This window comes from Lingula anatina, chromosome 9, assembly GCF_051362555.1.
Source record: "Lingula anatina isolate TDL-2025a chromosome 9, LinAna3.0, whole genome shotgun sequence".
Lineage (NCBI taxonomy): Eukaryota > Metazoa > Brachiopoda > Lingulata > Lingulida > Lingulidae > Lingula > Lingula anatina.
This window is the reverse complement of record NC_141775.1, coordinates 20,103,304-20,210,124: the sequence shown is the minus strand read 5'-3', so window position 1 is coordinate 20,210,124 and position 106,821 is coordinate 20,103,304. Positions and strand designations below refer to the sequence as shown.

Below are 106,821 nucleotides of genomic sequence, written 5' to 3'. Positions count from 1 at the left end.
CATCATATGTACAGGTGTTAGTAAGACGTGTATATGATGCAGTAAATTGTGTAACTTTTGTATGAAAGCGGTAGAATCTATTACACAGCTTATTTTTGAATGTAAATTACTCCTATCTTATGAGGGGTACTGTTAACCATTATTTTTATCAAATTCAGAATGGAATTTCTCATTAGTAACAGAGCTAGAGTAATGGGAATTATCGGCATCTACTTTATTAAAATAATATTGATTGTGAAATACTGCGTTAACTCATGTCCCAAAAGGTGTTCAAATCTATTTTTTGCGCAGCCAGAACATATTCGGAGAAAAGTTAATCAATATAATCACAATGATGGATTGGATTCTGAGAGGATTTTGGATTCGGGACGGTAAAAAATAAACATTATATTTGATGGTATAAACGACCATGCGACTTCTATTATGAATTTGAACAAGGTTTATAGTTCTTCAAAATCAAACGCTTGGAGACTGTGTATAACATCGTTCTTTCATTTTGAACTGTCTATACATATCCCCTTAATTACCGGCTGTCCTGTCTGAACCAGAAAACATAAACAAGAACGCACAAGACAAGTGTCTGTTTGTGTACACAACACGTACCTGTACATGATGATTACCTAACACTTCCATACCACCGTTTGTTTCTAGCCACATGTATAGGCTACTTCAGTCTTATTCATTTAACCTTTTAAATGTTAAGTGTAAGTGAATGTCTCGTGTCCTCTTAATATCCGCAGTATTCATAATAAAAATATAAATATCTAAATAATATGTATGATAAGTGTTTTAGTTGAATGTGCTCTATAAGATCCCCCCCCTGTACAAGCCAGCAGTGTTGTCGACTTTAGACTCCTGTCAGCCAGTGTACCTCACACGTACCTGTTATCTTACGTACTGACCTGACCTGATCAATAATGCTCTGTTCACAGTTTAATAACGATAGGTCTCAATGCTACTGGTAGAACGGGGAGTTGGCCGTTAAAAGGTCACTCAGGGATGCAGAATATCGCGTACTGGTATGCTCTTTGTTTGAGAACTGGACGTGAGAAATAATTCAACATGGGTTCCAAGACAAAAACACTGTTTGCTGTCCTCCTCACTGTGACTGCCGTCTACATCGCCACCCTCTACGTGGATGATTTCAATCCTGGTGAGCATGAACGGTCTTTGCAGGTCCTTATCTAAGTCTGATGTACATGTTCATATAGTCTACTGTACTCTACACGGTTGAAATGGGCCTGATATTTGTAATCTGTGTGTGCGTAAACGATTAATGACTTTAGTTAGACCAACTTAGTTTGGTGATGCTGAAAAAACGCAAGTCGATCATATTTTGTGCACCACTCTCTCTCTCTCTCTCTCTCTCTCTCTGCACTAAATAACGTAAACACAACCAGAAAACACATATTTATAACCGCAAAAAGGAGTGCTTACGCATGAATTTCGTACCAATTCTTTCCTTGCCTTCAAAATAATAAACACAATCTACTTCGTCTGCCCAAGATAAAGCCACATGAAACTTTGCCATTACACATGAATTAAAAAAAAAATCCCAATGCTTTATTAAATTTCCAGATTTATAACAGAAATCAAAATGATAATAGGCTGATATAAGCCATGGTGAGAGGCAAGAGAGTGCTCATTACCGGGGCGTCCTCTGGAATTGGAGAACAGGTGGCGTACCATTTCGCCAAGAAGGGAGCAAATCTTGTTTTGACGGCGCGCAGAGAAAACCCTCCTAAAAAAGGTCAGTTACCGGTAATAAATTAAGACACGTGAGGGAAGGTCAACCTTCAAATAACAGCTTTGAACTTCGTATCTTAGAAAATATGCTTTATTAACGATTTTGCATTGCATTTTGTATTGTTCCAATACTGAAATCTTTGAATCTAATGCTTTTATCGCTTTGCCTCCATTCCTTTCGAACAAACATTGTAAAGTGTTTTACTCTAATTCAATAGCAGAAACAAACACTTCTGGTACTTACTGAGAGTATTGCCTGGTCCTTCTGTTAATGTGTGGCACTATGCTGTGAGAGTACGTCAACTTGGAGGAGCTTTGTACTTCTTCACTGGTGAAGATCTACCGGGATCTGGGGCGTCACATGGGCTGGTGTTAGTTTATATGTGAGCGCCCCTGCGCAGTCCCCAAATGCGCAGCAGACATCCCAGGATGCTCTTGGCAGTGACAAAAACACTACACTCCCCCCAGTTTTATTGAAAAAGGACAGAGTATATACAAAGAAATCTCCCAGAGGTCTACTAAAGTTGAAATAGAGAAAAGAAAAATGAAAATGAAATCTATCCCCCCTACCCCCTGTAGTGACATGCCAAATAGAAAAATACAAGGTCCTGCAGAGTTAATCCCTTAAAGGATATTTACATATATACAAATCCCATGCCAGTATAAAAAGAATGAGTCCAGCTCAGACTAGATAACAGACAGAGGAGATATGTACAGACAATGTACAGACTATATACAGAGTGCCCAGTAACTCTGCATTTCCAGATTGATAGAATTTAGAGTAGACCCCTGGTTCTCCACAAGGCCATATTCAAGAGTTAACCATACTAGCGATGTAAGATCTTCTAGAACAGTATACTTTACTAGTGATGTAAGATCTCCTAGCAAGTATCACTACAAGTGTTGTAAGAACTCCAGGTAGTAAACTCTACAACAGAATCATCCCTGTGGAGGTTATGTCCCATGGTGATACAATATCTACCATGAACACCGAAAGTAATTTCTCTAAAAGAACCAGAATGATGTAAAATCTCTTCTTTACGGTTTCCTTAATAGAGACGAAATAAAGTGGTGATGATGTAAAATCTCTCACCAAACATCAAGATACAGAGCCCAAAAAATTGACTCTTTGAATACCACTCCTCATTAAACTGAGCAAAAAGAAAAAACCAGAAATACTGAGATAGTCGAAACATGACATTTTCTCAGATTTTTAGTACAAACAAAAAGAATCAAACCAATGAACCACTGAATTTTCTCCAAAAATACAGATATATTGCCATATTGAACTACTTCAGTTCATTTCAAAATTGCAAAATTTCACCATTAAAAATAACTGAAAGAAAGATCTATAAGGATTTCCCAGTCCAAAGTACATAAAGGAAAAATACCTGAATATAGAAATCTCCAGTCCATCAGCTTAAACAAACTATTAACCCGTTTATTTATGGGTCACTGTAAAAATATAAAAAATGAGGTCAATTATCAGTGCTGGATAACCATAATAACATGAGACACCTGTTTTGGTGTGAAACCAACTATAATTACTACAGTACACCATCCTGGTGTCTGTAAAATTTAAAAAACTACAAAATTTATGTAGTTTATGTATTGACATTTGTATTATGCTATAATATTTGAAATTTAACATCATTTTGATGTATAGACCAGACACTGAATCTTTATGATAATAATTACACCTTCCCGGTGTGAAAAAGGCCAAAAATTTTAAATAAACAAGAACACTTTCCCAGTGCAGACAAACAAAATTAATGCACACACACCAACCTGGTGGACAGACTGAATTAATAAATAGAATGACTTAGTTACACCAATTTGGTGTTTAGTAAATTTGCTGATAGCTGGATAAAGGAAAAAGTACTAAACAAAAAGACGTTAACTTATAGAGGAGTAACTGTAGGTATTCACTGTACCCTTAATGTTGGAGTATATAGATGAAACCACGAAATCAGCTAGCATAGATTCCAGGCAACGAGTAACTAGCAATTCACCTCCAGCCCTGTTCAAGCAACCCCACAAAAGGAAGTCACCTAATGCTATGTTGTATTGATGTAAAATCTAATACTTCATAGGACAGAATCTATGAAGAGCTCTGATTGGCATGCCCGTACAGAGAGAGCCCATTTTTATGAGTCACCCTCAAGACATGCTCGACAGAAACTCCCCGAGCGGCAGCTACTAGTTCAGCCGTCTCATAAAGAGAATAAGGCGTTGATATCGACTCACCGGGGCGACTGAAATATGGTGCATCAGACTCAAGCAGAAGGCGAGAGTCATCAACAGCCTTCAGTGCCTCCTTTTGTGCTGGGGAAAATGTTGAAACCAGCCTAGTGAAACCGAAAAAGGTGTTTGGCTGCTGTTTTAGCCATGTCTCCATCAACATTTTAGTGCCGGAAAAACAATGTAAATGGATGGGGTGGTTCTGCGGTATATGATGAAGACGTAGATGATGTAACATCGATTTCAACACATACACACAATCACCATTCACCATCCCTCGGCAATGTAAGACCAAAACGTGCCTTCTCTCCAGGAGCGGAAGAATGTCGTAAAGCAATTCCACTTGATCCTGCCATCTTTCGGAAGGTTCGGTAAAGTCTAAACCGATCTCCCCCAGGGCAACGACAGTTGGCAACCTGACTAATTCCCGGAGCAACTTCAGACCATGCATTCGCTGTTTCAGAGGCAATTTGGCCTTTTTAGGGTGCATCCCGATAGCAATGTATGTGCCCCTGGAGATCTTAGATAACACACCCTTAGAGGGATATGTCTCAGGGTCACAATACACGGCTACCGTACCACCGAACTCCACCTCCTTACCCCTTGCCACAGTTACAACAGGCTTCAGAGACTCCAAAGTACCAGTTAATGGCAATTTGGCAGCTTTCAGAGTCCTGTCCAAATGATAATGACTATCAAAGGCCAGAACACGTCCACCTACCTCCTTAACCATCTTCCTAGATACCCCCGGCACGGTAAACTTTTCAATCCAGAGCTTTCTCTGCGAATCCTTGAGGGAACTCGAGATCAGCATAAGAATCTTCCAGTGTACCAGACAACCGACAGAATTAATGGGATTTAAGGTAAATTTTTCAGGACAAGTTGCCCCTACGAATTTACAGAACGCCTTCATAGATTCCAACTGCGGCTGGGTGAACTCCGTGTCACGGAGAGAGAATAAATCTCCCTCTAGCGAAGCCACATACTCACAAAGCGTTATTAACGAATGTGGTTGTCCAAACCGCCAGATGTTCACCATTTCCAGCGCCTTAACCCTCAAATCCAAAACTCCAGGCTCGGAACCAAGCGACTCATCAAAAATCAACGGGAGATGGACCTGCATATCATGCGCCTTCTTGTTGGTGAATATTTCTCCACACCCGGGGATCAAACATCTCACCCCCTGATACCCGATTTTAGATTTTTTAGGTCCAGAAACGGGAACAGAAGGCAAGGATGTTTGCCCAGTTCTCTTGCGAGACTCCCCGGTTGTGAAGTTAGACACAATTGATAAGTGGCCAACCCCGACTGACCCATCAGAGATCTCAGGGCCCTTACCCAAAGCGTCAGCCTGCTGCCGTCTTTTACCTTTATTACTGCGCTTCCCCTTCCTTGCCTTGGGTTTGATAACTCTCGGCTCTGGATCGGCAACAGCAAACGGGTTGGGCGTAGATGTAGATGGAATATCACCTAACCCAGTCGGAGGTTTCATACTAGCAACCTGAGAAGTAGATGGAATACACTCATAACTATCAGACACGACAGGGGTCACTATCTCCACAGAACTAGTTCCTGGACAAGGGGTGATATCAGAGACAAGGGGTTTCTGACATTCACATGATTCCTCATACACCGGATCCGTGAGATCAATGATCACAGGTTCACCGGCTTCTGGGGTCTCAGCTACTGTCTCCACCTCCATTGGCTCCGATTTGACAATAACAGGTGCAGATGTTGTTACACTCTCACTATTGCCATCACTACCCTTGACCTCGTAGGAATGAATCTGAACTGTGGGATCAACCCCCACCCTAATATCCCTCGACGGACCAGCAAGTACACTAGCGGAGCTAGAGCCCTTGCCGGGACCCGCTTTGGGTTTGGACACAGGTCCAGGTGGTGGTCTAATCACAGCCGATTTAAGCCACGATACGGAAGCTAGATTCTGGGCCTTCATTTCCCAAGCCACATCCTTTAGCCAGTGCAGAGCATACCCATGGTCCTTCCCTTTCAGCTTGGCCTTTTGGACTTTAGCTGCCTTCGCCACCCAGTCTCTTATTTGTTGTTGCTGATCAGGTAATGGGTAGAGTGCAACCAACTCGGTTACCATCTCCCTCCCCTCAATGAAAGGGACCTGCTTCATGGGGAGTAAGAACTCCAACTCATCCACTATGTTCCTGCCAGCTGCCATATCTGAAAGGATATAAAAAATGGATTTTAGTTTTGACCAGAAGCTATACATGATGAACATTTATATTTAGTGATATCAAGAGCATCAGAAGGTGTAATATTGACGCACGATCCATGATACCACTCATCACAATAGTCACACTGGATCATAAACCTACCTCCATATGGTTGTTTACACACACAATAATTATGTGTGTCATTTATATCCTCCTGAGTACTTACTGAAGGAGAGGCCAAATATGCTGAAATCCATGCAGGAAGTTTCCTATCTCTGCACGGCATTAATCTGTCATGATTGACAACAAAAACAGCATTCTTCAGCTTAACCCTGTACAGATAGGCTGACAGTTTGTCCTGAATAACCCCAGGGCCTTTCCATGGTGAACTTAGTTTACGAGATTTACCCTTACTTACCGCTGTGTCCATGATGTACACAAGATCTTTTTCAACGTAAGGCCTTAATAAGATTTTGAGGTCGTAATCCCGTTTCATTCTTTTGGTTGTTGTTTTTAACCTATCCCTAGCAATTTGGTGAGCCTGCTGGGTTTTAAGAATGAATTTAGAAACATATTCACCATAATCTTGGGCCGTAGATGTTATAATGGGAAACATTAATTGAGCAGGGGTGTTAACCTCCCTACCCAGCATAAGCATGTTAGGAGTAAAACCAGTATCCCTATTTACCGATGACCTTAACGCTCCAGCGATTTGTTGGATATACCTATCCCATTCATGTTGTTGTTTACCAACGAAGCACCTGACAGCCTCCATGATGGTTCGGTTATATCGTTCAACTTGGCCGTTAGCTGAGGGTCTATACGGTGTAGTACGGGCTTTGTGAATGTGCAATGCGCGACACAATGCAGTAAAAAGCGTACTCTCGAAGTTTCTACCTTGGTCAGAAAAGATCTGCAAAGGATATCCAAATCTGGAAAAGAAACTATCAATAGCAGCTTTAGCTGTTACTTCTGCTTTCTGAGAAGGCAAAGGCACACACTCGACCCATTTGGTAAACTGGTCCACCATCACTAAACAATGCTCGTTTCCTTGGGTTGTTCTAGGTAACGGTCCCATAAAGTCTATGTGAACGCGTTCCATTGGTGAGCTGGATTGATACTCAGTCATAGGAACTCTTCCATAACAGCCCTTCCGTTTATTACGGTTACAGACATCACAACTTAATACAAAGCTAGTGACATCTTTACTTAGATGATACCAAAAGAATTTTTCTTTTATTTTTAACTTGGTTCTAGCTACCCCCTGATGACCTGAAGATGGGATATCATGATGCAATTCCAAAATTTTCCCCTTTAAACTTTCTGGAATGACCAGCTTTAATTCCTGGTCTTTTGGGTCTTTAAAGAAAATTACACCTTGAACCAAGCGAAATAATTCTTTGTTCATCCAGTAATTTTTTGTAATAGGACTAGATCGGAAAAGAAGTCCCTCATCTGGGATTTCCCCAGATAGCAACCATTCCCTGAGAAAATTTAGCTCTACATCATTTTCTTGCTCAGTTTTAAGATACTGAATAGAAAAACCCCAACAGCAAGGAATTCTAGAATCTACTTTTGGGTAACTTAATGGTGTTCCACAAGTATTGATCCCAATTTCATTTCCGTTCCTCACTATCTCTATCCGAGATAGTTGGGGATCAGTAGAGTTTTCTCCGACGGAAAAGGCTACTAGAGTATCAAGAATACTGAAGCAGAGTTGGAAATTTTCCATTTTATTGAGGGATGTATCTAGGGTATCCAGACCTGTTTGAGTGTGAGATAAATGTGCGACAGAATTGAGCTGCTTTACGCGGGTAGTATTGTTATCTTTAGTCCTGGTTAGCCCCACTGCTTCATCTACGTCTGTAAAGAAACTTCCCCAGGATGTGTGGGCTCTAGTACAATAATGGCATCCCCCGCAAGGCAAGTCCTCTGGTTTAATTCCTGCCACATATGCAGAGCATGGTGTTAAGTTGTCTGGCCTCCGTGACAGTGCATCTGCATTTTGATGTTTCACTCCTGGCCGATGTTGCACAATCATATGGTACTGTGAAAGCTCTTCTATCCAACGAGCAAGCTGACCCTGTGGCTCCTTAAACCGAAGTAACCAAGTTAAGCTTGAGTGGTCTGTTCGTACCGTAAAATCTCGGCCTAAAAGGTAATACTTAAACTGACGCGTGAATCTCACGATACTCAAAAGTTCTTTACGAGTAGTACAGTAATTCCGCTGTTCAGGAGTTAGAACGTAGCTACCATAGGCAATTACTTTTTCTTCCCCGTTCTGAACTTGGAGTAATTCTGCACCAATAGCATTTTCAGAAGCGTCCGTGTCCAAGATGAAAGGATCACTGTTATTAGGGAGTGCTAAAACCGGTGGTGTGGTTAATGCTCTCTTTAATGCTTCGAATGCTCTCGTTTGGTCTGGACCCCAGATGAATGGGCGTTTGCCCGTGAGTTTATAAAGAGGCTGTGAGAGTTCTGCAAAGTTTTTAATAAAACCCCTGTGGTAATTAACCAACCCTAGAAATTTTTCCAACTCTTTAGTATTGGAGGGTTTTGGCCAAGATATAACTGTGTTTATGTCCCTAGGATTCATTTTGATGGAGTTTTGTGAAACAATTCTCCCTAGGAACTCAATTTCAGTTTGAAAGAATAAACACTTTTTTGGCTTGAGTTTTATTTTGTACAAGCGGAATCTCCCCAATGCCTCTTTAAGGTTTATGATGTGACTATCAAAGGATTCACCCATTACCAGTATGTCGTCCAAGAAAGCCAAAACTGTTTTCCAGGTTAACCCTCTCATCAACAGATTGACTACACGTGAATACGTCGCGGGCGCGTTAGTAAGACCGAAGCCCATGCGCACATGCTCGAACAGACCATACTTCGTAATGAAAGCTGTCTTTTTACGATCTTCCTTTTTAACCTTAATCTGCCAGTACGCTGAATTGGCATCCAACTTGGAGAACCAGGTCTTACCAGAAAGTGTATCCAGACAATCTTCCATTAGAGGTAACGGGTATGTATCCTTGACAGTTACGTTGTTCAGTGCGCGATAATCTATGCACCAACGCACCGAACCATCGCGTTTTCTGATTAACACCGGTGCTGCAGCCCAGTCTGATGTCGATTCCTGGATTACACCAGCCTTTAACATCTTATTTAGATGCGCTTCCTCTTCCTCAACAAAACACGCAGGAGTCCTCCGCATACGTAGTTTTATGGGTTGAGCTTGGCCAGTGTCAATGCCATGCTCAATGGCATCAAAGTTACCCAGATCATATTCATTTTTTGCAAAAACGTCTTGAAATTCTATGAGAATTTGAGCAAGATGACATTGCTGACTTGCAGTTAAATTTTGTTTAGATGTTTCAAAAACTGATTTTACATGATCAGGTATCTTTGACAAGATTGAGTCTGCATTTTCCCAGGACTTTGCATCATGTAGACTTTGCTGCTCGGTTACAGAATTTACGCGAAATTCACTCGAATTAACAGTCGAATCTCCCAAATAAACACCACACAGACAGCAGTGATTCAGGTTCTTTAACTGTGTATCGAGTGAGTCACAATTCGGGTTTTCACTTTCAAGAACTGACCTGCCGCGGATGGAAAAAGTACGCGAAGTACGAGGGCCCTTTAACACAGGCAGTCTCTCAAGTGTGTCATTGTTGTGAAAAATACTTGTTTTGGGGACAGTCCCCCCCTGTTTAAGTGTAGCACATTGAATGCAAACACCATTAGAAAGGGACCTATTAACAAGTATGTCTTGTTCGGGATATGTCCCACCATGATTGAGAACCAATCTACTACTATCAGCATCAGCTAAAGTGTCTACTGCAGATGTATCATTTTGGTCTCTAAGTGAGGGACATATAGGACTTCCAAGATCGAGTTCTGTCTTTTCTCTATTAGTACCGACTAAAGCGTATACTTGAGAAGGGATGGACAGGGCTCTACTTGGATTTTGGGCATTGAATTCACTTGCTTTTACTTCAGTATTACCACCTACAGCAACGACTAAAGCGTATACTGAGGTAGTTGGGTCTGAAGGTTCAAGTGAATTATTGATCGGGTGTTTAGTTTCTTCAGCAGTGGTGTTTCCAGTTTCACCGGCTAAAGCGTATGAAGCACTGGAACCAGTCTGCGGATAGAAATCTAAACCTTCATTGCTTTCTAAAATTTGACCAATCTCACATGCGCTGGCGATGTTTTTGCCTTTAGGGAGTTTTTTAAATTGGCTAGTGGGGTTTACTATACATACTACTGGCCTTGCTGTTTTAGATTGCAATGTACGTGGAATGAGTAACTCTCCCCCCTCATTGACTGATTCTACAATGTATTCTTCTAAGGGCTCACTAATACTACAAGAAACCCGCATTACTGAATTTGGAGGAACCACTACTTTTTGAGATAAGGTTACTCTAGCAATTGTTGGTTTTTGGCCTTTGGATATTTCAGTAGTAACAGGAACCCGCTCACCATTTATAACAAGCGCATTATCCCGGAGGTCTAAGATAGCACCCATGTGTTGGAGGATGTCATGACCAAGGAGCATTTCATCATGAATTGGGGCGACATAAACCTGCTCAGCAAATTGGTATGACCCAATTTGCATGGAGATTGGCTCAATTAAAAAGCCATTCAACATAGAGTTATTCCCAGCTAATCTCATTTTACAATTTTCGAGTTTAGCCGGCTTGTTTTTCAGACTGTTGTAAACTTTCGAAGAGAGCACTGTAGCTTCCGCCCCAGTGTCTAATCTAGCATTTACCACTGTCTGACCCACTCTAAGTCGAATGAATGAAGACCCGATGGAAATCTGCTGAACACGCGGAATGGGCTGTGCACTTTGGTTTGTGTAAACCCGCCTTCTCCTTACATTAGAGGGATCTCTAGAGTTTCCAGAACGGATAGATGGATCTAGACGTCTGGTCTCGTTATAAGCAGAACTACTACCACCACTCCCCCTGCCATTATGGAAAGGCATACTGCCTAGGGTGTTACAAGGCTGGGACTCCATAATGGGGGTTGAATATTGTTGGATATTGGATTGACTGGAGTGAGTAGAGGCAGTAGAACCACTAGCAAGATTCACTCTTTCATGCATGACGGAGTTAGGCATGGTTTGAGTCACTGATTGACCGTGGAGGGAAGGGGTACCAGGGATACGGTCAATTACCCTGGCCCCTAGGCTTTTAAATTGTAATCTACACTGTTGGATTGGGCCAATTTTGCTTTTTGCTTTTTTAACCAAAATTTATACTTTGGACAATCCCTCTTAAAATGGTTGGGTTTTTGGCAAAAATAACAAGTCTGTACAGGTCTTTTTGACTGAGAGGCCGATTCAATTGATTTGTGTTTTAAAATGACTTGTTCTATTATTTTTTCAAGGTCTTCTAAAGATTTAATTTCGAGGGAATTGACTGAGGGTTGTTCAGGGGGTTTTAAAATTTGGGTTTGTGTTTCTAAAATGCTTTCCAACAGTTGTTCAATTTTTGATGGGGGTTCACCATCATCAACAGACTGCTCGGGTTCCACCTGATTAATAACCAAATCGTCACGAGATTTTCTCCCACGCTTTTTGGTATCAGAGGAATCCTGACAGACATGCTGATAGTAGCGAACTTTATTGATGGCGTCTTCCATGGAAATGGGATGTGAAAGACGGGCATGTTTACCTGCTTCCGGATCTAGGCAGCCTTGACAGAATTTAGTAATAGCCTCTTTAACAGTGAAAGAATCTGGGAGATCCGGATAGGCATCAGTGACCAAACTCATTACGCGACAAGCCCAATCATTGAGTGTTTCAGTAGGTAGTTGGACTGATTGATGGAATTCAGCCCGAGCCGTCTCTGGTAGGAACTCCGTACCAAAAACAGACTCTAATTTACTCATGATTTGCTGATAGGAATATTTATCCCAATCACGAGTAAATTTTGTAAAAAAGCTTAAGGCCCTACCCTCAAGGCTCCAGGAAAGGTAATCCTTACACTGGTTGTCAGACCATTCATTTACATCCCTATAACTTTCAAAGCGATGTCTGAACGCTTCCCAATTATTTTTTCCATCAAAATGTAAGTTTTTGGGTAGATCTTTTGGATCACCCCTATCTTTTTTAATTTTAAAAGATTTTGTTGGCCGTATAAAAATGGGAGCGTCATCATCTTCTTCTCCGGTTATGTAGTAAACAGGTCTCTGACGACCTTGAGGTTCAGGTCTTAAATAAAATGGGTGTTTATTGCCTGATAAAGATGGTGCGATTTTCTGTGCTTGACCGTGCGAAATAAAGGGTGGATGTGAAAAGTCCACTTCATCTGGAAGGGTGTGTGTTGTTTTTTTACCCTTGGACAAGTGTGAAAAAGAGTGCTTTTTATGAAAACTTTCACCTTGTGCTGTAGAATCAAGTGATTCCTCAGATGAGGTAGTAGACAATTCAGACTGCGGAGTAGAAAGACGAGAATGGTGATGAGAGGAAATATTCCCAATACCAGAAGGTATGGGAATAAAAGATGAGGAAACCTTTTTACCTGAGAAATGTGCACCATGCACCGAAGTACCCTGAAAAGAAGTGTGACCCCTATTCTGAGTGGTATCATGCATGCGTGCTCCAAGAGAATGTGCATCAAGAAAATCTACAGGCAAAGATGATCTCTTATGTGAGACAGATTTGACGCCACGACTTTCTCGTGACCTATTAGATTTCTCAGAATGTGGTAATGTATGCAATCTCCTGTATGTTTTTGGAGATATGGAAGCTGCTTTCTGCACTTCCTTACTTTTTTGTTTGATTTCTGCTTGTTTTAGTTTTAAATCAGAAATCTTTTGCTGTAATTCCAAAATTTCATCACCATCATTGAGTGTTCTAATAGGTTCTCCCTCTGTTGGAAAAAAGAGAGAGCGCCTAAACGAATCACGTCCAAGATCCAAAGATTTAGCATGCTTCGAAATATCTGCGGAAGTAGAAGTATGCCTTTTTGATTTAGGTTTTGCCCCACCCTGACTTTTTATATGAGAAGACTCAAACTGAAGGTAGGGCATAATTTTAGATGATATAGTTTGACCAAAAAGTTGTTGTAAGATATTTTGATTAAGGCGTATACCTCTTTCTCTCACAGATAAAATTTTCTCAGCACGCTTTTGACCAATTCCTGGCACATCAACTAAATCCTCCAATGTAGCAGAATTGACATCTACCAACTGGGAAGAAGTTGCCATTGTGTTGATGTAAAATCTAACACAATTAATCAGAAAAAATAGCAAGTTATTAACTGGCACTCAACACCGGAAAGATTTAGAAAAAACCCCACCAATGGAAATTCAAAAAGAGAAAGATAAATTTTCACTAAATCTATAAATCTAGAATCAAATTTTTATGAAACTAATAATTTACAGATAAGTGATTAAGTTTATCCCAGTACACAGAATATATCAATCGTTTAAATAACTAATATCAATATTCCAGGAATAAACAAAATTTAAATTAACCCTGTGCCAGTAAAACAACCAACTATTAAATCCAATTGTACCAGAAAAGGACAAAAATTGAAATGTGATAACAAATAGTTAAAAATGCAATAAATAAGATGGTTAGTACAATATTGCTATTGCACGTGCCTTGAACAGATGTACGAGAACAACGTCTCCCTTACGACAGGCAATTTCTCAATAAGTGCTGTTTTACTGAATGTCAAAGTAAACAAACCAAAAAGGAATACTCCCCGTTCCCTACGCGGTAACTTTACGGCCGAAAGTTAAGAACTTACTGTGAAGTTTCAAAAACTTGACCCCCGCCCGCCGAATTTTTCAATATGGCGTCGAACAAAGGAGAAATTACCTAATGGCTTGCAACAGCTTTATGCTAAGAGGTCGTGTGTACCTCGTCGCCAATAAAGTGTTTTACTCTAATTCAATAGCAGAAACAAACACTTCTGGTACTTACTGAGAGTATTGCCTGGTCCTTCTGTTAATGTGTGGCACTATGCTGTGAGAGTACGTCAACTTGGAGGAGCTTTGTACTTCTTCACTGGTGAAGATCTACCGGGATCTGGGGCGTCACATGGGCTGGTGTTAGTTTATATGTGAGCGCCCCTGCGCAGTCCCCAAATGCGCAGCAGACATCCCAGGATGCTCTTGGCAGTGACAAAAACACTACAATTGTTTAAAAAAATTAACGATTTTATTTTCCTTTACAAAAGCTGCTCTGTAATTTACTTATTGGTATTGCAATTTGAACAATTGAGTGTCTGTTGCATTTTTTCCATAATAACGGCTTCAGTTCATCGCAGAGTGTAACAAGTTATCTCCGGCACCTGAGCCAAACCATGTGTACACAGTAGCTGATCTGAGAGACATGGAGGAGACAGCTAGGGTAATCCAGGTACACAGTACGCACACACACACACACACACACATTGACCTGGGAGACATGGAAGAGACAGCTAGGGTTATCAAGGTACACAGTACACACACACACACATTGACCTGGGAGACATGGAAGAGACAGCTAGGGTTATCAAGGTACACAGTACACATGTAATAGGGTGAAACATTACGAAAGCATTCCCGCCTGTCAAATATTGTTGTATGGTGAAACCAATTGTGTTAGAGGTGACTATACAGTGGGTCCCTCTAGTGTAAAAAAGTGAGTAGTTCTAAAAGGTTGGAGAGTGTGGACTCCATGCGGAGTTCTTACATGTTTATTGGCACACGTGTTTTCATGTTAGAGAGGGAACTCCATGCGGAGTTGTGATACACACACGTGGAAGTAATGTAAAACTGTGAAATAATAATAAAAAAAATTGAACCAGCAAGTTTTATTACTTTATCTACAACACCGCCCTTTTGGCGGTCACGTGAGCTTTGTTAGTCACGTGAGCGGGAAATATAAATTACCCGCTCAACAGTATTGTTGAGTTATTTTTACTCACACTGTCACGTTGGCATGTATGTATGTACAGGAATAAAGAAGCTGATTCTTCTGAGATTCAGTCGATGTTTGTTGTGATACTCGGTTACAAATGGCGCCGTCGACAGGATTCAGCTTTTCCTGTTTTCAACGATATTGACGATCCTCTGAACTTTACGGAGATCTTGGGTAGATAGCAAACAAACGGTGACTGTACTTCTCAGTTGAACAATAGCACATTCCATCCACCGTATGGGAGGGAACGGATTTTCAACCAGTCACACCCTTCTACAAGGTGAGATCTCAAAGTAATCGTCAATTTGTCATCGTAACGACTGATAGCTACCTGTACGTAAAGATACACGAAGTGCTTATTAGGCTTCGTTAGAGAGACATTTGTGTCGATCGTCTTGAGTGAGCCTTGCTCGTTGCGATTGGACTCCGGATTGGACTTTGTCCCGGGGATAGCACTGTGATTGCCATCGGGACAGGTGAGGACGTATTCGGCTTTGATGTGTCTGCTGTGTTTGTTGCCAGGACCGTAGTGTTGGAGAGAGCTGGGCTCAGAATCTCGAAAGGATCGCTATGTTGCGCACGCAACTTTTTTCATAAAGGATAGATATAAGGAGAAATTTGAGCTGATCATCAGGATAAACCCTTGTGGACTCAAGGAAGAATGTATGCAGGATTGTCTTATGACATGAAATATTGCTGTCAGTTATGACTTATCTCTACATCGTGAAGCTGTCAGAAATTATTTCAGCATTCTTGTACTTCATATTGGTTCATTAGAAAGTACATGTAACAAGACTGTTGTTTGAGAGAGTTTAATATTCACCATGAATGCAACCATTCATATAAGCAACATTGTTAGGATTTTATTATTATTCAGTCATTCACAGAAGCGAGGCATTTTTCACACTTATGTATTTATGATGTTCAATGTAAAATAACAGTAATTCAGTTCATGAATGGATCCTCATTTCTGCAACCATTTGCTTAAACATATAAGAAAAGTGCACATTTTGTATGAATAAAAGTGAACATGAAATGCCGAGTTCTGAGTGTTGCTTCAATTAAATAACTCCTGTCATGCACTGGATTTCACTCTCTTGATGTTCAGATCCTGTCTCCTCAGCTGGTCACAAAGATCTAGGAATATTTTTGCTGCTTCTACCTTGTGTGTCATCTAGCTGCCTTTCGTACCTGTCATCAAAAGCTTCCGTTTTTTTTTTATATATAATGATTTACTTGCACCCAATCAGTGTGGCTTGGTGGGAAATGCCTGATCAATTTCCTAAATGTAAATTAATAGAAAGATAACAATAGTGATTTTTATTTATATTGTAACTTACAACATTATAGTTGAAAGGAGCAGAATTTAACATTTTTACAGAGGAAAGTGCAAATTCATTTCATGAGGTTATATGTCAATTACACCTGAGGAAGAATTTACTTGCAAAATAAAATTACTCTTATCACTACACCAAATCGAAAATTAAGCCACTAACTTCCAAATACACTTCATACAGGTAATTGATTTAATTGGCCCAGCTCAGCTGTGTACAGTACAAAATAGCCTTGACACTAATTGGCTATAATGCTAACCAGGTATTAAAGATAAATAAGTACACTGCACTATTTGTCGTTAAGCGTTTATTGGTCCAACTTGACAATGATCGCTATCTGAAACAGAAGGTAAATTACATAAGTCTACATAAATAATTATCCTATATCTCCCCCCAAGTCTTTAGGTTCACTGATAACCAAAGTCAGTAGAAAGACTGAAATGTTTCAATGATCCATGAGAGGTCACTAGTGTATGAAAACAAGTAAACTACAAAGTAACAGTTAAACTGAATATGCAAACGACAACAGGAACGGCAAACATTGATGTGCAGTCTTTTTGCCAAGCTGGGGGTCGAGTGGCACGAGTGGAGCGTCTAGGTTGATCCATGGTAAGAGGCTGGGACATTCCAGGTTGACTATCCACTATCCTGGGGCGTGGAGGGGTACAAACACGTGTGCTAACACTGACTGGCCTAGGTGGGGATGCATTCCCCAAAGGTAAAAGACGGCGCTTTGGGGTGATGGTCCCTTTGGATGGCGTATCTGTGGCGGGTGAGGGTGTGTTGAACAGTTGAGGTATGGGTGGTGCAGTCAATGATGGCGGGGTTTCACACTGCGTTTGTGTGTCATGAGAGTGTGGGGTAGCCTTGGCCTTAGGTGTTGCAGGTAGGCCAGGGATTTCTTCCTTGCGTTCCTCCTGATCAGTGGCAACCTTGGCAGGGAGTGTTGGAGGAGAGCCAGGGATTTCCTTCCTCGTCTCCTGATCAGCTGCAAGTTTGGCAAGTGGTGGGGTAACATGCGGAAGCTGAAGATCACGGTCTATGGTCTAGATAGGTGTGGGTTGCAGGACTGGGGTGTAACGCTGGAGGAATTTCCTGTTCCGTAATGTGACTCGTCCCGAGCCATCTACTCTCACAACATATTGATCGAACTGCCGTACTTCAACCACGGTCCCAGTCTTGTCCCATTTCAGGGGGTGAGGGCCTGTCTGATTCTGGATTCGGACACGATCCCCTACTGCAAGGGGTGCAAGTCTCTTGGTGTGCTCCGTAAGGCGTTCTGCCATCTTCATATGGCGATTTCTGAGCGCTTCCTCCCTAGCCTTAAGGGTCTCTTGCCAAGTGGTGTGTGGTTTATATCTCCCTGGTGGAATGGGGATGAAATCACGGATGGGGTGCCCAAAGACGCACATTGCCGGTGAGAGTTTGGTGTCTCTGTCCGGGGTGTTCCTGTACTGAAGCATAGCACGCTGAAAGCTGTCCGTGTCCAGGTCACCATTAGGGCTGGTATTGTCTGTGATGAGGCGTTTTACTGTTTTAACCCCAACTTCAGCACGGCAGTTACTATGGGGAAAGGCTACTGATGACATACGATGATGTACACCCCAATCAGAAAGAAACTTCTTGGTGGCAGTTGATGTGAACTCCGGTCCCCCATCTGAGGATAGCTCATCGGCTATGCCAAAGGTGACAAAGGTCCGTCGAAGAGAAGCTATCAGGCCAGCCGCTCCTTGGGATGCTCTCTCCACAATCGGCCAGTTGGAATACCGATCAACAATGACAAGATAGTTATTACCCATGTAGTGGAAGTAGTCAGCACAGACACACTGGAATGGGTAGTCAGGATATATCAATGGTGTCAGAGGTGCACTCGGTTGGGAGGGGGTCATGCGGTTGCAGTGGTTGCAACCTGTTCTGGTGGATATTATATCGGGTGTAATGCCAGGCCAGAAGATTGAGGACTCGGCTCTGGTTATCATAGAGGAGATCCCCTGATGGGCACTGTGCAATGTAGAGAGGACGTCTTGCCTTAATGCAGGTGGGATGACTACACGGTCTCTATACAACACAACTCCATCGATTGTGCTGAGGTCCTCCTTGAACTGATGATACTCGCGAAGCTTGATGGGGAACTCTTGGCGGCTCTCTGGCAGACCTGAGGTTATTAAGTCTGCTAGCATAGCCATATCTGCATCACTTGTGGTTGCTGTGCGTACTCTGTCCCAGGTCACTGATTTCAAGGTGATGGATGCCAGAGAGGATGTAAGTGCAGAGATCATGTTTTCCTCCATGGGGATGTGATTGGGGGCAGGGGATCGGATTTGAGACAGAGGGTGATGTTGGCTGACAGTAGCAACGTCGTCAGGGAGTGGGAGCTTATCTGGATCTCCTGTGGGATGACGAGATACGCAATCTGCAGCAAGGTGTTTGACCCCACGTATATGTACCATCTGGAAACGGTATCTGAGGGTCTTCTCCTTCAAGTTTCTTAGGCGGGGGTTGTTGATATCATCAAGGGACCTGCCGCTAAAGACCTTCAGTAATGGCTTGTGGTCAACTGCAATGATGAGGTCATGACATCCAAGGACAAAGTACCTTGTCTTGTTCAGAGCATCAGCAACAGCTAGGGCTTCACCCTCGATGGGGGCATATCGCGATTCAGCAGAGTGGGTGAAATGGCTGCCTACAAGAGTAATCTTCCATCCAGATGGGCAGCAGAATGGTCGGATAGGCTGGCAAGAGCAATGCTTCTGTAGGAGCCAGAACCCAATTCCATTTTTGGACCAGTCAGTTGCAAGGCATGTGGGCCTGGACTTGTCAAATATTCGGACCCCCTCTTCAATTTCCTTGGAGATGACAGCCTTGGATTCTTCGAAGAGACTGTTGAGATCCTCGTCCCATCTGAAGGGGGTTCCAGGTTGAAGAAGACATCTAAAGGGAAGCATTTTGTCTGCCATGCTGAAGGCATATGATACCTGGTTGACCAAACCAAACCATGATCGCACATCAGTAATGTTTCGAGGGGTGGGAAAGTCCAAGATGGCCTGAAGGTACTTGGAACTGGGCTTGACACTATCCAGGGTAATGTCAAATCCTGCAAATTCCACCTCATCTTGTGCAAAGACAAACTTCTCTGGGTTCAGAGTGATGCCATGTCTACCACAGATGTCTAACCACTCTACGGCTTTGAAGAAACTCCCCTCTATTGAGCTGGACCAAAGTAGGACATCATCGACACATTTGGTTTTGTTGGTGATGTGCGAGACAATTTCGTCATATCTCCTGGTGTACCCATCACCTGAAGCAATGTACCCTTGGGGAGCAACCTTGTATCGGTATCTGCCCCAGGGTGTGATAAACGTTGTAAGATGGCGATCCTCCTCACGAATGGGTACACTGTGATATCCATTCCAAGCATCTAGAACTGTCTTTTTTTTTGCCTTGGGGCACAGCCCTGGCTTGGTGAAAAGGAGAAGGGGTGTGGTGGGTCTCTCGTGTAGCATGTGCATTCAGAGCCTGTAGATCAACTGTGCGGCGTAGCCTGCCATTGTTCTTTGCACATACAACCATGCGGTGGCACCAGGTGACTGGCTCGCCAATTGGGACTGGTTCGATGACCCCTAGTCTGACATCTTGGTCAAGTCCTGCTTTCACTTCTTCCTGCCAGTGAAGTGGGACTGGTATTGGAGTGTGATAGGCTACTGGTGCAGCAGAAGGGTCTACCATCAATTTCATTGGCGGGCTGTCCATGAGGGGCAAGGGCTGATGATCACATGTATTAAACGTACTGGACCTGTAATAGTCCAGAAGGTATTCCTTCAGTCGCCCACAATTCTGTTCTGTCGCAGGGAAAGGCAGCTTCGTTGGAGGCGGGGGAGGTGGTTGACGTTTGGGGCAAGTGCATGTGTGTTGGGCATCAGCGCCACGTGCTGTAAGGGTAATGTCAGGGAACACGGAAGCACACTGCGACATGTGATATGCACCCACAGTCGGGAAGGTCTTTGGTATGATGCCAAGTGCAATACATGCCTCCCTGCTGATAAAGAGCTTGTCAGAGCTGTCGGTGACATATGTCATCTGTCTTGTTTCCACCAGTTTGCCAGATGGGCCCTTCCCAGCATAGCGAAGTATAGTTGCTCCAAGAATGTTGATGCCATTGTTGACAGCAGTGTGCATCTTCATAGTGACTGGGATCAGGTCCTGTCGCTTCAGGCCTAGACGTTGGATTACCTTAATGCCAGCAAGGCAGCTCTGACAACCAGTGTCAGCCATTGATGGATGTTCTATTGGTGTTCTATTGGCTGAGGATAGAAGGCTGAAGCCTAGCTCTCTGTAATCATCTGCACAGACCGTGATTCTGAGGTTGACGAACGGTTGTGGTTTGGAAGCTCTTCGCACCCACGTGTCATTCAATTGATCATAGATATGATGATCTAAAGCAATGGCCCTGCCTTTCGTATGTTGTGTTGTGATGGTGACAGAGCAGAGCGATTCAAAGACGGCGCCTTCACAGTCATCTGCCTCATGACAGGAAGCAGTCTTCTGGCTCGGCTTGGGTTTGTCTTTGCTACGGCACACTATTTCAAGGTGGTGGTATCGTGTGCAGGTCTGGCATTTGTGCCCAAAGGCGGGGCAATCTCTCTTACGAATGCGTAGAGGAGCAGCCTTGCCATGACCAGTTTTCCCGCAGTAGCCACAGGGGTCCTGGGGTGGTTTTTCGGCAGGGGTGGGGGTCTCTTTTTTCTTGCGACGGTAAGTGCTACCGATGGCCTCAGCTGCTTGGGATTCTTGTAGGCGTGATGCGGAGCGCTTCCCAATGTCATGTCCTGGTTCTTATCCCCTAAAAGGTCTATTTGGATCTCAGAGTCTGCTAATCCACAGGTTAGAACATCACGGGTCATCTCCTCCATGTAGCTTACAGCAGTGTTGCAACTGGGGCATAAGACAGAAAATTTGCATACTCCTGCCTGGCCTTTTAGACGGGCTCCATAGTTGCGGACAGGTTCATCTCTGTCTTGGCGCATGTTCTGTAGTGTCACTCTAGCCACCATTGTGTTCTCTGTGCATACAGCTAATGCTTTGATTGCGGCCATCACCTCATCAACGGATTTGTTCGCAAGGCTTCCACCTGCTGTCCTAGTTAGGTCTTTTCGCAAGGGGTCATCACAACATTCCAGCAATTGGATAACCCTGTCTTTGCCAGCTATCTTTGTTGCATCGGCATATTCTGTCCATCTGGACTGAAAGTATGACCACTCTTCACTGGTACCGCAGGCTGATATCGTGGGCCGCTTGACTTTCTCCACTTTGGCTGCAGTAACAGGAGCGTTGGTATGAACAGAGCTGTGTGTGGTGAGTAGGGCTGCTACGATAGTTGCATCAAGGTCATCTGTGGTGTAGTCACAGCTTTCTATTGGGCACTGGACCGCCGGCATGTTGTCAGGTATGGGATAGCGATCATAAATAAGTACACTGCACTATTTGTCGTTAAGCGTTTATTGGTCCAACTTGACAATGATCGCTATCTGAAACAGAAGGTAAATTACATAAGTCTACATAAATAATTATCCTATAAAAGAGGTAGGTGACAGCCGATAAAATCTAGAGAGCACCGTAACTGATAACAAATTACACCAAAGCAATAGGTGAGTCTTCATTATAAAAGTCGAAACCCTGCCTGGGTATTTCCACACGTTTTAACAAATTAACACTCTCTCCACCCAACTTTTTGGGCACAGTACTTTAAATATATATATGCAGTGTACGTGCGTCCCAAACGTACACACCTAGGTCTTTGGTTTTCTACTGTTTTTTCTTTTATGGTAAAATCTGCACAGCTGGCTCTTCATTCTTTGCTATAAAATAAATTAGTTTTATCCTTTACTTTTCCGAAGAGTCTTGATTCAAAGCCACCTCGCCGTCTCTCCTCCGTTTATGGTTTTAGTTCCTTCACCTTGGATTGTTACCACCGCAGGCAGTCTGTGAACGCTTGTAAAATTAGTTATCTTCTCTCGATCAAATACCCTGCAGTAATTCATCATTTTGCTCAGTTAAATATCAAAGAAAATACAGAAAACGAAAACTAAACTACAAACATGGCTTGTTCATGCACAGCAGACGATTCCGGTCTCCCTCCAGTATGGCTGCCGTTTGTTTTGATGACGCAGGCTCTAATGGGTCAATTTGCTAGTGCGATTGCACCCACCTGATATCTCGACGCCTTAGCAAACGCAACGCAATAAATGCCTGTCCGGAAGTACAATTATAGTCTCGAACACACGCGTACGCCTAGCGGTTCTTTTTTGTTTGGAGGGACGATAGTAAATCGCACGTGAAATGGAGAAACACAGCAGGGAGCGTTATAAAACCAATGAGCTCGCGGTGTTGGTGGAGGAGGTCTCGTGTAGACCTACACTATTTAGCCCCTTCACCAACACCGTGACTCTAAAGTCCAAAGAAAAACAATGGGCTGAAGTTGCCGAAAAGTAAGTTGAATAATTATAATTAACAGTCCTTTTCTGTTAATCGTAGTCCGTTTTGCCATGGTAAAATTATATCCATTATATTTAATTAATGCTTATTGATGATTTAGTTTGGTATGTTGTTGTAGTTATTCAATAAAAGTAATTGTAATTGCTCTCTATTAACACATCTTGACATGGTCATGTACATGTACAGTATGATGAAGCAATAAAGTGGTGATTCTTATATTTTTTTATTAAAATTATGAATGCTTTCCGTCTAGAGTTAACAGTGTTTCACATATAAAGAGGAGTTTCCGAGAGGTCAGGAAAAAATGGCATGAACTCACGTCTCGCACTAAGCGCAAAGAGGCCAAACGCCGTGCAGCAATGCGGCAGACAGGTGGTGGTGTGGGGCCCAGTCCACTGTCAGAGTGGGAGAAGAAGGTGTTATTTTGTTATTATTAAAAATAAATTTGTATATTAAATTGCATAATGGCTAACTTCGTTTTATATTTAATTGCTTTAAGAACATCAAGATGATATTAAGTAGAGTAATTAACTTAGACTGACTCTGTGAATATGAATACTTCAACACTGAGTTTCACAGACATGCCCTATTGGAATGTCCAATCACCAGGAGGCATATTTTATATATACATATATCTCTATATGTTTATACTGATCAGGTAATAGAGATAATTAGAGAAACTGCAGTAGAGGGTATCAAAGAATTGGCAGGAAACGACAGCCAGTTGTTTATAGGTATGAAATTTAATTATAATGAATTAGCCTAGTAAAGGTCAAATGATATAGCTACAGTGTATGAATTTGATGTATGAAATTGTAATAACTGCTTTGGAAGAAATATATGACCAAGTTATTCAACTTGGTTCTTGAAAGTGGTTTAAATGTAATGTTTGGTAATAAAGTACATGTATTTGTTCTTATGTAGATGATAGTAATGCAGAATCCACCTCTATCTATACTAGGAATGATAGTAATGCAGAATCCACCTCCATGAATACTAGGAATGATAGTAATGCAGAATCCACCTCCATCTATACTAGGAATGATAGTATTGCAGAATCCACCTCCATCTATACTAGGAATGATAGTAATGCAGAATCCACCTCCATCTATACTAGGAATGATAGTAATGCAGAATCCACCTCCATGAATACTAGGAATGATAGTAATGCAGAATCCACCTCCATGAATACTAGGAATGATAGTAATGCAGAATCCACCTCCATCTATACTAGGAATGATAGTAATGCAGAATCCACCTCCATCTATACTAGGAATGATAGTAATGCAGAATCCACCTCCATCTATACCAGGAATGATAGTAATGCAGAATCCACCTCCATCTATACTAGGAATGATAGTAATGCAGAATCCACCTCCATCTATACTAGGAATGATAGTAATGCAGTATCCACCTCCATCTATACTAGGAATGATAGTAATGCAGAATCCACCTCCATGAATACTAGGAATGATAGTAATGCAGAATCCACCTCTATCTATACTAGGAATGATAGTAATGCAGAATCCACCTCCATGAATACTAGGAATGATAGTAATGCAGAATCCACCTCCATCTATACTAGGAATGATAGTAATGCAGAATCCACCTCCATCTATACTAGGAATGATAGTAATGCAGAATCCACCTCCATGAATACTAGGAATAATAGTAATGCAGAATCCACCTCCATGAATACTAGGAATGATAGTAATGCAGAATCCACCTCCATGAATACTAGGAATGATAGTAATGCAGAATCCACCTCCATCTATACTAGGAATGATAGTAATGCAGAATCCACCTCCATCTATACTAGGAATGATAGTAATGCAGAATCCACCTCCATCTTACTAGGAATGATAGTAATGCAGAATCCACCTCCATCTATACTAGGAATGATAGCAATGCAGAATCCACCTCCATGAATACTAGGAATGATAGCAATGCAGAATCCACCTCCATCTATACTAGGAATGATAGTAATGCAGAATCCACCTCCATCTATACTAGGAATGATAGTAATGCAGAATCCACCTCCATCTATACTAGGAATGATAGTAATGCAGAATCCACCTCCATCTATACTAGGAATGATAGTAATGCAGAATCCACCTCCTTCTATACTAGGAATGATAGTAATGCAGAATCCACCTCCATGAATACTAGGAATGATAGTAATGCAGAATCCACCTCCATGAATACTAGGAATGATAGTAATGCAGAATCCACCTCCATGAATACTAGGAATGATAGTAATGCAGAATCCACCTCCATCTATACTAGAAATGATAGTAATGCAGAATCCACCTCCATCTATACTAGGAATGATAGTAATGCAGAATCCACCTCCATGAATACTAGGAATGATAGTAATGCAGAATCCACCTCCATCTATACTAGGAATGATAGTAATGCAGAATCCACCTCCATCTATACTAGGAATGATAGTAATGCAGAATCCACCTCCATCTATACTAGGAATGATAGTAATGCAGAATCCACCTCCATCTATACTAGGAATGATAGTAATGCAGAATCCACCTCCATGAATACTAGGAATGATAGTAATGCAGAATCCACCTCCATCTATACTAGGAATGATAGTAATGCAGAATCCACCTCCATCTATACTAGGAATGATAGTAATGCAGAATCCACCTCCTTGAATACTAGGAATGATAGTAATGCAGAATCCACCTCCATCTATACTAGGAATGATAGTAATGCAGAATCTACCTCCATGAATACTAGGAATGATAGTAATGCAGAATCCACCTCCATCTATACTAGGAATGATAGTAATGCAGAATCCACCTCCATCTATACTAGGAATGATAGTAATGCAGAATCCACCTCCATCTATACTAGGCATGAAGACGTGCAAGCTACAGATTCTAGTCATGAAACGGGCTTAAGAACAGGTGCTTATTGCATATATATTCTAATCCATCTGTTTTAAAGTTGTAAGTAAAACAATATAAATTATCATATTGAGAGAAACATTGAAATTAAAATTAAAAGAATGCAATCTCTTAGATCCCCATACAGGGAAACACAGCCTATTACATTAAGTTGGGTTGGTACAACTCTGTGTGAGATCCTTATACCTTTACTGTGTGACTTGCCTTCTTCAACACCTAGGAGGTAATTAATCTGAGCACACATGCAAGTTCAGTACCCTGTAGCCGCTGGAGGAGGCATGTCATTCAGTTATGCAGATTACACTTTACAAGAGTAACTGTAGAGTGGGACCCATCCTTATACAGATATATTATTTGTTAACATCAGGGAAAGGTAATCATCATATGTTCATATATAGTATTGCTATTTTCTTTGTTAGCTATGAACATTCCTGCCATGTACCATTTAAAAGAAGAGGTATTTATTATATTCAATTTTAGATTTTATTAAAATATATGTATTTATTTTATGTTTTCCAATCAGTGTTAACTGCTTCTGATTACTTGCATATTTTTACATCACCCATTTTAACACATGAATTTAGGACATTACATAATCACTTGATCAAAATGCATTTTGATTATTATTATTTATATCAGCTAATTTTAACATGTAAATGCCGATTTCAGCAACCGGTTCATCCAGTAGAAAGAAGAAGGTGCATACATCATCACAAGGTATATAAACATTAAAGGATGTCTTTCCGCTGTAGACGCTTAAATAGGCCTTTCTCTGAAACTTTACCTATTTGATCCTGAACCCTGAAGCATGTCTCACACGGAACCGTTGAGAAAATAAAGGTCAAAGTACAGGTTTTTAAGATCACTTAAAGAAAAAAAGCGCAGCATTTTTTTTTCGTCTAAACTTCTCGCCATTACTCCCCTACGCGTGGAATTCTGGGACGTGCCTCAATTTGCATATGACTGAATACTACTAGCACTTTTACTACGGTATGACGAAGACCCGGATGTTAATGTAATCCAATATGGAGGGTACTCCGACTACACGTGGATTGAAAAGAGGGAGGAAAAAACTCCCCACGCCAGTGAAAAAAGAGAGAAAAAGAGAAAGGGAAAAGCAGAGAACGTTGATCTCACTGGGAAGCCAATCAACTAGATGGACTGAGCTAAAAAATGAACTAAAACTAACACACGAGCGACTTGCGAAAATTCTGTTGGACAGGTTAAAGTACGATCTCAAATGAATTGTAGAAAATGTCACGATACATTTTAGGCAGAGCACCCGTGTCGCACGTAGAATGTTTTGAGTATATTTATTTAGGGAAGAAGTGTGGGCAGGTTTGTATCAAAACGGCTAGATTCTCACTTTCTTACGTAATGTCCTACTTGACTCTATCTCCCCACTACAAGTAGCCTACAATCTTAGATTGTGTGCACATTAATTTTGGAGTATGTAAGCGAGGTAAACATCCATGATTTAAATTTTATTCGCCATAAACGTTTTGAATTGTTTAATGCCGGGACTCACGCCGTCATGGTAATTTTTTAAAACCCTGCAGGTATTATGCACAGCGGACATCTACCAGTAGGCCTACCAGTACCCCCACAGCCAGCTCAAAACCACTGCCCCCAATACAGTTGAGTGACATTGAGTCAAAATCAGAGTCAGAGTAAGTGTTTGATAACTTAACAGCCATCAGGATACATTTTTAGGCTCTGACGGTCTGGAGGACCTGCATTATTAGAAATCTTCATGTCCTCCCAATCTGATACTGGTCTGAACTAAGTAATTGATTTCCAGTAGACTATGTTTTACTTGTAATTTATTTTTTTCACATAAACTTTACTTATCCAGAGCGCATGCTTTCACAAAAAATCTTGCCAGTCCTGTAATAGCTGTTTATTTCACCATTCATTGTAAACCTTGCAATAGAAACAAGTGTAATGCATGTTATTATTTGACCCCATTGTCATAGATACCATTGGTCTGTGTAGATGGAGCCACCTCTGTAAGAACTCTCTCTGGTGCAATCTGAATGACTGTCACTTTTTGTTTCCAACATACTCATATAATCACCAGCTTTTCTGAAACTGTATTCAGGAAGAGTACATATTGAGTTACAATGATCAGTGAAGACTGATGACATCCATGGGTAATGGAGCCTTTAATATGATACTATTTTACAAGTTTTATAAGTCCGATGGCTGTTTTGCCATGGGACTTATACCACCAGTTAGTTTGAGCTATATCCAATAGCACGTGAAGTGTTTTACTAAAAGTATTATTATTTTTTTTTATTTCCTTTATTCAGTGCACCCATGTCAGGTGTAGAAAGTGCTGGTAGTGGACCAGAAGCAGCTGCAAGGGAAAGCAAAGTTTCCATGTTTGATCCCAATGATATGAGGTATGTTTACCTCCTTTTTAGTTATAACTGTGAAAAAATAGTTTATTTCATTAACTTTTGTATTTGTCAAGTATTATGAAATCTGGTATGACTCCACCTGTCATTTAATACATATGTAGTATAGTTACATCCTCATTGCCAACTGGACTTTCTTTTCATTTCAGTGTTAATCTCACATATGAAGAAATTGAAGATGAATATAATGAGGATAATGATGATGATACCTATCCAAATTACAAAGCTGACATATCTTTCCAGTGCGTATATTTTTTTTACAATCTCCTCTATATGTTTTGATATAATTATAATTTTTAACTTAATACCTTTTTTTTTTTTTTTTTTTGGGGGGGGGGATGTGTGGAGATATTTCATTAGTTTCATATCAAAATTCCAAAGTTATTACACATGCAATGTGCAAATGTACATGAATTCCCATTAACAGACTTGAAATTACTATATATACTATTTTGTGACAAAGGTATTTAAAAAAAATAAATAAAACGTATATATTTATTCCAGACACAACAATATTGAAGAGGTGATGAAACTGCCAACAGTCACTGGAGATGATGATATTTTACCTGGAGATGAGGAAGTAGAGATAGGCCCTATTCCTGATGGCAGCAAGCTGTTCAGTAAAGTGACATCAGCTGAAGAAATTGTGGGGCAAAGTTGTTTTCTGACTTATGAATCATCTATTAGACTGCTATTGGAAGAGTTGTTGCCACCTTGCCCTTGCAGCAAAAAGTATGTGGTGTCCTTTCAGAAGTCTGGCACAGGAACATATGTGAAGTGGGTAGGTTACATTGTCCTTTTCACTTTATTTCAGAATATCTATGATTATACCAAAATATTTCTTGGGTTAATCTTTATAAATGTATTTCTGATATTATTTACGATGGTGCTCTGTCTTTCTGATACGGGGAGTTCAACTGAGTTACAAGCTATATTGAAGCTGCAGAGGTGAGGGGTGGTCTCCCTTGCTCTCACTGGATATTTAATTAATAAATATAAAATTAAGGCACTATTTCAGGTAAAAGACCTTTGTGACTACATTGTAATACGGGGTTAGTAAATTGTACCAAGTCTTCTACCATTAAGTAATAATTTTAAAGAACATTCAGGAATTTAAATGAAGTATCACAGGATTTAGTCTCTCATTACCCTAAGTAGGATATAGGTTTTATTTTTTATTAAACGTGAGATGTAATAAGATTATTATCAATGACTATGTGCTGGTATCCTCAAACAGTGGGCCTATAATCTTGTCACACATACACTGCTTATGTCCATTATTATTAATACAGTTTTTCTAAAATCTTCTCTTTTATATATCATATTTTCATGCAGAAAACCGGTCAAATGTATTACACTAATGTAATTTTGTAATATGTTTACACACCACATTAAGATGCACATTTGAAACATTAATGTACAGCATTTTTTCATATGATCAAAATGTAAACAATTTTAACACATTTTTTATAATTAATTTTCAGGTGGGCATTTGCATATCTTGATAAGAAATTGAAATATATTTCTTTTTTTTTTTTTCAGTCATGCCCAGATGGCCATGAAGGTGGTCAGTGGTGCTCTCAACCCAAGTTGAACCTAGGCATGTTGGCTGGGGATTTTTTCTGGTCCACTAGTCTTCTGTTTAGTGGGAACAATTACAGGAAAGTTCGGTTTATGTCCCAGTGGATGAACAGTGGATTTGTTAGTGAGAAGACCTATTATGCTATACAGAGGGATTATGGCATACCTGCTGTAGAACACCATTTTCGACAAATGCAAGATGAGATCCTTGCCTCTTGCCAAAATAAGGAAGTGATTATTGCTGGTATGAAGATATCTCTGATGTATTACTTAACAATTAAAATAAGACAAGAGAAATTGGTAAAATAGTGTCTCAAGTATTTATAACAAATAAATATTTTGCCTCAAATGAGTGTTATGGATTTTTGATGGAAAACTGTATATATTTTCAGGTGATGGAAGGATGGATAGTCCAGGACACAGTGCCCAGTACTGTACTTATGTAGTCACAAATTATGAGACAGGGGATGTCCTGGACATTCAAGTTGTAGAGAAGAAAGAAACCCAACTAAATAGCAATGCCATGGAGAAAGAGGGCTTGCTGAGGTCACTCAGGTTCCTTAGAGAGAGGGGTATCAATGTAGTGGAGATTGTCACGGATGCTCATGTTAGCATTGCTGCACATATAAGTAAGTTCAAACATATCTTTATGTGATGACATTGACAAACAAGTAATGCAACCTCAATTGTTGTCCAAGTTCAAATTAACAATAAAGAGCAAGTTTGATTTCCCCTTACACAAAATGCCACTGTTGTGACATGATAATTTTTTATATCTGAAATTTTAGGGAAAAACGAGCCTGGCATGAAACATTCTTGGGATGTGTGGCATGGTACCAAAAACTTAGCAAAGAAAATTATTGCGGTAAGTTTTGAAATTTATCTATTTTGATCAAATTGTATAAAGACCAACAGTGACCCATAGAATTTTAATTTACGAATGTCTTATTTTGATGCTGATTAATTCCTGAAAATAATTCTTATCTGGCAGGTAGTTATTTTCACAAATAAACCAAAACATTGTTAAAAATATAAACATAAAATACTTGTACAAAACATTGAATGCTGCATATTGGTATATTTCCATGTTTAAAATGACATCTTATTTACAATCACAGGCAGGACAGAAAAAGGCTACGCGCGATATTATCCCATGGAGCAAGGACTTATGCACCCATTTTTGGGAATGTGCTAGGACTTGTGAGGGAAGTCATGGAAAGTTCCTGGTGAGTTTGATCCTGCCTTTAACATCATTGACAAGAAATGTTCATTGTTTCTTTTGAACTGCCTATATAGACATTTTTAATTTTTCACATTTCTTGTTTACTAAATGAATTCTGATTTTTTATTTAGTCAAAGTGGAGAGGTGCAATGCACCATGTGCAAAATGAGCACGAATGGTTATCAGGTGATGGTTTTTGGACAGCCAAGTGTGAACACAACCCCCTACCGCCTGATGAAGAGAGAATGAAGAAGTGGTTGGAACCATCTTCACAGGGACTGGCTGCATTGGGGCAGATTCTACTTAACAAAAGATTCCAAAAGGACATTGGACACTATGTCAATAACAGGTGTGGAAAAGAACAAAAATTAACAATGGTGTTAATTATTTTTGTTGGTATTTGTAATTGATTGCAAAGTTTTTTATTTCAATTCAAGGCAAGGGTATTATTTCAATGCCAAATATGACTCCATTGATAGAAACCAATAAATAACACCGCTTATTACAAATAACTGGATGTTCAATTTTTTTGTTTTTCTTTTTTTTAGACACACGGGACACATTGAGAGTATTAACTCTCACATTCTAATGTATTGCTCAAAAAGAAATTCCTACAAGCCACCTGGATACAGGGCACGTAATTACTTGGCGGTCATGGATTATCAGAACCATAAAGATAGAGGAGCTGCAGTTGACTTGGAATCCGGTGAAATAAGGTAAACAGCAAAAATTAATATATAATTCCGTTTTTAAAGTCTATGTGCCAAAGAAAACTTGTTACTATGGTTATTTTCACTTGTAAACTCATATTTTAAAGGTTATTACATGCAAAGTCATTTTCTTGAAAACGAATTAAAGTCTTGCCACTGTTTTATTTCAGGTATACTAAGTGTTACAGCAAACATGCCAAATCATGGATAGTGAAACCTCAAGCCATTAGAAAGACTTATGACTACATCCACATCTTACAAACTCTGGCATTTGACATGAGAATGACAAGTGCACGGCCTTTAGCAGCTAGGGTGCTGTTGGAACCATGGGACCCAAGGAACCTTGGGCCAAATACAGCCCCAGTCCCTGCACCCCCCAAAGATGTTCTAGTCAGAGACAGAAAGTCCAGATTTAAGTAAATTTTGTGACTTTTTTTTTTTATCAGTCTCAGCAGTGAATACAGTTATTACATTGAATATAGTTCATGTTCAGTAATGTGATCTGCAGAAAAGAATAAGCACTGTAAATCTCCATTATTTACAAGAGATGCTCACTTTATGAACATATAAATTAGATAAAATAGTTTAATGCCAGCATGCATGTTCATTCATTGCAAGATCTTGCTTTTGACAATTATTGATAACAGTTACAAGTATGAGCAGACTTCATACAGTTTAATGTTTTAAGTGTGTGTCCATGATAAGACCAGTCAGAGGGTGGCAAGGTGGGGGTCAACAGATTTCAACCAAATTCATAATATTGTTGCATATATAGGAGATATTAAGATTGAAGGCAACAATCCCAAAAGAAATCATTGGATATAATTATAATATGATATTATATGTTTTGGCCATTTTTGGCTTGATTTTCAGCTTCGGTCAATAAAGCCACTTCATAAGCAAATATTTCAAAACTGATGACTTTTTAAAATTAATTGAAAATTTACCTATTTAAACCAGCCATTTGCCATTGAGAATATGTTACTAAATTTCAGTTTAACCCACAAACTAACGAGCCACGCCCATTTTTATGACCCCACCCCCCAAACTCACTTTTCTACCAAGCAATGTTCAAACATTCATATCTCTCTTTTTGCAGGCTTGACAGCCATAAAATTTTATAGGGATCCTAAGCATATATTGGTCTAATCATACAAAATTCAAAAAGTGTGTTAAACACAACAGAAGACATTGAAAAAGTGCCTCAAACTTTAGCAATTTTAGCAGAAAACCAAACGGCTGAAATCAAGATATCAGTACATTTTGAGATAATACCTTCCAATAATCAAATTTAATCAAAGACTCACAGCCAGGAATTCAAACTATGCTTTGATAAGGGCAAATCTATCCAATTTTTATAAATACAAAATGGCTGCCATCAAATCTGTCCCAAAATACAGTTACCCTAATTCCTCAAAATAATCAAGAGGCCCATTTTTGCAGGTTTTTTATTTTGAGATCTGTAATACAGGATTGCTCAAATAATATTCTTTTCAAACAGAGCCATACAACTTCTGAATAAATTTAAATTACTAGTGACAAGTTATTCCCCCCCCCCCCCCCCCCCCAATTTAATAAGTTATTATTGTGCATATCCAGTGTCATCAGCATTGTGTATATACCTTATTTTCAGGGAGCAATAGAGAAAAAAAATTACAAATGATTTTTCTAAAGGTAAAAGGGAATGACTGTCTCATTTTATCAGTTTTCTCAAGTGCAACACTAATTAATCCACTTGAAATGATTTATATTGCATTTTTCAACCATTCTTTTTCCTTTCAAATGATCCATAGGCTTTGTAAATACATGTGATATCTTGATATCTATATTCTTTTTCTATAAAGAAAATTAAAACAGAGTCAGCAACATACAATGACAGGAGGAGTACTTTATTTTCATATCATCAATTGGACAGTAAAAGAACAAAGCAGTTTCTTTTTACAGGAGTGAAATCAAGTTATGAATCTCCAAGGTTCCAATATCACGGTCATCTTTTCCATATACTGAACACAACAGTGATGGGTAGTGTTCAACAGATTTTAATCTTATAACTGATTGATCCCCAAGTTTCTTCTTCTGGTTGAGAGATCCAGGGTCTCCTACGGTAATGAAAATTCAGCAATCTTAGAATAAGTGTGGTAACTTGAAGCAACATGCCACTATAGTTTATTGTGACTGAACTGTCAATTGTCAATATTTGTCAATTCAATGGCGCCAATCCTCCTTTCCTACAAAACTGATTGAGATTGCCAAGCGTAAGATGCATATTTGTTATGGGGGATTGTCCCAAGGTGGCTCCAAGTCCAATAAAGGTTTGCCAGGATATCCACTACTGCGTCTACCTGAAGATGGCAGGACAGGCTGTCAAAAGAAAATGTATTAAACATATTTTAACCTCATGTTAATTGCTGTATAAGAACAATTACTATATAATATTCTGATCAAACATATTGTATAAGTGTAAAAAAGGAAATCAAATATGCATGATTGTAGCTACCAGAATTTCATGATAGAAAAAGAAACAAATGAAAAAAAGGTAAACCTTTTTTCTTCTATGTGGAAGTGTTCCAGGCATTACAAAGTTGGTGCTCACATCTGAATCTGATGAATTGGCCTGTGCAATTTCAGGTGACTTTTCTATTTTTGTCTGTAAGATTGTCCAGGTCAAGGTTCACATACAGGCCTAGGATGTAAAATCTGAAAAATATACATAATATCAATAAATGCTTTACAACAACAGAGGCTTACTGTGTTCAGAATAGAAACTATCGTAGCAGGATCAATCTATCTCAGAGGAGTATCACACTCGGGCTCAGTCGTTGTAATCAGCTTAATTGTCTGGCACGCCCCCTTGCAAAGCAACATGAACAACATAATGGACTGCAAAGTTTTCCTGATTTTACTAAAGTACCTTTAGTTACAAGTGTCCTGTGTAATATGTAAGTCTTGAAAATTGAAGCACAGTTGTGTTACAAAGTCACATAATTATAGCTAGGCAGTTAACTTCAACTTCATTGTAAACACACATGAATCTCCATAGTGAATATAAAACTAAAATATAAAAAACTGGCACAAGTAACATCCCCTAAAATGCCAAAACTTGAAACTGAATGTGTGTTACATACATACATGTTTACCATGAAACAGAAATCAAGTAAAACTCTGTGAATTGAAATATACCAGTATGTCTTTTAAATTTGCTTATATTTGTAGTGCCGAGGGGTCATTGCATGACCCGGAAGCGTGTCACGGCGCATGCGTAGTAGTTAGTTAGAAGTTGAGAGCGTTGGAGTTGAGCATGGCGCGCTCAAGCGCATGGTGCTAAGTTGTGGTGAAGAGAGAATTAACAAGAAAACGAGGACTTGGATGCCTATCCAGAAAAGGTAGGCACTTTACTTATTCATAGGCCAGTTGTAACGTACAACCCGGTTTCTATATTGGTGGCAGCCGGGCCGGATTTGTGCCACATTTGGGCAGAAAAGTTACGAATTTTTCTGCTGAGGAGTTTTTCAGCCACGGAGCTGAACTCCGCACTCAGGCACGCTACCCTACCATTTTAATGTTTATTGTTGTATATATTGTATATGAGGAAACCCCAGCACGGTCTGGCGAGTGTTTTTAGAGTGTTTTTACAGTAGTTTCTTACAAGTTTTAAGGAGTTTTCTGGAATTTTCGGCGGCACGTGCGCCAAGGAAAAAACAAAATGGCGACGCACGCCAGGATTTTCATAAATTATGCAAATGTGAATGAGTTAATGCGGACTCCAGGTCTCACGGAAGACCAAGTGTTCAAAATAGCCGAATTGAGGGAACAATTTGGGAATTTAAATGTGCAGCAAGTGGAAAGTGCTTTGTGCTGCAGACTGGCTCCTCGTACGCTGGATATGGTGGACTTTGAGCCGAATCAGCGCTTGGGTGTGGGCAGCACGGCTGTTTCACTCAGGGAAAGGAAGGTGCAGGAGACAGGAGGATCTGGAAACTGGCTATGGAGATTTTTCCGGTTTCTTTTAGGACTGTTCTTCGGATTTTCTGCTCAGGAGGAGAGCAACGCTTTCAATAGCGAAAGTGCGCCTCATGGAGGTGGCACGCGGCAGCTAGGAGGCTGTGAGGGTCAAGTGAGTGCACATCGTAACTCGGAGGCCACGGTGCCAAAGAGGTTATTCGAGGACAGTGGACTGGAGGGAGCGAATTCGCCTCAACTTGTCAAACGGAGCCCAGGTAAAAACGTAGTTAAGAATGTAAATAGTGGGGTTCAGCAGGGGGGTCCTTATGTTCCGTATACACCTAGCCCCATGGGGGGTGGGGTAGCATTAGGTCCCGGGAGTCAGGATAGGGCTGTTTACACCCCTGAATTGTTTACACCTAGTCCAGGGGGGGGCGTTGTAAGGGAGACTCCTATGTCCGGGGATGTCCGGGGGGAGGGGTATGCTGTTGGCCCGGGGGGTGGTGGCAGCTATTCGGGTTACCCTGGGAATCATAGCCCTCCAATGGCACCTGGTGTCAGTCCCCCAGTCATGCACCCTGGGAATCACGGATTCTCAGCACTGCACCCTGGAAATCACAGCTCTCCGGCCATGCACCCTGGGGATCACGGATTCTCAGCACTGCACCCTGGAAATCACAGCTCTCCAGCCATGTACCCTGGGAATCACGGATTCTCAGTACAACACCCTGGAAGTCACAGCTCTCCAGACGTACACCCTGGGGATCACGGATCTCCAGTGGTGGGAAGTGGATCGAATTCAGGGCACTTAGTGTATCATAGCACCCCAGTGGAGGGAGGTAGCCAGGACGAACACCCTGTATTCCAGGGCTCTCCTATATTGAAACGGGGCGCGGCCTCGAGGAGGACTGCACGGCTCACGGAGCTAGGGGCAGAACAAGACTCAATAGAGAGGAGGAAGGTCAATCCTCCTAAGAGCTTAACTTTTAACGGACACGGAAGTTGGGCTGCTTTTAAGTTGCTTTTCTTACGACAGGCAGAGAGGGAGGATTGGGATCGCGACATGTCCCTGGATGCACTATGCCTCTGCCTGAAGGGTAAAGCCCTAGATTGTTGTGTGAACGTCACACGCAGGCTAGGTAAGCTCTCATATGAAGGTCTCATGGAGGAATTGGAGACCTGTTACGGAGAAACGGACACACCGGCTACGGTCCGGTCGCAGCTACATAACGCTACTCAAGGCGAGACGGAAACGGTGGATGAATGGGGAGTCAGGGTGCTACGTCTGACTTCTGAAGCGTATGCTCAGTTACCTAGGACATTCGTGGAGTCAGAGGCTGTAAGTCGGTTCTTCGCGGGCATGATTGATTCAGAGGCAGGTCAATCAATTTATATGCGACAGCCAGCCACCTTAAGGGAAGCGATGCAGTTGGCTAAGATGCATAGGGAAATGCGAGTGACTATGGAGAATGCGGGAAAGAAATTGCGCCCGGGAGCCAAGCGAGCCAACCAAGTGACGCCTACAGCAGAGGGTAACATTCCAGAGCTGGAACAGATGAGGGATACCATCAAGGAAATGGAGAAGGCATTGAAAGATGTCCGCCAGGAGCTGAGTAGGAGGTCATCTACCGGTTACGGCCACGGAGCCGCACCCGGAAACCAGCGGGGCTGGGGACGGGGCAGCACTGGAAGCTCGGTGCTGTGTTATAAGTGCAATCGGCAAGGGCACATTGCAAGGGAGTGCCCGCAGGTGGGAAACTCCACCGGGTCGAGGCCGGAGGCCAACCCTCGATCCGGCGATTCATAGGCCCAGATGTTATAAATAAGCCCATTAAGAAACTCAGGGTACCAGAGGAGTCAGCAGTTTCGGATATTAAGTGCACTGTACCCACGGAGGTACAGGGTGTGCAATCAGAATTTACTCGACAGGGGGCAGCACTAGTCCAAGACAAGCCCAACCGTGATACGGGTCACGTTGAATCACCAACTAGGGCAGATGAGGCTACCACATGGGGAATACAGGGCACGGTTCCTGCTCCCATGGTAGTGGTGCGACAAATCGGAACAGTGGCGGATTATTCACTTCAGATGAAAGTGGGAAACATTGCTGTGAATGCTGTAGTGGATACAGCGGCTCAAGTTACGATACTTTCAGACCGCATTTACAACAGTCTTAAGAAACAACCTAAGAGGTTGAATTCAGTACAGCTTTTAGCCGCTGGTCGGGAAATGGTGAAGCAGGGGTTCACGGCAGGCCCCGTTAAGTTAAAGATTGGACATAAGTGGTATGCTGTGAGGCTATACGTAGCCCCCATTGAACAGGATATGTTGCTGGGAATGGACATTATGAAGGACTTAGGACAGGCAGTAGTGGATGTCGGCAGAGGAGTGATGCAGTTTGACGGCATGTATCTGACATTAGACGCTAATTCAGATAAGGGAACACCTCAGATGGCCAGGGTCACTGTCGCACGGCGCCAGGTGATACCCCCTTACTCCGCTGCCAGGGTGGCCTGTAAGTTAGATGTAGATCTTCCTAGTTATGTAATAGAGCCAAAGGTGGGGGGTATTGGTAAGTTCCTTGCTCCCAGGGTTATTCGTAATGGGGGGTCTGAACCCATCATGGTCCTCATAAATCCCAGTGAGAGGCACAGACTACTGCGTAAGGGTACTGAAGTGGGGCGGGCTTTTACCTATGCGGGTATTATAACGTCTGGGGAGCCCCTGGGGGATCCGTTATGTTTCCCTAGTAACCAAGGGGAGGGTGGCAGGTCACCTGGGGCGGAGGTCATTCACTGCATACCACCAGCAGTGCAGTCAGTCACGGCACGGACCGATGACGAGGTCAATGACGAGGCGCGACGCGTGCCTTCTCATTTAAAGCAGGTGTATGAGGAATCCAGTGCAGAATTAGACGATCAGCAGAAAGTTCAGCTAGCGAGATTACTCACGGAGTATCAGGACGTGTTTGCTAGAGACGAATTTGATTTAGGAAACTTCACATTGGTTGAGCATAAGATAGACACCGGTACTGCTCTTCCGATAAAGCAGAGAATGCGGCGAACGCCACGGTGCTTTGTGGGCGAGGAGGAAGCCCATCTACAGAAGATGTTGAAGGCAGGAGTGATTCAGGAGTCAACTTCCGACTGGGCGTCGGCGCCAGTGTTAATACGGAAGAAAGATGGCTCTGTGAGGTGGTGTATCGATTACCGTGCGTTGAATGCCGTGACCACTAAGGACGTGTTCCCATTACCCTTAGTCGATGACTGTTTGGATACCTTGTCGGGTAATGTGTATTTTTCTAAGTTGGACGCCAACTCTGCGTATTGGCAGGTGCCCATACGTGAAGAGGATCGGAAAAAGACAGCTTTCATTACGAAATATGGTCTCTATGAGCATGTGCGTATGGCATTTGGTCTGTGCGGGGCGCCCGCGACCTATGCTCGGATAATGAACTTAGTTTTCCGTGGAATGTCCTGGAAAACTGTGCTGGCATTTCTAGATGACATAGTGGTACTCGGTACTACTTTTGATGTGCATTTACAGAACCTAAGGGACGCCCTTGAAAGGTTCCGCAGCTACGAGCTGAAGCTTAAGCCAAAGAAATGCACCTTCTTTAAGAAGGAGGTTGAATTTCTCGGACGGATAGTGACAGGGGAGACGCTCTCCATGTCTGATCATGACATAAAGGCTGTCACGGAATGGCCTACACCAACATGTGCCAAAGATGTGGAGAAATTCATGGGCTTGGCTAATTACCATCGAGCCTTTATTAAAAACTTCAGTGAGATAGCGGCACCCCTGTACGCTGTAACTGGAAAGAGTTACGAGTGGGGTGAGGAACAAGCACGGGCTTTTACGGCATTGAAGGGGGCATTAACATCTCCCCCAGTTCTTTCTGTTCCCACGGTGGACGGAGAGTTCATTTTAGATACAGACGCAAGTGACTTTGCTATAGGAGCAGAGCTTATTCAAGTACAAGATGGCCAGGAGAAAGTGATAGCTTACGGTAGCTATGGATTAACCAGGGAACAGAGGAGGTATTGTACGACACGCAAGGAACTCTTGGCGGTGGTACGATTCACCCGACAGTTCAGGTACTATTTATTGGGGAAACCATTTACTATTAGGACTGACCATTCGAGTTTAAGATGGCTGATGAAATTTCGGGAGCCGCAGGGTCAGCTGGCGAGATGGCTGGAAGAGCTCTCACAGTACGACATGGTGTTGTCTCATCGCGCTGGGCGCAAACATGGGAATGCGGACGCGCTGTCTAGAGCGACTCACACGGGGCAGTGCAAAGCAGGCACCAGGGGGCGGCTGGATGCTCTACCATGTGGTGGATGCGGGTATTGCAGGCGGGCCCACGAGAATTGGGTGGGTTTCGAGGAGGAAGTGGATGATGTTATTCCGCTAGCACAGGGTGCGTACCGGGATACGGAGGATATCCACAGCGTTGAAATTTCAGAAGGTCAGCAAAACAACAATGGCAAGACGGTTCGCTCAGTAACGGTGGATCCAGTGAATGTGTACTCTGAACACACGGTGTTCGGTGGGGTATGCAGAGAGGAAGAGTGTATCACGGATACGCTAGAGTTCCAGGTCTTACAGACGGTATTAGATCAGATTCCCTGGGGTCAAGGGGAAACACCTCGAGTAGCTCCAGTTACTACTCGGAGACGTGCACGTGGCCACGGGCCTAAAGATACAGGCGACGCGCCGATAACTCCTGAGGATGAACCTCCCACGGTGGAGTGTGATAAGGAATCCACACTTCAAGAGGGAAAAGCAGAGGGTGAGGTCAAGGTGAAGGACCACGGGTCTTCACGACTCACCAGTTGGGGTTATTCGGTGGAGGAGGTCCGTGCAGCACAAGAGGCGGATGCAGACCTGAGTGTGATCAGGGAGAGCTTGGAAGGTGGTAAGCTACCTGATCAGTCTATCTTATTCCTAGGCAGCCAGGCCTTAAAATCCTATTGGCTGGATAGGGATTTGTTTATCATCATAGAGGGTCTGTTATACAGGTGTGATCCTGAGACTGAGGATAAAGAGTTAGTGCTACCTATGGCATGGCAACAGGAAGCCATTCGACTACATCATTGCCTGCCATCATCAGGCCATCAGGGAGCGAAAAGAACCAAGGATCGGCTCAAGGAGCGATTCTATTGGTACGGGATGGGAAGAGCGACAGAAAACTTCGTTTCTGGGTGCACACGGTGTAACCAGAATAAGAAATCTGCAAGGCAGGGAAAAGTGCCTCTGACACAATTCCAGGCAGGTGCGCCTATGGAGAGGGTGCACTTAGATTTCTTGGGACCGTTGCCGAAGACTGCCAGGGGGAATGAGTACATACTCATGATGGTCGACCAATTTACGAAATGGGTCGAATGTATCCCCTTACCATCACAGTCAGCGGAGGAGACGGCACGGGCCGCGATAGATCAATTTTTCTCCAGGTTTGGAGTCCCTTTGGAGATTTTCACGGACCAGGGGAGGAATTTTGAATCTAAGCTGTTCACTGAAGTGTGTTCTGTGCTCGAGATTCACAAGGCCCGTACTACGCCGTACCGGCCGGCCAGCAATGGCCAGGTAGAGCGCTATAACCGCACTCTCATGGATGCGGTACGCTGCTTCACGGAGAAGGCCCAGAACGGCTGGGACTTGCGTCTACAACAGATTGCCGGGGCACTTAGGGCATCTGTAAACCGGATGACGGGGTACACTCCCAACAGGTTAATGTTGGGGAGGGAGGTGAACGCACCTGCAGGTTTAATGTTCCCACGGAGGAGCATCAATTTTGAAGATTCAGACAGCTATGCCGCACGGTTGGCAACTGATCTGATGGAAGCCCACGAGACGGCTCGGGGTAAACTGAGAGTCGCCTCTAAAAGAATGAAGAGGGACTACGATCTAAGGATACTCGAGCGACCGTATGCTGTGGGAGATACGGTGTATGTGCTGGATACCGCGGCAGCCAAGGGGAAGTGCAAGAAATTGTGCCCACCATGGAGGGGTCCAGGTTTAATTGTAGCACGGCTCAGTTCAAACCTGTTCCGCGTTAAGGTGCGGAATGCAGTCTTTGTGACCAACCACGACAGGTTGAAGCCTTGTCGAGACAAGGAGGTGCCCCAGTGGATACAACATTGGAGGAAAAATCCAGTGCCCGACTCCACGGCGAGGGGCGATGACCGGGTATATTGCAGTTGCCGTCAACCCTGGCAGGGTAGATTTATGCTGCAATGTGATTACTGCGGGGAGTGGTATCACGGGTCATGTGTTAATGTGACGGCCACGGATGCCTTAAAGGGACAAAAAATAGGATTAAAAACGCCTTTTTAGTGCATGGATTGCTTCTTTTTTAACTTATCTGAGAACAATTGCTATGGGTAAAGCATAAAATGGCAGGTAAATGGCCTTAATCAATATCGAATAAAGAATCATATTCACCGTCCACTTTCGAACCCCGGGCGTCAGCCATCTTGACACAGTTTGAAATAACGCGGCTTCTCGACTCAGATACGAGATGTAAACAATGCAGACAGCATGTCGTTTCGAAGGTGAGCGTGGACGTGAAGGAGAAGAGGAATTGCTCACCGAATCTTTGCAGGTAAGCGAGTTATATTTACCAAAAGTACTTTAAAATGGGAAGATGGCAGTGGAAATCAAAATGTCTGGCAGAGGAAGTTAAAAAGCGTAGATAACTGCTAATAATTAACGTTTCCTCGGGTAACGCACTCGCAGCCAAATCACTCGCACTGGGTACGTACTACTAGTTATATGAAGCGAGATAGTGCACTTTACCCCTGAGGTGTATAGTTCTGTAAAGCAGGAGGAATACCCTTTTCTGCTCAATGTGGTCATCTACCAGTACTTACAGACTAACCTCACACCATATTCTCGCAGGGGAATCCCATGAGATATACAATGTAACTCGAGTACTAGTGGGGTTAGAGGGTGTTCTTTGTACGGCACGTAACTACGTTAGCTTATTTGTAAATTTAATAATATTGTCAATGAATATGATTATAAGGAATGATTTTTTAGCCTTTCAGAGGAGGAATTGGGTGATACACCCCTTCAAGCACGAGTGAAGAGATCAGGTATGTTAATAATTTTAGCAGTATAACATGGGCGGATCCAGGATTATTTGAAAGGGGGGGGGGGTCCGCGGATGCAAAGCCGACCCCCCCCCCCCCCTAGTTGGCGTGGGGTCCTGGGCCTGCTTAAAACTTTGGTATTTTAGAGGGTGAACAGTGCCATTTACTGTAGTAAATTAGCTAGTCAAAATTCTAATTCCAAGTGGGGAATATTAGTGTGATTTTTTTACATCAGTTCTTTGAAACCATGTGTGATTATGTTATTTCTTCTTGTGGCCTTTATGATTTAATGCAGCTGCAGATATTTAAATTTAATTTTTTTTTTTTTTTTTTTTTTGCCATAATCAGACTTGCTTCTTTATAATAAGCTGGTTATCATGTAGTGATCATGCCCTCTAATTTGTTGATTTTTGTTAAAGAATAGTGCTGTTATGATAATATCAATACATTTTTTTCTTTATAACCATTTTATGTAATTTTACTATTACAGTGCCTCAAGTTATGTCTGGAAAACTCATACCAGGAAGCACTCCAATCTTACAATACTGCATCACTTCAATGTCGGTGTGACAAGTTGTGTAAAAGACTGCTACAAAAAATTTGCAGCGATGACCACATGATCCACCACCTTTTACCAAAACCGAGTGAACAGTTTTATATTATAATGCCCATGTACATGTATTTAAAGTGACAAGACTGAGATCAGCGAGAGCCTCAAGGCCTTTATTTTCTGTGCATTGTCAACTCTTCAATAATTTTATAATTTGTCAAATACATCCAAAGATTCAATTCTAATGCAATACTTGAAAACTTTTTTAGAATATATTTTAATGTCGAACATGTTTTTCTAAGAACTAGCCCTTTAGTAAATTAACATGTACTATCCAACTGTTATTATTAATTAACATATTGTTATGTACAAAGCATAAGCTGCAGTATCAATGAAGCATTAACTGGGTAGAGATTATGAATGAAATAAAAGTTTAAATATTGAAACATCTTTTATTTATATTTGGCAAAAATACAAGAATAAACAAAGTTTGCTACATAAGTTTGGAATTTGGCCAAATCATCTTTATTATTACCTGTCACATGTAATGAATAAGACATACACAGATTCTGTAAGCTAGAATGCATAATTATTTTCATACTCATTAATGCCATCTTCATAAATAAGCCTTCTATTCAAGCATTCACAAACTTTCACATTGTGCAGTACACATTATAGTATGATAACATTTTTGAGAGAGACTTATTAATAGCCAGGCTATCATGTTAAGAGTCTGATGTACATGCAGACCCATGAGGATTGCAGATCAACAAATTATCCCCCTCTCTGTCAGTGTATTGACTCATGTGAGCTGTCTCCATGCAAAGGGATGTGTCATAAGAAAGGACCAACCCAACTTACACAAACATAAATTGTTTCATCAGTAAGAAATTCACACATACTTTTCCAAGATGTGCAGGGAATAAATAGAAAGGTATAAATATTTCTTTAAAAAATACAGGCATAGCTTCCCTGCATGAATTCTAAATAATGGCTGAGTGGAGAATTGAATACAGGCACAAGTGTTCACTCAAACGATTTTTGTAGGTCTTAAAAGAAATGACATGCAGTCATTTGCCAAATACAGAATTTTATGCTGTAACAAAGTCACAAAACTGCAACTGGTGATCTTACAAAATCTAACAACACACCGGTTTAAAATCAAGTTGAAATCACAATATGCCATCAGTACCATATTCCATAATACATTTGATGTCATTTAGATTTAAGAAGTAAATGCTGGACCAAAATGGTTTATTCTCAATATCAGGCATATGACTTAGGTTTGGGAGGAAAGACCACCTTGATTTCCAATCTGTCTGCATTATAGTATACATGTAAGAGCTAGATGGTTTGAAGTCAGCAGATTATGCTTTGTCACATTGGCAAGATGAGTTCACTGAATATTTCCTGTAAGCAGCACTCGAAAGTCAGGAAAAGTCTCTCACTATCCAACTCGTCCCCGCTTTGGACCCTCAAGAAAAGTTCATCTTTTTTTGGTGGAGAGCCATGGAGTTCCTCTTCCATGTAAAAAACTCTTCTTCAGGACATCATACTGGCAGTTGCTCATAACCTTTAGGTCTAAAAAAGCAAATCAAAATAATAATAATAATAATAATAATTTATTAAGATTGCAACCCAGTGGGTTGAAGTTGTACATAGTGTTAAGAAAATTATAATGAAAATAAAGTGAATATTTGCTTGAATAAAACTGAGTTAAAAGACTGCTAATTGAACTTTAAAATTATTGTACTTAGGATAAAAGACAACATAACACTAGTGCATACGGAATAAAAGAGCATCAGAATCTGTCGGCCTTAAATTGTGGCACTTTGTTACTATTGTTTGATCTTAAAAGACGATTGGATTGATCAATAAAGATGTGATTCAGTTTGTCAGAGGATTCAGTTATTTTGTAAAAGAAAGTTTTGCACAGATCTCTTCGTTTATCTAAAGTACACATATGCCAGGTTCAGGGTTTCATCATAGTATAGGTCAGGGAAAATAATCTTCAAAGCACGAGTTTGGTCAGTCTCTTAGAGTTTGCATTGCTCTATAGTTAGTCCTGGATGCCACACAGGGCAGGCATATTCTAGAATTGAGTGCACAATACTTTGGTAAAGCTTAGCTCGTTTCAGTTGACGGAGGAAATAGAGTCTTGCATTATGTTTACATTATGTGTCGCCAATTTGGAAAAAAAATTGATAAAAGAGAAATCATGCACCTATATGCCTAATATAAGAGGAGTGAATATCAGCTTATTAAAATTCTGCTTACTCTAAAGACATGTTTTAGTCCCATGTTGGATCATCAGGATCCTTTAATTCCCTCTTCTTCAGCATCTTCCTCCTCTTCCATCTGCACTTCTTCCAGTTCAGGCATACCATAGGAAAAAGTTACCTTGATACTGCAACCAAAAAAAAAAAAAAAAAGCAACAGTACATAAAATAAGATAATCGAGTTTGAGAAAAATTATGTAAAAACATAACTGAAATAAGTATAAAACTCAACTGAAATAAGTATAAATGCCATTTTTCTCAATATGATCACCTTAAATTATCTAGACTGTCATCTTCAACTGCACTAGTATTAACTACAACTTAATTTTGAAGTTTCTTGATCACTTCATATTGGTTTAATCTCCGAAATACTGGTTGGAAGTTAAAATTGTATGATCTAAATTATTACTCTGGACTATTTAATACATTAGAGAGATGTACCAAACATAAACATGCAATATCCCCTTTCTGATTTATTTATTTTTAATGTAAAAAGGAGACAAATTGTCTTTAAAATATAAAATCAAAATACTACTATTTATTTTCACTTATAGTTGACATGCCATTTAACATTGGGTTAAACTTAGATACAATAACAGCTTCTGCACATTCATTTTGGGATTTAGATGCCTAAAGAAATAGCATCTTTGTCATATGTCTTAATTACTGTGGTATGCCTAGATGTAAGAGGCACAAGAAATGTGCCCTCGGAAAGTCAAAAATTTGCCCTGGTCATTGTAATGTATATGTAATGAGACTAGTATCTCCCACCATGTCCGTTTTTATTTAAACTTTCTTTGCTCTATAAACTAACCCAAACCCTGTCAGAGTCGACATATGAGCAACACTTGCAATTTCTGTCCGGCCATTTCTGTCATCGATACCACTCATATTAGTTACAATTTCATGGCATAATTTGACAGACGAGCCTGACAAGATATACAACGAACACACGTAAATAAACATAAATCTCTGTGCTTAATAAATATTTTCACTGGTGTCTTATCTCAAAGATTATTGTAAATGGTACTCACAAATCCAGTAAATACTTCGCGGCCAGGCCATTCTTCGTATCCATGGCCACCCAAGCAGGTTTTCATCTGCCTTCTTCCTCGCCGGTGTTTATTGTTTGCCTGTCGTACATTTGCTGATACACTGTTTTACGCATGTTTTTTGTAAAGGCTGTTTCTTTTTTCTTTTTGTTATCTGTCTTCGCTTCTTCGAAGGACTCCCAGCATAACTGAGTCTCCTGTTTCACGTTGTCCTTTCCCGGCAGCTTGAACTGGTTTTAACTAGGTCGCAATACGAGAATCTCGCGAGATCCGGAAGTCTAGAGAGCTCAATTATGAAAATGGAGGTGGTTGTTGGTAAACCTCCGCTTAAGCGGAGGTTTTCTTTTTATTGTATTTTCCAAAAATGTTACAGAGCGATGGCGAGTGCCGGGAATGATAGATTAAAGGTTGGTAAATCGCGGAAAAGTAGTGTTAACCTCGGGATAAATCAGGATAAATCAATTTTGGCGCGAAAATCCTCTTTTGTGTCCTTTTAAGCATTAACAAGTATAAATGTCAAGACTGTATCCGCAGAGCTTAAGAGCTATGAGGTGGAATGTGTACTTAATTGTTCCATTCTATTTCCAGATGGATAGCAGAAAGTGGAAAGATTTGGTGGTGGATATAGAGATCTGCACGGCAGAGGGACGGATCTGGCCAATTCAGAAGATGGATGAGTTGGTCGATCGAGTGGCGATGGCGCCTAAGGACTGCCTGGGGCAAGCCAGCAGTTTAGTACTGCGACAAGTAGCTTTGGCACGGCACAAAGCTATGGAAAAGTGGAGGAAAAAGCTAGCACAAGGTCTGCTAGCGGTGCAATTCCGCCCCCATGCATGGATCTGTGACAACGTGGCACAGGTTCCATCTGGCAGGCAGGCTGTCCGAGCTGAGCCCACGGGGCCCGCTCGTGATATAAGATTGGGCACGGACCCAACTATTGTCCAGCACACGTCATATGTGAGTCAATCAATGGAGGTGGATGAGGCCGTCCTGGAGGGACAGGCAGGGGGTGACAGCCCAGCTGACGAGCGGGTGTTGGATACTCCACCCTCAGAGGCACAGGCAGAGTTTAAGGACTCTGGGCTGTGGAGCGAGCAGACAGAGCCACGGAGCTCTGAAGCACAGGAGCAACCGGGGGAATCACGGGTTCCCCAAGAAGTGCCGCCGGTGACCAGTTCAGGTGAGTTGGGAACCGGTGGTGAGTCAGAATCAAGGGCCACGGAGCCTATGTGTGTAGAGCCAGGCTTGGAAAGCCTTGAGTCCGGAGCACGGCCTCCGGAGCGTATGGAGTCAGAGTCAGGAGACTCTGTAGCAGTGACGGAGGGTTCAGGGGCACGGGTCTCTGAGTCCACTGACCACGGGTCGGGATCGGAGGGCCCGGAGTACCAATGGCAAGTTAAGGAGCCCAGGCGGAGGGAATCTCGTGGGCGTAGTCCTGTTAGAGGAGGGGGTGCACAAAGGGGTGCTAGACCAAAGGGGCCCCCGCCACACCCATTAACGGGTTCACGGAACCCGAGACCACAGGAACGGGCTGGAGGGTCACGGTGCCCTAGCGAAGCTCCAGGGAGTTACCGAGCTGCACTGATGGCTCCTCCCGCAGCTAAAGGATATTCTAAGAGAGGGGGTAGGCCCACTCGCCCTCCCGCTAAACGGCCACGGTGCCGACACGGAAGCGATAGTTCCTGCTCTCCACACAGGAGACAAGGAAGTACACCCCAGGGGCAGTCTGCGTGGAAAAGAGTAGAACACCCCTGTGAGGCACGGCCTCGGTATTGTTTGGCAGGCTGCGGTCAGCCAATGTCAGAGGAGCATGCTTTTAAGGAGCATCTGCCCCTTATTTTTCATCCGGAACTGAGTTCCGCACCAGGGATCACAGAGCGGAGAGTGGCAGCTCTTCATTACCTGAAGAAGAGGATTGTGGGGTCTCACCTGACCCTAGAGATTCTACTGGATGCTGCCAGTGTAGAGGACAGGGGTGGCCCTGTTGATCAGGTGGGCATAGAGGCCCTTAGGGCGCACATGCGGCTTGGAACGTCCAGCCGTATACCCCAGTTGCTAAGATGGGAAGTGTTACTGGATCTGATGACCTTGATCCAGGGGCAGGAGGAGTTCCGTTCCCTGTTCAGCCCATCGCCTGAGGAGCTGCAGATGCTGCCTCAGTCTCCAGCGGGATACGATTCCCACTGTCACATTGACCGGACTCGAGCCAAACTATCCCTGGACGCCAGTGCTGGTTTGAGAGAGATCCAGGCGGCTGTTCCCACGGTGGAACCAGTAAGGATTGATGGATTCACGGCAATCTACTGTGATCCGAATACTTACCCCACGGAGGGTGAGATGGAGGCTATTAAAAATGAAGGAGGGGTCATTTCTGTGGGAATGCACCCTAGGCATTATTGTACGTCAGCGGAGTGGGCTAAATTCCAGTCCATAATCAACCACCCCTCAGTCACGGCACTGGGAGAGGTTGGGCTGGACATGTCCGTGGCACCGGCCAGATGGGAGGATCAGCTGACCAACCTGGAGGCTGCTCTTCATTTCTTGGAGCCAAACCATGTGCTAGTCCTCCACGGGAGAGGCTTAAGCACCAGTACAGATGCCGACGACGCGGTCTGGCATATCATTCTGGACAAACTGAGAGCTGTGGGCGTGGGGACTCGACAGCTAATCCATTGTCACTGTTTCTTAGGTTTCCCGGATATGGTGCGGGCTTTTGTTCGCTATTATCCGAACACCTACTTCGGCGTCACGGGACGCTTTGCAGAACATGAGGGGCCTGTCAATGCCAAGGCGCATGACATGCTACGGACCTTGCCCCTGGAAAGACTACTCTTGGAGACGGATGCTCCGTATTTCAACATCCAACGGAACAAGTGCTCCACTCCAGCTCTGCTTGGTCACGTGGCCAAGTTAGTGGTGGAGATCCGGGGAGAGCGATGGCGAGAAGTGTTGCGCCAGACCAGGGATAACGCACGGCGTTTATACCTGGAGAAAAGGGGCCCAGACGGTTAGAGGGGCAAGCGTGTGGTCAGGCTGGGTGCGACCTGACCAGGATTAGTGGTTTTGATGGGACGCCCATCATCACTGCAAGCACTTATCCCCTGAGTCCCACGGGGACAGGCGGGTATTTTCCCTTTCCCACGGAGGAAAGTGGACTTTTAGTGGACTTTGGTGGACTCGGCACTGACACAACCGAGAAGGCACGGTCCTTCAAGGTAAAACGGGGGAGAGTGTAGTGCCGAGGGGTCATTGCATGACCCGGAAGCGTGTCACGGCGCATGCGTAGTAGTTAGTTAGAAGTTGAGAGCGTTGGAGTTGAGCATGGCGCGCTCAAGCGCATGGTGCTAAGTTGTGGTGAAGAGAGAATTAACAAGAAAACGAGGACTTGGATGCCTATCCAGAAAAGGTAGGCACTTTACTTATTCATAGGCCAGTTGTAACGTACAACCCGGTTTCTATATATTCTTTATATTACTGAATAATATTCAAACTTATTATTTAAACTGGTTTGACTTTTTAGTGTATCTGATTCTAGTATATGTATGCCACCACTGATCACTTACCTTACAACAAACATCCAGAGCTAAATCGATGAGATGGATATATTGAGGAACCCAAGCCTGACAACAGTCTGAAGTGGTTCAACCAAAAAATGCACATTCTAACTTCTAAGGACGACCAGCTGCTATGATCATTTCTTGTTATATTCTGGTGCACACCAATCATTCTGAGATGTACCTAAGCATCTCTAGTGTGTGTTCTTCATAAATTTAAGAAAGTATTATGTTTTAACACTGTGAAGACGATGTGCTTTGCTCTACAGTTGCTCCGGTGATAATACTAGTACCCGCCATGTTGAATATAGGTCACAGAGTTAGCATCGTTATTTTACATTTAGTTTCTACAACATAAACAAATTAAAAAAATGTATTTTCGCTTTATAAGTTCGTCTGCAGGGCAAACATATTTATTTTAAGGGCTTTTCACAAACCTATACATGGTTTTGACCTATTAATTTAGTTGAAGAAACAGTTTAGCATTTAAGTAGTATAAAAATTTTCGTTTTTAGGCCCTTTTTAAAATTGTTATAGTTCTTATTTTACAAGGTTTAACACAGATTTTATTTTACAAAATTTATTTTTCAACCCTTTTCTATCAGCACATACCAAAATTATATGGATACAACCTGCAAAAAAGAAGTTGTGTGCATTTAAAGAAGGGGAGGGGGTCAAACATACGGAAAACATGCCATATTAGAATCAACCTTGTGTGGTCATGACAGTGCCTTTTCAAAAAATCTGTACTGGGTATTAAAGGTCTTTCCTTAACCTATCATGTGGCTTACCTAAATAATTCCTTATGATGTACATGATTTTTTAAAAGAATATTTAAAATTATAACTTTTCAAGAGCTAAAATATGCTATATTTTGGCAAAATTGCCAATAAAAGATCTGCCCCCATATCTCTAAAACTAATGATCCAAAATAAGAAAGCCAGTGGCTCACAATATCTTTTATGTTGATGGTTTACCACACCAAAAATTATTAAAATCTGCTGACCCCCACCTTGCCGCCTTCTGACTGATCTGTCTGGCTTTCTCATGGACACGCTCTTAAATGTAGAAAATAAATGTAACTTTACCATAGCTGTTTTTCTTACTTCCCTAATCATAAACCAACATTGATTACACTGATAAATAAAAATGATAATAATCTCTACTTTACTGTTTAAACAGATTTAAAACAGGCCTCTTGGTAATCTGATAACATTATACTAATTGATGTGTTTCTTTTATACAATATCTCAACACAAACTTATCTTGAAAGATGATGTTGAATAAGTAATAAATATCTATACTATAAATAAATAATTATCTATACTAAGCCATGAAAGGCATTTTTAAAATATGAAGTTATATACACATGGAGTCACATACCAAAAAACAAACTTTTAACATTTAAAAGATTAGACACTGACATTTTTATGTAATCAAAATTACAAGAATGATGAGTATATCTTAAATCAACAACAGATTTAAAATGGCGCACATGATAAACTGATAACTATATATCAATTAATGCATGACTTCTAGTAAAAGTGCAACAAGTACACAATCTTATCTTCTAAGACATCTTGAAATACAAATTTCTACACTAAAACCAATAAGGAAATGATAACCAGATTTGAATCTCAGATATCCACAGAGAGTTTGATAACACATGATGTAGAAAATAAACTATATGTTTGAAAAGAATGACATGTAAACAGACTAACTCCTGGTGACAATTGTTGTTCTTTAATCATAAAAAATCTATTGAACTTATTAGCAGACAAATGCAGTGGACATACACAGCAGGTGAGTGGGAGATGGCCCATTCCCATCCCCTTACTGCTGCAGCAAGTCACCAATGGATGAGTGGGAGATGGCCCATTCCCATCCCCTGTCCATTGCTCTTCTAAACTATACGCCCTGGATCAAATCCCCTATACTGACCTGTGGGAGAGGGGAACTTATTCCTAATGAACCAAACACAACAGGACGGAATTACTCTGCGGTCACCAGGAGTAAGCCTGTTATATTGCCACATTATGAAACTACGATAGGCATTGTGCCGCATGGCAGCATTGTCCTCTTCTCCTGGCTGCCTATCTTCATTTTGGAAGCCCAGGATGTCCCCCCTTGCTACTCGCATAATCCCAAGATGAAATTCGTCTGTTACATTTAATTCCATTACCTGCAAATAAAATAACAACAAAAAAATAATAAAAAAAAAACTAAGTTCATGATTGTAAGAAAGAAACATGTTAATCATAACTGCATTTTTAATTGATTTTAATTTGTCATTATACAACATGAGGAAGATATTACAAATAAATGTCGAATGAAACATTTCTTCTTAAAAATTGTAAACATTACACCTGCATTTTAAACATTCTTAGCCACTTACAGGGTCTCTGCTTTTACACTCAGCAGGAGGCTTTTGACAACACAGCCTCTCTGCTTCAGTGGGCATTTCTACACATGCACCACACATGCACCAATCTGGTGAATCAGGCTGTGGAGGTAAAGGTTCTGGGTCACTGCCACCAGGTAGGTTTTCCTGCAAAATCTTCTTTATGTCCAGTGCCAGGGCAGGATTCCGGTCACACACTTTCACCACTATACCTTTTAGGACCTCCTTGTCCACACCATCACACATGCTCTGTCAATTTATAAAAAGTCAATATTAGCCTTTTTGGTCTGACATTTCTAGTGATATTAGATAATTAGAGTAGTTTTTGGAAAAAAAGACATATATAAATACTAAACACTAAAGAAAGGGATATATCAATGGCAGCTGTGTATGGTTATATGGCAACACCTAAAATTCTTATATCCAATGTAGATTTCAACATAATTCATACCTCTAGTTCTTTGTGCCTGGCCTCTCGGAGATCTCTTATTCTTTCTTCTTGTTCCTCAGTCAACCGAAATTCCCTTCCTCTTCCTCCTGATCTCCTGCCTCTTCCTCTTGATGTCCTGCCTCTTCCTCCTGATGTCCTGCCCCTTACTCCTGATCTCCTGCCTCTTCCCTGCCTCAAACCACTGGTGCTTGAACCTGCCACTGGCTCTGCTCTGCTGCCTGCACCACGACCAACCCCCCTTAATCTTGTTGGTGGTCTCCCTGATCTTCCTTCTCGTCTTTCTGGCTTTCTTTGGCTGGCACCACCTGAACTGGTACTGCTTTACAATTAAAAAGAAAGAAAGAAAGGAAATAAATAAATGCTATTGAAGTAATAACATGCTTGTCTTCAGTTAAAGTAAGATTAAGAAGCACTAAGGTCTAAGTCATTTATAAATATATGGCATACTAGGTAAGGTTACGCTAGGGCCTACATGACGCGTAAAAATGATGGCTACTGATCACATTTGACAGTAAAATGGAGATCCTTACCTGGAAGGTTGTTCTTGTTCTGGGCTGCTCGGACTGCTTGTATCATCATCCGACTCAACAATTCTTTCAATCTAAAAGGTATGAAATTGGTAAAACTGAAAAGTTGCAACAAATATTAGTCAAATTGAAACAGAAAACAGGCAAGCAAACAACGGACTTCAATTGACGTTCATAGCTATCTATGAAAAGGTGTAATCCAACTGATATGTACAGTACGACTGTCTGTTATGATGTCGCTGATGCGTTTCCTCCTCAATCCTTCTTCGTTTTCGGTGTTTGACTTCGACATGACAAATTACGATATCAAGCACTATCGTCCGGCTCTCACGCATCAATTCCGAAATATTTTTGACTTTCTAGACTATTCCACCGACCAAAACTTAAACTTTAAATCTTTATGTTCTCATATGTTGAATAATAATAAAGGATAAACGATGTAACTAACGCGTATACATATGAAAGCAACTTACTTCGAACTCCTCCGCCATAAATTCTTTCTTCTTGCCCAAATGCGTGTATTACCTGGCATGCGCACTATCATTGGCTAAAACCGTGTGTACACCTGCACGTGACGTCTTGTCTATTTTTGGCCAGAGAGCTTAGTAATGCAGACTCTGATTGGCTAAGACCGTGGGAACATCTGCATTTGACGTTCGCTCTATTTTGGGGAGAGGAGGTTCTCCAATACAGATTCGAATGTGAAATAATTAATTATTTTGATTGCCGTCTACCTCAAAGGCGAATTTTGGTTTAGATCGTGACCTTCATATATAAGAAAAAGTTTGGGATATGTTTTATTTCCCCTCATATCGGAAAGACCCCCTTTAATATTTACATTTGTGTTTGAATAAGTAATGCTCTTAAATCATTTGTTCGGGGAGTATATACCTATGTATATAGGGTTTTGCTTACAGCCAGACTTCATCAGGGAAATGAGGGCTGTGGTAGGCATTACCATCTGTGGGCAGCCAGGTGTGCTTTTCAGTCTATAATTGGTTGAAACATATGAGTTAATTATTTCTATACCTATTAACAAATGAAACTTTATTGGTAATTTCAAACATATAGCTTATGAAAGCGTTCAACATTGTCAGATGGTTGGCTTTTCATTTTTGTTGCTGCAACTCAACAGGAATATGTTCATTTATGAAAAATTATCACATTGACTTAAAAGTACAGTATCTGTAAAATTTAGAATATTGAAAAGATTGAGTTCTTATTATATCATTTTTATATTTAATTATTAATTACATACATCTTCAAATTTCAGATGTAAGTGAAAGGCTTTACAACGTAGAGAAGGGTCGCTTAGCATTAGAGGAGAGGTTGAAAGTAGAAAAAGAGCGTTTACAATTAGAAAGGGAGAGATTAGAAATTGACAAAAGTAACTAAGTGTTATTTGAAAAAATAACAGAATACTGTGAAATGAAGTTGGATGTAATGAAGTGCGATTCTCTTGTAGATACTTACCAGTGAGTGCATCTTATTGGGATCATGATATTTTATGTTTTTGCCAAGACACATACTAGCTGTATGTTACTGTACATCACTGTACTAGCCATTAGTTGCATCTGTTTTTGCAGTCATCATCCCTGTACTGTGAACTTTCACATATAGTTATATTATTTTAATTTTGTAGTGAATATGCTGTTGAGTATTATGTTATATTGCATCAAAATTGGCAAAATCCCTATTGTGGACCCTGCCACCACAAATATAATGAAAAATAAAACTTTGTTACTTATTTTTTTACGTACAAGAATGATTATAAGGATATACATGCCAACTTGACTGTATTATTTTTTTCCTTTAATTTATGCAATTTCTTTTTGATGATTTTTCAGTATTTTTCATTCAGTAATTTTCAATATGTGAATCAGTTTGATCATTCAGTGCTGTATTTTAAACTAAGTTTATGACCTCGGCAAAGAACTGGAATTTGTTACAAATCTTTTAGAAGGGATAGTTTTCATTTGCTTTTGTCCTTGAAAAGGACTTTATTTTTATATTGTACTTATTAACTTTAATTTAGACAAGAATATACATTTATGAAATTGTTTATAATATTATTTTTATATTTTCATAATGTTATTATTTCATGAAATAAAAAATTTATGTAAAACATAACTTGACCGTCTGTTTTGTTTCTTACATAAACTTTAAAGTGATTTTATTTTGCCCTATTTGCATTGAAAGTGTACTTCAAAAGTAATTGACTTAAAGTATCAGTCTTTTTGATTCCTGGAATTTGTTATTAAATTTCCTGCATGAACACTAGCTGTTATATTAAATCAAACCTGTACACCTTTGTCATTTTGTACACTTATTTTAAATTTCAGTTCTTAGTATTATATGCAAAATATAATAAATTATGACATTTTAAAGAGAACATCAATTTTCATTATTTTGTTTAATGAAACAATAATCCGTATTCATCCCACAATGGTTCATAAATGATCCAACTGAGAGTTAGAGAAAAATACCAGGAGAATATGGAAGTGTGTGTGTGAGACTCAGAGATCCTATGCTAGAGTTCCAACCTCATCTGTTTCATAAGAGATCCTGCATGACTTCAGAGAATGTGCTCAAACTGACTCAAGGGATCAATGAAGAACCTTAAAGAAGACTGACCACGAGGTCTTAAACACTGTCACAAGTGCTTGCTACACCAATTATTGCTGCTTTACATATAGTCTCTACTGGGTCAGATCAAAGTGGTGGCAGAGAGACAACCTTGATCTGGCATCATTGTCGGTATCCATGCTGTGTCCATGCACTGCATATCAAGTTCCCAAGTAAAGAGGGAGATGTTAGGAGAGTTAAACATATATTTGGCTTCCAGAAGGTCATCAGTGCCATCAGTGCTATTCTAGCTCCAATAAAAGTTCCATCCTGATTCCTTTGATGTGAATATGTTTGTTTGTGGAAAGTTTTCAGTGTACAAATGTAGTTCCAAGGTGGGCTGGCTAACAACCCACGACAGCTTCATTTTCAATATCTGTACCATACAAGAGATGTACAAGGTAGGAAATGCCACGTGGCTACCCACTCAGTGGCAGTATTTGCACTGTCTCCAATCATGATGTCATTAATCCTGGGGCCGATCATTGAGAGGAAGAGGCATTTTCTGAGAGTCAAAATACAGAAGTGTTGTTGAAAAGGCTCTTGGTGTACCATAAGGCAGATTCATGTGGCTGCTAAGTTGAAGATCCTGACATCGAGGCAGGTGTACATGACTAATGTGTAAAGAAGTTCCTGATTATTTCTTCCCTGGTCCTGAGACCAGAGTACAGGACCAACAAACACACATTGTCATGAACACTTGCATCAATGTCAGGATGTTCATCCTCATGGTGCAGGTCATTGTTTTCCTGACAAAAATTGTGCAGGATACAACAGACTATGATGATTCTCCCACACATCTCTGGGGTGTACACATCTCTGGGGTGTACCAGAGATGGCCACCATTCTTGTGCATACATCTAAAATAAAGAAGATATTATTGTATCAGAACATTTGATTATATTTCTTACAGGAAACAATAAATCACAAATTTATAAGACTTTTTTTTTGACTAGTTAACGTTATTATGATTTATAATCAAGACTTTTGAAACAAAATTATTTGCCAGGTTTTATAATTATGTGTGGGTGTGGGTGAAAAGGGGAGTCACCCTATTGAATGTAGGTTGGGAACTGATTGATGAAAGTAAATACACAAACTTAGTTAATGGGTGTTATCACAATAGGGATTAGATTTATATACCATAAAGGGTAAACATACCTGAATCTGCCTTTAGTTACACCAAGTGCCTGTTCAACAACACTCCTGGTTTTCCTTTGGCTCTCAGAATAGGCCTCTTCTTCTGCAGTGATCGGGTGCAGGATTGGTGTCATCATGAGAGGAGACAGAGCATACGCACTGTCTCCGAGTAGATAACTCATTGGCAGCATTCCTGCTTCGTACATCTCATGTATGGCACATTGGTTGAAAATGAAGCTGTCATGAGTTGAACCTGGCCATTTTGCAACTACATTTGTAAACCTGCAATAATAACAATAATGAAAATAATAATAATAATAATTGCTAAGAAATGAGGGAGAGGGCTTACTTTGCCCCAGTGGATTCGCCATGGTACGGTCAGAAAAAGCTGTGCTGGTACAGTTGCTGGATATCGGACGCCTATGAAAAGAATGCCCGGCAGACATTTGAATTAACATCGTAGCTACAGGTATTCACAGCTTATATAAATAAACAAATGTTTTGTAATACATTTGTTACATTTGATATTCGAATAAAAATCAGAACCAACTATGCAAGTCTATTACAAAATTTTCTTTGTACGTTTATTATACTTCTATTACAACATACCCACTTATCAAAAAGGTTTTCACGTCTCCAATTGCATGTGCTTTCGTTTACAAATGATCGCATCAGACCTGTTAACTGTCTCTAATATTTTTATTACAGACACTGTAATCAACATGGGCTAAGGTACATAAAACAAAATACCAGTGTGAAAATAATCCATATCTTATACCACATTGCAGAGCTAGATTATTCATGCCCATCTTATCTGATATTCTATATTGATTTCCGGAGAGGTAAAAATATTCATGTAGTGATAAGACCCTGCCAACTATCACCAAATTTATGTACATTATAAACAAGAGCATATATTTTATCTGCATCAGACTGCGTTATTTAGAAGCTAATGTCTAAGTGCTGCATGTATCTCCTGTAGACGGTGAGACATATATTCAGAAATAATTACAAGTCTGTTTAATGAAATGTTACCCCATAATTCCTTAAGAGCTGGACAGAATGTCCCTAATATCAGATATTTGACCTCTGCACTGCGTAATCCTTTGTAATATTTACACCAAAGGCGAATGAAATGTTCATAGAGAACTGCCTAATATCTCCATTTTAGAATAGAATCTAGTAAAAAATGCAAGTACACACACTGAACAATAGAAGTGTCTCCCCTACTGCACCAATACTATGGGGAAGATAAATGACTGTGGAATATTATGCTCCTGGTATCATTTTATTAACATCAAATTTCACAAAAAAAATCACAAAATGAGAACCAAGTATACATTCTACCAAAATATGCACTTTCAGGTCCAGTACCTTGTGGCATAGCCAAGTGACCTAATAATAGGTGCCAGCCTATGAGGCAAGGTTTCATATAATTGTCTGATGAGTTCAGGGATTATGCTGGCCCAAGCGTGAAACACTGAATATAACTATTTTCTATATAATATAACTATTATTCTCTACTGGTTAGACGGACATTTGTCAAAAGTTTTGACATATCATTCCACACATTTTCTATTACAGGTATGTTTGCATCCGGTCTTGCATCCGGTCTCTGGGCAGGCCACATCACCTGCGAATGTCCTGTTGTTCAAACCAATCATCAACTGCTCTGGGCCTGTGACAAGGAGCATTGTCATCCTGGTGAACAAATGGATAACTCCTGTCACCAAACATGTTAGTAATAGATGGTAGCAAGCCTGACTCCAAAACATCGATATATTTCTAGTGATTCATGTTTCCATCAACCACTACCAATTCGCCCACGCAATGGATGCTGATGCAGCCCCACACCATGATAAATATGCTGCTCCGGGTTCGAAAATTCAGTGCATGTGCTTCAAATGCTTTACCAGCAGTTCGCTAGCATCGTACCCATCAGTCATCAGAGGTCAGACCAAAGCGAAACCCACCAGAAAAAAATATATAGGACCAATTGCCATGGACTGTCCAGTTCCAGATCCTGTTGACCCTAGTTCACTCTACCTTGCCTGTTTTGTAACGATATATGAGTTTTTTTTTTGTCTTGCTACCCTGTTATACACTCTCTGAGCATTTAACCGACGCCTAGTAATTTTCACAGACACATTCTTATGTGTAAAATTGTTCCACTGTCTTGTCAACTGACAAGCAGTGTCGAACTTTGACAACCTGGACATCAAAATCAGTCGTCGGTCTTCATGGCCAGTAGTTTTTCTTGGACGACCCATCAGAGGCAATTTGTCTCTTGATCCAGTGTTTCCATACCGAGACCAGACCCTCTGCACGATTCTGACTGAACAATTCAATTGTATCGATATTCTGACATTGCCTATATTCCGTCTCTTCAGGTTAAAAACTTGACGCATATAACCGTTATGTAATTGCCTGTATCTTGCCATATTGGAGGAAGACGGGAATAATATTTGCTGTACATGTACAAGACCAACAATACAATTCCATGGTATAGCGGTTTTATACTCATTATTCACATTATAAGTAGACCAGACATTATATCTACCGAAGATCTGCCTACTTTTATTACTCTGATTTAGGGGGTGACACTTCTATTGTCCAGTGTGTGTACTTCGTTTGCGGGCTCTCTGTGCATGAAACCGTCGACAGCCGTCTTTAGTTTTGGTCTTGGACTCGCTCTTCTTCACCTAGAACACAAACAATTACCAGGTGAAATGACAGCAGCAAGAAAATTGTTCTTTACAACAACATGTTTCTTCAAAATATTGCGTTTTATAGAATTAATTAATTTTTTTTCAGTTCAGATTTATTTGAATATTATTTCATACATCTTACAGCCAAGAGACACCTCTGTGGATGAAATATTCTATTCATGTAGCCAAATAATCACACCAACACAACAAAGCTCAGCTTTTTGCTCAAAGGTACATAGCATAAAGTCCATATGACTGAAAATTGTCATTTATTAATGACGAAGAATAATGAGATATAAACTTACAAAAATGGGGGATTATCATACACCCCATGCTATATAAATGTCACAATATAAATAATAACTAGAGGATCAGAGAGGCGATACCGCCTCCGGATATTGTACCACCAGCTGGAGTAAGCGCATTCGTATGGAACCCCCCCCCCCAAAAAAAAAAAAAAAAGGGCTTGACAAGCTCTATAAAATGCAATCAACAAGAGTTCTCAAAATATGCCAAAAAATATGAATCAAAATGGTACAATCAAGCAGATTTTCGAACTGACCTGCATTTTCCTACCATTGATCACTCCTGTGATTCTCTAGACAAAAGGCCTATTGGTTTTCCTTAAAATGTGTTGTCAGTGGTGCATATATGCTGACAAAAGAGAAAACTTAGGGGCAACACCAGGCACATCCCTGCTAGTTTTAAAGATATGAGGAGCAAGAAAATATGCAAAGCTCAGTTCATGGTGAAAAAGTAGGTCAAAGTCAATTTCAACATCATAGTATATGAATTTCTATTCAAGTTCAATAGTAACCATGGGCATTTCTTTTCAAGTTTTGCAGATTTAAAGGCCAAAAAACATGCAAAAAGCAGTTCATCATAAAAAATAGGTCAAAGGTCAATTTCAAGGTCACAGTTAGATTGCCAGTGTATTACTTCCTATTCAAGTTCAATAGTAACTATGGAACTTTCTCTGCCAGTTTTGGAGATAAAAGGGAATGGAAATTTGCAAAGTTCAGTTCATGGTAAAAAGTAGGTCAAAGGTTAATTTTAAGGTCACAGTAAATTGCCAGTATATGACTTCCTATTCAAGTTCAATAGTAACTATGGGCATATCTTTTCCAGTTTTGAAAGTATAAGCATTGAAAAAGTTGCAAAGTTCAGTTCATGGTAAAAAGTAGGTCAAAGGTCAATTTCAAGGTCACAGATAAATTGCCAGTATGTGACTTCCTATTCAACTTCAATAGTAACTATAGACCTATCTCTGCCAGTTTTGGAAATAAAAGGGAACCAAAATTTGCAAAGTTCAATTCATGATGAAAATTAGGTCAAAGGTCAATTTAAAGGTCACTCCTAGATTGCCAGTATATGACTTCCTATTCAAGTTCAATAGTAACTATGGACCTATCTCTGCCAGTTTTGGAGATAAAAGGGAACAAAATTTTGCAAAGTTCAGTTCATGGTAAAAAGTAGGTCAAAGGTCAATTTTAAGGTCACAGTAAATTGCCAGTATGTGACTTCCTATTCAAGTTCAATAGTAACTATGGACATATCTCTGCAAGTTTTAGAGAGAAAAGGGAACCAAAATTTGCAAAGTTCAGTTCATGGTGTAAAGTAGGTCAGAGGTCAATTTCAAGGTCACAGTAAGATTGCCAGTATATGACTTCCTATTGAAGTTCAATAGTAACTAATGGCGTATCTCTGCCAGTTTTCGAGATATAAGGGAGAGAAAATTTGCAAAGTTCAGTTCATGGTGAAAAGTAGGTCAGAGGTCAATTTTAAGGTCACAGTAAGATTGCCAGTATATGACTTCCTACTCAAGTTCAACAGTAGCTTTGGGCGTATCTTTGCCAGTTTAAGAGATATAAGGGCTAGAAAATTTGCAAAGTTCAGTTCATGGTGAAAATTAGGTCAGAGGTCAATTTTAGGATCACAGTTAGATTACAAGTATATGACTTCCTATTCAAGTTCAATAGTAACTATGGGCATATCTTTGCCAGTTTTGGAGATATAAAAATCAGAAAACTTGCAAAGTGCAGTTCATCATGAAAAGTAGGTCAAAGGTCAATTTCAAGGTCAGTTAGATTACAAGTATATGACTTCCTATTCAAGTTCAATAGTAACTATGGGCGTATCTCTGCTAATTTTGTAGTATTTCACATTTTATTTTCACCACTAAATATTGGATGTTGAACTGTCGATATAGTACAATGCCTAAGCCGTATCGAAAACAAAAAACGGACACCACCTTCAGTGTTGCGCTTGACAAGCTCTACAAAATGCAAAAAACAACAGGTCTCTGGCATTAACAGTTCCAGAATTTGAGAGTGTTTTCAGTTTTGGCATCTAATGGCCGCTACTCCCGTGAAAATGCACCGATTGACCCCAAACTCACGAAGATGAAAGAAGACCCTAAGGGTAACACCTGTCCATAATATTATAAGTAAGATCTGTGAAGTTTCTGAAAATCGGCATAAAATAATAATTTTTTAGCAAAAAATTCCCATTTTTAGAAAATTTTGGCCCGTTTGACCTTGAAATAAAGGTCAAAGGTCAAATCCAAGGGCATATTTGAAATCTCCACATATGACTTTCGGTCAGCCATCTGTAGAAATTTTTCACTTAATTCCTTCGGTATGGGAGATATTTAGCATTGAATTTTCAAAAATTTAGACAAGGGTGCATTATAACGAGTGCCACGCCCAGGCCAATGCACCGACTGAGACAAAAAGACCAGGGGGTTCAAGTTGAGATTATATGTGACCAAAATCCAAGAGATGGGGACACAAGTCCTTGCGGTCTAGGAGGAGAAGCGGTAACGGTGACTTGTATCCCACGCCATCCTGCGGAGCCGCAGGAGCCGCATGAGCCAGCGGAGCCGCAGGAGCCGCAGGAGCCGGCGGAGCTGTACGAGACGGGTCGGGACTAAAACCATGAGTACCGCCAGCGGACACGCTGGTGGTACTAATAATAATATAGTTTAATGGGTGCAACCAAGATTAATTCAGAATAAAATAGATATGAAACCACAATAGTTATTGGCGCAGAAATAGAGACTCTGGTTAGTGAAAAAAGAAAAAAATAGAGAAAAACACAAGGACTAAGGCGGGTGATGGGGGAAGGTGGAATGTGTCCAAATAAAAATGAAATAACGAAGCAAGTAATCTTCCAGTGTAGCTGCTTAAACTGCACTACGTAACAATGCGGGTAAATATCAAGCAGCTAAAAAGCTGGATGACTTAAATCTCACTGATGTAGACATTCCCTACATAAACACAATTATCTAAATTGCTGTTTTATGTAGCCAAATGATCATTAGCAGAACACAGCTCTGTTTTTGCTCAAAGGCAAATGAGGTAAAGTGCATATGACTGAAAATTATCATTTTTAATAGTAAAAAAATAATAAGATCCTAAACACATCAAAGTAAGTTATAATCTGGGAATCGCATGACTAGGGGGCACATTAGGAGTAATGTAAGGTTGCACAATGAGATTACTGGTTCGAACAGAGAACCTCTAATAGCAGATAACTTAATGAAACAAGGGAGTAAGCAGTTACCTTGGTCATCAAAATCACCATACTTGAACCACATGGACAATAAGTGGGTGGGTCATTACTCGCCCAATCAACCATATCCCACAACAAAACTGAACCAAATTAGACACGTTTGACCGATGCCTGAAATTTTATTTCAGATTAAACCCTAAAAGCCTATCCAAGGTTTCATTTGTATTGAATCTATTTCGATGAGATAAAATAAAGAAAAGTGGTCAGAGTAAAGATTGTTTACGTTAAACAAGTGGTCAGAGTAAAGTTTTTTACTGCGTTAATGGAAATGTTTATCCATGTGCATAACACAAGAAAAATCAACCTGACACTTCTTGGAATTTTGAGGTCCAATGAAACAGATATCATCTAGTATACGGGACATGGCCGAATCATGAAATCTCTCCAACATTATCCATTGCATAGCTTTACTCATAGATTAAAAAATCTGGCACGAACAACTTGCACCTATTGGCAAACATTTCTCATAATAAAACAGATCACTCCAGGAAAAACCCTTAAAGGCCCAAGACAACTTTTTCTTGCATGAAAAGTTTAATGCCTAGGTAATAGGGTTGTAATAAGCATATTTATCAATAAATGTTGAAAAAAATGTTTTGGGCAACATTGACCTAGTTTTTGGTTATGTTCCACCGGTGACCCACTGGGCTTTAGAGGTAAACAAATGACTAAGTTTCAAGATATCACAAACCTCTTTTTATTACAATAACAACATAAAAAATAAATCTAAACCTGGAAGCGTAGCTAACAACTGTATAAAACATTTCTGTGTGGTTTAAGACTATTGTATTTAGAATGAAAAGCCAGAATACTGAAATTATTATTTATCTTGAGATGACAATACAGACACATAAAAACCCACTAGACAATAGCATTAACTCCTTCTTATGGAGGCAGACATATTTGAGTGAAGTGAAGGATAATGATCTAGTTTCTAATTGGTCAACAAGGATAAACTAGTACATAAGGAATAGGAAATGGCAAAATGAAGTGGATTCATTTTGTGTGGTGTGGGTGGGGACGTGTCAAACGTGTGGGTCACAGGTGACCCACTGGGCCTTTAAAGGATGGACGCAGTTGATAATCGGTAAAATGTGGAAAACATCTTGAATATAAGATATACCTAAAAGAGCACCACGAACAAAATGTTGGACATGTGCGATAACAGCATCAATGAAGTCGTACTGTGCCACAGAGAACTCTCTTGGAATGTTAGAATCAACCGAGACCAGGTTGGGATAAAAAAAAGATCGTAAATTACACAAGTTTTGTGAAGATCAGATTTAGGGACAACATGTAACATTGAATATTTGAAATCTGTAAGAAGGAGACTAAATTGTGCCAGCAATCCGCCCTAAGGATAACCTGATTCAATGTAGTCCCAAATCACTTCAGGAGGAGTAAGTACTGATAAATGAATGTGAGGTGCGTGAATGCTAGGAATTGTGGTGCAATTTAGGTGGAAACACACAGAAATAACATTGATGAGAAAAATAACCTTATGAAGATCATAACCTTGAAGTTCCAGCTTTAGTTGGGAATAATTTATTGAAGTTGGGAAACAATTTTGTAGGTGGGGTCTGCAACTGGGTTGGAGATTTGAGACATTTGATAAAAGGATGAGATCTTCAGCAGGACTGGCAGCATTGTTTGTACCTTAACACGTTCCAGGTTCGTTCTTTTTGCTTACTTTTGATTTCGAGTCTTTTATGGAACGCCATTCACGCAAAAAATGCAAACGTCAATTCAACAATCTATCAGCACTATTTAACAACCAAAACCTACTTTAACTATCTAAACTTAATTCTACTAAATTAGTTTTGGTCATTTTAATCATTCGTCAAAATCTAACATTCAATAAACGATTCAAAAGTCAGTTACCGCAACTCAACAATCAGTTATCGCAACTCAATAATCAGTTACAGCAACTCAACAATCAGTTGGTGCAAACGGTCATTCGCGGACTTAACACCAGATGGCGCACGCGCACTGTCAGCGATCTGAAACGTCCTTGACCTTTTACATGGTTTTAACAGTATTAAAATACGTGGTGCCTCGATTTGAAACCATTCAGCTTAAATTGTGTTTTTAGTCTCCAAATACTTAAAAAATCAATAAAGCTAATCGACAAGAACCTATTATATCGTATCTTTTACATAAATTATTATTACATATCACAATAATAAACGAGCCGCCTTTTGATGTACGCCCGGCTATAACCTCTATTAAAAAATATCAATTTTTTTGAGATTCGTATTGTTTGGTTCCATTGCCTCGCTTTTAAAAATTAGAACAGGCGCTCCAAAATCGTAAGACGAAGTTAAAATTTTTATATTGGCCGAGTACGCCCCTGTCTAGAATGCCTATATGTCCCCGCACCGATACTCCCCCGCTTCTTTACATCACCGCACCGATACTCCCCCGCACCGATACTCCCCCGCTTCTTTACTTCCCCACATCGATACTTCCCCCCACTGATGCTCCCGCCTACCAATACTCTGCAAAAACACTACTCCCCCAAAGCAAAGATTCCCTGGGCTTTGTAAACACAAATCGTGATTCAAAACCCTTTTTATTATGCTATTTTTTTTTTCAAGATGCACCACCCTCTTGGGACACATAATTGACACATTTTATTCGAAATATATTGGGGAAAATAAAGGGCGTTACTCGAAGTCGATCTCAGACTTTGCGTGCAGCTTAACAGTATGTAGGCCTACAGCTATGCCTTGTAAATTTAAGTAATGTTTGTGCAAAATTAATATTGTTCTCCTACTGTAGTTACCGTATTTATATTATACGCCCTTTTATTTATTTACTTAAGGCAAAGTTAGTTTTAATCTAAGATGACGCAGCTATGTCTTTTCTTCAGGCAACGATGGTTTTGTTAAATTATTAAATAACTAGAGGATCAGAGAGGCGATACCGCCTCCGAATATTGTACCACCAGCTGGAGCAAGCGCATTCGTATAGACCCCCACATACACAAAATAAGGGACACAGCCACCAGTTTTGTGCTTGACAAGCTGTAAAAATGCAATCAACAAGAATTTTTAAACTATTGCAAAAAATATATATGGTACAATCAAATTTAAGTTCTTCGTTAGGTAGGTCAAGGGTCAATTTCAAGGTCACAGTAAATTGCCAGTATATGACTTCATATTCAAGTTCAAGAGTAACTATGGACCTATCTCTGCCAGTTTTGGAGATAAAACGGAAGCAAAATTTGCAAAATTCAGTTCATGGTGAAAAGTAGGTCAAAGGTCAATTTTAAGGTCACATTTATATTGCCAGTATATGACTTCCTATTCAAGTTCAATAGTAACTATGGACCTATCTCTGCCAGTTTTTGAGATAAAAGGGAAGCAAAATTTGCAAAGTTCAGTTCATGGTGAAAAGTAGGTCAAAGGTCAATTTCAAGATCACAGTAAGATTGCCAGTATATGACTTCCTATTCAACTTCAATAGTAACTATGGACCTATCTCTGCCAGTTTTGGAGATATAAGGGACTAAATGTTATAATTTTGGAGTTACCATAATGTGCCTTAAATTTCGTACAGAAAAAATTAATTAAAATAAAGAAAATGTCATTTTGGTCAAAATTCTTGAAATAGGAGGTGCTCTCAAGTTTCAGAAGTTCAAGTTTGATGAAATAATGTCATTTTTGAACACAAGTTGTCTGCTTTGCCAAGCCTTATGTTTTATTTTTTCAGAGTTCAAAATTTATTATCCATTACCGTACTGCACATTTTGCTTTTACCACCAATATGTACTTTTTGATACAGCGTAACTCGAAAACCGTATGGAATACAAAAAAACCGAGACCACCTCCAGTGTTGGGCTTTACATGCAAAGTTCAGTTCATGGTGAAAAGTAGGTCAAAGGTCAATTTTAAGGTCACATTTATATTGCCAGTATATGACTTCCTATTCAAGTTCAATAGTAACTATGGACCTATCTCTGCCAGTTTTTGAGATAAAAGGGAAGCAAAATTTGCAAAGTTCAGTTCATGGTGAAAAGTAGGTCAAAGGTCAATTTCAAGGTCACAGTAATATTGCCAGTATATGACTTCCTATTCAACTTCAATAGTAACTATGGACCTATCTCTGCCAGTTTTGGAGATATAAGGGACTAAATGTTATAATTTTGGAGTTACCATAATGTGCCTTAAATTTCGTACAGAAAAAATTAATTAAAATAAAGAAAATGTCATTTTGGTCAAAATTCTTGAAATAGGAGGTGCTCTCAAGTTTCAGAAGTTCAAGTTTGATGAAATAATGTCATTTTTGAACACAAGTTGTCTGCTTTGCCAAGCCTTATGTTTTATTTTTTCAGAGTTCAAAATTTATTATCCATTACCGTACTGCACATTTTGCTTTTACCACCAATATGTACTTTTTGATACAGCGTAACTCGAAAACCGTATGGAATACAAAAAAACCGAGACCACCTCCAGTGTTGGGCTTTACATGCAAAGTTCAGTTCATGGTGAAAAGTAGGTCAAAGGTCAATTTTAAGGTCACATTTATATTGCCAGTATATGACTTCCTATTCAAGTTCAATAGTAACTATGGACTTATCTCTGCCAGTTTTGGAGATAAAAGGGAAGCAAAATTTGCAAAGTTCAGTTTATGGTGAAAAGTAGGTCAAAGGTCAATTTTAAGGTCACATTTATATTGCCAGTATATGACTTCCTATTCAAGTTCAATAGTAACTATGGACTTATCTCTGCCAGTTTTGGAGATAAAAGGGAAGCAAAATTTGCAAAGTTCAGTTTATGGTGAAAAGTAGGTCAAAGGTCAATTTTAAGGTCACATTTATATTGCCAGTATATGACTTCCTATTCAAGTTCAATAGTAACTATGGACCTATCTCTGCCAGTTTTTGAGATAAAAGGGAAGCAAAATTTGCAAAGTTCAGTTTATGGTGAAAAGTAGGTCAAAGGTCAATTTTAAGGTCACATTTAGATTGCCAGTATATGACTTCCTATTCAAGTTCAATAGTAACTACGGACCTATCTCAGCCAGTTTTGGAGATAAAAGGAAAGCAAAATTTGCAAAGTTCAATTCATGGTGAAAAGTAGGTCAAACATTAATTTTAAGATCACATTAAGATTGCCAGTATATGACTTCCTATTCAAGTTCAATAGTAACTATGGACTTATCTCTGCCAGTTTTGGAGATAAAAGGGAAGCAAAATTTGCAAAGTTCAGTTCATGGTGAAAAGTAGGTCAAAGGTCAATTTTACGGTCACATTTAGATTGCCAGTATATGACTTCCTATTCAAGTTCAATAGTAACTATGGACCTATCTCTGCCAGTTTTGGAGATAAAAGGGAAGCAAAATTTGCAAAGTTCAGTTCATGGTGAAAAGTAGGTCAAAGGTCAATTTTAAGGTCACATTTATATTGCCAGTATATGACTTCCTATTCAAGTTCAATAGTAACTATGGACCTATCTCTGCCAGTTTTGGAGATAAAAGGGAAGCAAAACTTGCAAAGTTCAGTTCATGGTGAAAAGTAGGTCAAAGGTCAATTTCAAGGTCACAGTAAGATTGCCAGTATATGACTTCCTATTCAACTTCAATAGTAACTATGGACCTATCTCTGCCAGTTTTGGAGATATAAGGGACTAAATGTTATAATTTTGGAGTTACCATAATGTGCCTTAAATTTCGTACAGAAAAAATTAATTAAAATAAAGAAAATGTCATTTTGGTCAAAATTCTTGAAATAGGAGGTGCTCTCAAGTTTCAGAAGTTCAAGTTTGATGAAATAATGTCATTTTTGAACACAAGTTGTCTGCTTTGCCAAGCCTTATGTTTTATTTTTTCAGAGTTCAAAATTTATTATCCATTACCGTACTGCACATTTTGCTTTTACCACCAATATGTACTTTTTGATACAGCGTAACTCGAAAACCGTATGGAATACAAAAAAACCGAGACCACCTCCAGTGTTGGGCTTTACATGCAAAGTTCAGTTCATGGTGAAAAGTAGGTCAAAGGTCAATTTTAAGGTCACATTTATATTGCCAGTATATGACTTCCTATTCAAGTTCAATAGTAACTATGGACTTATCTCTGCCAGTTTTGGAGATAAAAGGGAAGCAAAATTTGCAAAGTTCAGTTTATGGTGAAAAGTAGGTCAAAGGTCAATTTTAAGGTCACATTTATATTGCCAGTATATGACTTCCTATTCAAGTTCAATAGTAACTATGGACTTATCTCTGCCAGTTTTGGAGATAAAAGGGAAGCAAAATTTGCAAAGTTCAGTTTATGGTGAAAAGTAGGTCAAAGGTCAATTTTAAGGTCACATTTATATTGCCAGTATATGACTTCCTATTCAAGTTCAATAGTAACTATGGACCTATCTCTGCCAGTTTTTGAGATAAAAGGGAAGCAAAATTTGCAAAGTTCAGTTTATGGTGAAAAGTAGGTCAAAGGTCAATTTTAAGGTCACATTTAGATTGCCAGTATATGACTTCCTATTCAAGTTCAATAGTAACTACGGACCTATCTCAGCTAGTTTTGGAGATAAAAGGAAAGCAAAATTTGCAAAGTTCAATTCATGGTGAAAAGTAGGTCAAACATTAATTTTAAGATCACATTAAGATTGCCAGTATATGACTTCCTATTCAAGTTCAATAGTAACTATGGACTTATCTCTGCCAGTTTTGGAGATAAAAGGGAAGCAAAATTTGCAAAGTTCAGTTCATGGTGAAAAGTAGGTCAAAGGTCAATTTTACGGTCACATTTAGATTGCCAGTATATGACTTCCTATTCAAGTTCAATAGTAACTATGGACCTATCTCTGCCAGTTTTGGAGATAAAAGGGAAGCAAAATTTGCAAAGTTCAGTTCATGGTGAAAAGTAGGTCAAAGGTCAATTTTAAGGTCACATTTATATTGCCAGTATATGACTTCCTATTCAAGTTCAATAGTAACTATGGACCTATCTCTGCCAGTTTTGGAGATAAAAGGGAAGCAAAACTTGCAAAGTTCAGTTCATGGTGAAAAGTAGGTCAAAGGTCAATTTCAAGGTCACAGTAAGATTGCCAGTATATGACTTCCTATTCAACTTCAATAGTAACTATGGACCTATCTCTGCCAGTTTTGGAGATATAAGGGACTAAATGTTATAATTTTGGAGTTACCATAATGTGCCTTAAATTTCGTACAGAAAAAATTAATTAAAATAAAGAAAATGTCATTTTGGTCAAAATTCTTGAAATAGGAGGTGCTCTCAAGTTTCAGAAGTTCAAGTTTGATGAAATAATGTCATTTTTGAACACAAGTTGTCTGCTTTGCCAAGCCTTATGTTTTATTTTTCCAGAGTTCAAAATTTATTATCCATTACCGTACTGCACATTTTGCTTTTACCACCAATATGTACTTTTTGATACAGCATAACTCGAAAACCGTATGGAATACAAAAAAACCGAGACCACCCTCAGTGTTGGGCTTTACATGCTCTACAAAATGCAAAAAAGAATGGGTCTCTAGCATTAACGGTTGCCGAATTAGAGACAGTTTTCAGTTTCGGTATCTTATGGCCGCTACTTCCGTGAAAATGCACCGATTGACCCCAAATTCATGGAGATGAAAGATGACCTGAAGGGTAACACTTTCCAATCATATTATTGGTTAAGTCTATGTGGTGTCTGAATAACAGGGCAAAAAAAATTTTTTTCGTAAAAAATTTCATTTTTTTGAAAATTTTGGCCCATTTGACCTTGAAGTAAAGGTCAAAGGTCAAATCCAAGGGTATATTTGAAATCTACACATATGACTTTTGGAAAGCCGTCTATAGAAATTTTTCCCATAACTCCTTCCGTAGGGTAGATAATTAGCATTTAATTTTGCCATTTTTAGACAAGGGTGCATTGCAATGAGTGCCACACCCAGACCCCAATACCGACAAAGCCCAAATTTTACGTGGAACGAGTTGAGATTATAGGTGACCTAAATCCATGGGATGGGTACGGGGGCCCTTACCGTCTAGGAGGAGAAGCGGTAACGGTAGCCGTCCGGCGGAGCCGGCGGAGCCGGCGGAACGATCCGGACGAGACCGAAACCATGTGTACCGCCAGCGCTAACGCTGGTGGTACAATAGAAAAGCAGTGCTAAAGCGCTTTTCTGTTATCTTCCTCCAACCTTCTTTTCTGCTCTTAAACTTCTTTCCCTTGTCTTTTGGAGGCACATTAGAATCTGAATTGAGCAAAATTCAAAATTTTTGAAAATTGTTGGACAACGAAATTGTAGAGATACCAGCATGCGTCGTGAGCACAACTATTATTCTCGCAGTCCCGCCGTGTTTTCGACTTAATTCGTCATAGATGTGAGGGCGTGCGCAGTACTCAACACGCAAAGGGCACTTTCTTTTTCATTGCTTGCGACGTGCATCTTGGACCACGCAAGTCTCACTTGCAAACTCCTTGCGAAGGGAGCAAGTGACGCTTGCGGCCTCGCTGTTTAAAGATTATTTAAACAGCGAGGCCGCAAGCGTAACTTGAGATTATTTGTAGAATAAAGCGTAACAAAGATTATTTGTAGAATCTATTGGAAATGTTTAGTATCCTCCGTACGTGCTTACATACGTGCATGCGAACTCGTAATTTCGCATACAGGACTTGCGTGGCACGTGAGATTCTCCGCAAAATTTGGACTCGTTGTTTTTGCTTACTTTTGATCTCGAGTCTTTATTATTCGGCCGAATACACCTCGGGAAGATGCGACTCTTTTTGCTTACCTGGAGTTATGTTGAAGAAAACTTTCTTTCGTAAGCTGGTAACTATCTCTGGTGCCTGTTTGTTGCCCTCTATTGTTTGCTTTTGAGAGATCGCGTGATTGACCTGGTGAAATAAAATATTACATAAAGTGAACAGTTCTGATTAAACTGTCAAAATAAACAGAAGAGCATTTCGCTGGTTCTTAAAAAGTCTGTGCCTGTTGGACTGTATTTACATAAGTCACCTCTTACGTCAAGTCACTTCTTCTGGCAGCTATGTTTTATATTTGATTGGTGTTCTAATGAATTTAACACACTTTCAATGTAAAATAATATAGTTCATGTTATTTCAGTACTTACATTCACCAACATTTGTAAAACGTCATATTTGTGTGCTTCACGATAAAATGTATCGACAATGGATTGAACAAACCATGTTCCCTTTCCCGTGTGTCGCCAAGATACGTAATCTGAAACAGAAAATACTGAAGCCTTAACGTATTATTTACTCGTAGATGCAACGGTACTGTTTATTTTTATTTTGTTAATATAACAGTACTTAGTCTCACTGAGAGTGCGGAAAAGCAAATTTCATAAATCGCATAGATCAAGGAACTATTAGTAAAGTACATTTGCCGATAGTGTTACAGTGAACCGACCTGAAATGATCTCCAAAAGGCCAATAATACGGGTCACGTTTCTAGCCATCGCAGGCATCATTGGAACACTGAATCACTACTCATTTTAAGGGGTTTTTTTTTTCGGTCAGGCACAGTGCAGCATGGAAAGTTGGAGACCAGTCAAATCTATGTCAACCGGAAGCTTATTTGTATCAAAATAACAAAGTAAACTTAAAACATTTTGCCATGGCATTCGGGTCCTTGGCGATGCATTTTGTTTTGCTGATATGCCTGCCACACGATCTTTGGAAACCAGGCCATACAGAATTGCCCTTCAACAAATCGAAGCCTTCAATCAAGAAAAATCAGAACTTGTTTTTCTTCCTCTGTTTTCCCTGGCGTGCCTCTGCGCTATCAAGTAACATGAAGCGTCTGATTCAAAGAATCAAACGTGTCGACATTCATGAATGCCTTCGATGCCTACACTTTGTGCACACTGAGAATTCAATGTCAGAAATACACGATAGCGATTTTTAAATTAAATTAAATTAAAATCTGTCGAATTACGTAGTTTAAATTTTGATAATTGAATTTTCCATAAACGGCATGTTTTTTTCTCAACATTTGCATAAGATACAAAGTCTTTTTTCGAAAGAAATCGTCTGACAGCTTCCCAAATACAATTAGGTAACGTCTCGACACACTTTCGTTTTTCGTAGTGATCTTGAACGCATTTTTAAAAGCATTATGGCAAAAATGTACGTAAATTTTAATTAAATTTGGCACATATATTTTATTTGATACTGTATAAAAATACATGCACCATTTTCAGTATTTACTGGTGCAGTAATGTAGTGAGCATTTTAAAGTATACACGTACAATATAGTTCTCCACAATATGTCGAAAGACCACAAAATGCACACCATCTTCTACCTGAGGCAAAATGCCATAATCCCAGCATCACCACGTGCACCTTATCATTTTGATTTTTTTTTCTGATGAAAAACACATTTGTAAGGCCTAAGTAAAATGGCATACAAAGAAACACGGTTAAAGTACCTGGTGAAGTCCCATGGACTTCGAGAAAATCGGACATCGTCGGATCATTGGATGGCTTTGGAATCTCGTGTGGCGCATCGGATACCTCATCGCCAAGGTTTGCTGCAGGTGGTGCTTGCTGTGGTTGTCGAACTGTTTGTCCGTCCAGCAGTGTCCCACTGTCCAACATCTCTGGGCAAATATGGAAAAAAAATGAAATACCCCATACACCCTTATGTGGATTACATGTTTACATATAAGTTAGAATTGATATCAGTATTAACTAATTAAACAATTACATAATACTAAGCGTCATTCGTTTCGTGTGGCTGAATATAATTTAAAGGAGACAAACTGTTAATACAGTTTAATATCTCAATACATTTGTTGAATAATTTTGCATGTTATTTTCATCGCAGGTATTCAAGCTTGTGTAATACATTCCATAACTTACTTCCCTGGCAAGCCTGAATAAATATCATTTTCGGTTTGCCCGACAGGCCAAGACAGTTCCTGTTATTCAAAATGGCTTTGATATATTTGAAGGGTAAAGGATAGCCATCCGTTCCATAAACAGCACCCTCGGTACCATGGCTCAGTAGAAACAAGATGAAAGAATCATAGATCTTGTGATCGTCTCTTTGACTTTCTTGTTCTATTTCTTCCTTCATTTCCTTTACACATTAAAATAAAAGAAGAAGTGACATAAAAACATAGTGTACTTCAAACGAAATAGCATGCAATGACTGCAGAGACGTGGTACGTACGGAATTGGGTTATCAACGACAGCGTAAAGCATCAATTCATACTTGACGCTAACAGAGAATGTGAAAGGCAGTAGCCACCGAGGACGGACATATGGTGGTATATTTGTAGATTGTACGCCATGTCTGTTTGTATACAACATTGGTCAAAAGGTTGTCCCACCCCCATTTCCATGTACTTTTATTTACAAATGATCACCTCACAGCTGTGAACTGTTAGAAATAGTGCTTTTTATTACGGATACCGTGTCTAAGATGATTCATGGTTAAAAAAAAAAAAACAAAATAGTGGTGAAAATATACACATTTTATACCATTTAGTTAAATTTATAAGAGGTACCCCTCGATTCGACTGTTTCACTGTGATTTCTACAGATGTAAAGAAATGTCTATAAAATTGAAAAGACTTGTCCGATTCTTCTTAAACAAGATGGGGGATTTGGCCCAGGTTTTTATGGGGTTGGTTTTTAAAGTACATGGAAATAGGGGTGGGACAACCTTTTTGACCAATGTTGTATAACTATTCAGTGTACCGTACATCTCTCATATAAATACAAATACATGCAATGAACAGAAACGAGTGAAAAGCTTCATTTTAGTAGAAAAATATATTGCAGTGAAATAGATAAACATAATAAAATGTGACCGAAAAGTTTGTTTGACAACGTACACCTGTTTTGAACCAAAAGGTTCAAGTATCAATTGTATCATCTTTGTGTCACTGATAAATATATTGAGATATCACCAAAAAGTATGTTAGTCTTTGAAACCTAAAAGCCATTTGGCTTTCACGATGTTCGTTTTATTACAAACACACCATGATCTTATTAATGAACTCACATGTGCAGTCAGGTTACTGATAACGTCTGTCTCATAATGGAGGTAACGGAATAGTTTCCTCAAGGCAACAACATCTACCTCGGTACCATCACGTTCTGGAAGCCAGTCCACGGAAAATGTCTTGTTGTTGATAATGAGTGCACGACCTCTTGGTTCGGAATCGTTCTTGTACTGAAACGCACACATACACCCTCTTTATGTGAAATTTATCATTAGAAATATCGGAGGTCGTATAGCAAGTGTAACAGAGTGAAAAGTGCTCATTTATGCCTAAGTGTATCCAATTTTTCTTATGATTGTGTATATACAAGTACATTTAATTTCATGGTCTTACTAAAACTTGTGCAAGTGAGGATAATGGTCAGCAAACACAGAACGTTCCTATAATGTTACCAAAATGTTTTTGGACATATGATATGGTAACGTTATAATAACGTTCTGTGTTTGCTGCGCAGTACTTAGACACAAACGTATTTAAAAGCTCATAACTTGCCTCGTTTTCAGGACACTTGGCTGCACGACGGTCTTGATTCTCTGGGGCTGCTAAAATGGTAAGATTGGCCTAATATATATTATATATTGGTACTTGGCCTCTAGGGCCCCATCAAAATACTTTATGTCCTATCATACGCCGTACTTTTCCTTTCAAAATCCAAGTGTCATTCCGAAATGATTGTTAATTTTGGTTTTATTTTTCACTGACATGTTTCTAATGACTTGTTATCACAGGTTGCTAATTCATAACATGTTTGAGTAAAATCTGAATACGATATCGTGCCTTTTGTTTCTAATAAAAATGTTACAAACAAGTACCTAGTTCATTTAAGAAGGGTAGATTAATATAAATTTTCCCATTAATTTCTAATTGAGCATTTTTTAGTCTATTGCATATACAATTGAGTATTCATACGAAATAACTAACATTGTATGTCATTAGTGTTTGTGTAAAAAATCAATATTTTCAAAAATATATGTACAAAACAGAAATATCCTTAATACTTTTTTCCAGATAAATTATTTTGAAAATTAAAACTAATCAAACCTAAATTTTCTTATGGTATCTGTTTTCAGATATTACATGATGTGTAATCAGGGATCTTTTAAAATGTTAAGATCTGTGAACCAATTAACACGGAATGCATGTTCTATGTTAAAATAGCATAGGGCCTAATGTCTATTCACAACAACACTACGTGATATTTCAAACTGCTCACCGGAAAACCAAACGCGATATGGCCTCAAATCTACCAACACGTCAGAGTTCTCTACATACACACATATGGAATCGCCCGTTTGGACGCCATGCGCATTTATTGGAATATTGGGTCCGTCATGTTAAACCTGATGCTGTAGCCAAAATGCATCCTGGGGCAGTATGTATCCCGAAGGACTGTCAACTCGTTTTCAACTGTTTTTGTTGCTTCTGAGTACACGTGAGTCTTTGGAGGGAGTACAGTGGCGTTAGTTATAAACAACTTCATGGACTTATTTTCAATGGCGAGATGCAGCACCGACTGTTTATCAGCCAGGCGGAAGGAGGTGCTGTCAAACCCGACAACTGGGATGTTATTTTTATATTGCTGAGCTTTATACTTCCTTAGAAGACGGATGGTCAGACGATGAAATAACCCAGTAAGAAACAGAATATGAGGGAATGCGATAAGCAAATATTTCTGCGGATTTGTCTCATTTGCACTGTTATTTTATACTAGCATACTGGGTACGATGAATCTTCTTTTTCCATGTCCAGGCAGAGGGTTTTCAACTGATTGGGATATTTCTAACATCAAGTCGAAATGCAGCATAAGTCGAATGATTTCAGTCTTTTTTTCAGCCATCTTAAATTCTTTTAGATACTCATCAAATACCTCCTCTTTTAGGACTCCCACGACTACATCCAGAGTGAATGCTGGTCGGGGTCATGATGGCAGAAAACACAACTGCTAACTAAAGTGGATCTATTATGACGACATTTTCCAGTCCATCAATTTTAAAGTGTAGGATGTCGCCTTGCTGGTGATGGTAAGGAATGAATTATAATGTTTAACAGGATAATAACCATCAATTTTTAATAATAAAATATTAGTATCACGGATATTCAGAAAATGTGACTAGCAAAGGTCTTCAGGCCCATGGAACTTCAAAGTCACACCTTGAAAATGCCAAAATGTAGACAAGACAGCACTGTCCTGAAATGCATTTTTTTTTTCATTTTTAACAAATTTTTAACATATAACAAAATTAACAGTTTACTGCCATTTTCATAAAAATATCAATAGAACAGTGTTTTATGTCCAATTTAGTCCATTCTGAGTTTCTGAACATTATCATAGTGAATGATTGAATCTTACAAACTGCAGTTATATGAGTTTATTTCCATTTTTGACACTTTATTATACAATACATGATAACAAGTTTACCATCATTTTTACATAATCAACTAACAATGTTGTAAAGATGCAGGAAATATCAAACAAACACTTTTAGGTATCTTATTAGTTAAATAATGAGACTGTTAACATGCCTAAGAATTGAATCTGAAGAAATGTGAAAAAACAGCATAACTTATAAAATAATGGCCAGATTATGCTGATTTTCAAACTCGTCCTACGTTTCAGAAAGGTTGACCAATCCTGTGAGTATAATGGCAATTTGCCCATCTGTTTTTCTTATATTGTGTTATCAGTGCTGCATATATGCAAATTTGAATACAAAATGTAAAATGGTATTCCACTTATCGTGTTATTGCTGAGTGCACGGCAACGGCGACAATGGTGACGGCCTACGGCAACTGCGACGACAGACGCAGGTGACGGCTATGTGTACAGACAAATCTGTTTCTGTACATAAAAATGTTCGGCACATAGAACTGCAACAGTCTTACCCTCACACAGACGTTGATGCCCATGTAAAACTCGTTTTGTTGGAATGATTAAAATATAAATTGCATGACTTTATGGGCGATATTTATACTGTTCTAACAAAGGCGATGGGCAAAAATTTGCCAAGGGGAAAAATGCTGATAAGATCTGTAAAGATATCATTTTCGGGGATTATAAAAAATACCTTTGGGTATTTATCAAGTTACATTATTTTAAAATATATAAAGTTTGGTTTATTGGCAACAATTTGAAATATTAATTCTCTTCATGTACATCATAGTACATCACCCAATATTATTAGTTGCATTTACATCAGTTAAAGTATCACCGATTTCAATGACTACATTACCCCTAATTATATTCAGGAACATAATGTCTGTTCACAGTAAAACTACCTAAAATTTTAATGCTTACCTGAAAACCAAACACGATACGGTGTCACATCGATTGGCATTTCAGTGTCCTCTACAGATCTACATATCTCATCGTTTTCTTGGACGTCTTCTGCTTTTATTGGAATATCTTTTCCTTTGTCATTTAACCGAATGCAAAAGCCTAACTGCATCCTGGGACAGTACGTGTCCTTAAGAGTTGACAGTTCTTTTTCAACGGTTTCCCGTGCGTTGGAGTATATGTCAGGTTTTGGTTTGTTTCCAGTAGCATTTGTTATCATCATTCTCATGGCCCTTTCTTCAATGGCGAGATGGAGCACCGATTGTTCGTCTCCCAAACGGAAGGAGGCATGGTCAAACCCAACAACTGGAATGTTATGTTTATATTCCTGAGCTCTATACTTCCTAAGAAGACGGATGATCAGACGATGAAACAACCCGGTAGGAAACAGAATGTGAGGGAATGCGATAAGCAAATGTTTCTGTGGATCCGTCTCAGACAAGGCGTTATTTACACTGTTATTGGATACCAGCATACTGGGCACGATGAATCTTCTCTTTCCAGACCCGGGCAGAGGGTTTTCAACTGACTGGGATATTTCTAACATCAAGTCGAAATGCAGCATAAGTTGAATGATTTCAGTCTTTTTTTCGGCCATTTTGATTTGTTTTAGATATTCATCAAATACCTCCTCATTGAGCACTCCTCTTTTCAGATCGTCTTTCAGGAGATCAAAGTGACTGCCTCCAGGTTGACTGCTGGCATTGGTCATGATGGCAGAAAACACATCTGCTAACCAAAGTGGATCTATTATGACGACATTTTCCAGTCCATCAACTTTGAAGTGTAGGATGTCGCCTTGACGGTGATGGTAAGGAATGAACTTTTCTTGTAATTCTTCATCAGGGAGTCCTACCCTTTTTGCCATTTCCCTCAGTTTTTCAATAGATATGATGGGGGTTTCTTCACTCTTCTCTGCCAAATTCATTTCCAATTTAATCCAATTCACTGAAAGATGTTGAACGGTAGCAATACTGTTGCTGCTATAACCGCACAAATCTTCGATCGCTTTTTTTATTTCAGCGAACTCCCCATCATCTTCGGCCAAGTTGCTTATGGCAAAATATCGGTAGACGTGGTCCTTGAGTACCTGCCTGTCGTCGAGACACTTCTTGAGTTTATCAAAAATCTTTTCAACGTCGCCCTATGAATAAAAACTAGTTAAGACATTTTTGTAGTTGTTGTTCATTACCATATAATAATGTTAAATTGTCAGTGTAAAGGAAAACATTTACCGGGGTGTGTGTATGTGTATGTGTGTATATGATATAGTCCACTTTGTTCAAGTTGAGAAATGGGGTATGTTGCAATGAACATATAAAATTAGGATGGAGTACAGGGGGCAAGGAACACCCTTTTCCCCCAACATTAAATCATGCCATCCACAAATAGTCACATAGTGAAAAGTTTCTAAATAATTAAGTCACTCGTCAGGAATCGTGATATGGTTGAAGGGATACAAATTATACATAGAATAAGTATGGTAGTAATTGAATAATTGTGATAAGAAAAGCGTTTTCACCTGTGCGCATAACATGTCCTTATGAGTTCCAATAATCAAGACGTATGGCATGGCATTTTTGTCTTCTTCCCTCAATTTTCCAATAGTGTGCATATGGATTGAGTTTAACCAAAACATAATAAACTCTGAAAAATGTATATAAAGCCTTGAGGTAATTGCAAAGATGAATATTAATCAGTGTTTTCTCCTCAGCATTGCTAAAAAATAGCGCCAATTAATATAATAATAATAATAATAATGTTTCTTATTGGGCGGCTTACAATGGATAATATAACTAAAATCCTTAAAATTACTACAATATTAAAATCTAAAACACTCATCGGAACCATTTAAAACTAGAGGATCAGAGAGGTGATACCGCCTCCAAATATTGTACCACCAGCTGGAGCAAGCGCATTCGTATAGACCCCCACATACACAAAGTAAGGGACACAGCCACCAGTTTTGTGCTTGACAAGCTGTAAAAATGCAATCAAGAAGAATTTTCAAAATATGCAAAAAATATACATAACTTAAAATGGTACAATCAAAGTGAATTCATCATAAGGTAGGTCAAAGGTCAATTTCAAGGTCACAGTAAATTGCCAGTACATGACTTCTATTCAAGTTTAATAGTAACTATGGACCTATCTCTGCCAGTTTTGGAGATAAAAGGGAAGCAAAATTCGTAAAGTTCAGTTCATGGTGAAAAGTAGGCCAAAGGTCAATTTTAAGGTCACATTAAGATTGCCAGTATATGACTTCCTATTCAACTTCAATAGTAACTATGGACCTTTCTGCCAGTTTTGGAGATAAAAGGGAAGCAAAATTTGCAAAGTTCAGTTCATGGTGAAAAGTAGGCCAAAGGTCAATTTTAAGGTCACATTAAGATTGCCAGTATATGACTTCCTATTCAACTTCAATAGTAACTATGGACCTTTCTGCCAGTTTTGGAGATAAAAGGGAAGCAAAATTTGCAAAGTTCAGTTCATGGTGAAAAGTAGGTCAAAGGTCAATTTCAAGGTCACAGTAAGATTGCCAGTATATGACTTCCTATTCAACTTCAATAGTAACTATGGACCTATCTCTGCCAGTTTTGGAGATATAAGGGACTAAATGTTATAATTTTGGAGTTACCATAATGTGCCATAAATTTCCTACAGAAATAATTAATTAAAATAAAGATATTAAAACAACTTCACTGGCTACCTGTAAACGCCCGGATCTTATTCAAACTTTTAACTCATGCTCATGCGGCTTTTTACGGACTTGCACCAGATTTTATTTGTGATCTTGTATCTCATTACACACCAAACCGTACCTTAAGATCTAAGGATCAATTATTACTAAAACCACAGAACGCAAGACTAAAATCTTTTGGCGAAAAATCATTCCAGTACGCAGCACCACATGAGTGGAATAAATTACCTCTAGACTTGAGAAGCATTAGCTCAGTGAAGGATTTTAAAAAAGCTTTAAAAACATACCTTTTTCACAAATTTTATTAAAGAACATTTTATAACTCGGAAATATTAACTGGGCATCATTATCTTAACTCAGACTATTAAGTCATAATTTTATTAATTCAATTCATCTTACTGTGTTTTAGGTTTTTAGTTTGTAAAGTCTACAGAACATATTTTATGGATTTTAGACTTTAAATAAATATATTATTATTATTATTATAAAAGGTCATTTTGGTCAAAATTCTTGAAATGGGAGGTGTTCTGAAGTTCGAGATGTTCAAATTTGATGATATAATGTCATTTTTGACCTTGAGTTGTCTGCTTTGCCAAGCCTTATGATTTATTTTTCTGGAGTTCAAAATTTATTATCCATTACCGTACTGCACATTTTGCTTTCACCACCAATGTACTTTTTGATACAGCGTAACTTTGGAGATAAAAGGGAAGCAAAATGTGCAAAGTTCAGTTCATGGTGAAAAGTAGGTCAAAGGTCAATTTCAAGGTCACATTTAGATTGCCAGTGTATGACTTCCTATTCAAGTTCTATAGTAATTATGGACCTATCTCAGCCAGTTTTGGAGAAAAAAGGGAAGCAAAATTTGCAAAGTTCAGTTCATGGTGAAAAGTAGGTCAAATGTCAATTTCAAGGTCACAGTAAGATTGCCAGTATATGACTTCCTATTCAAGTTCAATAGTAACCATGGACATATCTCTGCCAGTTTTGAAGATAAAAGGGAAGCAAAATATGCAAAGTTCAGTTCATGGTGAAAAGAAGGTCAAAGGTCAATTTCAAGGTCACAGTGAATTGCCAGAATATGACTTCATATTTAACTTCAATAGTAACTATGGACCTATCTCTGCCAGGTTTGGAGTTAAAAGAGAAAGAAATTAGCAGAGTTCAGTTCATGATAATAAGTAGGTCAAAGGTCAATTTCAAGGTCACACTTAGATTGCCAGGAGATGACTTCCTATTCAAGTTCAAGAGCAACTATGGACCTATCTGTGCCAGTTTTGGAGATAAAATGGAAGCAAAATTTGCAAAGTTCAATTCATGGTGAAAAGTAGGTCAAAGGTCAATTTCAAGGTCACATATAGATTGCCAGTATATGACTTCCTATTCAACTTCAATAGTAACTATGAACCTATCTCTGCCAGGTTTGGAGTTAAAAGAGAAAGAAATTAGCAGAGTTCAGTTCATGGTGAAAAGTAGGTCAAAGGTCAATTTTAAGGTCACATTAAGATTGCCAGTATATGACTTCCTATTCAAGTTTAATAGTATCTATGGACCTATCTCTGCCAGTTTTGGAGATAAAAGGGAAGCAAAATTCATAAAGTTCAGTTCATGGTGAAAAGTAGGCCAAAGGTCAATTTTAAGGTCACATTTAGATGGCCAGTATATGACTTCCTATTCAACTTCAATAGTAACTATGGACCTATCTCTGCCAGTTTTGGAGATAAAAGGGAAGCAAAATTTGCAAAGTTCAATTCATGGTGAAAAGTAGGTCAAAGGTCAATTTCAAGGTCACAGTAAGATTGCCAGTATATGACTTCCTATTCAACTTCAATAGTAACTTTGGACCTATCTCTGCCAGTTTTGGAGATATAAGGGACTAAATGTTATAATTTTGGAGTTACCATAATGTGCCATAAATTTCCTACAGAAAAAATTAATTAAAATAAAGAAAAGGTCATTTTGGTCAAAATTCTTGAAATGGGAGGTGCTCTGAAGTTCCAGAAGTTCAAATTTGATGAAATAATGTCATTTTTGACCACATGTTGTCTGCTTTGCCAAGCCTTATATATTTTGTCTGTGTGGTGTCTGAATAACAGGGCAAATAATTTTTTTTTCGTAAAAAAATTAATTTTTTTGAAAATTTTGGCCCATTTGACCTTGAAATAAAGGTCAAAGGTCAAATCCAAGGGCATATTTGAAATCTACACATATGACTTTTGGAAAGCCGTCTGTAGAAATTTTTCCCATAATTCCATCCGTAGGGTAGATAATTAGCATTTAATTTTGCCATTTTTAGACAAGGGTGCATTGCAATGAGTGCCACACCTAGACCCCAATACCGACAAAGCCCAAATTTTACGTAGAACGAGTTGAGATTATAGGTGACCTAAATCCAAGAGATGGGTACGGGGGCCCTTACCGTCTAGGAGGAGAAGTGGTAACGGTAGCCGTCCGGCGGAGCCGCAGGAGCCGGCGGAGCCGGTGGACCGATCCGGACGGGACTAAAACCATGTGTACCGCCAGCACTAACGCTGGTGGTACAATTAACACTACTAAAAACTCAATGTTATATATATATATATATATATATATATATATATATATATATATATATATATATATATATATATATATATATATATATATTAAGAGCAATAGAGAGATTTAAAAATGTGGGTCTTTTAATAAAGAAATTACACACAGCTGACAGGCCATTTACATGAGGGCCCTGAGTAGCTTATACATGTAAAGATATATACATAAAGCTCAACAATACCTTTCAGTGTCTTCTCTCCCCTGTATACACGGATTTTATCATCGAGGTCCTGGTCAAGTCGGAATACCAACAAGTAGATGATCCGCTCTGAGAGGAATGTTTGGTGCGTGGTGTAGTAGACATCCTGTCCTGCAAAATCCCAAATTGTGACCTGTTTCTCTGGCTCCACATCTTCTCCTCTGGCAATTTTCTCAATTTTTTCCAATAGCTCCTTGTCAATATCATCTAGATGGTCCCTTTCTGCCACTGCGAAGAATACAATAAGCTATGGCCGAACTAACTGATTTTAGCATAATGCATATTGTTATGTATTGCAATGCGTGCATATTCATCTAAATCATCGTATTAATCCCGCAGTATATTGTATAAATATTGTATAAAAATAAATAAATTAGATTGCAAATGCATGTAATAAGTATAATTGGTATCAAGCGCCCGATTGAGTTTTCAGCTGATGTGCCTTCTTCAAAGGGGGGGGGGGGGGGGGGGGGGGGGGGGGGGAGGGGGGGGGGGTTTGAGAGAGAGAGAGAGAGAGAGAGAGACTAGACCTTAATCTTTATAGACTTGCTTTCAATCTAATTTATTTCATTTGTCAGGGACTGTTCATACATCGACATATCGTCAACATTCTTATACTACTCATGTTTTCTTCCCCAGAGGTATGAGATCCACTTTCACCTTTGAAAAGGACTGTACAATAAACAGTGCAGTTAAAATAAAACTTTTTAGCATAAAAAAGTATCGTAATTATTCACAAAATTTGAATGTGTTTAGTGTCAATTAACTTTGTGAAACAGTTATCAAATAAATTAGAAGCTTTCGTCTGTTTCTGAAGGTTTAACGGCAATTTGCAAAAAAAAAATTTTTTCTTAAAAATGTATCCTCTCTGATGAATACAAGTGGGTAAGCTCAAAACATAACGGGGTGATAAACACTGAATGTTTTAACATTAATTAAAATCAATTAAAATTGTAAGGTATAGTCAATTTTAATGTAACATTATTAATACAGTTTGATGAAAATAAGAATGCAGGAACTCACATACTTAATCGACAAGCTAAGAACAACACTCGCAGATTCTGAGCAAAAGACGGAATCTTGTTTTACTACATGTGCACTACTTACCTGCTTCTCTGTCAGGAGAGGCAGGTGATTCCCTGTCATCAGGGGGAGCGGCTGTAGAATAAAGAGAAGAAGAATATCAAACCCCATTCCAGCAGAAAATGACTCAATCTTAACGTAAACAAAAACGTGGCTAAGATAAAGGAATTTCTTTACAAAATTTTAACATATAACTTTGGGATATTGTATAAATATTGTATAAAAATAAATAAATTACATCGAAAATGCGTCTAATAAGATCAAGTATAATTGGTATCAAGTGCCCAGTCTTCAAGGCACATAAGGTATAATGGCCAACGAAAAACACATAGAAGGTGGAATCCCTTGGCAAAAAGAAAAATAATCCTCAGTCATATAAAGAAGACTTATTTTACAGAAAATTAAATTGTCGTGTTTGTACCCAGATAAAACAAGACAGCAAATCTGTCAAATGTAGACTTGCCCTTCAAGAAATCGACAGAAAATAGCTCTTTTTCAATTTTGAATGGGCACTGTAGAAAATATATAACAGCTAAAGCTCTCAAATTAAGCACATATGTGTGATATCATGTGAAGAATAAGTTTTGTAAATTTCAATCCAAGCAGTCGAGTACATTTTGAGACAGAACGCTTTAAATGTGCAGCAAACCGTAAAGCTAATCCCTTCAAGATCTTGACGAAAACCGGAAGTGCGTCATGACGTCACTTGCTTGTACTTGGAAAGCTGCTGGGTGATTTTCCGATGAGAAATATTTCGTGGCTTATACAAATGTTCGGAAAATGACCATGCAGATAAAAGAAAATTTACTAATCAAAATTGAAACTGCGTAATTACATAGAAAAACATAATGCATTCCTGACCTCGACTTCTCAGTGTAAACAAAGTGTACTGAACGCATCGCAAGCAAGCACGTCATTGCCGCATTTGATACTTTGTATCAGACGCTTCATTTTACTTGACAACACAGTGTTTACGATGGGCATGACAGGAAAAACGGTGCAAAAAACACGCACTTCCAGTTTTCGTCGATTTCTTGAAGGCATGGATTTCTTGAAGGGCGAGTCTACAGACAAAATAAATAAATAAATAAATAAAGATGCAAAAAATAGGTTAATTTCTCATTTTGATAAAAAAATAAATAATACTTGTAATAGCACAGTCAATCGACACTGAATTTAAGTCATGCACAACAGGTAACATGGTCAATAACAGGAGTGGATCCAAATGTATTTTCTGACAGTATTTTAAAATATCTTTGTTAATCCACCCTCCATTTTAGATGGTCTTCCAACAAAAACAAGGCAGCAAAGCTGTCAAATGTACAGACAAAAAACAGGAAATAACTATGTACAAAATAGGCTACTGTCAATTCTGATGCAAAAGTACATTATGTTAAACTGCAAATTCAACATCAAATTTTAATTATGCTCAACAGGTAATACCAATGTAAGTAAAATGTGTAACAAGTTCACACTTTGAAAATGTATAACTTCCAGAAAAAGAAGCCAATTAGACTGCTTTTCCAACTCAGGCTGCATTTTAGTCCTGTATTTCTTTTTTTAAAGTTTGGCAATCATAAGTAGGGGAGAGCGGGGTGGGTTGGAACGCGGGTAAGTTGGAACATTGGCTTTATTTCTTAAATCACAAGACCGATCATGTGCTCCTTCAGCATAAAAATGTCACGTGGCATGGTCATTCATCCGGTAAACTTGTGGAAGTTTCGAAAATGCAGTAAAAGTTTTATGCGAAAAAAACTTATTTTCGCTACTCGAAGTAAGTTTTCATATTTTTGACATTCATCGTGCTGTAAACTAAAGTATAAGGATTATATCACTGAAATTGTGCATAGCGTTTAGGGCCACCTTGATGTTCAAAAGGCTTTTGTTTTTTTTAATCACTTCCCACGTGTTAAAGAAATACAGTGTCATAAGTAGGCCATGACGTCATGGGGGCTGGTCGGAACATTTGACATGGGGCCAGTTGGAACACTGTCAGGGGTGTTCCAACCCACCCCGCACGGTGTTTTTCATTTTTTAAACCTCTCTAAATGTTTTAATTTCAACTTTAAAGAGAGTAGTAACGTAGTAACCCAGTACAACTCCAACTGGAGACGGAATCTAGCTGATAGAACATCTCCAAGATGCCGGAATGTACATGCGTGTAGAAGATACAAGGGGGGGGGGGTCATTGCTTGTTAAATGCAGTTCCTAGCTGTTTGGTCGAAAGGGGTCTGCATGCCCACAGTTGCTTTTTGCGATAAATTGCTTTTAGATGTGGAAGGAAATGTTGATTATTACTCTGCTTTTCGCGGCAAAATGAAAATATTCTAGCTGAGAGCCTATGTTATGGATAAACTATACAACACCAATTCTGCCGATGTGGTTTTAAATGTTTTGTGTAATGGATTGGGGGTTGCTGTTAATGTTTAGTGAACGACGGTACAAAATCCGCCAGAAAGGACAAACATTCACCTCGTAACTTAGACAAAGATTCAGTTGAAATCTCAGTTGCCCTCACCGGAAGAGGTGCTACAGCACACTAAAGCTCACTTAAGAAAAACCCCAAACAGCTCAAGTCCAGCAATAATTAGACCCTTTCCAAAGGCTCACCGTCGCATTCCAAAGATTAAAAGAAGAAAACAATGCAGTGCAGTACTAACTGACACACCTGAAAATGAGCTACTCGAAAAAGAAAAGGCCAAGCCCAACAAAATTAAAAAGGACAAGCGCAACAAAAATAAAAAACAGTTTAAGATTTCTAGTCAATAGAGAAAATCAAGAAAAGGGAAATTAAAGATGACCAGCGATTCTGAGTCAGAAGAAGAGTGGCCACGTCTGGTTTGTTGGGAGCCGTTCATTAACAGCCGACCAAAAGAGCAATGGGTTAAATGCATTGTTTGTTTAAAGTGGTCACATGAAGACTGTACAAAGGTTGACCAAGTGTAGGGCCTACATATGTCAGAACTGCGATTTTGATTCTGAGTTGTTGAGTTGAAAGAGATACAGTTTTCATTTGTAGGTCTAACATACTGTTGTTAATAGGTTGAGTTATATGAGTTCAATTTCTTTTCTCTTAAACTACACCACTTTTGTTATCATTATGAAATGAAGTGTAACTGGATATGGTTTATACATCGAAAAGACTATTTGAAAGCAAATTGTAAACGTAAAAAATGCTTACAAACTATGGAGATACGAATACAAAGTAACACGTACTTGTTGGGAAATTAATATAGATAAACCTACTCTTAAAATGAATTATACTTTGAATTTATATGCAAGCGTTCCAACTCGCCCTCTTGTTCCAACTCACCCCACTGCCTGTTCCAACTGACCCCGCGGGTGGGGTGAGATGGAACGTTTTAGGAGCCAACTTTGAGCATTTATTACTCTAAAATAAAAAGACCTACTTGATGTTTTATTTCATAGATAAGTGCGGCATATAATTTTCCCCTATCAGATTTTTTATTTTTGTCCCCAAAGCTTTGACTGCTGAGATATCGCAAAAAAGGTGAAAACTGTTCCAACCAACCCCGCTCTCCCCTAACATGGTTTTCCCATAATGGTCATCATGGCAGCAGCACCCAAAATTGTGTTTTCTTCTATTCTGATGCCATATTACATAATGGTTAACAGCATAATGACCGTCAATTTTTAATAATAAAATATACGTATCAAGAATTGTCAGAAAATGTGACTAGCATGGGTCTTCAAGCCCGTGGAACTTCAAAGTCACACCTTGAAAATGCCAATATGTGAAAAATTAAATTTTCACAAAAAAAAAAAAACGTTTAACTGGCAGTAAGAATTACCAAACAGACTGCATTGCCTACTGAAGCTGTATTTTAGTCCAATGTTTCTTGCCTGTAAGTTTGAGAACAGTAAGTGACATGGTTTTTCTTAAATGGTCATCATGGGAGCAATGCCCAAAATAGTTTTTTTTTTTTTCAAATTTTGATGCAATATTACATAATGTTTAACAGCATAATGACCATCAATTTTAATAATAAAATATTAGTATTATGGATATTCAGAAAATAAGACTAGCAAAGGTCTTCAGGCCCATGGAACTTCAAAGTCACAACTTGAAAATGCCAAAATGTATACAAGACAGCAATGTTCTGAAATGTTTTTTTTTTCCAGTTTTAACAATTTCTAACATAAAACAAAATTAACAGTTTACTACCGTTTTTATATGATCAACTGAGAAAATTGATGAGATGGGAAAAATATTAATAGAGCAGTGTTAAATGTCCAATTTCTTCCATTCTGAGATTCTGTACATAGTGAATGATTGAATCTGACAAACTGCAATGATATGTGTTTATTTCCATTTTTGACACTTTATTACACAATACACGATAACAAGTTTACCATCATTTTTACAAAATCAACTAACAATGCTGTAAAGATGCAGGAAATGTCAAACAAAAACTTTTACGTATCTTCTTAGTAAAACTAGAGGATCAGAGAGGCGATACCGCCTCCGGATATTGTACCACCAGCTGGAGTAAGCGCATTCGTATGGACCCCCCCCCCTCCTAAAAGGGACACCATCACCAGTCTGGTGTTTGACAAGCTCTATAAGATGCAATCAACAAGAGTTCTCAAAATATGCAAAAAAATATGACTAAAAATGATACAATCAAGCAGATTTTTGAATTGACTTGCATTTTCATACCCTTGATCACTCCTGTATTCTCTAGACAAAAGGCCTATTGGTTTTCCTTGAAATACGTTGTCAATGGTGCATATATGCTGACAAAAGATAAAACCTAGGGGAAACAATGGGGACATCTCTGCTAGATTTAAAGATATGAGAGGCAAGAAAATATGCAAAGCTCAGTTCATGGTGAAAAAGTAGGTCAAAGGTCAATTTCAATATCATAGTATATGAATTTCTATTCAAGTTCAATAGCAACCATGGGCATTTCTTTGCCAATTTTGCAGATTTAAAGGCCAGAAAACATGCAAAAAGCAGTTCATCATAAAAAGTAGGTCAAAGGTCAATTTCAAGGTCACAGATTGCTAGTGTACTTCCTATTCAAGTTCAATAGTAACTATGGACCTATCTCTGTCAGTTTTGAAGATAAAGGTGAACGAAAATTTGCTAAGTTCAGTTCATAGTAAAAAGACGGTCAAAGGTCAATTTTAAGGTCACAGTAAATTGCCAGTATATGACTTCCTATTTAAGTTCAATAGTAACTATGGACCTATCTCTGCCAGTTTTGGAGATAAAAGGGAAAGAAAATCTGCAAAGTTCAGTTCATGATGAAAAGTAGGTCAAAGGTCAATTTCAAGGTCCCACTTAGATTGCCAGTGTATGACTTCCTATTCAAGTTCAATGGTAACTATGGACCTATCTCTGCCAGTTTTGGAGATAAAAGGGAACAAATATTTTCAAAGTTCAGTTCATGGTGAAAAGTAGGTTAAAGGTCAATTTTAAGGTCAAAATAAATTGCCTCTAATGACTTTCTATTCAAATTCAATAGTAACTATGGGCGTATCTTTGCCAGTTTTGGAGATAAAAGGGAACAAAAATTTGCAAAGTTCAGTTTGTGGTAAAAAGTAGGTCAAAGGTCAAATTTAAGGTCATAGTAAATTGTCAGTATATGACTTCCTATTCAAGTTCAATAGTGACTATGGACCTATCTCTGTCAGTTTTGGGGATTAAAGGGAACGAAAATTGGCAAAGTTCAATTCATGGTGAAAAGTAGGTCAAAGGTCAATTTTAAGGTCACTGTTAAATTGCCAGTATGTGACTTCCTATTCAAGTTCAATAGTAACTATTGACCTATCTCTGCCAGTTTTGGAGATAAAAGGGAACAATAATTTGCAAAGTTCAGTTCATGGTGAAAAGTAGGTCAAAGGTCAATTTCAAGCTCACATCTAGATTGCAAGTAAATGACTTCCTATTCAACTTAAATAATAACTATTGACCTATCTCGGCCAGTTTTGGAGATATAAGGGACTAAATGTTACAATTCTGAGTTACAATAATGTGCCACCACAAAGTACTTTTTAATACAGCATAACACGAAAACCGTTTGGAATACAAAAAAACGGGGACCACTTTCAGTGTTGGGCTTTACATGCTCTACAAAATGCAAAAAAGAATGGGTCTCTAGCATTAACGGTTCCCGAATTAGAGACAGTTTTCAGTTTTGGCATCTTATGGCCGTTACTCCCAAGAAAATGCACCGATTGACCCCAAATTCATGGAGATGAAAGATGACCTGAAGGGTAACACTTTCCAATAATATTATTGGTTAAGTCTGTGTGGTGTCTGAATAACAGGGCAAATAATATTTTTTTTCTTAAAAAATTTCATTTTTTTTTAATTTTGGCCCGTTTGACCTTGAAATAAAGGTCAAAGGTCAAATCCAAGGGCAAATTTGAAATCTACACATATGACTTTTGGAAAGCTGTCTGTAGAAAATTTTCCCATAATTCCTTCCGTAGGGTAGATAATTGGCATTGAATTTTCAAAAATTTTGACAAGGGTGCATTTCAAGGAGCGTCACGCCCAGGTCAATGCAGCGACTGAGACAAAAAAACCTGGGGGTTCAAGTTGAGGTTATATGTGACCTAAATCCAAGAGATGGGGACAGGGGTCCTTGCGGTCTAGGAGGAGAAGCGGTAACGGTGGCTTGTATCCGGCGCCAGTACGCGGAGCCGGCGGAGCTTACGGAGCCGGCAGAGCCGGCGGAGCCGGACGAGACGGGTCGGGACTAAAACCATGAGTACCGCCAGCGTACACGCTGGTGGTACTAGTAATAAGACTGTTAACATGCCTAAGAATTGAATCTGAGGAAATATGAAAAAACAGCATAACTTCTAAAATAATGGCCCAATTATGCTGATTTTCGAACTCAACCTGCGTTTTAGTAAGATTGACCACTCCTGTGAGTTTAATGACAATTGGCCTATCTGTTTTTCTTATATTGTGTTTACAGTGTTGCATATATGCTGAAAAATGAAAAAAAAAAGCATAACTCCCCTAAAAATGGCCCGATCATGCTGATTTTTCGAACTTGACCTGTTTTAGTATGATTGATTACTCCTGTGAGTTTCATGACAACAGGCCTAACGGTTTTCCTTAAAATGTGTTTACAGTGTTGCATATATGCTGAAAAGTGAAAAAATAGCATAACTTCTACAACAATGGCCCGATCATGCTGATTTTCGAACTTGACCTGCGTTTTATGAATATTCATCAGCTCTGTAAATATAAAGCCAAAAAGTAAAACTGCCCTCCACTTATCGTGTTTACAAGGAAAGTGCACGGCGACGGCATCGGCATCGGCATCAGCATCGGCGACGGCGACGACAGACGCAGGTGATGGCAATATGTACAGACACGCCTTCTACTTATCGTGTTTACAATGAAAGTGCACGGCGCCAGCGACGGCGATGACGGGGACAACAGACGCAGGTGATGGCAATATGTACAGACACATCTATATATATTTACTGTACTGTTTGAGAACAGTAAGTGACATGGTTTTTCTTAAATGGTCATCATGGGAGCAGTGCCCAAAATAGGTTTTTTCAAATTTTGATGCAATATTACATAATGTTTAACAGCATGATGACCATCAATTTTTAATAATAAAATATTAGTATCATGGATATTCAGAAAATGTGACTAGCAAAGGTCTTCAGGCCCATGGAATTTCAAAGTCACAACTTGAAATGCCAAAATGTAAACAAGACAGCACTGTTCTGAAATGTTTTTTTTTTCAGTTTTTAACAATTTTTAACATATAACAAAATTAACAGTTTACTGCCATTTTTATATGATCAACTAAGAAAATTGATGAGATGGGAAAAATATCAACAGAGCAGTGTTAAATGTCCAATTTCTTCCATTATGAGATTCTGAACATAGTGGATGATTAAATCTGACAAACTGCAATGATATGTGTTTATTTCCATTTTTGACACTTAATTACACAATACACGATAACAAGTTTACCATCATTTTTACAAAATCAACTAACAATGTTGTAAAGATGCAGGAAATGTCAAACAAAAACTTTTACGTATCTTATTAGTTTAATAATGAGACTGTTAACATGCCTAAGAATTGAATCTGAGGAAATGTGAAAAATATGCTGAAAAGTGAAAAAACAGCATAACTTCTACAATAATGGCCCGATCATGCTGATTTTCGAACTTGACCTGCATTTTATGAATATTCATCAGCTCTGTAAATATAAAGCCAAAAAGTAAAACTGCCCTCCACTTATCGTGTTTACAAGGAAAGTGCACGGCGCCGGCATCGCCATCGGCATCGCCATCGCCATCGGCGATGGCGACGACAGACGCAGGTGATGGCAATATGTACAGACACATCTGTGTCTGTACATAAAAATAGATACCCGTCAATGTAAACTTTAAAATCTGACCGTCTTCCTGAAAACCTTGAGGACGATCCCAATCTGCCCCTATGATAAGATTAGGCCACACTTTTTTATTTTTATGGATGACATCCTCTGGGTACCCCAAAATCGGTGCGAGAGGGCGAAAAAAAAAAAAAACAGTCCAAAAAAAAAAAAACTGCTTAAGTAAAGGAATGCTGTCAGTACACAGCTGGAAACACAAATTTAACCACAGAAACACGTATCAAACTAACAATATGTCTTTATCCATGCTCTCAAAATATTAAAGCATTGTGAATACTTCGTAGAAATGTAAAAAAAAAGTCATGAATTGATATACTTCATATTACCAAATCTATTAAGGTTATTTCATGCATTCATTTGGTATAGCAATCAATAAAACAAATATCAATCAAACAGTGCGTCTTTATTTGTATTCTCAGAATATTAAAACATTTTGAACACTTCACAGAAATGTTTAAAAAATGATGCAAAGATATGCTTAATACTACCAAATCTATTAAAGGTCATTTCAGACGATGCCATTTTGTCAACTTCAACTCACACGAAGCAGCTAAACTGTCAGGTGGCCTGTCCGACCTTCAGCCCACCAAATACCTCGACGCACTTGTCGACCTTTTTTCGCTACAGAAAACCTGGTATTAATGTGCTGCTTTATACAGAATGTCACAGAAATGTTTCGGCCGCCGCCAGCCTTTCGCACAATTGTAAAAAGGTGATATCTCCATGCCCAATAGCAATGGCATACCAATCCAAAACGATGGCGCCCGTTCTCTTGATGACTTTTATTGTTGTGTAATTTGAAAGTAATCCTAGAGATTAATTTGACAGCAAAGTGGCCGCATTTCCACGTGGCGAAAATATGCATGCGCAGAAAGCTCATTTCCTTGCAAATTCAATAACAACGTTTGCGACAACCAACTTCGTTGGGGGCTGGGGGGGGGGGGCTTTTTTTTTTTTTGGAGAACGGGCGAAAATCCGTGCGCGCGCAGGATGTCATCCATAAAATTAAAAAAGTGTGGCCTTACAGTTTCAGGACCACGAGAGTTCAAATTCACATAATGAAATCACAATATCTGACATATGAAAGCAGTGCATAGAATAATATAATGTTACATAATGTTGAAATACATAAATACCAATACAACTGCTTATGTGGGAAAACAGAAAATGTGCAGAGCTTCAGGTGGAGGGGAGTTAAAAATTGAGTTGAAACCCTCAGTGTTTGAAAAAATTAAAAACAAAACATTCCAGTAAAGCTGCTTTTCAAACTAGCATTAATGTTGGCATTATACAAAATAATTTTTTGAAAACTTATTTGCAAAATTAAACAACATTTATCTGCATAATTATCACTGCTTCCCTATTATGGACACTGTTATCTGGCAGAGAACTTAACCTATGGGAGTTTACAGGGAATCTCAACATGTCTAATTTTATTGCCACTTGAAACTTAATTTAGGCAAGTGACCTTATAGTTCTGAATTTTGCTAGTAGTTACCCAATGGAAGATTAGAGGCTTGTCACCCAAATGTGACTAGCAAAGGTATTCAGGCCCATGAAATATCTAAGTCACAATTTTAAAAAAGCAGAAAATAATAATGCACAAAATAGGAGGCTGTCAGTTCTAATGTAATACAATGCTTAACTGCACAGTCAACCTCAAAATTTAATTATGCACAATAGTATATAACGATGTAAGTAAAAGCATAAGGCTTCAGGCCCATGAGAGTTGAAGCTCACACCAGAATGAGATAAATAGAAATTTCACAAAAAATGCATAATTCGATTAAAACAATAATTCAAAAGAGCTGGTTTTCTAATTTAAGCTGTTTGTCAATCCTAAGAACCATTTTTGTAAATAAAAAAATAGGTAACAGTTTTCTTTTTATAACGTTATGGTGATAGTGCACAAAGTAGGTTTTTGATGCAATATAACATAATGGTCAACTGTATAAATACCACAAAATTTTAATTATCTTCTATTAAAAACATGGACATTAAAGGGATAATAACTCTTCGTATGAAATCTATATTTCACAATAAAAACATTGTGAATAACTCATAGAAATATAATATATTCCGTTTTACGACGAAAACAGCCGTTATAGCTATTATTCTGATATCTGAGCTTGTCTTCAGATCACGTGACCTCCATTGATGGCTATACTGTGGTAAAATCTCTTAAGAGATTTTAACTAAAAACCAAACTTTTTGAAAAAAAACCAGGGACTAACTTTGAATATAAAAATAGATTCATTAACTATTGGTAAGTGTGGGAAAATTGTTGTTGACTCCAGGAAAATTCATTTTTTGGCCAAAACGAAGAGTTATTATTGCTTTAAGAAAATTTGATTACCTCTGAGCTTCATGCCAGTGTGAGTTCTAAGTCCCAGTTTGATGAAAATAAGAATGTAGACACTCACATACCTAATCGGCAAGCTAAGAATACACGAGAATCTTGTTTTACTACATGTGCACTATTTACCTGCTGTTTTGTCAGGAGAGGCAGGTAATTCACTGTCATCAGGGGGAGCGGCTGTAGAATAAAGAGAAGAATAATATCAAACACCATTCTAGCAGAAAATGACTCAACTTTAAAGTAAACAAAAACATGGCTAAGATAAAAGAATTTAGAAAGGAATTTCTTTACAAAATTTAAACATATAAAATAAAATTTGGGATGCTGTCTTCAAGGCACATATATGTGGAATGGCCAACGAAAAAAAAAAACATAGAAGGTGGAATCTCTTGGCAAAAAAGAAGAATAACTACATTGTACAAATATCTGTTTAAATTGCACCAAGATGAACTATTCGAGACAATCATGTACAATACCTCTATTTGTCAGCATGTTATTAATATTCACTTCCGAATCTGGTAGGGATTCCTCTAGTGGCGTTTGGTCTAATACTGTTAAGTCCGGCTGGCAAAACGTATCTGAATTCTGTACTCCAATTGCCATATTTTGTGCAAACTGGTCTTTTGGATCATCTGAGAATAGTTGGAAGGATCATACAGTTAGATCAAGCATTGCATCTAAATGTACCTTTTCTGAGTGTACGTATCAGGCTACACCGTTGAAAAATTTAATTCAATATTGAGTAAAATAAAGCATGGTGTTTTTACAGAGAATGAAATTATCGTGTTTGTACCCAGTTAAAAAATAATCAATGGGCTATAGTAGTATATTGTAAAGTGTCATGTATGTCAAATGATTGATAACAATACAAAGGCACCACTTATTTAGGTACTTTTTCACTCAGCCCCTCGTCTACCATACTAAGATATGGAAGGACACATTTCGACACCCACACGTACATGTATGTATAATTCCTTATTGTGAATTATGTGGTAAAATTGAAAATGTCTTATCTTCTGTTCTTTGTATTCTTTATAAACAAATTCCATATGTGTCTACCATTTTCCTATATTCTGCTTACCTTTTCCTCTGATCCAACAGGATCGGCCAGCTTTATGGACAACACACCTATGGCGGTATATATTCACGCCAGTTGTATTTGCATCTTCTTCTTTGATATATTCCTCATGGATGAGGCGCTTGGCGAGATGAGTCTTTCCCACACCGTAAGGTCCAACAATAGCTACTCGCTGTCGGTATACTGGAATCTTACCACTTTCACACAATCGGCGAAGCCGTTCATTAAACTCACCTGGTAATACATATGTTATGCTTCAGATTGACAAAAGGACTCATGGATAAGGTGAACGATGATGTTTGCAGACGTTATATTTATTGTGAAGTGATAGCAGAGAGGAAACGAGAGAAAATCTAGAGAGGTGGATGCCTGCATATGTGCTTGAGAGTAACAGTGTGTTATGTAAAATCTCACATTTTCACGATGACAAAAGTCGATAAATCGCAGCTTAATTAAATTTTTGAATTGAATTGAGAAATTCCCAAAAATACTATGGTGCGTTATTTATATCAGGGTAAAACAAACTTCGAGTAAAATAGACAGATAGATAAAAAGGGTGTGTAATCTGGATACTGAATCACTGCTGAAGAACAAAGTGAAGTATACAGACATTTTTCATAAATCACAAAGTCGATTTGCACACAAAGTGTATCTCTGCCATTTTTGCAGATAAAAGAGGCAAAAAATTTGCAAGACTTAGTTTAAGATGAAAAACTAGGTCAAAGGTCAATTTCAAGGTCACAGTTTGGCTGCCAGTATGTGACTTCTTATTCAAGGTCAATAGTAACCATGGGTGTATCTCTGCCAGTTTTTGAGTATTTCACATTTTGCTTCACTACTGAATATTGAAATGTACTTTTTTATATAGCACAACTCCTAACCTACATATCAAAAACAAACAAAAAAATGGATTCCAACCCCAGTACGTATCAATTGAGCTTGACAAGCTCTACGAAATGCAAAAAACAAGAGGTCTCTTGTATTTAGGGTTCTGGTTTAATAGAGAGTTTTCAGCTTTGGCATCTAACGGCTGCCTCTCCTGTGAAAATGCACCTATTGACCCCAAACTCCCGAAGAAGTCCCAAATTGTAATCCCCCCACTTAGGTCGGTGTAGTTTCTAAAAATTGGCACAAACATATTTTTTTTAAATCCCCATTTTTTGGAGATTTTGGCCTGTTTGACCTTGAGATAAAGGTCAACTGTCAAATCCAAGGGCATATCTGGAATCTACAAATATGACTTTCGGTCAAAATTCTATAGTAATTTTTCCGATAATTCCTTTGGTTTGAGAGATATTTGGCATCGAATTTTCAAAAATTTTGACAAGGGTGCGTTTCAACGAACGTCATGCCCAGGATAATGCACCAACTGAGCCAAAAAAAAGGGTTCAAATTGAGATAATATGTGACCTAAATCCAAGAGATGGGGACATGGGTCCTTGGGGTCTAGGAGGAGAATGGTGACTTGTATCCAGCTCCAGAATGCGGAGCTAGTGGAGCTGTATGAGACGGGTCGGGAATAAAATTAGGAGTACCAACAACTTACAGGCTGGTGGTACGAATAAATGTGTTGACTGCCATTTTAGTGGTAAAACATAATTTGTTATATTTTTATGAGTTGTTTACAATATATTTATTAGTAAATATGGATATCATACAAACAATTGTTATCCCTTTAACAACAACACAGAATAATATTACACAATATGACTTATTCAAAAAAAAAAATCTCAGCTGATGAATCACAGGGACAGTAAGCTTTAATTTAAAAACCATCAGATGTAAAAATTGTAGCAAGTAGATGATGTGCTGTAGCAGTGTAAGAGATTTTGCTTACTAGTTAAAAAAAAAACAAGGCAGCAAAGCTGTCAAATGTACAGACAAAAAACAGAAAATAAAGATGCAAAAAAGGTCATTTTGTCAATTTTGATGCAATAATAAATAATGCTTATAATAGCACTGTCAGTCAACACTGAATTTTAATCTTGCACAACAGGTAACATGGTCAATAACAGGAGCGGACCCAGAGATATTTTCTGACAGTATTACAAAGTATCTATGTTGATCCATCCTCCATTTTGATGGTCTTCCAACAGAAAAAAATAGATACCAGTCAATATAAACTTAATAACCTGACTGTCTTCAGGAAGACCCAGAAGATGGTCCACCCCTTCAATAAAATTACAGTTTCAGGACCATGAGAGTTCAAATTCACATTATGAAACTCTCAATATTTGAAAAATGATGACAGTGCATAAAATAATATTACATAATGTTTAAAGACATAAAAAACAATACAACTGCTTATGTGGAAATACAGAAAATGTGCAGAGCCCCAGGCAGATGAGAGTTAAAAGTCACAAATGCAAGTGTTTGAGAAAAAATTATAAAGGAAAACATAACGTAGCTAGAAAAGCACTTTGAGAGTGCAGACCTCTGTCAAGGCAGAAATTGTTGATTATTATTGATAATTGATTGATTATTGTTCCAGACCACCACCAAAAATTAATCATTGTCCTCTTTGGCCCACTTCCGACAGTTCCTGAAAATTTCTGCAAAATCAGTCCATAACTTTTTGTGTTATGTGGATGACAGACAAACGGGGGTGAAAATATGACCTCCTTGGCAGAGCTTGAGGTAAATATAATTCCAATGAAGATGCTATTCAAACTTTTAATCTTCCAGTTTGATATATATATATATATATATATATATATATATATATATATATATATATATATATATATATATATATATATATATATATATAGTATTTAAAACTTATTTGCAATATTAAACAAAATTTACCTGCATAATTATCACTGCTTCCTTATTATTAATCTAGCAGAGAGCTTTACCTTTGGGCGTTTACAGGGAAATATCAACAAGTGTGCTTTATGTAATCTCATTTAATGGCCTATTAAGGCAAATGACTTTATAACTCTGAAATTAATCTAGTGATACCCAAGGGTAATTTACAGACTGACCCACTCAAAGGTCTTTAGGCCCATAAGTCACACTTTAAGAAAAGCACAAAACCATAATGCCCAAAATAGGAGACTACCAATCCTGATGCAATAATACATTATGTTTAACTGCACAGTCAACATCAACAGGTAACACAGATGAAATTAAAAGCATAAGGCTTCAGGCCGATCGGAGTTCAAGTTTATACTTAGAAAGTGCCAGAATGAGAAAAATGAAAATTTCACAAAAAATGCATAAATTCAATAAAAATGATAATCCAATAGAGCTGGTTTTCTCATATGAGCTGAAGGCCAATCCTAAAAATCGTACTTGTAAGTTAAAAATGATAATGAGTCGCACAGTTTTCTTTTCATAATGTTTGCAGTAGCAGTGCAAAAAGATTGTTGTCAATTTTGATGTAACATTACATAATAAATTAGAGAATAATTATCACCAATTTTTGTTTATTGACTATAAATAGGATGGACATGTAGAAAATATGATTACCATTCGGCTTCATGTCCATGGGAGCTCTGAGTCCCACAATGAATATGCCAAAAAGATAATGAATATTACACTAAAATGTATAGCTTCCAGAAAAAGAAGCCAATTAGACTGCTTTCCCAACTCAGGCTGCATTTTAGTCCTGTGTTTCTTTTTTGAAAGTTTGACAGTCATAAGTAACACAGTTTTCCCATAATGGTCATCAAGGCAGCAGCACCCAAAATTGTGTTTTCTTCTATTTTGATGCAACATTACATAATGCTTAACGGCATAATGACCATCCATTTTTCATAATAAAATATAAGTGTCATGAATTTTCAGAAAATGTGACTAGCATGGGTCTTCAAGCCCGTGGAGGTTCTAAGTCACACCTTGGAAATGCCAATATGTGAACAAGGCAGCAAAGCTGTCAAATGTACAGACAAAAAACAGGAAATAACTATGCACAAAATAGGCTACTGTCAATTCTGATGCAAAAGTACATTATGTTAAACTGCAAATTCAACATCAAATTTTAATTATGCTCAAGCAGCACCCAAAATTGTGTTTTCTTCTATTCTGATGCAATATTACACAAGGCAGCAAAGCTGTCAAATGTACAGACAAAATAACAGAAAAAGGGATGCAAAAGAGGTCATTTTGCCAATTTTGATGCAATAATAAACAAGCCCGTGGAACTTCAAAGTCACACTTTGAAAATGCCAATATGTGAAACCGTTTAACTGGCAGTAAGAATTACCAAACAGACTGCATTGCCTACTGAAGCTGTATTTTAGTCCCATGTTTCTTTCCTGTAAGTTTGAGAACAGTAAGTGACATGGTTTTTATTCTTAAATGGTCATCATGGGAGCAGTGCCCAAAATAGTTTTTTTTAAATTTTGATGCAATATTACATAATGTTTAACAGCATAATGACCATCAATTTTAATAATAAAATATTAGTATCATGGATATTCAGAAAATGTGACTAGCAAAGGTCTTCAGGCCCATGGAACTTCAAAGTCACAACTTCAAAATGCCAAAATGTAAACAAAGACAGCACTGTTCTGAAATGTTTTTTTTTTTTTTTTTTCATTTTTAACAATTTTTTAACATAAAACAAAATAAACAGTTTACTGCAATTTTTATATGATCAACTAAGAAAATTGATGAGATGGGAAAAATATCAATAGAATAGTGTTAAATGTCCAATTTCCTCCATTCTGAGATTCTGAACATAGTGAATGATTGAATCTCACAAACTGCAATGATATGAGTTTATTTCCATTTTTGACACTTTATTACCGTTTATCATCATTTTTACATAATCAACTTACAATGTTGTAAAGATGCAGGAAATGTCAAACAAACACTTTTATGTATCTTATTAGTAAAACAATAAGACTGTTAACATGCCTAAGAATTTAATCTGAGGAAATGTGAAAAAACAGCATAACTTCTAAAATAATGGCCCGATTATGCTGATTTTCGAACTCAACCTGCGTTTTAGTAAGATTGACCACTCCTGTGAGTTTAATGACAATTGGCCTATCTGTTTTTCTTATATTGTGTTTACAGTGTTGCATATATGCTGAAAAATGAAAAAAACAGCATAACTACTAAAATAGTGGCCCGATCATGCCGATTTTCGAACTTGACCTGCGTTTTATGAATATTCATCAGCTCTGTAAATATAAAGCCCAAAAGTAAAACTGCCTTCCACTTATCGTGTTTACAATGAAAGTGCACGGCATCGGCGACGGCAATGACGGCGACGACAGACGCAGGTGATGGCAATATGTACAGACACATCTATATATATATTTACTGTACTGTTTGAGAACAGTAAGTGACATGGTTTTTCTTAAATGGTCATCATAGGAGCAGTGCCCAAAATAGGTTTTTTTTCAAATTTTGATGCAATATTACATAATGTTTAACAGCATAATGACCATCAATTTTTAATAATAAAATATTAGTATCATGGATATTCAGAAAATGTGACTAGCAAAGGTCTTCAGGCCCATGGAACTTCAAAGTCACAACTTGAAAATGCCAAAATGTAAACAAGACAGCACTGTTCTGAAATGTTTTTCTTTTCCATTTTTAACAATTTTTAACATAAAACAAAATTAACAGTTTACTGCAATTTTTATATGATCAACTAAGAAAATTGATGAGATGGGAAAAATATCAATAAAGCAGTGTTAAATGTCCAATTTCTTCGATTCTGAGATTCTGAACATAGTGAATGACTGAATCTGACAAACTGCAATGATATGAGTTTATTTCCATTTTTGACACTTTATTACACAATACACGATAATAAGTTTACCATCATTTTTACAAAATCAACTAACAATGTTGTAAAGATGCAGGAAATGTCAAACAAAAACTTTTACGTATCTTATTAGTTTAATAATGAGACTGTTAACATGCCTAAGAATTGAATCTGAGGAAATGTGAAAAATATGCTGAAAAGTGAAAAAACAGCATAACTTCTACAATAATGGCCCGATCATGCTGATTTTCGAACTTGACCTGCGTTTTATGAATATTCATCAGCTCTGTAAATATAAAGCCAAAAAGTAAAACTGCCTTCCACTTATCGTGTTTACAAGGAAAGTGCACGGCGACGGCATCGGCATCGGCATCGCCATCGGCATCGCCATCGGCGACGACAGACGCAGGTGATGGCAATATGTACAGACACATCTGTGTCTGTACATAATAATGGTTAACAGCATAATGACCGTCAATTTTTAATAATAAAATATACATGGATTTTCAGAAAATGTGACTAGCATGGGTCTTCAAGCCCGTGGAACTTCAAAGTTACACCTTGAAAATGCCAATATGTGAAAAAATTAAATTTTCACAAAAAAACTGTTTAACTGGCAGTAAGAATTACCAAACAGACTGCATTGCCTACTGAAGCTGTATTTTAGTCCCATGTTTCTTTCCTGTAAGTTTGAGAACAGTAAGTGACATGGTTTTTCTTAAATGGTCATCATGGGGGCAGTGCCCAAAATAGTTTTTTTTTTTCAAATTTTGATGCAATATTACATAATGTTTAACAGCATAATGATGAGTATTATGGATATTCAGAAAATGTTACTAGCAAAGGTCTTCAGGCCCATGGAACTTCAAAGTCACAACTTGAAAATGCCAAAATGTAAACAAGACAGCACTGTTCTGAATTTTTTTTTTTTTTCCATTTTTAACAATTTTTAACATAAAACAAAATTAACAGTTTACTGCCGTTTTTATATGATCAACTAAGAAAATTGATGAGATGGGAAAAATATCAATAGAGCAGTGTTAAATGTCCAATTTCTTCCATTCTGAGATTCTGAACATAGTGAATGTCAATGATTGAATCTGACAAACTGCAATGATATGAGTTTATTTCCATTTTCTGAAACTTTATTACACAATACACGATAACAAGTTTACCATCATTTTTACATAATGAACTAATAATGTTGTAAAGATGCAGGAAATGCCAAACAAACACTTTTACGTATCTTACTAATTAAATAATGAAACATGCATGTTAACATGCCTAAGAATTAAATCTGAGGAAATGTGAAAAAACAGCATTTCTTCAAAATAATGGCCCGATTAAGCTGATTTTTAAACTCAACCTGCGTTTTAGCAGGAATGACCACTCCTGTGAGTTTACTGACAATTGGCCTATCTGTTTTTCTTATTTTGTGTTTACAGTGTTGCATATATGCTGAAAAGTGAAAAAAAAAGCATAACTAAAATAGTGGCCCGATCATGCCTATTTTCTAACTTGACCTGCGTTATAGTAAGATTGATTACTCCTATGAGTTTCATGACAACAGGCCTAACGGTTTTCCTTGAAATGTGTTTACAGTGTTGCATATATGCTGAAAAGTGAAAAAACAGCATAAGTTCTTCAATAATGGCCCGATCATGCTGATTTTCGGACTTGACCTGCGTTTTATGGATATTCATCAGCTCTGTAAATATACAGCCAAAAAGTAAAACTGCCTTCCACTTATCACGTTTACAATGAAAGTGCACGGCGACAGTGACAGTGACAGTGACGGCAATGCCAGCCACGACAGACGCAGGTGATGGCAATATGTACAGACACATCTATATATATATTTACTGTACTGTTTGAGAACAGTAAGTGACATGGTTTTTCTTAAATGGTCATCATGGGAGCAGTGCCCAAAATAAGTTTTTTTCAAATTTTGATGCAATATTACATAATGTTAAACAGCTTAATGACCATCAATTTTTAATAATAAAATATTAGTATCATGGATATTCAGAAAATGTGACTAGCAAAGGTCTTCAGGCCCATGGAACTTCAAAGTCACAACTTGAAAATGCCAAAATGTAAACAAGACAGCACTGTTCTGAAATGTTTTTTTTTTCATTTTTAACAATTTTTTTAACATAAACAAAATTAACAGGTTCCTGCCATTTTTATACAATCAACTAAGAAAATTCATGAGATGGGAAAAATATCAATACAACATTGTTAAATGTCCAATTTCCTCCATCCTGAGATTCTGAACATAGTGAATGATTGCATCTGACAAACTGCAATGATATGAGTTTATTTCCATTTTTGACACTTTATTACACAATACACGATAACAAGTTTACCATCATTTTTACATAATCAACTAACAATGTTGTAAAGATTCAGGAAATGTCAAACAAACACTTTTATGTATCTTATTAGTAAAATAATAAGACTGTTAACATGCCTAAGAATTGAATCTGAGGAAATGTGAAAAAACAGCATAACTTCTAAAGTAATGGCCCGATCATGCCGATTTTCGAACTTGACCTGCGTTTTAGTAAGATTGATTAATCCTGTGAGTTTCATGACAACAGGCCTAACGGCGTTCCTTAAAATGTGTTTACAGGGTTGCATATATGCTGAAAAGTGAAAAAACAGCATAAGTTCTACAATAATGGCCCGATCATGCTGATTTTCGAACTTGACCTGCGTTTTATGAATATTCATCAGCTCTGTAAATATAAATCCAAAAAGTAAAACTGTCCTCCACTTATCGTGTTTACAAGGAAAGTGCATGGCATCGGCGACGGCATCGGCATCGGCATCGGCGACGGCATCGGCGACGACAGACGCAGGTGATGGCAATATGTACAGACACATCTGTGTCTGTACATAAAAATTACATTTTCACAAAAAACTGTTTAATTGCCAGAAAAATTTACCAAACAGACTTCATTGCCTACTGAAGCTGTATTTTAGACCCATGTTTCTTTCCTGTAAGTTTGAGAACAGTAATTGACACGATTTTCCTTAAATGGTCATCATGGGAGCAGTGCCCAAAACAGGGGTTTCTTCAAATTTTGAAGCAATATTACATAATGTTTAACAGCATAATGACCATCAATTTTTAATTATAAAATATTAGTATAACGCATATTCAGAAAATGTGACAAGCAAAGGTCTTCAGGATCATGGAACTTCTAAGTCACACCTTGGAAATGCCAATATGTGAAAAATTAAATTTTCACAAAAAAACTGCTTAACTACCAGAAAAATTTACCAAACAGACTGCATTGCCTACTGAAGCTGTATTTTAGTCCCATGTTTCTTTCCTGTAAGTTTGAGAACAGTAAGTGACATGACTTTCCTTAAATGGTCATCATGTGAGCAGTGCCCAAAATAGGGGTTTCTTCAAATTTTGATGCAATATGACATAATGTTTTACAGCATAATGACCATCCATTTTTCATAATAAATTATACCTGTCATGGATTTTAAGAAAATGTGACTAGCATAGGTCTTCAAGCCCGTGGAGGTTCTAAGTCACACCTTGGAAATGCCAATAAGTAAAAAATTAAATTTTCACAAAAAACTGTTTAATTGCCAGAAAAATTTACCAAACAGACTGCATTGTCTACTGGAGCTGTATTTTAGA

General features: G+C 38.8%; 7 protein-coding genes and 2 long non-coding RNA genes across 12 annotated transcripts; 4 read left to right on the top strand and 5 right to left on the bottom strand.

Moving 5' to 3' along the window:
- Window positions 1-3,808: 3,808 nt before the first annotated feature.
- Window positions 3,809-14,323, bottom strand: LOC147760127 (uncharacterized). Its single transcript, XM_086995445.1, has 2 exons — window positions 14,116-14,323; window positions 3,809-6,180 (listed from the first exon to the last, which is right to left on the bottom strand). The coding sequence occupies exon 2, from the start codon at window positions 6,176-6,178 to the stop codon at window positions 3,848-3,850; it is 2,331 nt and encodes a 776-aa protein (XP_086851571.1). The 5' UTR covers window positions 6,179-6,180; window positions 14,116-14,323; the 3' UTR covers window positions 3,809-3,847.
- Window positions 14,324-15,892: 1,569 nt separating this feature from the next.
- On the bottom strand, window positions 15,893-22,606 carry LOC147760126 (uncharacterized). The gene is made up of 2 exons (XR_015331089.1): window positions 22,217-22,606; window positions 15,893-16,378 (listed from the first exon to the last, which is right to left on the bottom strand). It is a non-coding gene; the product is annotated as an uncharacterized LOC147760126 (long non-coding RNA).
- LOC147760125 (nuclear apoptosis-inducing factor 1-like) lies at window positions 22,607-23,742 on the top strand. The gene is made up of 3 exons (XM_086995710.1): window positions 22,607-22,915; window positions 23,176-23,338; window positions 23,581-23,742. Exons 1-3 carry the CDS (start codon window positions 22,767-22,769, stop codon window positions 23,686-23,688), a joined length of 420 nt encoding a protein of 139 aa, XP_086851836.1. The 5' UTR covers window positions 22,607-22,766; the 3' UTR covers window positions 23,689-23,742.
- A 1,928-nt stretch (window positions 23,743-25,670) lies between these two features.
- LOC147760124 (uncharacterized) lies at window positions 25,671-32,461 on the top strand. 3 transcript variants are annotated; one of them, XM_086995344.1, is made up of 14 exons: window positions 25,671-25,846; window positions 26,266-26,303; window positions 26,516-26,563; window positions 27,406-27,516; window positions 28,159-28,251; window positions 28,416-28,508; window positions 28,771-29,047; window positions 29,809-30,091; window positions 30,240-30,476; window positions 30,636-30,712; window positions 30,966-31,073; window positions 31,201-31,418; window positions 31,618-31,785; window positions 31,950-32,461. In XM_086995344.1, exons 5-14 carry the CDS (start codon window positions 28,166-28,168, stop codon window positions 32,197-32,199), a joined length of 1,797 nt encoding a protein of 598 aa, XP_086851470.1. In that variant the 5' UTR covers window positions 25,671-25,846; window positions 26,266-26,303; window positions 26,516-26,563; window positions 27,406-27,516; window positions 28,159-28,165; the 3' UTR covers window positions 32,200-32,461. The 3 variants fall into 3 exon arrangements, with proteins under 3 accessions (XP_086851470.1, XP_086851468.1, XP_086851469.1); XM_086995342.1 differs by lacking the exons at window positions 25,671-25,846; window positions 26,266-26,303; window positions 26,516-26,563 and adding an exon at window positions 26,701-27,074; XM_086995343.1 differs by lacking the exons at window positions 25,671-25,846; window positions 26,266-26,303; window positions 26,516-26,563 and adding an exon at window positions 26,703-27,068.
- A 1,186-nt stretch (window positions 32,462-33,647) lies between these two features.
- Window positions 33,648-50,584, bottom strand: LOC147760122 (uncharacterized). Its single transcript, XR_015331035.1, has 3 exons — window positions 50,263-50,584; window positions 34,322-34,476; window positions 33,648-34,140 (listed from the first exon to the last, which is right to left on the bottom strand). It is a non-coding gene; the product is annotated as an uncharacterized LOC147760122 (long non-coding RNA).
- LOC147760123 (uncharacterized) lies at window positions 34,994-50,105 on the top strand. Its single transcript, XM_086995339.1, has 2 exons — window positions 34,994-35,162; window positions 47,288-50,105. The coding sequence occupies exon 2, from the start codon at window positions 47,288-47,290 to the stop codon at window positions 49,709-49,711; it is 2,424 nt and encodes an 807-aa protein (XP_086851465.1). The 5' UTR covers window positions 34,994-35,162; the 3' UTR covers window positions 49,712-50,105.
- Window positions 35,483-43,869, top strand: LOC106158933 (uncharacterized). Its single transcript, XM_086995543.1, has 4 exons — window positions 35,483-37,334; window positions 37,433-42,328; window positions 42,766-42,821; window positions 43,309-43,869. The coding sequence occupies exons 1-2, from the start codon at window positions 35,483-35,485 to the stop codon at window positions 42,058-42,060; spliced, it is 6,480 nt and encodes a 2,159-aa protein (XP_086851669.1). The 3' UTR covers window positions 42,061-42,328; window positions 42,766-42,821; window positions 43,309-43,869.
- Window positions 50,585-51,468: 884 nt separating the features above from the next.
- LOC147760121 (P2X purinoceptor 7-like) lies at window positions 51,469-55,450 on the bottom strand. Of its 2 annotated transcripts, none has more exons than XM_086995371.1 (4): window positions 53,636-55,450; window positions 53,106-53,424; window positions 52,649-52,903; window positions 51,469-52,435 (listed from the first exon to the last, which is right to left on the bottom strand). In XM_086995371.1, the coding sequence occupies exons 3-4, from the start codon at window positions 52,898-52,900 to the stop codon at window positions 52,157-52,159; spliced, it is 531 nt and encodes a 176-aa protein (XP_086851497.1). In that variant the 5' UTR covers window positions 52,901-52,903; window positions 53,106-53,424; window positions 53,636-55,450; the 3' UTR covers window positions 51,469-52,156. The 2 variants fall into 2 exon arrangements, with proteins under 2 accessions (XP_086851497.1, XP_086851496.1); XM_086995370.1 differs by having other exon boundaries at window positions 53,106-53,421.
- A 2,501-nt stretch (window positions 55,451-57,951) lies between these two features.
- On the bottom strand, window positions 57,952-96,951 carry LOC106180484 (uncharacterized). The gene is made up of 13 exons (XM_086996330.1): window positions 96,825-96,951; window positions 96,475-96,525; window positions 85,606-85,656; window positions 84,481-84,726; window positions 80,526-80,650; window positions 78,965-80,147; window positions 76,162-76,211; window positions 75,669-75,839; window positions 74,519-74,738; window positions 74,086-74,256; window positions 72,766-72,875; window positions 72,361-72,529; window positions 57,952-60,099 (listed from the first exon to the last, which is right to left on the bottom strand). The coding sequence occupies exons 1-12, from the start codon at window positions 96,949-96,951 to the stop codon at window positions 72,380-72,382; spliced, it is 2,655 nt and encodes an 884-aa protein (XP_086852456.1). The 3' UTR covers window positions 57,952-60,099; window positions 72,361-72,379.
- Between the last annotated feature and the right edge of the window lie 9,870 nt (window positions 96,952-106,821).

Bases quoted from the DNA above. Each gene is read 5' to 3' on its own strand.
- LOC147760127 (XM_086995445.1), bottom strand. From the start codon at position 6,178: ATGGCAGCTGGCAGGAACATAGTGGATGAGTTGGAGTTCTTACTCCCC.
- LOC147760125 (XM_086995710.1), top strand. From the start codon at position 22,767: ATGGAGAAACACAGCAGGGAGCGTTATAAAACCAATGAGCTCGCGGTG. The intron at 22,916-23,175 runs GTAAGTTGAATA...CTTTCCGTCTAG, and splicing joins TGGGCTGAAGTTGCCGAAAA to AGTTAACAGTGTTTCACATA. The intron at 23,339-23,580 runs GTGTTATTTTGT...TATACTGATCAG, and splicing joins TGTCAGAGTGGGAGAAGAAG to GTAATAGAGATAATTAGAGA.
- LOC147760124 (XM_086995342.1), top strand. From the start codon at position 26,872: ATGGAGGGTACTCCGACTACACGTGGATTGAAAAGAGGGAGGAAAAAA. The intron at 30,092-30,239 runs GTATGAAGATAT...ATATATTTTCAG, and splicing joins TAAGGAAGTGATTATTGCTG to GTGATGGAAGGATGGATAGT. The intron at 30,477-30,635 runs GTAAGTTCAAAC...CTGAAATTTTAG, and splicing joins TAGCATTGCTGCACATATAA to GGAAAAACGAGCCTGGCATG.
- LOC106158933 (XM_086995543.1), top strand. From the start codon at position 35,483: ATGGCGACGCACGCCAGGATTTTCATAAATTATGCAAATGTGAATGAG. The intron at 37,335-37,432 runs GTAGGAGGTCAT...CTGTGTTATAAG, and splicing joins AGATGTCCGCCAGGAGCTGA to TGCAATCGGCAAGGGCACAT.
- LOC147760123 (XM_086995339.1), top strand. From the start codon at position 47,288: ATGGATAGCAGAAAGTGGAAAGATTTGGTGGTGGATATAGAGATCTGC.
- LOC147760121 (XM_086995371.1), bottom strand. From the start codon at position 52,900: ATGTGTGATGGTGTGGACAAGGAGGTCCTAAAAGGTATAGTGGTGAAA. The intron at 52,436-52,648 runs GTAAGTGGCTAA...TTTTATTTGCAG, and splicing joins AGTGTAAAAGCAGAGACCCT to GTAATGGAATTAAATGTAAC.
- LOC106180484 (XM_086996330.1), bottom strand. From the start codon at position 96,951: ATGGCAATTGGAGTACAGAATTCAGATACGTTTTGCCAGCCGGACTTA. The intron at 75,840-76,161 runs GCAAGTTATGAG...TGTGCGTTTCAG, and splicing joins CCAAGTGTCCTGAAAACGAG to TACAAGAACGATTCCGAACC. The intron at 74,257-74,518 runs GTAAGTTATGGA...ATATTTGCCCAG, and splicing joins TATTCAGGCTTGCCAGGGAA to AGATGTTGGACAGTGGGACA.